The sequence below is a fragment of the Numida meleagris genome, chromosome 3, assembly GCF_002078875.1.
Source record: "Numida meleagris isolate 19003 breed g44 Domestic line chromosome 3, NumMel1.0, whole genome shotgun sequence".
NCBI lineage: Eukaryota > Metazoa > Chordata > Aves > Galliformes > Numididae > Numida > Numida meleagris.
In genome coordinates this window covers 94372700-94516878 of record NC_034411.1, presented here as the reverse complement: position 1 = coordinate 94516878, position 144179 = coordinate 94372700, and the positions used below count along the sequence as shown (strand labels likewise).

The following is a 144179-nucleotide window of genomic DNA, read 5'->3' as shown; positions in this document are numbered from 1 at the left end:
TCTTCACAGACCTTCTCTGTGATGAGAGAGAGTTTTCCCCATCCAAACTTTTCCTTTACATTCTGCTGCGAGTGAGATGTGAAGCAGGCAACTGACCCAAAATCTTTCAAGACTGAAGTTAACGACGCTGCTGACCATTTCCTCTTGCTAAATTTGTGCTGCACTCAGAACTGTTATATGCTCTTCACTACAACAGCACTATAACAGTATGACTGCTTGCTTGCTCTGAAGAGAACTTTAATTATCCTCAAATAAATTTCCAGAGTACACAGAACATATATGACATGAGGAAAGTGGGATTTACACATTTTTCTATCATTCCTTTGCAGACTGTCTTTCAGGCCAGATGCGAGCTTCCAGACAAATCACGTGCCCACACATATGACAAACTACCTGGGACTTTTAACTTACTCTAAAGCCAAAACTCATAATTGTACACACAAAATTAAAGGAATGACTTTGCAGATTATGCAGATGCTGGATGTTTTTGTATACATTAAATACATAATATTTTACTGACAGATAAGCTCCTGGGTTACCTAGCCAGTTATTCAGATAACTAATATTAGTTTGAGAAGAGGAACTGCACATCTGGCGCCTGGAACTGAAATACACACTACGTGAAGCCTCTAAGCCAGAAAGGGATCAGTCCAATATAGTCCTATATCTACATCAGAACCTGAGCAGAGCTTTCTTCTTCTATGACTAAAAGCTGAATGTTATTATTAAAAGATATTTCTATCAGTTTTCAGTGCTAGTATCTCATGTTCCTTGAAAGATATTTCACATTGATGATCCAGAAGCCTGGATGTACCTTTATAGATATGAGTGAAGCAGAATGAATTCAAACTCACCCATACTACTATATAAATTCATCTGAGTGCAAGTTAAGGAGTAAGTCACTTCTCAGAAACTCAACTGAATACTAACAGTAAATTGGTTGCACTTAAAGATTTGCCAGAAAAGCAAAAAATGAAAATGCTGACAGGTGTGGCAGTTGTTGGATTTTTTGTCTTTTTTTCTTCAGAAGCATCTTGGTCAGCTCTAATCTATATTGTTTATTTTGTCTCTGACTGCGCTAGATATCTTATTAGAAGTATGCAATGATATATCTGCCCCTAATCGCAAACTGACAGGGTTATCAGTCACAAAGTAGCTCATATTTGAACTAAGTTAAAATGAAATACACATCACTGAGCAAGGCCTCGTATATGTTCCACTTTAGTGGTTTTATCATTCTTGAGTTTAACTGACCATTTATTAACGTCAGTGTAACAAATGAAAATTTCCCTTTTCTTCCTCTTTTTCATACATATCAGTAAGTACTCTTTAATTTAACTAGGTAATCGGTGACTTATATGCTTCTTTTTTCCCTTCGTTAATTTAATAATATTTGAATGTGACCTCCTTGATAGGTCTGAGGATTAGATCCATTTATCACACATGTGGTGAAGGAAGTTCACACAGGTTGTCACACAGCTTTCCACCCTGCCTTTTGCTCCAAGTTAATATGAAATTGCTGTCTAATTTGTTTTGTGACAGTGCAAAACTATCAAAAGAGAAACTTTCTCACTAAATTTCATGATAATGAGGAAGACAGTTATCTCTAATATAGTCTGTCAAGCTTTTCCTTCGAAATATCTCCAGGCCCTGAGGACTGATGGTTTCCTATTAGTGCTTTAAATCAACTGTGCTCATCTCTTTAATTCACTCTCTATAATGCAAAGGAAACTGCAAGTTCTCTTCTAACTCATTCTTAACTGAAATAATAATCACATGCCAGCATTTCAAGTATAATGAATATAACAGAAAAAGATGAGTCTGTATTAAAAATCTTTACCTTGACTATGGTCTAAGGATTTGAATTGGAAACTGTAAAGAAAGAATATCAGTAAGGCCTCTGAGAAGCACTCATAATCCTCAACCACAAACAGAGGACTTTTGCATATTTCACTCTAATACTCGTTTAATGGGTGCATTACTAAAATACAGAGCATAGGCAGTTCTGGGAATGAAGAATGTTCATCTAATCTGAGGTCACTACCTTGCTCCATTGCACACAAATGAAATAATTTCCTATGATACCAAATGCAAAATAAAATACAAAATAATTGCACAATTTGGAGCGCTATTACTAGTTTGTTATTTGAATTAAGCTGCAGAGATGATAGGGGAGAGGTTTCAGATCTTAAGTTAAACTTATCTTACAACTGAAGTCCCAAGAAAGCCATGAGTTCGACAACTGTTCACATAGTTTGGCTTGAAATACATGAAGTTGTTTTAAAAAATACTCTGTTTTTTAAAAATGTTATCAAAACACAACAAAGAATGAGTGTGTCATCCTGTTTGGCTATGTTAATGTTATTGCTTTATTCTGTGTAATTTAATCATCAAACTTATTCATCTCTTGAGACAGTAATTTTCCTTCAAGTGCAATTATATTTCACAGTGTGCTTGCTGATTAGGCAGAAACAGAAATAATCCATCAGAAAATTACAAAAAGAATTAATTATCACCAACATGTAAAGTAAAAATTATGATATTCAGCAGCCACTAAATAATTAAATACCTTCATTTCCAAATACATACACCAAAGCTTATTAGACAGCATGTACATATATGCCAATAAAGAACAAAGATCTTATAACCACCCATTCAGGAATTGTATTCTGAGCTGTGCAAGAAAAAATGGATAGTTTATTGCTTTTTCTTTACAAAGTATTGTTTTAATAGATAGGTGTAGAAGACAGATCCCTGTTGCATAAATATGCATTTTTTGTAAATTGTGTCTCAGCTTGCAACATAAAATTCCTAAATTGGAAAAAATTAAAAGAGAGTATTAAAATACAGGTGACTATTCTTTCATCCTATGTGACAAACCTATAGAATACCAAAGTCCCAAACAATTCTTTAGAAACTGAAAGCTTGATCTTGCAAGCACATACACACATGCAATTCTATTAACTTCTGTTAGGCTACTCTATGTGTTACACTAAACATGCAAAAAAAATCATTTCTTTATTCAGGCCTAAAGCTCTGTTCCTCCAAGTCATTATGTCAGACAGGTACAGAAAGGACTTCACCCATGGTAAAGGGTCTATAAATTAAAGAAGTCCAGTGTTAGAGAAGGCAAAGTAAAAACTGTTACTGCAAAACACTGAAGAGTTCATTCAGGTTACAAACTAAAACGTCTGATTCCTAGCAGTTTGACTTTCTTAACAATATTCATTTCGACGTACATGATCCAAGATGTCTTCAGGCATCCCAAGCAATTCTATGATTCTATGATTCTATGATCTTCCAGTGCTCTAACCCATGGGAGATACCTCCAGGTAGGTCCTTGAATAGATCAGGGTTGTCTCTCCTGAAGTCCAGGGTTGCAATCCTACTTACTGTCTTGTTTCTTCCATGTAAGATTCTGACCTCCACTATCTCAAGGTTGCTGCACCCCAAGCTGCTCTCAGCCTTCACATCCCCAACTAGCCCTTCCTTGTTGGAACAAGGTCCAGCACAACATTTCTCTTCATTGGCTCCTCTACCACCTGCATCAGTAAGTTATCTTCCAGGCTCTAGAGGAACCTCCTGGACTGTGTGTGCCTGGCAGCGTTGCCGTCCTAACAAATATCAGGGTGACTGAAGCCCCCAGTGAGAACCAGTGCCTGTGATTGTGAGGTATTTTCAGCTGTCTGTAGAAGGTCACATCAGCTTCCTCTTCTTGATCAGATGGCCTGCAGTAAACACCCACAATGTTGTCACTCATACTAGCCTGTCCTTTAATTCTCATCTGTAAGCTGTCTACTTGTTCATCATACATCCCTAGGTGAAGCGCAATACATTCCAGTTGTTCTCTCATATAATGAGCAACTCCACTGCCTCGTCTTGCTGGTGGGTCTTTCCTAAAAATGACATAACCATCCATGACACCATTCCAGTCATTCGAGCTGTCCTACCATGTCTCTGTGAACACAATGAGATCATGGCTCTAGAGCCACCCACAGATCCCTACTTCTTCCTTTTTATTCCCCATGCTGCATGTATTGGTATACTGGCATTTCAGAGAAGAAAATGGAGCAGAAGATGCAGGTATCCCTAGAGGGATGGGAGAGGATCCACCATAGCTGTACACACAGCTGGCCTTCTGGCTCATGTCATGGGAGGCAGCTAAGGAACATTTATCACTCTTCTGGTTGGCCTGGCTTATTCACTAAGTTGCAGTGGCGTGAGCCACCCCAAAGTCCTTCAGCTTAAACCACCGCTCGTGGTTAGTGGAACTTCTGCCAAAGGTTGCAGGTGCATCCCATCCCTGCCTAACAGGTTATAATTGTCATAGAAAGTCCCATTGTCATAAAAAACAGAACTCTCCTGCGAGCATCAGCCACGTACCCAATAATTGATATGCATCATACATCTATTTCTGGCTTCCTTATATATGTGGTAAGTACACTCATATAAAAAAAAATACAAATGCATTTTACTCTGTTAACAGATTTAAGTAAATTTTTTTCCATGTATCAGTGCAGACATCACAAAAACTACTTTCATACCAGAACTTAAACTGAACATACAGTACCACATATTCCTGTGTGAAAGAGGTATAAACTAGAACACTTCTCTTTTTCCTACTTCATGTAATCAGTTCCCAAGTTATACCACCCATTGTGTTACTTCCTTATAAGAAAATAATTAAAATCGCATTGCTACTGCTTTGACTAATTGCATTAATATGTAACAGCCTGAACCAGAGCCTCAAGCTAGATCTATTCTTCAAGTAGGGCAAACAGGAGTCAGGGAACTGCAGGCTACTCTCTGGAATGGTTATGCCACAAATCCACATAGAAGCTATTTCCAAAGTCTTGAGGGAAAAGAAGGTGACTACAAACAACCAATACAAATTTAGCAAGTGTAAATCATGGCTCACCAACTTGTTTACTACTACAGCTAGATGACTGGCTCTGTAGAAAAGGGGAAAAGTTTAAATGTTTACTTTCATTTTAGTAAGGCATTTCATAACACCTCCCAGTGTGCCCTGTTAGCCAAACTGGTAAGGTACAAATTGGGTAAATGCACAGTACTATGCAAGGGAAATTATCTGGTCCATCATGCTTAGAATACAGAAACACTAAATGCAGCTGCCTACTCCAAACTAGTAATACTCCTTGGAGATCAACTCTGAGGGCAATACTGCTTACTGTTTTTATAAATAATATTAAAAATTAAACAATAGGGAAGCAACTGATATGCTGGAGCGTGGTACAAACTTGACATACTAGAGAAATGCTAGAATCTCATGATTTTGAAAAACTGGGAAATGCCAGGATGATGCTGTGATGATGTGCACCCTCTTCCCATCCCCACCCTCCCTGGTTTCCTACCTCACCTCCCTCCTTCGGCCTAGCCTTTTGCACAAGGCTCTGCAAAGGAACACAATGAGCACTGATAACACTCATGCTAAAACAGATTAACAACCATAAATCTGTCTCAAACTCGGATCTGAAAGTGCTGATAGCAGACTCCTGGTTCAACAGTTGAGGACCAATTGAGCATGCACTCAAAAGGCAACCTATGACTGTGAATCAATCGCCTTAGCCCCATAAATAGTGAGCAAGCCAAAAGCCCTCTTTGAGCTCTTCTGCACAGCAGCTAGCTGCACGACAGGATCTCCCTTTGAGCAAAGGACTACTCTCAAGGTTACACCTGTGCACCTTGACATCAAGACATCTTGTCAATACAAATCCTCAGCAAGTGACTAACTGTTTTAGGCTTTGTTAGCCTCACTAGGATCACATCTTAGATTGACTGCAAGCTTTGTTAGCCTTACTAAGATTATATCTTAGATTGACTGTGCACATACAATCCCTTAGACATAAACCATTGACCAAGACTGAGACCAGGAGTGGATTCAGCCGCACCTAGGCTCCTTACCTCCATGGTTCAGGGAGTTTAGAAAGCTAGGGAGTCCACTCTGAATCTGGTGACCCAATGGGCGGGCCTCCTGTATGTGTCTGTTTAACTCTGTTGTCCATGTAGTAAATAACCGAATGTATCCAGCCATCTTGAATCTTACTCAGTCACTGCCTTAATTACAATTAAGCTTTGTTAAATCACTATACTGTATTGTATATTGTATCACTATACATATTCTAGCTTCTCTCCTACAAGTGCAGTATAGTGTAATTGTTCTCCATCCTTGACACCTGCACCCGGAATGTAACAACCCTATGCAACATTACAAGTTGCAGATCTATTGCCTAGGAAGCACCTCTCCTATGAAGATAAGCTGACAGAGTTGGGATTGTTGAGACCAGAGATGAGAAGGCTCTGGTGAGACCTTACTGGGGCTTTCCAGTATGTAAAGGGGGCCTACAAGTAAGACTGGGAGAGACTTTATTAAGGAATGTAGTGTTAGGACAATGAGTAATGGCTTTAAACTGAAAGAGGATGGAAACCAATGAAGGATGAGGGGGAACAGAACAAAGCTAGACTAGGGGAGGTTCAGATTGGATGTTAGGAAAAGTTTATTTATTATGAGGGTGGTCAAATGCTGGAACAACAGAGTGCTTGGTGCCCCATGCCTGTCAATGTTCTAAGAGATATCTGGATAATGCCCTCAATAACTTTTGGTTTACCCTGAATAGGTCAGGAAGTTGGAATAGATGATCTTTGAAGGTCTCGTCCAACTGAACTATTCTAGTCTAGCCTAGTCTACTCTATGCAGCAGTGTACACTGGTGGCAGAGAAGGCTAACAGCTTTCTGCTGTGGCGGCAGAGAAGAACAACAGCTTTCTGATGTGTATTGACAAGAAAGTGGTCAGAAAGACAATGGAAGTGATTCAACTCTCTGTATGGGATTTCTGTGATTGAATCCAGAGTATTGTGTACAATTTTGGGATTTCCAGTACAAGAAATTGTGATCACTGTAGTGATTAGGAGCACAGAGAAAATGGTTTAAAACAAATTTGTTCTCTCTGATGTTCTAGTCACATCATTATCTCAACCCTTTGAGCCTCATATTGGGTGTCAAAAGGACTGCTGAGGTTTAACCCAGCAGGCACCTAAACATCACATAGCCATTCATCACTGGGGTGAGAGAGAGTCTCAAAAAAGTTAAAAGTGAAAGAACTCACAGATTCAGATAGTTTAATGACAAAGAAAGAAACAAAAAATGTGGTGTGCAATTGCTCATCACTAGCTGACACCCAGCCAGTTCCCAAGCAATGCTACAGCCAGCAGCTCTAGTTTCATTGTTCAAGATGACACAATATAGTATGGAATATCTGTTCAGCCAGTTTGGGTCAGTTGTCCTGGTTCTGCTCCTCGCAGCTACTTGCTCCCATCCTTGCACCTCCATCCTTGGAGATATTAAAAGCCCAAATGGATGTGTCCCTGAGCAACTGATCTGTTTTGACCTGCTTTGAGACAAGATCTCTAGAGATCCCTTCCAACCTAAATTAATAGAATTTTCATAATACTACTAACTCTTCAAAGAGATCTATGTCACATGCTTAAGCACCCTGCAACTACCCATTACATTTTCTTGCTAACATATTCTTGCTCAAACCCAATATATGCCAAATAACACTCTTTCAGACTACATCTCGTGATGATTTCCAGTACAGCACAAGCCAGGAATTCTTCCAGTTGGCAATATGGATGAGCCCAAACTGCTCTGAAGGAGATGGTACACCCTATATCCCCTTTGCCTCTGTACATCATGACCAGAGAATGGTAACCAGCTTGCTTTATTTAGCAATATATAGGTGAGGCAGGTGAGGAAACAAAGGAAGCTAAACCATTGGCAAGCCATTAAATTTGTAGTTATCAAAGAAACAATGTTATGGATGCTTTAAACTTAATTAATTGAACAGAGATATTGAAATTATCACAGTTTAGAAACAGACAGAACATTATGCTTTTGAACCACATAGTAGCTTATATATAAAAACAGGAGAAAGGTTAGGCTTGTCCAAACCAGATCATTAGTTGTTTAGCAGTTTTAAAATATAGATGAGGTCATGGAAAGTCCAAAGGATTAAAAACAAAAGCTCCAAAGGATGCTCATTCTCAGTATAAGTCAGTCTGTCAGTGTACGGCAGTTTATCACTCCATCAAACCAGTGGGTAATATTATTCATTAATACTTGATCCATGTGAATTTAATTAAAGATGATTCTGAAATTTCTTGGATAGATTCTGTGATAAACATTTAGCAAAGCCAACTGACAAACTACATTATCACAACCGTTTTGTGTAAGCTCAAACCCATTCTCAATAACCATAGTTAGTGAAAGAATGTTCGAACCAAATACATATATACTGAGACCTTAAAAATGTAGAATTGCTATCAGAGCTATTAGGGATGATTTCTGAAACTATTTGGTAATCTAAAATCACAAAGTAGCCACTTTCAAGTTAACAACTATGCACACATCAATAAATACACAAACATACAGAATTGTTAGCAGTCTGAAAAATATTTACTAATGTATGTTCAGAATTCCCACTGAAATTATGACAATTTCCACCACTTTTTAAAATAAAGATCTTGGCTAACAAGATAAGGTCAAATTATTTTCAGAAATAATGAGATATATAATTGGACATGGAATGGACCTGTGAAAGCCTGCACCACATTCAAAGCTTCTGGTTAGTAAAGTAAGTGACAGAAATATTCCAAGGAAACACTGTAAACTATAAATATATAGATATATATAAGTCAAATATAAAAGAATTTAAACATTAGGAATAAAACACTACAGAAATGCACTGGCAAAAAGCTGGCTGAACCAGGTATTTCTAATGCTCAACTCCAGTGATGGAGTTTGCCTTCTGTAATTTATTTGTACATATGCAAAGAGATTTTTAGCTTTATTTATTGCACATACCATGCCTCTTGTGTAATATTTGGTATTATAACCCTATTGTTTAATTATTGGAAAACATTTTCAGGCAAATCTAGCTAATAAAGAGCTCCTGCTTGGTGTGCTGACTTTGAAGAACAGATTGAAAAGTATATCTAAGAAAACAGTGTTAACAAACCATTACCTGCTAAGCATCACTCAAAGATAAAAACATCAAGGGTAATTCTGCTCTATTATAAATCTAATTAATTTCACCTGAAGGTGCATTCTAAGTCACTACTACAGAAAGGACGCACTCTACACTTGTATGAACACTGGCCCTTTACTCAACTTTAAAGCAATACTGTGAATACCTGGGATGCACATTTTGGAGTACTCTGTGACCTACTCCATTTTTTCATATCACATTTTCATAGTGAAAATTTAATGTAACTGAAAAAGAATGAAAAAGGCAAAGTGTATGTGTATATATATGTATGAATGAACTGCTAATTATAATTGTTATGCAATAAAAGCTCAGCAAAACTTTCAATAAGTTCTTATTTCTATTAATACTATAGACTATGGAACTTCAAGAGAGACCAAAATTGGTTCTAGGGTAAATAATATGTATTTTACATACAGTTACTGAAGTACAGTTTAGATAAAGGGAAATACTAGGAATTATGGGTAAATCTGGATTTAAAGTGGACTAGGATCATTTTCTTTCATCTTAAATGCTGTTCCTGCCCAATATATGCATATAGATGCATAAATATTTCAATTCTTACTAACAAAATATACACCAGCCTTGATTTCAACACATATTTAACATGTTAATTGAAATTGCTAGACAAATTGCATTAAAAACACAGACAGACTCATGTAAGTATCCGTACTCTTTATTTTTTGTAATCTGGGGCATTTCACAAAAGAGGACCAAAACAAGGAGCCTAATCTATTTTTGTTATTTATGGAGACAAGGAGCCTCTTAGAAGTGGAATAGAAAGATTCAGAGCAGCTAGAGCAGGCTAGAGTGACCAATATATCTGAAATAGAGATCATATGGAGAGGGTCTATTTCTCTGAGTCTCTCTAGGTATTACTCTGTGTGATAGAGAAGACTACCAAGTCTTTTTAAGATATGCAAAGTAGTGTAATGAAAAGCTGTGGAGGCTAGCTTGAATGAATGTCTTTCTTTGCTTCCTGTGGTCGGAGCTCTTACAGTATGGAAAAGACTATCAAATATTCAGTAAATAATTAGAGTGGAAACAAGGACTATGTCAAGTTGCAATATATTTTATTTCTCTGTAAGTGCAATGACTCATCTTCAGTACAGCTTAATTAAAAGTATTCTGAAATACATCAATTTTTATGACTTTCCTCTCAAAAAAATGTATGAACATTACTGTATTTTACAACAGATACCGGTATGAGTAACCACCTCCACTCTGGCTTGATTTGCTAGCTGAGTTCAACAATTAGTAGTTAACAGTCTCAGATTTTGGTTCTAATGGTTCTAGGCTTCAAAAATTGCTACATTCCACAATAATCTGGACATTTGCTTTGGCATCTGTTCATACTCTCTGTAATGAAAAACGGTTTATGACATAATTTCCCAGGCACATAAGCAATGTTTTTTTCTTTAAATCATATCTTCAGTTTACAGAAAGTCTAACACGTTATCAATAATAGCTGATATTTCTTTATAAATTATATGTAAACGAATATTTGAAATATCTGAAAGACTGAAAAAAATCTTTGACATTTAATTTCAATATTATTTGCTTATTTCTTCTGATCAGTATTATGAATACTTTCTGCCAAGATAATGTAGCTTTTACGGCCATAGACACTGAGGTTGTCTACTTGGGCATAAAATATTTAACTCCAACTGTAGAACAGTTCCAAGTAAACAGACTGAGAAAACAGGGTAGAGACTCTGTGGCCAAAAAAAAAAAAATTTGAAAATCAAGTTTGAATTTTCATCACAACATGTTGGTGCAAGGGACAAAACCTGTTCAAACAATCCGAGTGGTACTAGTAATTCTAAATATACTAAAGATAATTCCAATTTAAGAAAACCGATAAAGCACAGACTAACATTAAATATTTGTTATATACTTGACCAGTTGAAACCTATCACCTATTCAGGCCAACATATTGGACATACTGCCAATGCATTTATTCAACATGCAGCCTGGGAATTTTTCTAAGAACTAAAAAATTACAATTTCTCTGTTATAATTACTATTTTTATCTTGTGCTGCTAAATACACTTATTTTTTTCCTTTTTTTGATGAACAAAACTTGAGGAAAAAATTTATTTATGTTACTAATGTACATCTATTTCATTCCAACACAAAATTATTTAAAGTATTACATCAGAAAAAAAATGCTTCTTCACAACGGATAAATTTCCACTTCTACTAAGCAATGTCTGTGTTTGCATAGGAGAATTCCTACACATATGTCAGACACTCATATACGCAGATTTTCTGATACTGTTCATAGCCTTAAACAGAACATTCCTAGAGACCTCAGAGTGATTCTGTTTTTATAGTGAATTTTTCATGCTTTTTTGTAAGTAAATTAAAATAAGGCTTTCTAATGCTAACCTGTTGTACAAATCATGCAAATATTCAATACCGTCTACCTGACTTTTGTTAATAAATTTCAAATTGACAATTGCTGCTTGTCTGTCTAATGCAAAATTTTCCTAATGTCTCTCATTAGAGGATTCCTTTCTGCCTTCTGGAAGTAAACACCTGTATATTTGCTCAGCAGTGAAGGGTAAAGGAAAATTCACACTCCAAAATAAAGGTGCCACCTTGGCTCAATTTATCTGACTATCATTTATTATCATAGAAGGAATACACACCAATTATAATGGGTCTACCATAGACTAGCAAAGCTGACCTCCCACAGTCTTACTGAATAAGTTTCTTCCCTTATTATATCTGAGCCATGTTTGCTCATTACTTGTTAAAAATGTTGGTACTGTATCTTTATCTTAATTAGTAATCCAAAGTCAGTACAACTATGAAAAATGATTCGTTTGATTATTGCTCATAAATCATTAACACATTCTCTCACTGAGACCCTTTTCCTGCCAATAATACCTACATCACACAAGGTAAAATGAGAAAATATGTCCCTGAATACAGTCAGTTGCAATAAAAATAGAGCCAAACAGCACTATATTTTCAAACTTCCTTTAAAACACAGCAGTTTTCCTAACAAAACAGTATTTTAGCTTCTAATTGCTAGATCTAATTAGGAAATTCTTTTTTGTCCCAATACAAATTTCAGTATTTTTAGTTTAGTACAAATTCTGGTTGAGAAAGGAAAATCTTGTTACTGGAAAATCCATAGAAATATATGTGACATGAAAATGTCTCAATTTCTGACTGAAAAATTAAAACAGTTAATTGAGTTCACTTTCTACATTGGAAAACTGTGATTTTTAGTCATATTACATTTTCTGATAGCTCCGTTTTTCACACACAGTATTACTACTAAACTTATTTACTGCTCTACATATTACAGTTCATGACTATGACATTATGTTTATCAACATACGCAGTTTTCAAAATCTTTCTATGGGCATTTCTTGCAAAATTTCATACTGACAAATGGGTTGGGAGCTGTACAAATTCCAAATATATCAGTACCCCTAAATACAGCCTACAGTGTAGGAAAGCACTATATTCCATAACTTCAACATGCTTGCCAGCATGAGAGTTTTGTTTTTTATGATAATGTGACATTCTATGACCATTACAGTCTGTTGGGGAGGGATGGGATCCACCTGTCTAGAAGAGACAGAGCAACCTTCAGCAGCAGAGCATCCAACCTAGTGAGGCAGGCTTTAAACAGAAGGACTTGGGGGTGGGGTCCAAAATGGCAATGCTCACGCCATTGCCACTGACTGGGGATTAAGCCAGGCAAGCCAGAACAGTGATAAATATTCCTTAGCTGCCTCCCATGACGTGAGCCAGAAGGCCAGACACCTCAAGGGTGTGTACACTATGGGGAATTCTCTTCCATCTCTCTAGGGATACCTGCACCCTTTTCTCCCTTTTCTTCTCTGAAGTGCCTGTATACTAATGCACACAGCATAAGGAATAAACAGGAGTCAAGAGATCTGTGTGTGGTCACATGGCCATGAACAAATTATGATCAACTGTCATGAATGGCTATGTTCTTTTTAGGAAAGACAGGCCAGCAAGGCAAGGCTGTGGAGTTGCTCTTGTGTGAGAGAACAACTGGAATTATCTTGGTTTGTACTCAAGAGGTTTTGTGGCTGGGACATTTCTGGCTACGTGTAGTAGGAAAAGAGGGAGGGAAAGGCTCTTGGGTAAGCTCTCTGCAATACTCGGCTTGAAGTGTGCAAGACCCTTATTCACTACTTGAGCAACTCTTGGGGATGGCTTTAGCATGTGGCAGTTTTATTCTGACAATAACATTTAACTTTCAACACTGGATTCACCTCTGAAATCTTGTTTCCCTCACCTGACATACAGACTTTGGAGGTACACACAGCAGACCATCCATTTGGAGGGCTCTTCTGGAGTGGCCCTGTGGCTCAGGGCATTCCCGCTCCGCAGGTGTTATCTTCATAGTCCCCAAACGGACACACCTTCCCCTGCGTGCTGCATGTGGCAGCGGGTCTGGGCAGACGACATCTCAGCAGCCGCTTCAGCAGGGGTGGGGGCAATGAGAGGGGCTGCTGCTAGCCACATAGGAGGCAGACTCTTCACTCCAGAATATGCAGCCAGAAGCAACGGGGCCGCCCAGAGAGCACCATCATCTGTGTCAACCTAGGAGGGAGAAAGGAGGTGGCTGAGGGACCCCGAGGCTGCCTTTGGGCCGCCTTGATCGCTCTGCGGCTCACGCGGAAACGCGTTACCTGGCAACCTATATGTGCATGTCGCCTGGCAACACCACCAAGGCGCATGCGCACGGTGGCAGCCCTGGCCGCTTTGTGACTCTGCGTCGCCAGGCAACGGCACATCTACGGGTGTCTCCAGAACCTTCTCCGGGACGGCGCCCGGTGCTGCGCGTGCGCAGTCCAACAAGGGCCGGTGTATGGTTCTAGGGGAAAATCGTTGTGAGGGCTGAAGCGGAGGGGCAGGGCGGGATAGGGGCTGAGGGACGGACCGCTAGTGGGAAACGTGGTCTCCAGGAGCTGTTGCTGGGGTCCTGCGTTCTCTGTGCTGCACTGCTAGTCCTCACCAAGTCCCCAGGTGATTGTGTCAGTCACCACAGCATGTTTCTCCTCATGGCAGTGAGGGCCACAGGCAGTATTTCTTCTGCCTGAAGCCTTTTTTTTTTTTTTTCACATCAAGAACAGCTGATGCCAAAATTTCCCTCAGCTCAAAACTACTGCTGCAGGAGGGAGTACAGAAGTACTGCACAAAGGGGAGTACAAAGGGAGGTTCAAGTTGGATATTAGGAAGAAGTTTCTTCTCTGAAAGAGCGGTCAGGCGCTGGAATGGGCTGCTTAGGTAGGTAGTGGTGTCACCATCCCTGGTGGTATTCAATAATGTTTAGATGCTGTACTAAGGGACATGGTTTAGTGGGGAAATATTGGTAGGTGGACAGTTGGGCTGGATGATCTTGGAAATCTTTTTCAGCCTGGGTGATTCTATGGTTCTTTTCTATGGTTGTGTGAATATGTGTCCTCATTTAGCCAGACACTGCTCTACCCTCGTTTCCCCACACCAGTCAGCACATGGTGGGGAGCTGCATGCTCCTAAAGGGACAGGGACGTGGCAGTGAGCCTGCTAATGCAGCCAGTGGCAAAATTCTAGCTCAAGTCGAAATTCAAGATGGGAAGCCAATCCCCAGAAGTGGTCTGCCAGTTAGTGAAACTGAGCTTAATGGTCCTGCTCCAGTCTGTATTGAGTCATTTTTGTTGCTATCCCCTCCTGCAGCTGTCCATCCTCCCAACCCGAGGCTGTCCACGCTCGCTTGGACGGAGTCTCTCAGTCACCGATGCAGTGGAAGCAGATCTCGTTTATTCCCCGGGACACTCCCAGTATTATACCCGTACACCCGACCACATCTGCGACACGCGCTGGTTTCGTAACTTCTGTCCAGTCACAGCCTCAGTCACGCGCTGTGCACGAGGCTCCGCATCCAATCACAGTCTCGGTAACGCACCATGCACGAGGCTCTTGTGTCATGGGCTGCCCACCCTCCTTCTGGTCGGTTCTTCTGTCTTCTACATCCTCTTTGACTGCACAAATAACTTTCTGTCAATGGTTTATGGGCGTTCGGGCGTTTGTCCCAAAATCAAGGTAGGCCTTACTCTACTACCAACGATAAGACGGCTGGAGAGCGAGGTGCTGCCAAGACAAGAGATGGTGGAAAAAGGGATGAGGTCTCGTGATCTGCAAGTTTTTATACTGCGAGCTTTTATCTTTTCCCTCCGGCTGGAAAATGGTAACAGAGGAGCAAAGTACCGTGGGGACTATAGTAGTCCTTCTCTTCTGAGAACCAGGTATATCCACTACATGATGTTATGATGTGGAATACCAATAACTGAAAATCAGAAAACCATGACACTTTCCCAACTTTTGGAGCTTCTGGGTTCAGTTGGTCACACGCACAGGCGCAATAGCTATTCTTGTGTAGAGGCATCGAGTACTAATGAACGGCTATTGCTTAATAAGCAGCCGTTGAGACCCACACATTTTGGATTCCCCTTTTTCCGGGGACAAGCTCAGTGTGCAGTTCTGGAAATTGCCATGTATTTGCAAAGGTTGGTGCCACAGGTAAGAAAGCGCCTTCCTCCCCAGCTTTCCTGCATTCTTCCAGTGTGGGGCCCTCCCGTGATCTTCTGGGAATCTGCACTGGGGTCCAGGGGGATCTTGGTGAAGGGGAGGCATGCACTGCTTAGCTGCAGCTTCCTGTGTGTGCACAGGGGACAGCTCAGAGGATTGGAGCATAGATTTCATTCATCCTGAAGACTCTTCCTTCAAGTGGATGTCCCAGTGTTTGTTGCTATGGTGGCTGAAAACTGCATCTTGTTTCAGAGATTGTTTGCGTTGTTTCTATTCAATCCAAGTACATACTTGAATGAATGCTAAGCAAGAGCCAACCTACCTGTTCCCCTTGGAGTCCTTACGCAGAGTAAGATCCTTCACAGTCCAAGGAAGATGCATCAGCTCCCTTCCTGTCTGACACTGAACACTTGTGAAGAGCTGGGAGCATTTCATTTTACTTCCTCCTTTAGTGCATATTTACTTGCTCATGCAATGTGAGCACAGTTTCTGTTTGAACCAAGTGAAAGAGGCTCATGACAATTTCTTTCATAACTTAAGGGCTTGAAATAACATCTGAGTTTAAACTAAGAGTCAGACTTACATCACCTTTCTGGCTTATGCCCAATCAAAAGGCTCAAAGCAGGCGTTTCAATTTTTTGTGGGCTTCATTCTGAAATTTCATATTTTTTCTATACATTGTGCAGGGAGTTTTAGTGATTGTGCTGAAATAATGATTGACTCAATAACATGTTTAAAAGGTAAATGCTGTAATTATGATCAGAATTTTTGTTTGTGAATCTTGTCCATATTTTTTTAAATTGTTGTGTAAGCAATTAAATTATCTCAGCATCGTGACACTAACATTTCCAAAGTGGTTTCAGAGGTTTCTTTAACCTTATGCTTTACCAAAAGAAAAGATACAATACAATGGAAAAGTTAAGGAATAAAATCATCATGGAACTATTGGGTGTACAGTGCTCAGCTCAGATTAACATCTTCAGAACCTCCATAAACTAAGACACTGCCATGTGATGTTTTAAAAATAGCCACTTGGAAATCAGTGTCAGAGCCCTAAGAGCTCCAAGAACTGTGCCACCTCCTTTCCTTGCCCAGGGCCCCAGGTCACTTCTGGCACAGTCCAGTGGTTCAGCCTGGGATCAGGCTGTTGTGGGCTCCAAGGAGTGGCACTGGGAACTCCCCTTGGCTTGGCAGCTGGTTTTCCTCTCCAGCCCTTGCTTCTTGCTCGAACAACGCTGCAAGTATATTCTTATTTCTATAATCAAAGGCAATTCTGTGTTTAAAATGAGATTTGCTTCTTTTTTCAGTTCATTGATGTAAGTATATAAAGAACTCGAGTGTAGGCGTTCTTTCTATCCTAAGTAATACAAAAATAAACAATCCAATGACAGAGATTCTGGCATAACAGTAATGTTTATCAGATTAATCATTAGCTCATAAAGCATCTGCATATCATTATTTTATTATCCCTACTGATGTCAGTGAGAAAACACACTATTTTCAGTGAAACCAGGATTTCTGCCAAAGCGTTAATTACATGAACTTTAAGATTTCCCTTTTATCTTACAGCACTGTTCAAGAATGAGTAAAATCTAAGGCAAACTTTTAAAAGACAAAGATGTATTTGGGGCAGAACACAAAAAATATATTTAGGCAAAAAGACTTCAATGAGTATACTTGTTTCCATTGCTTAAATACGTATTTACAAAAAAAAGCAGTGTGGTTGTTTTGTATTGTATTTTAAATTTTGGTTGTAAGAAAGAAGGGGAATGATGTTTGTATCCAGTAGCTAAGCCAAATGGAGTACAATTTTCAGTTAAGATTGATTCAGTGATGCTGAAATTTCATGAGTTTCTACAGTAACAATGACAAAAATCTGATAAATGAATACTACGGGACTTCCGTCATCCTTAAATAATATATATTCCAGGATAAATAGTTTATTGAAATTTCAACCACATCAGAACCAAACAAAAAATAAAGCTCATTCAAGTCTCCGCTGTGCTGCTTAATTAAAACTAGATGAACTGATCTCATGTTAACTCAGGATATTCTCTGATTTTATGTTCAGAATCAAATGCAAATACTTTACATTCCACATTAAAAATCTAATTTACATTTAAAATATGCATGCATTTTCACTTAAAAAACAAGAATACCTAACCTCATTCACATCATTACTGGTATGTGCTATAATTTCTTCTTCTTGTACAATCCGAGATGAAAACTATGTACATTAAAAACAGATTAACTCTTCCTAATGTGTGGACTTTGTATTTAGTAACGAAAGCTTCTCTTGTTTTAGTTTCATTCTAGTATTTACCATTAATTTCATCTTAACTTTTAACTTACGTTCAGTGGCAATATACAAAAAAATGAAATATTCTTACTTTGTGAATCAAAACATTTACAAAAAAAAAAAAAAAGCATTTACATATATTCTAAGAAGCAATCTGATCTGGAGACATACTCAATATGAAAGTCTTTTACTTCAGAGTTAGGTATGCACTTCAGCAAGGTTTTTGCTGAAAAAAGAGCTAGAGGATTTGGCTCAAACTAGTAAAGTAATGAATTATGTTAATTTCATATTTGCAAAAATACTCTGGTCTTATAAATAAGTTAACCTAATCAAAATTACTAGCCATCTATGAAAGTGAATTAGAACAATCACAGAGAACAAAAGTGTTACAATTGCAATACTAAAACTATTAAATTTTATTTCATTAAATTGAAAGGGCTAACATTTATCCTGTTGTAAAGTAATTGAGGAAACATTTTAAAGAGGAAAGACACAAGAATGCTAATTTTCAGTCGTGTTAAAATTTGCCAGAACTTACTTACTGTCTTGGATTTGGAAACACAGATGACATGTTCTCTGCAGTTTTTTTAGCATTTTAACTGATTTAATTGTGTCTTTTTGCTCTTTTGGCACACATATACTAAATGAGCAGGGTCACAACCAATTCATATTTTTAATGCGCCATCACTGTAATGTCACAGAGACTAGCAAAGAGCAATAAGCAGCAGGTTTTGGTCCACTATCCAAATATCTAACTTCCTTTAAAATGTTGTAATAAATTCTTATTCATAAAATACAGAAGTTTTACTTTTCAAAGACAAATGCAAATGTGTTAGGTTTTATACAAAGAATTTACACACAAACCTTCATGGACACGTGGTGTAAAAGGGATAAAAGATGGTTAAGAAAAAATTAACCAGAAAACTTTGAGAAGAATGCTGCAATACTTACAGAAAATTACAGGAGTCTTGTTAGATAAAGCAAATGAATATGTGAGAACTACTCAACTAAATACTTTCCAAGGAAAGTATTATTAAAAGCAATGATGTAACATCCTAGCAATGCAAAATAGCTTTTCTGGAAGATTGATCTTATGTATATTGGTTCTCCAAACAAAGAAAAATATTGATATAGACGCACAGATATTTACCTTGTAATGAAGAGAAAATAGTATTGTATACTCCAAAAATGAACACATTTTTACGTAAATATTTATTCTACCCTCTTATTCATACTTAACATTCTTTATTTCATATTATATATTTCACTTTTTTTTTCCTCTTTTTACATTGGTTTTGTTTCAATCTCCAAATTCTCTTTATCTCTCCAGTTCTTTTTCCATTCCTATCTTTTTTCTCTGCCTATCCCTTGCTTTCCTGAGAGAACAACTCATTACACCTTCCTTGTTCCTCATCCTCCTTCTCATAATATATTCCCATTCTTTCCTAGTATCTCTGTTCTGTCTTTTCTAACCATAGTATCAAATGTATACACTGCTTTGTAGCCTTGAAGTTGTTTGGGCACAAATTACTGTAATAAAGATCATATTAAAAAAAGAACCAGAGGTAAACTAGGCATATGTAAAATGGCAAAAAAAAAAATCTCAGTTGATCTTACACAACAAATAGTCAAATGAAAAAATAAGCAGATGACTGAAAACATACAGAGGAATAAAGCAGGAAACTGAAGTATAAAATATGATAAAATTGGTGCTGTTACTTGATAGCAGACAACTATCTTCTATGTGTTGCTGGATTTTTCACATGTGCCTCACAGTTAGTTGTGGAGTAACTGTCTTGTAACACTAAGGCATGCGTGAACATTCTAGTAAAATCTTCATTGTTGATGCTGTTTCATGACTGTTATCTGTCCCATGGATAAATAGATGAATTCGCCTTTCTGTATTGTCAGTCTGGCACCTTTCACATGCTTTGAATTCACTTTAAAATGCAAAAATAAAGATTTTACTGTCAGAACTGTTTTGACCTGACAGATGAATAGAGTGGGAGATTTCAGACGAGGTGATAGTTCATTGCCCTTCAGCAGTCTCTGTCTCATTTGTCCTGAAACTGAATGACACTATATAGTTAATCAGATAATTTTTTCAAAAAAAAGAGACATAAAAGCCTTCTTTTGTTTTAATCTATTTTGTATATAGGAAGGTATAAAATAAAATACCATGGGAATTTAATTAGTACATTTACTTCTTTGTATCCCAGTTTTTAAAGTATCTGCTAGTCTACATGCTTGAGCTCAAATCCAGTGTAGTATCAATTAGAAGATACTTAAAACACAAAGTATATGTTTGTTTGTTTTCATATTTGGATATGATATTACAAAATTATAGAAAGTGACTTCTCTATTACAATTATTATAAAAATGACTAAGGTGTGAAAATGTATATACATATAAAAGCCCCAAGATAGGAAAGTAAATGTCACATTTGATACAAGAAATGAATTTAATGGATTAATTATTTAATTACTTAACAACAGTGAATTAACAGTAGATAAGATGAAAAATTTTCATATGTAGCCTTATTTTTTTAGCTGTACATATGTGAAATATACCTGTTTGTTATTGTTTCTAATGAGGAAACCTATATGCTCTTGGTGGTCACTGATTTTCGCGTTTTCCTGCGTTCACCTTTTTCTAATCAGTGGGCTTAAGTGCCTGTAAGAAATGTATATACATCCATTCAGAATAACATTTGGTTAAAGTAAACACCCTCTAAGATTGCAGGAAAAGAAGCATAGTAAAACCCAGGTGCTCTCTTGAACTCACTTCTGAGTAGCAGTTCATTGAATACCACCCTGCTCCTTCTCTACCAACACATTACCAGTTCTTTGGACCAAGCAATAAATGGTATGAGCTGATAGATGAGGATTCTTGTTTTGATCCCAGTATTTTGCCAAGTACAAAGCAATAGTGGAATCATAAACCCTCTGACAGAGACTCAATAACCTAAAGAAAACTTCTTAATTTTTATTTATTTTTTTTAATCATGGATTCATTGGATTAGTTTAAAATGTCTAATTTATTTTCTTCACATTCAAGCAAAATAACTTCAAAAACTTCAAGAAAGAGCAGTAAGAAGTTCCATCCCATGGCTCTGGCCAACTCATGGTCACACTGCAGAAAATTTGCCTTGACTTTAACTGATCAGTTGGCATCTCTACTTGCACATATTTGTGATTTTGTACTTTGTCTCCTTGAGCATCACTTGCCGTAAAGACACTTGATACCGAAACATAATGAAAAGTTTTGCTTTGAAATTTCAAATAAAGGCTTCCATATTCACTTATTTCTGCATGCTTGTCAAATCCTTTAATAAAACTTAGTATCATTCTTTATTGTGAACTTCTACAATATGAAGTAGCATTTGAAAGTGCCATATAACCAAGTAGATTGCATTAATGTCTTTACTTTGAATGAAATGAGGCTCAGGGGAGACCTCATCGCTCTCTATAACTACCTGAAGGGAGGTTGTAGTGAGCTGGGGGTCAGCCTCTTCTCTCTTGTAACTAGTGACAGGACGAGGAGGAATGGCTTCAAGTTGCGCCAGGGGAGATTTAGGCTGGACATTAGGAAATACTACTTTTCTGAAAGAGTGGTCAGGCGCTGGAACGGGCTGCCCAGGGAGGTGGTGGAGTCACCGTCCCTGGAGGTGTTCAAGAAATGTTTAGATATAGTGTTGGGAGACATAGTTTAGTGGGGTTGTTGGTGGTAGGTGGATGGTTGGACTAGGTGATCTTGTAGGTCTTTTCCAACCTAGCTCATTCTATGATTCTATGATTCTATGAATTATTTTCTGTGAATAACCTCTTCACCAATCGACGGAACGCTTATTGCACTTTACCCCCAGAAAAAGTTCAGGATTTAGGTATTGTTTATAAGATCAGCTGGGAGATTGCATCCCCCTTGCTTTGCATAGTGTAGTGTCTAAGATAATTTTATGGATAGAGATTTTTGAATTTTGTGTTGGGTTGGCCTTGGCTGGCTGGCAGACCCCTGCCCAGTAGCTCTCTCACTCCCACTTCTTAGTGTGACTGGAGAGTAATAAGATGGAAAGGCTCATATGTTGAGTTAAAGACGGTCAAATAGGAAAACCAAAAGCTTCATGCAAAAGGAAAAGGTTTTTATTGCTGAGCTTGACATCATGTGGTATGGAAGATCCCTCCAGTTATTTTGGGTCAGCTATCCCAGTTTTGACCCATCCCAGCCTCTTGCACCCCTCCAGACTACTGGCCTTTGGTGAGGGAAACTGGGGAGAAAACCTTGGTGTTACTCAGCAATAAACAAAATATTGATGTGTTATTAACAGTATTTTAGCCAAAAAAGGCAATGCACAGTACTGTATGAGCTGCTGTGAGGATAGCTAGACCTATTACAACTTCAGCCCTGATTCAGTACCATTTGTGTCATGTTCAAGTCTCACTTTGTCTGATAGATCTGAGGACCTCTGATGTTAATCAACTGAGAGGCTCCTGCTAAATTTACATCCCAGTGCTTCCATGCCTTGGCACTCAACACTCTGAGCACAGTATTTAGCAGTTCATTATATTATTCAGTCTTTCTGGAGACTTGCAGGAGGGAGATGTGATATTGTGAATGCTAGAAATACAAACATTTCCATTCTGAAAACATACTAAAAAAATGGAAATAAAAGTGCACTTTAATTTTTCTTAAAAAAATGGAAATCTGGAAAAATTTAAAATGACAAAATTAGTATTAAAAGTCATTATGGAACAAAAAATTTATGTTTTCTGCATTCTAGAACTGTCAGCTACTTCTTGTGTTTGGAATGGAGTAGTGCCACATTGTGCAGTGTTAGGAATAGTCCTTGCATTAGAGGTATATATGTATTACGTATATATTATGCGCACATTACTTATATATATAGAATCTATATATCAAAAGGACATTATATATTCTGAGATCTGTAAATATAGATCCAACATTATATCATATACAGAAAATTATATAGAGAGAGATTAAACTAGCAGTAGAAGAGGTTATCCCTATATCTAAATGTTATCTGTTACACAGCTTCATAAGCCACAGGAATTCCCAGTTCTCTCATAATCTGGAATCCCAAATGCTTGTGTATTTGTATAAAATGGAGAGTAGCTCTGGGAGGAAAAATAGAAAAATATTAATTCTATTTCTCTTAGTCTCAAAACTTCTTATGTATATTGCCATAAGTCATTGTCCCTATGTTATCTTGTGTTAACCTTTTAGAAAATGCTGGATATTAAGTCTTTTCAGGTCTGACTTTGCTTTTTCATCTCAAGTTTTTGCATTTTTAAAATATTTTCCTGGTCTACTGGAGTATTCTCTCGTGCTTGGCTTTGCTGAGTAGTGAAATACGAACTGAAGATTTCAAAACAGAGACTAAACACTTCTGATATACTAATAATTATGCCAAAATCATTGTTTCTAGTTGTATTTAGTGTAATCAACACCAATTTTCAGATTTATTACATCCGTAATCTGTCTTACTTTAGTTTCTTAGCAAGTTCTTTCAATTTTGCAAAAGTGAGAATGCAAGTGTAGCTTTTCTGCATGTATTCCCATTTTCTATTACACTGTAAAATTGGCAGCTGCAACAAGAATGCATGGATTTCATTAGTAAGTTATTATGGCTCTTTTAAAAAATCTGAAGGGATCTTTATACAAAACTGCCATGCATTATGTGATCATAAAAGTTCCTGTCATTTCAGAGAGCAAGTCATTCACTCTTCACCATCACTCCTCTTACACTATAGGTAACACGCTGATAAAGTTGTCTTTTTATATGCTGGTCAGTTGGAAGTGATCTAGTTTAAAAGGGCATCATGGACTGTATGTTCCCAAATTCCCATTGTCACCTTACTTCCCTCACCAGCAAGGATTATTTCCCTTGTAGGTTCCAGTTCCTACTTCTTGAATGACTTCAGGCCTTGCACGCATTATATAAACAATCCCGAATCCTTACCTTTTCCTTTTACTGCTAGGATTGATGTGATTGGACTTTGATTGATTCCTTGCTAGGAATTCAGGAGTTGTATAAGGCCAGAATTTAGATTTAATGTCCGAAAGGATTACAAGAAGCCCAAGCTTGTATGACATCATTGCAGTGTTATTTCTAATATTATCACTAATGCATATGGGGTTGTCATATATAATAACATTTCTGCTGCATTACTTGGAGAAAACGAGATAAAAAATGAAGAAAAAGCCAGCTGCACAATGTAAAACTGATGGATATAAAAATCCTATTGAAGGTAATATATAAACTAATTTTACTTATGAAAATACATTTTTATTTTCATAATGTGATCTTTCACACTAAGATTTAAAAGAATGAAATTTAGATTTATGAAAGACACAAAAAAAGGGGGACGCAGTAAAAACATGTAAAATAAAAAGCTGAGCACAACCGGTATTTGTCTTAATTGAAGAAAACAGAATAGCTAGTAAAATTACAACACTGAGAGAAACAAATTTAACTTTTCTCACATGACAGATATGCTCTTTGCAGCTTTTACTGTTGAAACAGCAAATGTCATCTTAGTAACATTTAGAGATAGTTGCATCTATTCACTGTTATGTTAACCTATGAACAATAAATATTCTGAGATAAATCTAACATGGAAATCAAGCTTTTTAAAGGAAAAGTACAGGCAGAGGAAGCAGGGATGGGTGGCCTGGGAATAATACAGGATGCCATTCAGACATGTAGGAAAGCCAAGGCACGGATAGAATTGAACTTGGCAAGAGATGTAAAAAATAACAAGAAAGGAGTCTATAAGTACATTGGTCAGAAGAGACAGGAAACACTCAGTGACAGTGTACACTCAGAGACAGTGTATACTCTCTGATAAATGAGAAGGGAGAGCTGGCTTCAACAGACATGGAGCAGGTTGAAGTACTCATTGAGTTCTTTGCCTCAGCCTTCATGGCAGTCGAGCTTCCCACATCTCTCATGTGTGAACGTCTAGGCAGGAGTTGGGTAGTCACCCCACTATAAGAGTAGAGCAAGTCCCAGAACTCCTAGTGAGACTGAATGTGTAGAAGTCTATGGGTCAGATGACATGCATCTCAGGATCCTGAAGTGCCTGATGTCCTTGCCAAGCCACTCTCCATCATATACAGATAGTCATGGCTGTCAGGCAAATTCCCCTGTGACTGGAAAAAGGGAAATATCACATTTTTAAGAAAGGGTGAAAGGAAGATACGGGCAACTACAGGCTGGTGAGCCTCACTTCTATGCCTGTGAAGATCATGGAGAAGATCCTCCTGGAAAAGATGTTAAGGCATGTTCAAGATGAGGAGGTGATCCATGACAGCCAGCAGGGATAGTGAGGTGATTGTCCCCTCTGCTCTGCCCTTGTGAGGCCCCATCTGGAGTACTGTGTCCAGGCCTGAGGCCCCCAGCAAAAGAAAGATCTGGAGCTATTGGAGCAGGTGCAGAGGAGGGCCATGAGGGTGATCAGAGGGCTGGAGCACCTTCTACCACAAATAAAGGTTGAAGGAAATGGGCTTGTTCAATCTGGAGAAGGGAAGGTTCCGGTAGACTTCATTGCGGCTTCCTAGTACTTGAAGGGAGCTTAAAAGCAGGAAGGGGAGCAACTTTTTACACAGGCAGATAGTGATAGGACAAGAGGGAATGGCTTTAAAGTAAAAGAGGGGAAATTTGGGTTAGATGTTCAGAAGAAATTCTTTACTCAGTGGGTTATTAAGCAGTGGCACAGGCTGCCCAGAGAAACTGTAGATGCCCCATCCCTGGAGGCATTCAAGACCACGTTGAATGGGATCCTGGACAGCCTGATCTGGTGAGTGGCAAGTCTGCCTTGGCAGGGGGTTGGAACTAGATGATCTTTAGGGTCCCTTCCAACCTTAGCCACTCAGTGATTCTATGACTCTATAAGTAGTACTGTGAACCTTTCCCAACTCTAAAAAAAGTGAGGGTAAGACATTTCTCTGGCTCAAATCCTCTATGCTCTCACTGATATGTCATCCATCACTGAAGCGCATGCTGTGGGTTGGAAGCTCATTAAGCTAGAGAATAATATGAACACATGACTTCCATTTTCCAGGTAAGTCTTCTGACAGCCAAGTTATTTATGAAAATTACTTCTCTCTTCCATTCACACCATTCTCTCCATGTTTTCTAAAAGAGAAGTCCAGTTGCCTAAATCCAGATGGCAATGTGGACACAGGCTCAAAAGGAAGCATTAGACAACAAATCTCTGTTCCTCAGAGATGACTATTTCAAAATTTCAGCTAACTCTAGGAAAGCAACGATATTTCAGATACTCCCCTTTTGTTAACATTCTATGCTAACTGGTTTACACTATAATCCATTATGTGTCAACTGTAAATCCTACTATACAGTGCATAAAAATGACCAATCTGTGTCCTGTACAGCAGTAGCTGCACTGGCTGGACTGGAAAATCTTTCAGTCCAAAAGAACAATTCTGATAAAACTATGACCAATGCTGTCTAAGCTAACTGAGCTTACTTTAAGCAAGAAGTTCAACGAATCTCAATGCATGCGATTTTTTTTCTTCACAGAGGAATTCAATTCCACACCTTTGCCTCATGCGCACTTCCATGTCAGATGCCATTTTGTTGGACTGTGCCTCTGCTGCCATGTGCCACATGGCAACAAAATGTAATGGAGTTTTGGTGGGAAGGTTCAACCTCCACTGTCATACCATCACCATCTGCCTCTGATGTCATGGAGCAACAATAAAATAGGAGGCATTACTTTCAGAGCAGCCCTCAAATGTTGTATTTCAAGAAGCATTTTAATAGTTTACCTTCTATATTAATTATTGCCCCCCTCAGATGAAATGCACTGTTTAAAGAATTACTATGGAATTGGTTTATAAAGTTAAAAGTATATGCCGAATGTATCAGAAGGATGTTCACCAAGAACCTGAAAGCAGTGTGCATTGCAGACACTTGCTGCAACAAAAATTAATCGCGTAGTATTTTCTAATTTCCTTAGCAGTCAAAACAGGAAAATGATATATTCAAACATTTCAAGTTTGAGGCATTAAATCTTAACAAGAAGATGCAACAAAAAATAATGAGTTTTGATCTTCAGTTCTATACCTAATTCCTACTCATCACAATCTAAATTATTGCTGAATGCTAGAAACCTGATTCAGTTATAAAATTATTAGGAGCATCTGTATTAGAGTCATTTTATTTTTTCTTAATACCATAACATTTTGAATGAAAGTTCTCCCATAAAACAGCGAGCATAATTTAATGAAAGAAGTAGCAATAAATAACATGTCAATGTGGTAATGCTGTTGCATTTTACAGCAAAAAAAAAAAAAATTGAAGAACTCAAAAAAATTTCAAATAAATCAGCAGGGCTCCTTGTGGAGCATCTAGGCACTGTTGTGAAGCATTTTGGTGAAGTATTTAAACCCTGCTAAATGGTGTGAAATTATCAACTTACTTGATTTAGATACCCAAAAGCATGGGTGTCCAACCTTTTGGCTTGCCTGGGCCACATTGTTTGAAGAGGAATTGTCTTGGGATGCATAGACATAGGTCGCTCCAAAAGTAATGTCTCCTATTTATTTCCATGGAAACACAACAAAGAGCATAATAACACTGAGCAAATTCTCAGCTACAAAAGACTATTTTTCCATACAGTCACCACCGTTAGCTATGCATTTTTGCCAGCAATGAACAGGAGGCTGCATGTTGCATTTGTAAAAATCTGCTCTAGCAAAAGTGACCCACTATCACTGTTCTCACTGGTGAAACGCACCACACACCACCTCACTGTGCTCACATCCGCTGCTTGGTCTCTAAAAACATTCAGTAAGCGTAACTGAATGTCAGTGGGTGCAATTTTTTCTACTTTGAGGTATTCAGTTCCACACCTTTGCTTCATACACACTTCCATGTAAGATGCCATCTTGTCAGAGTGCCCCTCTGCTGCCATCTGTCACACAGCAACAAAATGTAACAGGATATTGGTGGGAAGGTTCAACCTTTACTTCCATATTACCACCATCTGCCTCTGACATCAAGAGCCAACATAATAAAGTAAGCAGCATTACTTTTGGAGCAACTCTCTTTAAGTATGTAATATAGTTAATGTATATAAAGTATCAAAACTTATTCTAATTTTTAATGTTTTTATGAAAACATACAGAAAAGAGAGCAACAAAAAACATAAAACTAGTGGGATAGTTTACCTTGTTTTGTGAAACTGGTGCATCAGGTTGGTTCAGTGGCAATGGCTGCAATTTTTAGTGAGTATTGGTATTCAGTAGAGACTTTTGATGAAATTTTACTCTTCCTGTACTTCATCCTTTGAAATACTTGTTCACAAGTGTACATACTGCCAAAAAACGATGACACAAGTAAGGTGTGGTTGTGAAGTGAGGAATATTTCTTTCTGGTGAGAGATGGGGTTAATAGCGCATCAATGTTCTGTTGGTGCTGAGGGGCCAGGCCACTCAGTGTGAAGAGCCACCGCCATGATGGCGTGGTGCAGCAGGCTCACACCATGCGAGCTGTGATGGGTTGCATGCGGCCTGTGAGCCACAGTTGGACATGCCTGCCCAAACGCCTTCCAAATGGTGGTCACTTCTTCCTACTGTAAGTCTTGCCCAGATTTACATTCGTTATGTACAAGGAGAGGCTAAACTGTTAACAGTTTGAATCTCTTTGAATGTTAATAACATTCAATAATTATGTGAATTTATTTCATACAGGGGCTGCTCTGAAAGTAGTGCCTACTATTCTGCTATGTTGGCCCACAACATCAGAGGGGGATGGTGGTGGTACGGCAGTGGAGGCTGAACCTTCCCACCAGTGTTCCACTCAATTTTGTTACTATGTGACAGATGGCAGCAGAGGGGCACTCTGAATGGCATCTGACATGGAAGTGCACACAAAGCAAAGTTGTATCACTGAATTCATCCATGCAGAAAAAAATGGCACCCATTGATGGTCAGCGCTTGCTGAAACGTCGTGGAGACCAAACAGTGGATGTGAGCACAGTGAAGTCGTGAAAGATAAGCGACAACTCAGACAGCCACACCACAAAATGAAGAACATCTCGATCAGCTCATTTTCACAAATCAGCAGATTACAACCAGGGAACTGTGTATGGAGCTGAATAACAGTTTCAATGCATTGGAAATGATGGTGGCAGCATTGGAATATCACAAAGACTGCACTTACAAATGCTCATATGGGAACAGAAAGAACACCATATGCAAGTTTATCAGGACTTATGGCACCAATATGAGTCTGAAGGTGACAGTTTCCTGGATTGCATCATTAACAGTGTTGAGATGTGGTGTCACCCCTATGAGCTGGAGTCAAAACAGCAGTCCATGCAGTGGTGACATGTGAATTCTTCACTGAAGAAAAGGTTAGAGATGCAGCGCTCAGCATGTCAAATGATGTGCACTGTCTTTTGGGATAGGAGAGGAGTAATCCTTATGGATTTCATGGAACCTGAACAAGCCATTAACTCTGACCACTACACTGCAACACTGACTGTTCTGAAGGCTTGAACTTCCAGAGTCAGGCCAGAGAAGAAGACAACCTTTCTCTTACCACACGATAATGCCAAGGCCCGTACTACTTTGAAGGCCATGGAGCACATTGCCAATCTTGGAAGGACTGTCCTACTGCACGACTGTATAGTCCAGATTTTTTGCATCCTGCTTTCCCTCTGTTCAGGTCTGATGAAAGATGGATTGCATAGGCAATATTTTCCCAGCAATGACACCACCACAGCAGCTGTGAAACAGTAGGTCACCTCATCTAGTGCAGATTTTTACAGGTGTGGCATGCAGGCTGTTGTTCACTGCTTGTGAAAATACAAAGCTAATGGTGATAACTATGCTGAAAAATAGTGTTTTGTCACCAAGAATTAGATCTATCAAGCAGTATTGTTGTGCTCTTTGTATCTGTTGTAGTTCCCGTGGAAATAAATAGGAAGCATTGCTTTCAGAGTGATGTGTGTATTATTTGCACTATGACCAATTACTGTATCTATGAAATTATATTGAAAATGGAAATTTAACTCTCCAAAGAAAAAAATATTAGCAGAGCTAGCAAGAATTACTCCTTACAAAAGGAAAGTTTAACAGGTTGAGCAAAACTGCCAAACACATCAAATTAAAAATATAATCAAGCTGTGAAGATAAAACATATGCCAAACACAAAGAACATATCTGTTCTCAATAGCTGTCAAAGCGGTAACAATACTATGTCAAACTGTACTGCAGAACAAATGCAATACCATGTAGGTAATAAAATACTTTTGCAAAACCATATTTTTCTGTATAAAATTTAAGAAGTACCTGAACAAAACCTTCAATCAGGAAGGCGAAGGTAAACTGGAATATGAGTTCATCAATATGTCTTAAACAAAAGTTCTAATCATTTAGAAAAATGTCATAGAGGATGATCTCAGTAGGAATTACAATAGCTAAAGCAAGTGGATTTGAAGAACCATTTTTCAGCCTGGCCTAAAGACTCCTCCAGAATGTCAAAAACACAACTAAGTGCAACCAAGCGTAGACCAAGAAATCTACAGTTTTTAGTAGATCCATTCCTATTTGACTGATATCAGTTGTTTTTCTTTGTTTAGATTCCTTTTTATTTGAATGCACTGAAACATTTATCAGTGTTGGTAGTCGAATATATGGGTTGTGGAAACACATCCTCCAGTTCCTTTCCAAATCTGCTTCAATTCCTTTCACAAGCACAGTGTCAACTCTATACTAGATATCCATATTGGATAAGCAATACGACAGAAAAAACAGAAACCAGGAAAGTCAGTGTCTTTGTCTATAACAGCTCTTGAAATATTGAGAACATTTTATGTATTTGAGAAAGATAAAACAGATATCTACATGTCTGAACCCTTTTTTTTTTTTCTTCTTCCTATATATTGGAGCAAGACACTGCACCAGGATGATCTGTAAATTCTGGTTATAGTGAACAAGTCTTTGTATTTGCTTCTTAGTCTCCTGTACATGAGAAACTAGCAAATGCTAAATAAATGGAACTCTTCTTTTTAACATGAAAAGTAAGCATTTTAGGAAAAAAAAAATTATCTAGTATCCTTACAGTTGCACCATAAGCAGATGATGATAATACCTTCTCAGCAACTATAAAACACAGTTGTCTTATCACCTCTCAATTTATCAAACTTTCAAATTTTTACTTACTTAGTGTGTCTGCTCCACACCTACTCCAATCTTGACATGTACAACGAATGCATACTTGACTGATGGAATCAGCAACACTGAATTTCTCCATCCACTAAACGTATTCATGAAAAATCCACAGCATAGAAATTGTGATGGGTTTTCTTTGTGGTTTGTTTGGTTGGTTTTGAGATTTTGTAAGAGTAAGGTGCCTCTTCTTCTGAAGCCTGCATTCTTGCAAAGGAAGCATGTCTCCCTTTAAGCAGAAGTTTTGCTGCATTCTCCAGATGGGTGAAAGAAAACTAGGTCATCCTTCCTAATTTTATATTATATTTTAATAGTGAAAGTAATAATAATAATCACTCAATCTTCACTCCAAGATTGCAAAAGTATTATTCTGAACATATTTCCCTGTTACTGAATGTCTGGTCTTACTATGCAAAGAGTCTAGAAGATATGGCCATTAACGTGGCCTCCATTATCCTTGTCAAAGATACCTGCTTTGGAAAATACAGAAAGACTCAGCTGTTCAGGAAATTAATTGCTTTATTCATTTTCAGTGTCAGATGCTTCACTTGGAATACCAGACTCTTATTCTAATTATTAAAATTAAAAAAAAAAAAATCTGCATTTGTAAGGTCCAGCAGTTGTTACTGAACGCACACAGTAATGATCTCATGAGAACTGTAGAGGAATTAAAAAGGGCCATGTAACGAATTAAACTATGTTTTTCATAAGACTGTTTCCCTACAAAGAAAGATCTTCTCTACCTAACCTCTCCTAGCAAGTGGAATGACTAGTGAAATGTAAGATACTGTGTCTAAATCTCTAGGGACAGAGGTATCAGGAAAGCCATAGATGTGTACATACTCAATCCTAGCACATGTCACTTTCCATATTCACATATGAATTGCAACCATACACAGCAAGCAAACATTTCTGCAAAAAAATCATAATTACTATCATACCAACAGGTCTTTCTTAGAAAGATGCGAAAAGTTCAAATAGAAGCATCTATCTAAGACAGAAATTCTGAAGGAATGTCGGGGCAGAACTTTAAGCTAGTTACCTCATGAGCATCAACTCGCTGTCAGCATGGAATTATAGGATAATTTTAGAAGATAGCTCTGGAGGTCATCTAGTCTGATCGCTACCTCAAAGAGCCAACAAGGACCAGATGCTCAGAATCCTCTCCAGCTGAGTATTTATTATTTCCAAAGCTGAAAATTCCCTGTCCTTTCTGGGGAACCTACTCTAGTGCTTGGCTACTCTCACAGTAAAACATAAATTAATGAATAAATAATCTTAATATCAGAATTTCTTATGTTGAAACTTGTGTCTGCTGCTGCTTCTCCTTTTGCTGTGCATCTCTGTTAAGAATCAGGAACTATTTTCTCATCCCTTCAATTAAGTAGTTAAAAGTAACAGTGATGTCGCCCCTAGGGTTTCTTCTTCCAAGGTTGAACAAAACCAGTTCTCAGCCTCATTCTGAACATCATAACCTACAGGTCCCAAATCACATCATGATGATATTAACTATCAAACTAGTCTTCCAAAATGGTAATCTGAGGTAAATCATAGTAAGCCCATTTGCTTACACATTTCTAGAAACACTGTTTGTTAATCAACTGCTCTTGGCTTTAATCTAAGAACTAAAACAGTATCAATGTGATTTGTGAAAATTATGCTTCCTGTCAGTGTAACAGAAAAATAATCATTTATTACGTATGACAAACATTCACCCTAAAAAATTAGACCTTGAATCAAACACTTGCAGAGGGATGCTTTTTTTCTCAAACAAAACTAATGTACAAGGTAAGGCAGTAAATTAGAAGATCGATACAGCTGTTGAACCAAAAGCTATAAAAACAGTACACTGGTATTAAGTATATAATAACACTTTTTTTTCTCCAAAAGAAATACATAAATACTTCATCACAGAAGACCAAGCCTTTGGTTCCTCATCTTGCTAGTATAATCCCTCACAAAATAATATGAATTGCAAATGAAATTCATTGGCTGCACATTTTAATTCATATCAAAGAATATCTAAGAAAGTGCCTAAAGATGATCTCAGAAGTTACAGTACCAATTGTAAACTTGATATGTCTTGATGGATGTAGTCTTCAGTGTGGCAATATTGTTATATGTGAAAAATACATAATATTCTCACAGGCACTTTTGGAGACAAGCATGTTCATACGTGAATAAATTTAGGATGGAAATCTTGTTTCTAGACACTAGATTAATCAAATTCTGGAGCAAAAAGCAACATGCTTTTCTTAAAATGAATCTTGATCATTTCTCAGAAAGGAATCCCATTACATGATTTCCTCAGTTACCAAACATATGAATATGGAAACATTTGGTATTACTGAAATTGCCCATCATTAAGACTCAAATAATGTCTGGAATGTAATTCATTCTGATTGTATTGTTCTTGTTTTAATCAGTTGAAGTTATCACTTAAGTAATTGCATTACAGCTAGAATCATGCTCGCACTATTGATTATAGAACTTCCCTCTGAGGAAATAACCAGAGCCTTCATCAGCAAATGAAATACATATATACTGTTCATAAACTCAGTGTCAAAACCCAACGACATAATCCTTTTAACTTCTAATACCATAAGACAGCTTTAACATTTTAAAGAAAATCTGAACATTTAACTAATGAAGACCTTGAATCAGAATGTCATATGGTGACAAAACAGCATCTCAAATGATTGACAAAATATAGACTACTATTAACATTATGAAAATAAAATACAATGGAAAAAAGGACAACCAAAGATACCTTCAATATTTCCCAATGAACATTCAGCTAATTACCATAATATGAGAACATTACAACCGAGAAAGGAATTAAATGTGATGTTTAACATCTGATTTAGGTGATATTCCACAAACGTGGATGCTTACTGAGGTATTTAAATAAAATCTACAGCATATAGACTTTTGTGCTATTCACATCAACAGCTAATGCATTTCAATTACAGAATATAATAACAAATAATATTAATTGCTCTGCCTTCTGTTTTGTACCTTTATTTTTTCAAATTACAAAATTAAACAATTTAAAATCTATTTTCCTAGAACTTATATTAAAATAAAAAAATAATAAATATAAATAAAATAATAAAAATAGATTAGTTGCCTATGCATTGCTGAGAGGAAGTTTGATAACAGCATGTCAACTAAACCATCTTTTCCTGGATCAAATCTACATGAAGTCTTTCATGCTCATTAGTTAATTTAAATAAGCAATCAGAAGTCATGCACTGTCAGTTGATTAGCCATTAAAAATAATAATTGAGGAACAGTGTGTGAAGTACAAAAGTTGAAATGAAGCTGCAAGAATTAGAAAAGCTTAAAGTAAAAGTCACATTTTGCTCAATGTAGCTTGAACAGTTCTGCCACAAGGGTTAATATTGTTGATACTTCTGTTTTTTTAATACCTTGAGCAAAATCTCAACATGAAAATAGCAATAGTAAAGGCCTTTTGAAAATGCATAGATGCTATCTATCCAATACATCAGTTATATTTTCAGAAAGTAATCTGTTCATACTAGCCAACAATACACAGTTTCAATACCTCATCATTAGTGATGAATTTTAAGACATGGAAATAATTGTTCACTACAAATTGGAAAAATGAATGTTCACAATGGTAACAAAGAAGGAACATCATGTGTATAAAAAATTAAATTATAACCAAGGAGAGGAACTTCTTAAAGAACTAAATGTCACAGTTGCAGTACTGGAGCTGAGAAACAGAAGACAGCATACTATGCACAGAAAAACAAACTAACCAAAAAAATAATGCATTTCATTTCTTCTCACAGCTTCTACTCTGAACCAGTGCAGCCTAACATAATACCAATGATGCTGCCAGTGAAGTGTACACTTAAATATTTTGCTTTTCAGTGGAGGCCAGGAGTCATGTCTGGTGATTTTATGCACATCAGATAGAAACTAAATTGGTGTAGTCTTCCACTGCAGTCAAGAGAAAACAGACAGCTCCAGAAAGGGCAGTTCATTCCCCACAGTTGTATATTGTCCCTTCAATCTTGGGAGATCTGAGAAAGGCTACGTTCATAATTCATAAGATAAAGATTGATGTCTAAAACAAGGTAGGAGGAATCTGGAGCTGTGTGTTCGGCATCTCTCAGTATCAATGTATTTCACTTGAAACTGTACCAAGAAAACACTTCACACCAAACCTCCAGAAGAACTATAGAATACCAGTGCAGTTAAGCTTTGCAATTTTTTCTGCCCATTGCAACATAAAAAATAATACCTTCTAAACCATCTGAGCTATGCACTGCACAACTGTCCAGTATGTACAACATGTTACAAAAAGAAATGGATGAAAATTTAAAAATCAGTTCCATTAAATGTGTTTTCCATTTATACTGTACGTGCTTACTCCCTTGCACTCAAGCCAGAGCCATCAGTTATACCGCAGCAGTCCCACTATGGCTATGCTACCACTCCACCTCCTCCACACACCTCACTAGTCCTGCTAATCTTCAGTACTACGTTAAAATTAGCACAACTGAGAGCATTTAGGGGCTTCTGGAAGAAGTTCAGTTCAGGTATATTTTCCAATCTAGACAAGGCTATCTGAAAATTTCCATTATAAATTTAGAACTTCAGTACAGATAAGCAGATGTTAAGTGAAAGAGATTCATTGTCTCCTGACACAAGGGGAGCTCTATCTCCTCTGTACAAAACACTGTAGTACGTAGTACATAGGTTGCTCTGAAAGTAATGCTCCCTATTTATTTCCATGTACAACAACTACATAGACCACAATGACACTATTTGATAAATTCTCAGCTACAGAACCTTTTTTTTTTTTTAAACGTAGTCACCACCATTAGCTATGCATTTTCACCAGCAATGAACAAGAGCCTGCATGCCATTCTTGTAAAAATCTGCACCAGAGGAGGTGACTCATTGTTGCTGTTGTCACTGCTGAAACACACCACCCACTGCCTCACTGTGCTCACGTCCACTCTTTGGTCACCATGAAGTTTCAGAAATGTTGATGAATGTCAATGGGTGCCATTTTTTCTGCACAGAGGAATTCAGTTCCATCCCTTTGCTTAAATGTTATGACAAAGGGGAAAGGATTTTCCAAACCATTCACAACTTAAAAACATTCAAGTCTAAATGAGACTTTTTATTGCCTTTGCAATACAGATCACAGGATGACTAAGACAAGAACCACAGTCTGTACTGCAGGCAGATTACACAGCATATTACATCCTGCGGTCCCAGTGAAATATGTGCTTTTATGAATGTTAACCAACTTCTATAACCACTAGAAGGAGGTTCAGACCATATCCAGAATAGGGTCTTTAACATCCTTTTTGGTAGTTATGAAGCAGCGTTCAATATACACATATATGCAGTCTAGCATAAAGATTAACCTAGATACAAAGGAGCATGAGTTTCAGAGCTGCCAGACAAGCACTTGCTCTAAGGAGAGACATATAAAGGAATTGATACCATCAGGAGTTGGGATAGTTGTTAGAAAGATAAACTTGGGCAAAGACTATGTCCGGTTTACCCCCAATGAATTCTGAGATGTGACTTCTATAAATTAGTCCCAGTGGACTGAGGATTTTCAAAGCTGTCCAGAGTACTTGAGGCCTGATCACAATAATTACTTTCACTGACCAAATCCCTATCTATGGGAAAAGTATGACTTCTGTCATCTGGAGGTACCCAAAAACAGATGCTATGACCTTCATAAGTATTCTTAATATTATTTAATGGGCTCAAAAAGTAATCTTCTTCAGTTACCATAAACTGAGAGTACTTACTGCAGAGTGGGAGAATGACAGCATGAAAATAAATGTCTTCCCTTTGCAGCAATTATGAATATATTTCCTTCCATAACAAGAAAAGTCTGCCTCTATGGCCCAGAGGGTTAAAACAAAAATCAGCTGTTGTCTCAGTAGGCTACCTTCTCACTTGGTGCCTTCTCCCTTTTCACATTAAAATCTAATTAGAATTAGAGGACAAAAGGAAAGTGACTGTAACTGGAAGACTGAAATAAGAGCAGATTAATGTCCCTAGTGCTTTAAGGTGCTTAGCATAAATCTAGAGTGTTAGTTGGAGAGTAAATCCAAGGAGTGAAATATTTCTTTCAAATCCTTAAGGGAAGATCTTTCACAGCATGCTGCATTTCTCTGAGAATTCTGAGAGGTGGAAGCCAACTGGTTTGATTCACCACTGTGTCATGAACCAGGTCACTATATCTGCTTCATCCAGGCCTGCTTGAAGCTGCACTCTTGATTTAAGTAATCCATTTTCAATATAAGTTTTCTAACTGATAGAACTGCATGCATAGTACTGTGCATCCTGAAAGCCTGTTTGACATCCTAAGCTGAAAAAACAAAGATTGACATAGACCTTTCTGAATATGTCCCAACTTTTATATTTCCTGACAGCAAGGTTGAAACTACTGGTATCTTTTTGAAGTTGCTGCCACTGCAAGAAAGTTCAGGGACAGGTGTGAAAGTAAGAAAACAGACCCTGATGGATCTGGGAATGTCTACTCACTGTTAGACTGAAGGTTAGGAAGAAACGTTCATTCTAAAACAGCTAGGTAAGTGGGCAAATTTATCCAGAATGAGAAGGCGACCAGATAACAACAGTGAAAATGCCCTGGGACACTAATGCAGTTTCAAATGGAGTGCTAATTAATGTGCCCTGATTCCCAACTGCAGAAAGAAATAAAGTACTTGCTGAAATTGTCCAGCAAGGAAAGTTAACACAGAAACACTGAATGGCTGAGGTTGGAAGGGACCTCTGAAGGTCTTCTGGTCCAACCTCTGCTTATGCAGGGCCACCCAGAGCTGCCTCCCCAGACCACGTCCACGCAGCTTTTGGAGATCTCCAGGGAGGAGACTGTACAGACTCTGGGCAACCTGTGCCATTGCTCCATCACCTGCACAGTAAAAAAATGTTTCCTTGTGTTCAGATGGCGCCTCTGGTGTCTCTGTGCCCACTGCTGCCTGTCCTGTCACTAGGCACTGCTGAAAGGAGCCTGGCTCCATATTCTTTATATTTTCCCTTCATGGAAACATTTCCTGCTAACTTGTACTTACTAAGCTTGTAGTATTTATAATCGTCATCAAAAGTTCAGACTTATATCCCATCTGTCACTCATAACAGTGATGACATTAAGACCCTGATCCAACTTATAACAAAGCATAGAAAAATAAACTGATCTTCTACTATGAGCCCAGCATTTTGCAACCAGTTTACCTTGTCATATGACAAAAAAAAAGAAATTGCACAGAAGTCACCACTCACAAATTTACAGCTGCAAAAAATACTGTTTTAAAATTGATTTTGGAACCTAGGCTTAAATCACCCATTCCACACTGACAGAGGTGCAATCTCATTCTAAAATACTTTAGAAAAGTATCTTCCATACTTTTTTCATTCCTCCATACTTCTTCCAAAAATAGTAGCTTTTAATGGATCATCTGTGTATATCAAACAGGAACCTGAAGCTGCTTTTTTGTAACATAGGACATCTAACATAATTTGGGCAACATACAAATTGTTTTACAATTATTAATTTAGTAGTATTTTATCCAATTAAGATTTAAATGGCTCAGAATGGAACAGCTTTCCTCCTTCCTTTATTTTTTTTAACTGCCAATAATATATTTTATTTTTGTGAGCACACTTCACATTTTAATCACCCATTTGACTTGTAAGTGGCATAATGCAACATTTGATATAGATAAGAATACTGTGGCAAGTGAAAAGCTTTTTAGGAACATCTACACATTTGTTTTTTCTAAGCAAAAATAATAAACAAATAACTAAAAGGCAGGAGGGAGTACTAGCACAGAGTGTCAAGTTTCAGCCAAGAGCAAATATTTATGTCTGCATGCCACTTTAAAACAACATCTTGAAGTAATAAAGGTTGCATTCAGAAGAAGTTTGGAGCCATCTAGTGGAACTTGTGTTATAATAAAGCTTAGATATTGTGTACTGAATGCATTATTTGCCTGGGAAAAAAAAAAAGACCAATTTTTTTATTTTTAGCTGTTATTTTCTCAAATATACCATGTAAGTCAACTCAATTTTTGTAGGGCAGTTGTAAGAAAAAAGCAATAGCTATCCAAAGATCTTGCTGTTGTAGAAAAATACAGGACTGCAGAATGATCCTCTGAGGAACAGTTTAGAAACTTCATCCTTAGAAACATATAAATCCAGGCTAGACAAGGAAAATATATTGAATAGCATAAGGCATGGCAGCCGTGGGAATGAGCTGCATGACCTAAAGTATAATCTTAGTCTCTAAATTCTGTTATTTTAATTTGCCAGTGGAAGATATAGTGTTCAAGAATTATTCAATAAAAAAGCACATAGTTCCTTTTCTTGAAGGTGCAATTCAGAGCATACATCAGAGAGACTCTTGAGTTTACATGGTTCTTTATTTTCACTTTGCAATCGTGTGTGGTTGTTTCACTATCAGAAAACTAAGTATTTTAGCATTAGCCTGAAGATAACATTTCCGACATCACATCCACACTCTGAGAGTTACCTCCACTTTGTATTTATTTCAGGGTGCAGTGTAAAGATTGTAAAGATTTTTTAAAAGGTTTTTGCTTTTTACTTGCAAACACTTTCATAAGACTTACCACGATTATTTCAGAAATCTCCACAGTACAATTCCAGATGAGATCCTACAGAGCTTTGGGGTTAGCAATCTACTCACATACAAAGAGAATACACACCATTGTCAGTGCTGCCTTCAAACACAGATCTAATTCTACAGTTCCACTTGTCAGAATCCAAGGCTACTGATTTTCAATTAATTGTGAGGACACAGTTATTTTTCCTGAGTAACAGGCAAGTTTTTAGGTGGAAATAGGAGAAAAGGTTGTACCAGAGCAGTTTGATTTAAGGAAAAGCCAGCACACTCTGCAAACATTTTGGTCTCTGGTTTTGCAACTCATTAGAATTACCTGCATGTACACACAGACGCAATAACAAAAGCTTGAATTATTAGGTGATAAGCTGAAATGAAATTAAAACTTAGATAATTTGCATTATAAAGCTCTAGTAGTCCTTTCATTAGTATTGGCTCTTTCTCTAGTTACACCACTTGGAATGCTCATCATTTTAAATAACAGTTCCTCCATTACACAAATCTTAACATGCAGCATGCGGAAACAAATTTTTATCAAATTTTCTACTCCACATCCAACACTTCTTATTCTTGCAGAGTTGAATAATTATGGTCTTGGTGTGTGGAAAGCATCACCCTCCAAAGAGGGTGACTGCTTGAATTTTGTTGCACGCACTACCTGAGTAATGGAACTTGTTGTTAAGAACCATAGCCATAGTGACACCCCGTCATGTGCCCGGTGCAGTGACCTAGTCCACATGGAAGACAAATGCAATTATCTTTCTGATTTGTTATTCTGAGAAATTTTATTGATAACAGGTCAAAAATCTATAGTAAAACCAGCTTCATTAGCAGTTCAGATAATTATTTGCTCATATTCTCAATTTGTGACACACCACTTGAGAAATCCTTGTTTTGTGGTTCTGAGGTTTTCTCTAAATAACCTTTGGATTTTGTGTCATTTTACCATATTATGCAGATGTACATGTAACATACAATTTCTTGTAACACTATGTAATGTTTTTTCTTTATGTTCCACCAGAATAAAACAATTGTAGTGAGCATGGTGATGATGGATTAGAGGCCTTTTCCAACTTTCATGATATTATGATTCTAATAATGCACTGCAGTCTACTGTCATTCTCATCTTATTTATGTATCTTATGTATATTTTAGGGGGAAAAGGCCTGCTGTTATACCATACAAACTTAATTTCAATTAGTTTAAATTTAAATTTGTAGGATTTATTAAGCATGTAAATCAAGACAGAATTTGACCATTCCACATTGCACTTGCTCAGCCAGAGTTTTCAGCTTTTAAATGAACATAGGCATTTGTAAGTTTCTACATTCTTTTGGAGTAGAAAATTTAAAACCAAAAGTAAATGTCTGATTTATAACATACTTACTTGATATTATGGGGCTTATTATAGATAAATTGCCATCTGGAAGGCACAAGGATAGTACTATGATTTATTGGTTTAATCTGCAGAAAAAATAAATCATGCATCATTAGTTGATGCAAGATGTTTAAAATATTTTATTCTCACAAGCATTCCTTAAGTATAAACATTTGTCCTAGTTTCAAATACTATCTTTGTTCAGTGCAATATGTTACTTATCAGCATTTCGGAAAATCTGACGTATTTGAGGAATCCCACGATTTTCACTGTTTTATGACTTCTCTCCTTCAGAACCTACACTGTGTTCATTTGCCATTTGTCCAAAAAGCTATTCTGTTCTGAAGCGACTGACACAATTTAATCAGCCGGAGAAGTTGCTGTCAAATGGCCTGACAAGCCCTCTCCCCTGAGAAAATAAGCTGCCACCACAGCATTTCCAACACTTGCTAAGCCAAGAGGTGAAAAATCTAGACTTGGACTTGAAACAGATTTCCCACACTGGAGTCTAATCCAGAATGAACTGCTAAATACTTATAGTTAGTAGACCAGTAACTTTAAAATCGCCTTTCCCAATTTATTGAAAAACAGACATTGCTAGCAACATTTTGGTTTAGTTTATGCCCTGTTATCTTTCATGATACAATAGTGATTGTAAATTTTTCTGTAGCTTCTACCTATTAATTCAACAGGCACCAAAACAGCAATTAACAGAACTTTATCAGAACAAAGAGCATCCTAATTTTCATTATCTTAATTAGTTTCACACCCATTCTGTCACAAACTAAAGAAGCACTTTGTTTTGGAGCTGCATGCCATTGATTCCCTGGTCCCTTGGGCTGGTACTTTCATTCTTCCCTCTTCTTCCTTTGATCTGGTAGTAACATATGTTCAGTGATGTGGACACAGTGGGAACGGAGATTTACTGTTAATATTGATGGTAGAGGTAGGAAAGAGTAAATCTTTTCTCCAGCTAAAATCTGTCCTTGGATGCCATATCTGCAATAGTTACGGAAAACAAATGGTGTGAAGAATTAGTAAGACAGAAGTTTTTAGTGGAGGGATTATAATTAAAAGTAGAAGGCAAGGAATTCCTTAGACATCAAAATCTATTATTGCTCTTCTGGTTTTTACGTTTCATTCAGGCTTAAATAAATATTTCCACACCAACGAGCTAAAAAAATTCCAAGGATCTGAGGCCACAAAGTACAGGAAGGCTTGTATGCATACCTAAACAAAAAGGATAGCCTATACTTCCCATAGGAAATGTTAACTCCAAAAGAACAACATTGTTTGAGAGAGTGAAGAGAGGCTGAGGGAGCTTGGCTTCATCCTTCTGGAGAAGAGAAGGCTCTGGGGAGACCTCATTGCGGCCTTCCAGTATTTAAAGGAATATTAGAAATGGGAGGGAAATAAACTTCTTACACAGTAAATAGTGATAGGACAAGGGGGAATGGTTTTAAACTAAAGGAGGGGAAATCTCCATCAGATGATGGGGGAAGTTCTTCACTGAGAGGGTAGGTAGTTGCTGGAACAGGCTGCCCAGAGAGATGGTGCGTTCCCTGTCCTGAAAGTGTTCAAGGCCATGCTGGATGGGGCCCTGAGCAACCTGATCTAGTGCCAGCCAACATTTGCAATAAATATAAAACCAATAAATAAATAAAAACAAATATATAAAAAAAATAAGGAGGATTACACTTATAAAAAAGAAATCCTTTTTCTGTCATGTGCCAGTGCCCAGGACCATGCCCTGGCCCTGCCCATACCAGTAGGAAGGTAGTCACTTAGTGCTATTAGAGTTAAAGGTGGAATATACGTTAACTCCTGTTGACAATTCTACAGTTGTACTTTTTTATCCTAGTTCTTTAATTTCAATTTTTCTAGCTTTAAAGAGAACTTGTAGAGTAGAACAAAGCTCTTAAACTTATCAAATCCTGTAGGATAGTCTATCACAATGTCCTGATTCCACAAGAATCCACACTGGATCTTAGAATATTAACATTATTGAACGCAACACTGCCATAACCTATACCCCAGGTACAAAACCAAGTAGCATCATTTGTCTACTCCATAATTTTAAGTTTAAACAGTCTCTAACACCAGGTTTGTGCCTATTGGGAATGGTTTCTGTTCCATTCTAACTTCTAGGCTGTAACTGGGAATTGGGGAATGAGTTGGCCAAGGCTGAAAGGATGTCAGGGGCTGTCGTAATGATTTAACTGTATAGACAATCAAGTTCCAGTACCCAAAAAATATATATTGAGACCATTCAACGTATTGATAAAGATGCAGTCAGAGGGAAACATAATCTGGCACTATGTAGTACAGATATTGCCTAAGAATCTCTTTCTGCCTATGTCCCTGGTGTCCTTTCAATGGAAGAGAAATTACAAAAAGGGTATAATAATAAACGCCAAAGTCTCATCATGACATACACGCAGGAGATGGCAGGATTGACTATCCCAGAACAAGAACTGGTTCTCACAGATGTCTATCCTCTCTATAATAGAAAGAAAATAATAAAATATAACAAAAGTGACCCTCTTAAAGTGATATTTTGTAAATTCTCTCCACTGTCAAAGCAGTATTATAAGGTATGTAACAAACAGAAGTACAAAGAAAAGCACTGCTATTCAAATTAAGCCGAATGTTTAATTAAAATAGCTTTGATAACGTGGTTCTAAGAAAATAAGTTTAGTAGTAGTTTTTCATTCTCAGTCATTACAATGTGAATTTAAATATGCTTTACTGTAGCATCTCACAGACTTGGATTTTAAATAATTGATATCAAATATGTATTAATGTGATAACTCAAAATTTCAAGACATATACTTTTTATGTAATAGTTACTTGGAATGTAACCCTGAGGCATTTTTACATTTAATTTCAGTAAGAATGGTTACAGATTCAGTGAATCCAGCAGTCTAGACCAGTTCATTTTCACTATATTTTACTATGGAAGCGATGGCAGAGACAGAAATAACTATCGCAAATCTCTATTTCAAATTGAGATGCAATTGCAAAATACTGATAATTCAAAATGTAGAAATTTACTTAAGGCCTTTACCCTTAACTTTAGCTTTACCTACTTAACTGCTATGGATCCAGTCCTACTTGTCTTCAGTACCATATGAGAGAATTGAAAAATCTCATGCAGAAAGATAATCACAAGGTCTGAGTGGCTGAGCATGACCAGAAGTGTGTATAGTATGGGATTTACATGACACTGACTAGGCAGTAAAGTACATGTTGCATGACTGGATTCAAATATTCAGAAACACAACAAATAAATATTGGTTGTGGATGCCTCATCCCTGGAAGCATTCAAGGCCAGGCTGGATGTGGCTCTGGGCAGCCTGGTCTAGTGGTTGAAACTAGATGATCATCATGGTCCTTTTCAACCCAGGCCATTCTATGAAATACAGTCCTTTGGATTCAGCTTCCTATTCCCAGGTACAAAACTAGACAAAGTACAGTTTAGACTCATTGTATATACGAAACAGGCTTTGCATATGCTCACCTAGTGTTCAGGACTTCCTACATTTTTAAAATATCCCATCATTTCATAGAATCACAGAATCATTAAAGTTGAAAAAGACCACTAAGATCATCTAGTCCAACCATCATCCCACCACCACTAACCCATGTCTTTCAGTGCCATGTTTCTTAAACACCTCCAGGGACAGTGACTCCACCACCTCCCTGTGCAGCCCATTCCAATGCTTCACCACTCCCTTGGAGAAGAAATTTTTCCTGCTATCCAACCTGAACCTTCCCTGGCACAACTTAAGGCCATTACCTCTCATCCTACTGCTGTTATGTGGGAGAAAAGGCCAACTCCCACCTCACCACAACCTCATTTCAGGGTGTTCTAGAGAGCAATAAGGTCTCCCCTGAGACACTGTTCTTCTCCACACTGAACAGTACCACTTCCCTCTGCCACTCCTCATAAGACTTGTACTCCAGTCCCTTCACAGCTTTTTTGCCCTTCTCTGGATGCTCCAGGGTCTCAATGTCTTCTTGTAGTGAGGGGCCCAAAACTGAACACAGTACTTGAGGCACAGTCTCACCAGAGCTGAGTACAGGGGGATGATCACCTCCCTGCTCCTGCTTGCAACACTATTCCTTATACAATCTAGGATGCTGTTGGCCTTCTTGGTCCCCTGGGCACACTGCTGGCTGTTCAGTCAGCTGCCAGCTAAGACCCTCAGATTCTTTTCCTCTGCACAGCTTTCCAGACACCGCCCCAAACCTGTAGTATTGCATGGGGTTGTTGTGACCAAGTGCAGGACTCAGCATTTGGTCTTGCTGAACTTGATCACAATGGCTACAACTCATCAATCCAGCCTTCCTACCCTCAGGCAGATCAACATTTCCTACCAACTTGCTGTCATCTGCAAACTTGCTGAGAGTACACACAATCCCCTCATCCACATAATCAATAAAGATATTAAACAGGACAGGCCCCAGTACTGACCCCTGGGAAACACTACTCGTAACCAGTTGCCGGCTGGATTCAACTCTATGGACCACTCCTCTATAGTTATACTGCCTGAAACACAACTTGCACAGTCTACAGCAAAGAGCAATAATTATTTTTAATTCCTAAAAATTCAGAAAATAATTTATTTAGCATCAGTTGAGTGATGATCTGTTATACAACATGGATGAAAGTTAAGACAAATTTCAAGCGATACTTTTGTATCCAAATTTTTACATAATAAATCTCAGGTAAATTGACATTACCATATTATATTCTTCCCAGAAACAGTATATTTTAACTGCTTAACATAAATTATTCAATAAACTGAATCGCCTGCAAGTAGCCAGCAAGAGATTCTAGGCATGGGTAACTGCAAAATTCCACAAAATAGGTTAGTGAGAAAAAGAGTGGGAGAGAAAGCTCCAAATCTCTTCCAGAAGACCACTATGCATCTTATCATGACTAGTCAGTAACTGCACCACTCATCTCCAACACAACAACCTTGTGAATGACACGTTTGTCCAAAATCGCTGTGTTTTAAGCTCTGGTCTATATAATTATTGTACTGTATCATCTGACACTCGGTGTTTATACTTAAAGGCAAGTATTTACAGAGGGATGTTTGTGACTGGATTCACATCACACTTCAATACAGATTTCTATATCTGGTCAATTACAATCCAAATTTTGGAATCATAATGGCTGTATAAACTGTCTGATACATGGAAGTACATGGTTACATGGAGATAGACATGGTACCATAACATACATGCAGCTGACATTCAGTTAGCTCTAGGTGGCCTTGCTTGATTGTTCTGTGATTCTGTGATATTCATCAACAATCTCTCTGTGCAAAACAAAAAAAAAAAAAAAATAAAAGCATCACCATACTTTATTTCTGCAGTCTATATTTACAGTGAAATTTGACCAAAATTTTTGCAATCTTCAAGCAACTGTCCATGTTAAACCAATTAAACTAATTTTGATCAAGTTGAGATTTGGCAACTAGCTTATCTTGTTCATGCAAATAAAGAATTCCTTAATTTCATAGGGAAGTGATTTTTTTCATCAATAGGACTTAACTGCAGGTTAAAACTTAGCAAAGGAAACACCAAAATCTACCTCAGTACTGCCAACAAAAATAATAAGAGAAGTGCAAGATTGAGTTGGTGTATGAGGAGACAGAGAAGAAGAGAAAAAAGGAAATAACAACAAAGAAGAAAAAAAACAACAGAGAAGAAGACAGTTGCCTCCTGTGCAGTCAAGACAGTCTTGATTGCTAACAAGTAGGGTTATCAAAGCAGCTACATAAATCCAAAGTAAGTTCATGGTTAAGGAATCCTGGCAGAGGAGGCAACTGACTCCAACCCAGAAGCCAGAGATATCAGCCCAAAGCTAAGGTTTATTTGTTTAAGCCCTCACTCATGAATCTGTATTTTTACTGGCAATGCTGATGTCTGAAGAGACCTGTGGAATTGTTAAGAAACTATGTTCATCAACTTCTATTAAAAATAAAACACATGCATCTAAGTCTCCTTCAAAATACAGGGGAATAACATTTTTCAACTATCTTATTTATATTATCATACAAAACTCACTCCTGGGTACTCCTGTCCATACTCAGGCAAAAAATAAGCTGTTCTCTAAGTATTATATAAACTGAACAAGCAAAAAGAGAGTTGCTTACAAATGTTGATAAAAAATACAGAAAATAATATAGGTGGTTTATAACTCATTTGGTCTCCATAAACATTCAGCAAGCATTGATCAGTGATCAATGGGTGCCATTTTTTCTGCATGGACGAATTCAGTTCCACAACTTTGCTTCATACTCACTTCCATGTCAGATGCCATTGTCTCAGACTGCCCTTCTGCTGCTATCTGTCACATGGCAACAAAATGGAATATTTGTGGGAAGGCTGAACCTCTACTGCCATGCCACCAACATCTGCTTCTGACATCGTAAGCCAACATAATAAAATAGGAGGCATTACTTTCGTAGTAGACCTCATATATGTCAAAGTTTTCAGTAATGCAATTATACTATTATTTCTGAAGTCACTAAACTTTCTCATGTATTAAAAAAAAAAAAACCTATAGGAGTTACATATCATGTCATGAATTCTGCTGCCAAATATATACAGTGAAAAAAATCAAGCCAGCTAACAGAACCATATCATTCTGGATTTATGTTTAAAGATAGGAAATGGTCAGTTCTTCGGTGATAGTCGTGTACTTTTTTAAATTGCCAAAAAATTCAACTAATTTGTTTGTGAATCTTCATGAGCCTAATGCTATTTAAAAAGCAAGTCTAGAAAACACAATATTGCATATTACATTGCATTTTACTGCAAAAAAATGTGAGCACCATTTTTAGAAGAGATGTTGGTTCACAATAGCATAAGCAACATTAAAATATTGCATTCTATAGTAATTACACATCTGAATGTTCAGAACAGAAAATTATATAATAATATTTCATATAAAGTCTTGACTGAGGTATTACCACGTTTGGAATACAAAAAACGAATTGTAGTTTATTCTTCTGAAGTTTAGTTTTTTGTTTTTCTCATTAGTGACAAATCCATTCCCTTTCTCCAAGCACTAAAGGTTCCTTGGAAGTGAAGCCAGAATAGATTTGCCAGACAAGATGAAGATCTCACAGGGAGATGTGAAAAAAAAAAAGGTGTTGAAGGAAGACCACAGTGATGTATGACACTGACATGGCAAGGATTTTGTTCAAGCTGTTAACATCCCAGCAATCAGAAACGAGAAGAGATGAAGTCAGGTAGGAAGGTTTGCTCTACTCTAATTCCCAGACTTCATCTGAGGTTGTCATTACACTCATTCTTGTTGAAGCAGCTCAGGAATCGTGTAAGAAAATTAGTAAGTCCTCTTCAAGATACTCTGAAATGTTGATGATTACTGGCTTTATACTGAATATAGTTTAAAAAGCAATGAAATCCACAGCTGCTTCTTCCCTCGCTCATTCCTCATGCCATCATGTCTTTGATACTATGTCAGTGTAACAACAACCTTTTCCAAATGTCCTGTTTTCAGGAATTACTGTTGCCAATTATTAACTCCAAAAAGCCCTTCCACCCAATATAATGTGCATGTAACCTTAACTATGCAATTTAATGATCCATAGTTCTTTGTCTATGGAGTCTAGGAATTTTTCAATAATTATTAGTCATTTATGTTGCTTGAAACATGCTGTCTGAATTGATACATGAGGAACGTGGTTTCCAGAAGTTTTTACCTCACAGTTTTTACCTTTGGTTGCTCCAAGCTTCATAAAGGACTGGTCTTGCCTGTTGAACAAACAAAACAAATATATATTATATATAAATATAATGGTCTACTGGGAGATGTCCCTGCCTATAGGAGGGAGGCTGGAACTAGATGATCTGAAAGATCCCTTCCAACCCAAACTATTCTATGATTCTATAATATATATTAAAGACAATTTGCACAACATATAGAGAATATAACTGTTCTTTTAGTTGAAACTAAGAGACGTGCACTATCTGTAAACTCAAATGCAGATACTCTTCTTAGCACATGAAATTGTTGCGATGTTGAGAGACTGCAGTTATCTGTAGACTGGATGACATTAGGTGTATTACCTGGCATCCTTTTCCTTGTCTCCTAACAATTTTTCCATTTTCCATGGTGAGCAAACTGGCCAGATTTCAGTTCTGGACTGTGCCTCTAAAAAAACTAATTACAAAGAACCATCTTCTGCTCTCAATTCAATGTGGGCAGTTGTTTATTCTGTAATAGAACATTTTTTTCCCCAAAATTTAACATTTTAACAACTAAATTGTAAGTTGCATCAAGCAAAAGATTTATGTTCTACTTCAGAGAAAGGGTGGTCGTATCAACATGTTAAATTTTGCTTTCATTTCCAAAGTGTTATAAGTTCACCTGCTGACTTCAGTGAGAGTTTTATATACCTAAATATTACAGGAGTTGTTTACTTAAATAGTGGATTGAAGCCTATCAGTTAGGTAAAATCTTCAGTTGCTCCTTGAAGAGAGGCCATTGGAAGAAGAAGGTGTCCAAAGAAGGCTTTGACCATTATTTACCTTGTGATGAAAGAAAATATTAATTGAGGCAGAAAATATTTCACTGAAGTGATTTTCAATCATACATACAAACATACATGCCTGAGTTCTGATTACCGATCAGTACATTTCAGAATCTCTTATTATAACAGCAATGAGCCAGCAATGGAATTAAATCTGTAATTAAAAAATGAAAAAGTTGTGTAATAATAATCAAGTATGTATAACTTCTTTCTCCATTGGAAAAACAGTGACAGGCCAGAAGAAAGATGTCTTAGAAGGTATCTAAGCATTTTCACTAGGGTGTTTGCTGTAAATGTTACTTTACAGTAAATGAGAGAATCATAGAATCATGGAATTATTAGGGTTGGAAAAGACCTCCAAGTTCATCTAGTCCAACCATCCACCTACCACCGATATTGCCCACTAAACCATGTCTCCAAGTACCACATCTACACATTTCTTGAACACCTTCAGGGACAGTTACTCCACCACCTCCCTGGGCAGCCTGTTCCAGTGGCCAAACACTCTTTCGAAGAAAATTTTTTTCCTAATATCCAACCTGAACCTCCTCTGGTACAAGGTAAGGCCATTCCCTCTTGTCCTATCAAAAAGACAATGAAAAAAAAGGCTCTTTATTTTCAGATCTATTTTACATTGTGTACTATGAAGTCTATGTATCTCATTTCCATTGCCATGTGAAAAACAAAAACATGAGTGGAAAGATTTTTATTTATTTATTTATTTATTTTTAAGGTTTGGAGATTATCAGAAATTTATCAGCAGCAGTCAGAAAATAATGGACTTAACAGGATCAAAGCATTCAACAGGGACATGTCAATTATTGCATATTGCAACCTTTGAGAAAAAATTATTCATTTTTGGTCACTCTACCCGCTGCTCATCTCCAGGGTGCTTGGCTGCCAAAGCCCTTTATCTATCCAGCTCCCGTGTTGTTTAATCTCATGAGCTCTTAGTTGTTTTTTGTTTTTTAATCTGTCTATCTGGCAGAGTTCTTAGCCACCATCCAAGCTCATAAAGGGTCTGGTAAGGTTTACCACTTCCCTGGGCAGCTGGCAGTTGAGACAGCAGGACAGTGAAGGTAAACTCTCTACAGCCATCTGGCACTGGCATGCCGCAGACATTAAGCACGCTGACTAAACACAGTTCTCCCAAGCTGTCTGAGGTACGTGTGTAGCAGCATTCTAGACTTTCCCAATAGCTTCCTGTGTTGGCTTCCTGGCAAGACTGTTTCCCAGAAGCTGTATTACTAGGAAGCTGGTAAAGCTTTCCCTTCATTTCTCCTAGAAATTTTGCCTCATGTTAATTTTTGTGCTTCTGAAGTTTTGTCCCAGTGTGGAATTTGTTTTTATAAATATAAAATATTAATTGCAAAGGCTTTTCATTCCTCTAACCAACTGAAGATAGGCTTTGTTCTTGAGAACCATCAAAGTTGCATTGTTTCTCTCATTTTTGCCCCATGATTCTCAAGAGAAGGGGCAAACACTGTAAGACACATTTAGCTTTTTCTCCTTGTCCAAAGAATAAGAATTCATTGAAATGTCATTATAAAAAACAAAGCTAGAGATGGGAGTAAGAATGCAAATAAGTTTCAAACAATCAGTATTAAAGTTTGCTCCCCAAAGTCTGTTTTGTTTGATGGTCTATGTGAAGTGACCAGTGAAAGAACAGAGGTTAAATGCTCATAAGCTTTCTCACCATCTACATTTTTGAAGCCTTACCTCTCACGTTGGTCATCATTTCTATATCTTACTGGTCCAGCTTCCAGAGCAGGTCATTCTTCCTTTATTTACTTAATGGATTAATTTTCCTTGGCTTTTGCTTCTAATCCTTCCCTGTTATATGACAATTGGATGTTCCAAGCTTGCACAGGAGCCCCACGGTGAGTGACACATAATCTTCAAGTGAGGGAGATAGCTTATCCTAATTCTTCTTACAGAGCATATGCGAAGTTCAACCCATCTCACTTGGAGACCTGAAATCCAAGAATAGCAATCACAAGAGGTAAGGAAGATGAGTGCAAAATCCTGAAGCGTGGACACACATCCATCTTGCTTGCTGCTGAGATAATGACAGCAGTTTCCATCAGAGAAACGAGGGGAAGAGCCTGACTGCTAACGTAATTTACTGTACAATTGCCAACTTGTATGCAATAACAACATGAAATCAGACACATGAACTATCTATTAGTATAAACACATCATGATTACTTTTCTTCTTCACTGGTTCTGTTTGGATTTTTTTTAACATACAAACTCTCCTGGTCTGAGCAAGCTGAGCATCAGCCTACTGTACCTGTAAGAGATTTTCTGATGAAGCAAAAATCTCACCCACTGTACACAATGTCAATTAAGAAAAAGAAACAAAAAGTGTAATAACTTTTTTTTTTGTGAAAACCTATATGCAAAATAACAAAAAAAAAAAAATGCACCCACACATTGGAATCCATTTACAACCAAACTATTTTTTCCTTTGAGAAATAGATTTTTTGTGTCTTGCATTCTTGATCTATAGAAGTCAATTGTTCTTGAAGAGCACCTGAAAAAGAAAAGCTCCATGATATTTACAGAAAGATAATGTATACCAGTGCATGTACAAAGGCAGGTGTGAAGTTAGCTCCGCTCTGAGAAGGGGCTTGGAGTGGATGAACTCCAAAGGTCAGTCCAATCTATAACTTACTGCCAAGGACATTCAGCACATGCATGTCTGCCATCACAAAAACAGCCCCTACCTCATATCTTGTGTAATGGGGCTGTGGCAGAAACAGGGGAGTGAAATGGCCTTTAATCTACTAACTCAAGGGTAGGCTGGTAAGAACATTAGCAGTCAGGCTCTTCCCCTCATTTCTCTGATGGAAACTGCTGTCATTATCTCAGCAGCAAGCAAGCTGGATGTGTGTCTCCACTTCAGCCACTCCATTTCAATCCACTGTGAAGAGAGAACTGTGTTAATATGCAAGATCATAGATGTGATTGGGAGTGAGTAAAGTGCAGCAAGCAGTCCCATTTTGCCTCCTCTGTTAAGTGGTGTCAACCTCTGTCAGAGAAACAGGGCAGACAAGAGCACTAACATTTGAAATTGCTGCAGCTACATAGGACAGAGTGTTTTCTTTGAATGTAGATAGGAAGGATAGTTTCTAGCCTGCAGTCCCAAAGCCACATGCTTGTTTTCTCATGGTCATCAGCTTCTGTATTTGTAATTCCCACTTCTAATACTTTCTGTTATTTCACATGACATTTACTAGCAGTTCAGTTCCAAAACACAAATCTGTCTATTACAGTAGCCACCTGGCCTTTCTTTGGCAGATAACAGCTAGTTTGAGTTCTCTCCCTTCTGATTCATAAATGACTCGGAAATTCACCATAAAAACAATCTTTTATTTACATGCAAGGAGATGTAAGCATGAGGTTTCACAACACAAAGCAATTCGGAGTATATTATTTCCTTTTTTCACTAATAATATCTCCCACTTACAGTACATATCTCAGTTTACTCAAAAAACACTCAAAAAACAGATTATTCTACTGACCTATAGCAATTTATAGTAAGCCAGAGAGGAAAGGAAAACTCATTGTCAAGCAAAAGGTAAATCCCTTTTCATGATGTCTGCTGTAGAGAGTCAGTGCCCACCCTCAGAAGACAGGAACCTTACTTCCAAGTTTTCAAAAGATGCAATATATACACTTCAGTGACTTATATTAACAGAATTTCAACCTATACATCTACTAAAATTTCTGAGAACCACTACCCATACAAAAGATATTTAATTAGAACAAGGGAATTGCCTTAGGTTTTATTCTGATTTTTATCACAGGTTTGCAATGAAATGGTTCATAAATCTGATTTATTTGTGTCTTAGTTTATACCACATGTAAAATTAGATTATAACCTGGTGTGCAGAAATGTTGAGAACCTCCGCTTTCAGAGTCTGTAAAACTCTTTTTGATCTTTAACTAGGAACAGAAGCTTCCTTTTCCTCCTGTATTTTCACACGTTAAGTCAGACAAATACTCATTTTTTTCTTCTTTGAGAAAAGATGCATCATGCGGAGTTCTCCTAGAAAAATGAGGGGAGATGGACTGTCAGGTGCCTCTGACATCCGTGTGGGTGTCAGATGGGAAACTGGTGATGGAGATGTCCATACTACTTCTGGAATTAATGACAGAAAAAAAGAAACAGGGAGCATGTGTCCCTTGCAGTGCACGGATGACTGTGGGACTCCAATTAGAAGACATGGAACGTATTGCAATGGAGGGAGAGAAGGAAGAGAGGGATCTTGAGCCAGACATGAGGGAAGGCAAAGAAGGAAGGCTGGGAAGCACCAACAGCTAGAGGAGTGAGGAAGAGGATCTGACCTTGAAAGATGTCATTATACCACTGTACAAATTAATGCTTTGTTTATATCCTGAATATTGTATGCTATTCTGGTCCAAGATTAAGAAAGGATCAAAGTTACTCCATATGAGCAACAACTCAATGAACTGGGAACAAAGAGAAGTGACAGTGGATACTATAGAGGTCTGTAGATTTGTGAGGACCACAAGCAGTACAGAAAGGTCTGACTCTTGCCCAGAGAGGTTGTGGATGCTCCCACCCTGGAGATGTTCAAGTCTAGGCTGGATGGGGCTTTGAGCAACATGGTCTAGAGGGAGGTGTCCCTGCCTATGGCAAGGAGTTTGGAACTACATGATCTTAAAGGTCCCTTCCAACTCAAGCCATTCTGTGATCTTCTTCACGGTCTCCTACACTCTTCTTGTAGGAGTACAGGCAGCTATCAAAAGAAGCTAGCTGGAGGCATGCCCAGTACAAGCAACAGACCCCAATGTTGTGAAACACTACTTGTACAATTTATAAGGTTTCTTAAAATTACTGTAGAAAGTAAGTATTTAAGTTAGAGCAATTAATTCCAGAGGAAATAGCCTCATATTTCTGTGAAATATAACTTATATTCTCAAAAATATTATTCTTGAGACACTTTTCTAAGAGATGAGTGTTGGGAAAAGATTACAGAGAAACCAAAGCAAACTTGTACATCTGAACAGCAAACAACCACTAGACATAATATTTATTCTAAAAGGCAAAACATTAACAATTCTCTTTCCTTTTTTTGGAATGATACTGTATCAGTGTGGGAGTAATTCTTTTTGCAGTGTAAACACATATGGCTATTTATATCTTAATATTAAAGTAGTTAGCCTGACAGGTTCACAGCAGGTCTTCATTTGGGACACATTTTCCTGGCTGTTTGGCCTGTGTTGCACCATGCCAGGAGCACTGGGTAGCACTAGTGCTTGCATTACCAGCCACTGGAGACTCACTCAGTTACTATGTGATGTGCCCTTGTTGGTGAACCAGTCCAAAGGTGTATGAGCTACAAACATGAGCTGCAAGGCATTTGGATAGGAAAATCAACACATTCCTTGCATCTATTGAAAGTCATTTGGCATTATTGCACATCCTTAATGCTGGGCAAACATGGGTACAGCTGGCCAAGGAGAAGGCACAAAATCCTTTTTGCACAGTTCATCATCATACTCATTATTAAGCACTCAGTGTCTATGTGATAGAATCACAGAGTCATTAAGGTTGAAAAAGACCACTATGATCATCTAGTTCAACCATCAGTCCATGCCTGTGACCACTCTAGACCATGTCTCTCGGTGCCATTTTCTTGAACATCTCTAGCGACGCTGACTCAATCACCTCCCTGGGCAGCCTGTTCTAGTGTCTTACAACTCTTTTGGGGAAGGAATTTTTCCTGCTGTCCAACCTGAACCTTCCCTGGCACAACTGAAGGCCTCTCATCCTATTGCTGTTATGTGGGAGAAAAGGCCAACTCCCACCTCACCACAACCTCATTTCAGGGTGTTCTAGAGAGCAATAAGGTCTCCCCTGAGACACTGTTCTTCTCCACACTGAACAGTACCACTTCCCTCTGCCACTCCTCATAAGACTTGTACTCCAGTCCCTTCACAGCTTTTTTGCCCTTCTCTGGATGCTCCAGGGTCTCAATGTCTTCTTGTAGTGAGGGGCCCAAAACTGAACACAGTACTCGAGGCGCAGTCTCACCAGAGCTGAGTACAGGGAGACAACCTGGCCCTGGTGGCTGCAGTATTTCTTATAAAAGCTAGGACGATGTCCCTTCTTGGCCCCTGGGCACACTGCTAGCTCATGTTCAGCCAGCTGCCAGCTAACACTCCCTGATTTTTTCCTCCATGCACTCTGTCAAAAAAAAGCAGTCATAGCATTGCAGCACAGAAAAGCAGGCCTGGAAGGAACCAGGAGAAGCTACTTTGCCCAGTGGCATTCAAGTGGTAAGGTGTGATCATCATGACAATCTCATACAGGCCTTTCAGGTTCCCAGCCACCACTACTAAATTGGCAACTACAAGACAAGCAGAAGACAACAACACAGCCTGGCCTTTGGAGGACAGGACAAGGGCAGCCACTGGGAGCCAAGCAGGGGAGCAGCAGGAGTCAGACATGGTGGGACAGGGAGGAGGCAAAGAGCCAAAGGGCGGTTTAGCTTTAGTGCTGTCAGGAATCACTAGTCCATCCCTCTGCACACAGGAGGAAAAAACGGTTTACCTTGTTTTTAAAGCAAGCCCCATAGAAGTTTGTGCAACTGATACGGAAATATTTCTAGTGAGCATGGAAGTACTTGTAGAGAAAAAGATATCATTGCTTTACTAGGAAGCCAGTTTTAGAGCTCAGCTCTCTCTTCTGTTAGATTTTTCCTGGTATCCAAACCAAACCATGCTGGCTTCACATGTAGCCTATTTTTTCATTCCATAGCATTAGTGGGCATTGGAAATTATCCATTTTCATCTTTCATAAAGAACTTGCATCATACACTTCCTTACTTAACTCTTCTAGATGAAATTCAGCACTTAGTCACAGAATCATAGAATTCTTCACAGATCACAGTTTCCAACTATTGCACAGTTTTGTTGCTTCACTTTTGGATTCCCAACACTTTGTCCACATCCTCTGCTCAGAAATGAACCTAGTGTTCCAACTCCATGAGAGAAGAGAAAATAAATCCCTTCCATGCACGTATATAGGAGTATATTCCAGTATATCCCACATCTCTGAATTAAATGTCTTATTTGACAAACCATCAAATTTTCAAGTCTTTTGCAGTTTGGGAATGAGCCTAAACTTAAAGTCTCCCAGTTGCTTCTGCTTTTCATATTTGTTTGGTCACTTCCTCACTTTTTCTTATGTACTATACTTTTACCTTCCTGTTATTCTATTTATTTCATTTGTTGATGTCAGGCACTTTACTACTGAGTAAATCATAGAATCATATATGGTTAAAAAAAGACCTCTAAGATCATCTAGTCCAACTGTCCTCTTACCACCAATGTTGCCCACTAAAGCATGTACCACTTCTACACATTTCTTGAACACCTCCGGGGACAATAACTCCATCACCTCTCTGGGCACACTGTTCCCATGCCTGACCACTCTTTTGGAGAAGAAGTTTTTCCTAGGAAAATTATATATATAAAAAAAAAGAGTTTTCCATTATATCATTCAAAACATCAATATACATACTGAGTAGGATGGTGCCCAGGAAAAATACCACAGAGCTCTGAACTGAAATGCCTTTTCATTGTGACTCAAAAGCACTGATAATATTTCTCTGACAGCAGTTTCCCAAGCAGTGCACCAATGTTCTTAATCAAAGCTACTGCCTATTTGGCGTATGAGCACACGGCCTGGGATTGCATCAACAACATATAGTTTCAAAAAAAAATTGTCAAAAATAGAAAGGTGGGTTTAACATACCTTGTTCTTGACAAATCCACAATGACTGTCTACATCACTTTATTATTCAGTCAGCAGCTTAACTTAATTGTTTAACCATTTTTTTGGTACCTCAGTTAAGTGTACAATATATTACTTTTTTTCCTTGTTTTTTAAATACAGGTACAATGTAAAAGCTTCTCTACACCTCTGTGACATCTTGATTCTCCATAAGCACCTGAACACAATCACTAATAGTTCAGCAATTGCTTCAGCAACTTTCTTAAGTATTCTGCACCAAATTTCACCTGACCCTGCTGACTAGAACATTCCTAATTCAGCTTAATATTCTTTAACCTGCTCTTTCTCTTTTCTGGCCTGCAATTCTCTTCCCATGTTAAAATTAATTGCAGCAGAGATCTGATTGCAATTAACCTTGAGACAGTAAATCTTTCAGCCTTTCCTATTTCATCACAACAGACAAAAGCTTTTTCCATCAAATTAAAAAAGAAATACGTTGTGTATAGACTACCAGCGCCTCAGTAAAAGATTTTCATGATGCATCACCAGCCATTCGTTCTCTGGGTAGTACAGATGCAGTTGTGCTTTCTGATGATGACGCTAGATGTGCAGGGCTGACCTCCCTCTCTGCTGATTAGCGCTGGCTGCTGTGCCAGGACCATGCGGTGCCTCCACATCCCTCCACAATGGCATTTCTTCCTGGCAGACACTCAAAAGGGCAGAGATATCACACACACAGCAGCATGCACTACTTCAGGCAGCCTAAACTCTTTTACAAAGGCCAAGAAACTCAGAATTTTATTTAAAAAAAAAAAAATCTGTTTTGCATTAAGAAGTTGTGTTATGAAAACGTGTTTATGCTCTGAAGATACCTTCTACTTTCATGGAGAAAGTGGTAAGGAAGGTCCTCCTCGTGTCTTCCTGTCCAAAACAAACAACATTACCCTTGCAAGACTTTCTGCCATGAATACCTCACAGTTCTTCCAAAAACATTTTGGGTAGTGTTCTCCCTTTTTCTGGTCCTAAGAGTTTCAGGATTACCCTCAGATTTTCCCATCTCCCTGGTGGTCATCTGAGTTCCTTGTCTTGCACTGTCCATGCAAAAGGAATACTTTTATTTTTGTCTCCTGGCTCCCAGATTGGATGAGGAGTTGAGGACCAACTTGTAAAAACCCAGCACACCACCAGTTTTTAATACATTCAACACTGTATGTTCCCATCTGGGTGTGTGGAGCACACCCACAGTGCTTCTCTTCCAAGCTTTTGCTACTGAAACTAGTCAAGAAAGACACTCTGTGCATGGAAGTCTATCAAATTGTCTCTGCCATGGCTAGTGGCTTATTTTTTCTGTTGCTCATCATATCTCCTAAAGCTGCTGCTTATTGCTTTGCAGCACAGGCAGGAAAAGGATCCATGAATTCCCACATATTCTCAGAGGCAGGGAAGAAGCAAGGGAACAGTTATTCTCCCTCTCAGGCAAGAAAGAACAGTAAGAAGAAATTCCACTTGTCTCTAACATAGAGATCATAACTGCCAGCTTGGAAAGGGAAGAAAGAAGAGCTATTTTCTGCAGGCAGAGCACTGATTTTCTCCTGAGTGTGACTCATGAGTCAGTACAACATTGGGCTGCGTGATAGAAGGCATCTGGATCTGCCATGTGACAAAAAACCACCTGTGCCAAGTCATGCTCTTCTAGCAGAGGTCACATCCTCTTGGCAGCCTCAGATAGCCTCTCTTCATAACCTTACACAAAAAAACACAGCTGGTCAGCAAGGGGAACGTCTGAGTGGCAGCTCCATATAATGGAGAGCATGGGGTGGAAGCTCTTGAGATTTGGTGAGTGGGATTCATATGATCAGGCAGATGTCTGTATTTTAGCTCATCACCTTGGTCTCACCTTAGGGCAATGGAAAGAAATAAGCAGGCAGAACAAGGAATGTTCCCATCCCAATTTAGACATCTAAAATAGGACAGATGAATCATACCCTGAATGCACTTATTTCTCCCCACAGACTATAAAGAGAGCTGGTGTGACTAGCTCCAATGCAATATATACAGTGCTGGTGTTTAAAATTAGAGGGAAAAAATCCCACCCAGAGAACCTAAGCCAAGGGTTCTGGCAAACCAGAAGCAGCTGGGAGACCTCAGGGATCTGGGCACTTCCATTTAAAAGTCTCTGTTTAGGTGTTGGCCTATGTGCAAGAAGCGTAAACTTTCAGAGCCAGAAGAGACCTCCTGTCAAAGCAGTCAGTGATAATTAGCAGAGGGACACACGGGTGCTTGGAAGGGTCATGCAGGCTCCTCCTGCAGTTAAGTTTGTGTGTAGACGGTCTCCAAGATCATAGAATCATAGAGTCATTAAGGTTGGCAAAGACCACAAAGGTCGTTTAGTCCAACCATTAACCCATCCCCACCATGTCCACTAAACCACTAGCCCTTAGTGCCACACCTAGCCCTGAAGACGTTTAATAACAGATGAGTTCACACCGTAGATATTTCTTCAGTAGGGACACAGGGAAATCATAGAATAATAGATATCCCAAATTGGAAGTTATCCATAAGGATCACTGAGTCCAACTCAAGCTCCACACAGGACCACGCAAAACTCAAACCCTATTTCTGAGAGCATTGTCCAAATGCTTCTTGTACTCCAGCAGGCTTGGTGCCACTCATTATCCATTTACATCTTTATGCAAAATATTTAGAAACTTCCTATCTCTGAGACCTTCTGATATATTTTGCTGAAAGTGGCTAAAGGATTCAAAAGTTGTTAGAAGGAAAAGCAGCATGTGATTACATTAGCCTTGTTCTTTGAAAATTAATCTAAAGCTGATGACAGAACAAGAACCAAAGGTTTGTCTGTCTTTATCATTCCAATCATACTAAAGAATGAAGCAAGAGCAAAATTGGATTTGTGGCTCTTGAAATATGTAACAAATCTTTTCTTCACTAGAGGGCACCCGTCTACTCCTATGAATCAATACTGTGCATAGCAAAAGGAACCACAAAGGTTTCGTTTTCACAGAATATGAAGTGATAGAGGACTTACTCTTTATGTTGAATGTTTTTACTGTTTCTTTGTCTTCTGCGTCAAACTCTTGCTGTACTCTTAGGGGTAAAGTTTTACAACATGCATCTACTCAAACTGTTAAGTTCAATATTTGTGTCACAATTGACTATAGCTGAGAAATATCTGTGAGAGATGTGTGCCTTACACAAGATCAGACTTTGAATGACAGTGATCAGAATAATTTATACAGCTCAAAATACTTCTCTTACTTTCTGAAATAAGCATATGTCTAGAATTTATGAAGATGCTGTGCCGAATCCTCAGCAGGTATAAATCAATTTGGCTTCACTGAGAATCACTGATGTCAGGTGATCTGCACCTGCATTTAAATGCTAGCCTGCAGAGCACAGCTTGACTTGTTTTCTTTTTCTTAACTCCAAGGCATAATCATTGAACTCATTTGGGCACAATTCTCTTTTCTTAGTCAAAACTCTCATCTTGGCATTTATATTGGACTTAAAATCAGCACACATCTGACAAAAATCAAAATACTCATTTCACAAAGAACAATTCTGACTAAAAACTTCAAAGCTGGGAAATCAGTTGTTCAATACCACATTAGTGGTTGCACTCAATATCACAAAAACTGATGCAAGCAGAAGCAAACTACAGCTCAGCTCAATTTTTGTATTTATTTGCCTTTTTCTGCCACTAGATGATAGTGTGGTAACACACGGACATCTCAGCAGCATGCCAGGTCTTCATTTGCTGAATTCTCGGTGATATTCATACTTTTATGTGTAAAGAATATACAGAAAGGCATTAATACTACACAGCTAGCCTTTGAATAGCAGCACTTAATTTAATCCCGACTGATTTTATATATTAATATACCCAAAGAGTAGTAGGTATTATTGGCCACAGACTCAAACTGGGCTTTATTTAGGCACAGCCATTATGTTGAATTGGTTACCTCCCTCTATTTTTGTAGATGCTCATCCAGAGCTGTAGCAAGACACTGATGGAAAAGGGCAGGATAATTACACTTCCCTCCCAGGAAGCATGAGAATGACTGGAGGTAACATTTACATCCTCCTCATGGGCAGCTCGCTCATTGCTGGTTCTGCACATCTGCTTTCTGCTTCTTCCATGTTTTCCAATTCATGCTCTCCCTCCTCAAGAGGACTCTGCTCCTCCTCCAGCTGAGAAGCTCCAGGCTAGGAGACATGCAGCTAGAACAACACCTCCAGCACACAGCTATCTTCCTCTCCACAAAACCTTTCTCTCCCAGTTCACATGCTTTGTTCTCTCATATTACAGCAAAACTAAAAACAAACTGTTCATTCTCTCAAGCTCCTCTGTAAAGTAAATAGTCAAAACCCTCCACCGCATCATTTTTTCCCTAAGCAAATCTTAAGACTCCACAATAATAAGGTCAGTTCTCCTTTCAGTAAGCTAGTTTGCATCTCCCCAGCCTAGAATACGCACCCCGGGGAACGGGCGAGTGCCTGGCTCCAGTCCTGAACAAAAGCTCTCAGGTCACTGGCAGTTTCACAGTTGCAGTTGCATTTCCCGTTGCCACAGTAGACAAAAAAATATCTCCCAGTCCATAACCTGTGGCAGACAGGTTGAGTGACACGAGTCTACTGACTCCACAAGACAAATGAAAAGGGAAGGGCAGAACCCTCAGTGAAAAGAGACTGACTCTTGGGATGTACTCATGCAAATGTTTATATAGAGAGCTAAGTGAGCAGAATATCTGAAAAGAAAAGCTAAGGGGAAGCTGCCCAAAAAGTGTGAGGAGTAGGGTAGTACCAAATCATCAGGAGGTAGGCTGATGTGTCTACTCAAAGATTTAATTCAGTCAACAACAGCATAAATCGCTGGCTTTCTCATCAAAACTGGAGCTGGGTATAGATCTAGGGGAAACCTGGAATTTCCATTTTGCTGCATATTTGGTTACTTTGACATCATTTTGTTTTAATTCAAGATGAAGGTAAATTTGTAAGATTTTCATATTTAAATTACTTCTATGAGTTCTACATTAATTTAATGAATTGACATCTGTAATATAATGCATAAGCTGCTAGTTACATGACGTAACACTTAAATTAGTCATTTTCATTATTAGTAAGAACATCTACTTAATGCTGAATGAACTATCTATTTCTTTGTGTTCAGAGTAGAGCGTTTACTGTGCCACATCAGTTCAGGAGAAACTGATTCAAACACCAAACTCTTTCAATATGACAAACAAGAGAACTCTGAAAGATAACTCGTTCCAATTGGAAACAAAAACATAAAGAATAAAGTAAAATATTTCAGCCATTACACTGAGTACTTTAACTGACATGGTGTAAAACACCTTAACAATGGTATAAAAGACAAAGCCCTTTACAGGTCAAAGTGAAGCTTCAGAACTCAGGATTGGAATCCCTAAAGAAAATGTCTTCAAAAATGTCTGCTTTGAAATTTCTTTGTTCATCCTGAAATTTCATCTTATTTTACACTAAAAAATTATTTAATCTCACTTTTCATAACATTTTTTGCCTAATAATTATAAAATTCTAAACAGCTGCTATTTTATAATTAATATTTGAGCTGGCATATCCAGAGTTTACGTAAAATGATGCAGTCCATTTTCCTTGTATCAATAAGGATATATATATTTTACAGTTCTGCTCTATGACTTAAGAAAGTGTAAAACCCACAGCCAGGCAGGAGCTCTGTGGCTAACCTACAACCTGTCATGAAACGACGTTTTCAGAGATGGTCACATAAGCCGTCAGTGTGCAGTGAGGACCAGCTGGTCCACGAGGGATGACAGATTGAGAGATTAGCATGCTAAGGACGAGAAGGAATAGTCTCAAGTTACACCACGGGAGGTTCAGGATGGATATTAGGAAAAACTACTTCTCCAAATGTATGGTTGGGGCCTGGAATGGGTTGCCCAATGAGGTGGTGGAGTCACCGTCCCTGGAGGTATTCAAGAAACATGTAGATGTGGTACTTAGAGATAAGGTTTAGTGGGCAATATTGGTGGTAGGTGGAAGTTGGACTTGCTGATCTTAGAGGTCTTTTCCAACCATAATAATTCTATGATTCTAACAATGCAGATGGAGGCAGAACCTTTCACCAAGAAGCCAGGTTGTGAAGTGGCAAATCTGGGTTGGGATCAGGGCCAGCCAGTGAGAAAATTGGAGAAACTGGAGAAAAGTGGAAAAGTGGAAAGTGAGAAATTGAAGAAGAGTGGATTTGATGAATGGAGCACTTGCTGGATGAGGAAATGGCTGGATGGTCACACTCAGAGAGTTGCAGTAAACAGCTCAGTGTCCAAGTGGAGACTGGTGACGAGTGGTATTCCTCAGGGATCAGTGCTGGGACCAAGAGCAAGGTCCTGTACCTGGGTCAGTCAAGCAGAAATAAAGACTGGGCAGAGAATGGCTTGAGAGCAGCCCTGAGAAGAAGGATTTGGGGGTGATGGTTGATGAAAGACTCAACATGAGCCGTCAACATGCACTTGCAGCCCAGAAGGCCAACTGTGTCCTGGGTTGCATCAAGAGAAGCGTGACAGGTCAAGGGAGGTGATTCTGCCCCTCTACTCTTCTCTCGTGAGACCCCACCTGGAGTACTGAGTCCAGTTCTGGAGCCCCCAACACAAGAAGGATATTGAGCTGTTGGAGCAGGTCCACAGGAGGGCCACAAAGATGACCAGAGGGCTGGAGCACCTCCTCTACGGGGAGAGGCTGAGAGAGCTGGGGCTCTTCAGCCTGGAGAAGAGAAGGCACTGGGGGGACCTTATAGCGGCCTTTGAGTACCTAAAGGGGGCCTATAGGAAAGTTGGTGAGGGACTTTTTATAAGGGCATGTAGCAACAGGACGAGGGGAAATGGTTTTAAACTGGAAGAGGTGAGATTTAGACTAGGTATTAGGAAGAAATTCTGTACTGTGAGGGTGGTGAGACACTGGAACAGGTTGCCCAGAGAGGCTGAGGATGCCCTCTCCCTGGAAGCATTCAAGGCCAGGCTGGATGGGGCTTTGAGCAACCTGGTCTAGAGGGAGGTGTCCCTGCCTATAGCAGGGGGCTTCGAAACAGATGATCTTAAAGGTCCTTTCCAACCCAAGCCATTCTATGATTCTATGATCAGGGTGAGGCACTATCAGGTGATCTGCTGGGAAGATGACAGCAACAAGGCAACTTGGTCTCAGCCAGATAAACGCTTCACCGTCAGCTTCAGCCTTCAGCCAGGAATGCGCACCTGGCTCTGACATGAGAAAACAACACAACTTTAGCATTTAGACATGAGGACTGCAGGTGAAGGAAATATGTATTTTATGTGAAAAAGTCATTCAAGACCCTGAATGAGTGACTGTATATATATATATATATATAAGCTTTTATTGTTGCTTTCTTAAAAAGTGCCAACTTGTCCATTAATTTAGACTAAAATAGATATGGGCTATAGGGAAACTTTTAGGATGAGAAATCACCTGTCCAGAGTAAGGAATGTAAGAGCAGTTTGGGAGACCTGTCAGTGCATGTTTGCCATCCAGACACATTCAAAAAGCTTCTGTAGAGCCACACAGAATGAGTAATGATCTAACAAAACAGGTTTTAATGCACAAGGAAAATGCTCCAAACAAAACTAATTTATCATGTGATTTTTTCTTACAACAGTAGCTCTGAATTCTACTGAGAGCACCATGCACTTCAGCAGGATTTGTGTAGGCTGAGAGCTGCACTAATCATTGATTCTGCCTCCAGCAAGGGCCTGCCTAAGTAGGTCAGCAACTGGAAGGTGAAAGAGATGATCAGGGGCTCCATCACTTCCAAGCTCTCCTTCTTTCTTGCCCAGTTCCACATAGGGGTAAATATCAGATGTGTAGTCTTCACTCCTTGCAGGATAGCTAGAGTCTTATGTATCAGCCTTTCTCCCCTTGCTTAAACAGTGAAACCAGAACCGTGGCAATCAAGAGAATATACAAGGCTCTAACAACTGATTTCTTTTCCAGCTCGTGTTTCAAGAGCTGCAAAAATGTATCCTGGAGAACATGACAACTAGGGAAAATAAATGGTTTTTACATTTCCTTTATTTTTCATATTTTAATTGAAATTCAGACTGCTCTACGCATCCAGGCAATGGTTACAAATTTGGTGTGGCTTCCAGGTAAATACATCTGAAAAGGCTTCCCACCTCTTCAAAAGGTCTCTTTTGATGTTTCTGAGGAAAACAACCGTTACAGCAGAGGCTTTCAAAACCAGAGTGAAAAACAACCAGCATCTTCAGTACGTGCATAATGAGGGAACTCCAGATATCTGTAACTCAGGCTTAGACTGTTTTTAATATAGAGGCAATGATTTGACAGAAGTATGCTGGAGATTTGAAGGGTTTCTGAGGATTTCTATAGCAGGCAGGAAATAACCCTGATATTCAAAAGGCACTACTCTAACCAACTATTTTTTCCACTGTAAATTCTGTAGAGTCTGAGTATTGGTGTAGAACAATATTCACATTGCTTAATAGATTTCAGTACACAGTCTGAAGAAAGCCTTATATATAGGAGTCATACCTACCTTCTTAAGAAAGAAGGTGAAGCAGTCAAAGGACCAGGTGAAGCAGTCAAAGGACCATCTATTTATTAGAATGGTTGCTCTGGAGATGGTATATTCAAATACTATAGGAATTTGCTACTGATCTTCAAAACTAATATCAAACATATATGTATAATGGATTCAAATTCACAGAATAAATATATCAAACAAAATAGTTTGTTTTATTAGGTATTTAATAATAGCATCACATCAAATATTGTTAGACTGTGGATATGAACAGAATTGTCTGATCACTGGTTATGTACCATGGCACCGTAGAGTTGATTTCAGTTGATCTTGTCTTGCTGTGGGGCAATCTGTGGAACTACAAGCCACATCCAATCTGGTTGTAGATCAACCTCCCATAATTATCAGATAAGTATATCGATTGCTATGTCATACAAAGAATCATTTATCCTTAAAAATCAGCATAAAACACTGTGCAGAGTATTCCTGAAAAAAACAGAGATTTTGTAGTCATCTTTCTATGCCTAACAAGGAGAATAAGATGTCATGCAACTGGTTCCTGGGACGATCCAAAGCAATTCATCATTTCTTTTGTGAAATTATGTTGCTGACTTCTTAAAATATACATCACATTTTCCATCATATGCAATTGCAAATTGAGTACAAAAATTATTTGTGCAAAATGACATTACTGCTATTTACATAAACAGGAGAATTTTGGAAAATGTTGCTGCTTTTCAGGAGGTCACTCCCACAATCTGAGGAACCATGTAGGCTGTTTTCCTGCCAAAACAAGCTATTAGCTAAACCACTTCTGTGAGATTTGTTGTCTACTTATGTAGTTTGCCTTAAACTGTGGAGGGTCGGTATTTTGTTTGTTTGTTTGTAAGATGATGTACCAAGATCATCTCTAACAAATGGGAAACACTTTCACTTAAAAAAATTATTTGGGGCTTTAAATAGTTTATTCACTGAATTGTTTTCAACTAAAGATAGCAGAAAACCAAAATCTTACTTTTACCTTTACCCAACCCCAAAGCACTCGTCTGGCATGGATCCCTCTTTCAGTATTGAATTACATGAAGCTAATCCTCTCTCAGCACTAAAACTCAGTTTACTAAAGAGCCTCCTCATTATATATCTGTGAACATTTTAATAAAGAAACTTTACAAAATTGGCGGGACTCTTGATTTGTTGACTTGCTTTGGCTATTTAAAAAAAAAAAAGAAATAGAGTTGTAACACCCTTACATCCAAAAAAAACTTACAGTAATATTTCTGCTAATTATCTGGAGTATACAAATTATTTGCCTTCTTGCTGGAATATCCCTGTAGCACTACAAGCAATTAACACTTATAACTATTAAATTTGCTAAGATAAAAGAACGTTAAGAATCTATTTCTTCAGAAATAATCACTCTAAAAACTAGAGGCCAAATTCTGCCTTCCCTTTCACTCATGCAATCACATGCGTTAAATGTTTTGAGGGCAGAATTTAGCCCCAAACAACAGTTTTCTCTAAGTACATACATTCTCCTATTGAAAAAACAATCTATATCTTGCTCATCAGTGCTCTTCCCTTCTGAAGGGTAAATACCGATATTTGAAATACCTAAATTGTATTTACAGCTGTACAACACTGATGTCACATACATGTAAAATATTACTTGTACTCTATAAACATGGGCTAACTTATACAACCTGCTTAAAAACTTTTCGTAAAATAAAGAACAGACAAGCTTACACATTTTCTTTATCAAATTCACACACAAAATACATGGTAATATGACAAGCAACGTCATTCCACCCTCCAGATGCCACCATTTCCACACAGTCCTCCTCATCATAGGCATTGTTGGGCTCCCCACTGCGCCACTTGTTGAAGGTCTGCATGGGTGATCGGTCAGAATAGACAAAATTTCCCTCTTTCTCTAGGTCGTTAATCCCAATGAAAACTCTGGTGAGCCCAGCTTGGTTGATGTATGAAGCGATCAGATTGTTGGCATTCTCATCCTTGGGCATGCTCAGCGTCCCTCCTCTTCCGTGGCAGTAGAGCTGGGCTTCCTTGTACCTTTTTTCTTCCTTCACCAGCAGATAAATCTTATTATCTGTCTCACGCACACCAGCAACAGCTGCGGGGGAGGGCAGTGCTGAAAAGTGAGCACTCGCATTTCTATAAACCAACTTACTGTACACCCCAAAATAGCTTCACAAATCCAGTGCAAGATGGTGATACTCTCTACGAGCAACTCCACCATTAAAATGTGGCAATGAGAAAGGAAAATATTTATATTAAGGTAGCCTACCATTTTTTATGAATTTTAGTTCTGTTGTCAGCTGGGCCACTTGGATATCCATTTCACCAATAGCCTTCCTTAGCTGGCTACACTCACAGGGGATGCCTATGAAATGAAACAGACACGTTGAAGTCAAAAAGCTGTCTAATTCAGTAGTTATCTGAATAACTTCATGAAAAGGCCCAGCCGGGCAGCCCTGAGGGACATCTGCTTCACAAATAATGGCCTGAAACCTGTAGCCTTTGCTAATACGTGCCATCACGATTGTCACAGTTGTCTGAGTCTAACCATAACATCTCCTTTCCTCTGAAGCTTCAGAGCTGCATGATTAGGACTAACCTGAACACACAGAGATATCCTCTGCCAAAAAAAAAAAAAAAAAAGCATTTTTTTAAACTAAAAACATTTGTCAAAATTTTGCATTTGGGTAAAATTATTCTCTTCAGTCTTTTCCAAAAAGCACTTTTTCCACAGCAAAAATCTACAAAGCATATTGTTCACCTGTTCCTCATAAGGAATCTAAAACAGGAGATCAAAAAAGTTAATGTTCCAACCATGTAATGCACGTAATTAGCTGTAAAATGTAATTCTGTACTTTTCAAATGCAGAAGTTACTGTAACTCTTCCAGTAAAAGAAGGCAATAGAAAGACATCTATTATGCCAAATTGATATTGGCCTGACAAAGATAATCTGAATGAGAATACTATAAGGATAATTGTTACTTCTATGAGTTCAAATTTCAAAAAGAGGATCAATTACAGTTTCCAGTTCTGTGTGTAATTATTCAAATCTGCATTTAACTACTCAGTTACTCAGTGTAGGTATCTAAGTCTAAGTACCAAGTAGCTGGACTGCAAGACTGTCCTTCAAGATGATGTCTGGCTCAAGAATTAGAGTGACAAATTATGTTCTCATAAGAAAACTAATTGATGCACCTTTAGTGCCCCTGCTAGGAAGGAACAAAATGGGCAAAATCAGAAGCTACTTTTCTAAGGCTTAGATTTGTTTTGCCAGACTTCCACCTTTTCTTCTGGAGTATCTATATTCCTGATAAGCTCCTGCTCCTGCAGTGATGCCCTATGGAGGGGCAGGATCTTCTGCCTGCTCCTTTGTGTTGGCTGGAAACTGAGCAGGTTATGCAGAGATGTCCCCTTCCACCAGTGATGAATGATATTGACAGTTGCACTTCAGTTCCCACTGGAGTCATCCAACCTCTAAGTACCTCTGAGACACTTTTGGACAAATACACTAATGTCCAGTAACTGCTGCAGCTTCAATATTTTTTTAAAAGTAATTTGAAAATATTACAGTGAATAAATGAGGAGTAGCTATCTAAATATTTATCATGATTTCACTCAGTATTTTAAAAGACACATTTTTGGTGATGATGCCTGCATCTTCTAAAATACTTCACATTATAGACAAAGATGTCATAGATTACCTGGGTCACCATTAGGACCTGGTGGTCCAATGTCACCATTATCTCCCTTTTCACCTAAAAACATGAAAAAGAATATAAATGTAAGGAGGCTTTTTCGTTAATAGTTAAATTAAACACTTTTTTTTCCTCCAGTAACATCCAAATGTGAAAAGTAGAAAAATGCCCAAGGAAAAATAAAAATGTTGCTGTCCCAGTCAGTCCACAAAAAGGGCAAACCAAAGCTATGAAACTTGAACACAAAGAATATGGATCAATATTCTTTTTTTTTTTTTTTTTTTGTGAACTTCACAGAAGCCAGTCACCTGGCTGACTACAGTATAAGATACTCTGTATTATGATGAAGTCTGAGAGTAGCTAACCAAACACAAATGATAACATTTTTTAACATTTTTTCATCTGAAACACAAATGGAGAAGCAGTTGCACTAAGCATACCTTTTGAACCAATAGGACCAATTTTTCCATGCCGTCCCATGCTGCCTTTCTGTCCTTTGTCTCCCATTTCTCCTATATGTACCAAAAGACAGAACACATTAACAATGCACTCTGACTAATTCAGATTCCAGCATATTTGCAATACAAGGTTTTTCAGTGAACAAATATACACTATATCCCCAATATTCATTGAACTTCAGAAGTTCAATTCACACCTCGTGAGGAGGAATTATGATTTAAACTTTACAAGGCAAGTGACATTAAAGCAGTTTGCAGGAGCAAATAAAAACAGATCTTGGCTGAGAGCCACTGGAAAAACTTTTTACAAACTTCTGTCAGATGATCGTGCCAAAATTATGTTGACAGTAAGGGAGGATCCCATCAAAATATATGGATCAATGTATTATGGAGTTGAAAAGACCTAAGGGGTCCAAGCACAACTGATAGTTTCAACTAATACAGAAGCCCCACTGCAGCTGAGTTATAGTGAGGCTGAATTTGGGTTTTGTTGCTTATTTTTACAGTAGCAGTCACAGCTTCGTTCTTTCTTCTTGCATTCAAAGACTATGTTAAAGAAAAATGAAAATGAATGGAAGCCATATATGAACACAGACACATGCATGTGCTTGTACAAATGTGAAGTTTGATACAAAACAGAAATGCTGAATGTTACTAATTTTAAAGACGGTTCAATAGAATACTTCAAACAGCAGCTGTAGCAAAGGATCCATTCAAAAATCATTTTCCTTAGCTGTGATTTTACAAATTAAAAGCAACCACCCATCTCTTAAGGTGAATTGAAATTGTCAGCATATCTGCTTGAACCAGCCACTGCCACCTATCAGTCTATATCCTTCATGTATAGCCAGAAATCCAATGTAAGACAGCTTGATGCACTTACTTTGCCTGACTTTGACCTCTTTTCCACTAATTGTACTTTCCTATGCAATATAAAGCAAATATTAGAATGACTTCAGGAGAAACAGAATTTACAGTGGAACAGACAGTTTCTTTGCCATCACTGTATTTACAAACCAAGCAGAAGCATTGTTACTAATAAAATGTGTGCCACAGTCCAAGTATTGATGTAACTGAGCTGAGCTCCTCCACAGCTCAAATAATAAAACAGATGAAACCTGCCTGTTACATCATACAGCTTTTCTGTATGGCATTTCTCAAAAATTATGAAAAATAATTATGTTAATGATGTGAATCTGAGAGAAGAACTTAGCCTCTAATAGCTTAGCTTCATTCCATCCTTTATCTACAGTGCTCATCTTCAAATTTAGGGGATTAGCAGTTGACAGAAATTAATAGGGGATAGCCACCTAATGGAGTGCAGCAGGTTTACGAAAGACTAAAAGTTTTGGCTTAAACCAGGCCATTTATAATCAGTGAGCTCTATGCAGTCTAAGCTCATCTCAGCTGCAGCTAGCACTTTATAGGGATTATTATTTCTAAATGATACTTCTGTTCAGGCATTGATTTATGGAAGATTGCATTATTTGCTTTAGGTAGAATTCCTGAGACCTACAGAATGAGAACTGGAATTTTGTTGCATTCACTATTTAGTGAATTTGGCAGTTTCCCTGATTCTACAGCTGCTATAGCCCTGAGGAGACTCAGGAAATAATAATATAACTCCATGTATGTTGGTAATACTCTTTCCTGGGTGCAATACCTGAGTAAATCAATGCTCTGCCATCAGATTTAGGCCTTCTTGTATCATAATGTCAAGAAGAAACATGGTTTGGAGGCTGCACATCTGTACAACTACATCATATGAGGTACGTTCCGTACTGTACCACACAGCATTAACAGAGAGAAGAGACGGAGGGACTACAGGGACGAGAAGACGAATGCCTCCTGAAGATCCCATTCTGCAGAAACCCAAGACTGAGACTGCTTTAGAAAATATGGATGCAGGTTTTTCAGTGACTGTCTTAGTTAAGACTGTTTTCTGGTGGTTTCTTTTGCTCAAAGCCATGCCTGTTATGCACTATCCTGCTACACAAGACCAAGGAGACAATCAGACATGTTCAGATTTACACATAATTTACCACAAGGATCCAGTAACTGAACCTCTGTAAACTGTCACTGCTCAGCCTCAGTTGTGGATCTACAACTGAAGATCTGTTGTCAGGATGCGGGACTCAGTGCAACTGGACAGATAGCTGCTAACTTTCTATATGTTTAAAGCTGGATAATTTTATGACAGACTTCATCATTACCTTTAACTTAAATCTAATTAATGACACGTTTCAAAACATAAATTACCACTGGGAGATGTCTTCCTCATTACTACAGCAAGTCTTAAGCAGCCATCAGTGATTTCCTCTGAACTGATAGAATTCAAATGGTTATGGCTTGTTGGTCTAATTCATCACTGGCAAGTCCTACAGTTGATTTTCCTTTGTTTCCAAAAAGGATCAGATTCAGCCACTACTTGACGTGGACTCAATTCAGAAGTTTTATCTTTGGGACCACAAAATTGTTCTCTTATTCAGTATATTCTTACTAGAAGAATGGAAATAACACACTCCAACGCATTCTGATTTACTTTCTGGAATGTTACTTCAATTTCAGAATAGATTCATGGTTTGCTTCAAAGACATAATCCATGGATCTGTGTGGATGATAAAAATACTGAATGCAACTAGTGGATATTTATCCAATATAGATAGCATATTGAGAACATATTTCCTTGAAAATCTCAAAAATATGAGCTTGCAATGACTTTATCAAAATTTCTCTGAAAGTGACCTTTCTTGCTTTGGACACTTATAAACTGGGATTACAGTAGTAATGTCAGATGCTATCCTTGAACTTAAAGAAACATATATCTACAATGCATACGTGAAATGTAATATACAAAAGGACATCACATGCTTTCTCATAAATACTGCCCAGAAGATGAACAACTACAGAGTAATAGCCAGTAAGAACTACATGATCTGCTCAGAAGTAAAAAGTGTGCTACTTCAAACAACAAAGACAGACATTAAGTCCCCTGTGCTCATTAAAGAGCTGTTTGGATGAGCTTTTCTCTTACAGTGAGTAACCCCTACTTCTACTCCAGGGGCTTGCTTCTTCTGCTTCTTCTGCAGAATAAATCAGATAGCTTCAAGAGAGACCCATCTGCCTTGAGGGTTTCAAAAGTTTTAAAATCTTTCTAAAAGTCCTTTTCAGTGGCCCTCTGATTGCCAAAAATGCAGTCTGAAGAGTCTTAATGAAATCAGGAAGTGAGAGCAGGAAAGAAATGAGGACAGTGAAAGAAATTAAGTCTCCATAGACCAAAAGTAGGAAATTTAGCTGAAAGTTTGAATGGAGAATATGAAGCAAGTCATCTGTCATCTCTCAGATGAAGGTGATATACATTGGAACCAATTATAGAAGACTTAAAGGATTTTAGGGGGAACTGAAGAGAAAGGAATTCTAATTGATCTTCTTGTTGGCCTTTTCGGGCTCACAAACAAGAGAAGAAATAATAACCAGAGATGAATGGTGGGCTGCACAACCGGGGAAAAGACGAGGGCTTTGGCTCAGTGCAACACTATAAAAGGGGGTGTTCATACAGTATGGCCAATTTCTTCAGACAGAACTAATTGGAACAGAAAAGAGGGCATAAAACTACTTTTAAAAAAGAAGGTGCCAAAAAGACAAATCCAATAGAAACTCAAATTCACCATTTCACAGCCAAATTAAATCAAATCATGTCAAAGAGAAAAAGAGAATAGTAGTTTACTTCCCAAACTTGAGGGACAAATTCTTTATGATTTGACATAACAGACATCACAGAGATCTACCTCACAATACAAGTAAAAGTGTCCCAAGCCAGACCAAAAGTCTGTCAGCTCCAGTGCCGTCTTTGACAGCAGTCAGCAGAGGATACTTACAAAAAGAATATAGAATAGAAAAAGGATAAAGAAAATATAGAATTAAAAAAAAAAGAATAAAAGATATAGAGAAATTATACAACATCTTTCCACAGCACATCTCCTAAGTCTTGTAGGCAGTATTTCTAGTGCAAATATTTAGCCTGAGTTAAATGAGAATAAAAAGTATTTTTAAAAGATATAATGATGTTATGGCATAGTAGTTATTCAAGACTCTTACCTTCTTAGAACTGCAGGCAATCAGAAAATTCTGAATACATCAGTGGATAATCTTACGTGGCATTTTATGTGGTTGGGACAAACACATTTCAGCCAGCATTAGCCACCTGAAAGTTGAGTTTTTAATCTAAGCTATTTATCTAAGCTTCTCTGGTGGGCAATGGAGAAATAAACATCTCTTAGCAGTGATCACCCCACTCATGTGAGATAGGTAGTTTAGTGACAAAGCACATCTCTAAAAGCTCTGCAGAACAAATGGAGGTGGGGGAAGAGGAAACTGTTAACAGCTACCTATACTGACTAGAAATTGGAAGGACTAGAAAATTTGTAAGGGAATCTAAAGATAGTAAAAAAAATAATAATCCAGTATAGGAAGGCAGTGGAAAAGTTTTAATTATTTTGAAGTACTGCTGCTAAGGATTTCAGAGCATTGTTTGAGTATTAAGCAACAGATCTATTGTTTGGTATCTTGTAAGTATAAATTAAATGAGGTATCCCTAGAGGTCCCTATACTATATATTTACTTACACTGAAGCCTATACTGAAGCCTATTTTCCACTCCGTTAAGCAGAGGTTTTCTCAAAATCCTACTGAGTTCAGTTGGAATTGGAAGATAGTTTTGAATTAGATATCCACTTTGTTAATCCACAACTGCCAATGTCAGGACTCTTACATGGAATTCTGCCTGCAGCACTCCTTAGCGAGCAATAAATTCATGTAAAAGTTGACTCCGAAATGTAAGGGATTGATTGATTGCATATTAATGAGCAATCAGTAATATTAAAATATAAATTAAGACATTATTACCTCTCTTTAGAATTTGATTATACAAATGACTGAGCACTCTGGCTCCAATCCAGTTAAATTAATGACTCTTTGCTCATACTTAGAGGCTATGTCTGTACTAGTAAACTAAATGCCTGGGACTGCTCCCTGGCACTGGGAACCAGCTGGCCAAGAATAGTGCACTCAATAATCCTAAATCGTCTCTCTCTTCAAACAAAGGTAATCAGTTGCAAGCTGTTCATTGTGTTAGTTCCCAGAACATGCCCATGAACTGCCTAGGAAAGCATTAGCTGATACAAGCTGAAAAAGGGCCTGGAGCTTCTCGCCTATAAGAAAAGGCTGAGTAACCTGGGTCTGTTCAGCCTGGGGAAAAGACGACAGAGAGGGATTTGATTAATATTTATAAATATCTAAAGGGAGGTGGGAGGCAAACTAATCATAGAATCACAGAATCATAGAATGGCCTGGGTTGAAGATGACCATAATGATCATCAAGTTTCAATCCCCCTGCTGTGTGCAGGGTCGCCAACCACTAGACCAGACTGTTCAGAGCCACATCCAGCCTGGCCTTGAATGCCTCCAGGGATGGGGCATCCACAGCCTCCTTGGGCAACATGTTCTAGTGTGTCACCACCCTCTGTGTGAAAAACTTCATCCTAATTTCTAACCTAAACCTCCCCTGTCTTAGTTTAAAACCATTCCCCCTTGTCCTATCACTATCCACCCATGTAAACAGTCATACCCCCTCCTGTTTATATGCTCCCTTCAAGCATTGGAAGGCCACAAGGAGGTCTCCCTGGAGCCTTCTCTTCTCCAAGCTAACCAAGCCCAGTTCCCTCAGCCTTTCTTCACAGGAGAGGCACTCCAGGCCTCTGATCATCTTGGTGGCCCTCCTCTGGACCCCTTCCAAGAGCTCCACGTCTTGTGCTGGGGCCCCCAGGCCTGGATGCAGTACTCAAAATGGGGCCTCACAAGAGCTGAGTAGAGGGGGACAATCATCTCGCTCTCCCTGCTGCCCATTCCTCTTTTAATGCAGCCCAGAACATAGTCCAGGTAGATGACATCCATTGCCCTTCCCCCGTCCACCAATGCCATCACTCCATCACAGAAGGCCACCAGATTGGTCAGGTAAGATCTACCCTTGGTGAAGCCATGCTGGGATCACCTCTTTGTCTCGTATGTGCCTTAACATGTCTTCTAGGAGGATCTGCTCCATGATCTTCCCAGGCACAGAGGTGAGGCTCACCGGTCTGTAGTTCCCCAGGTCTTCCTTTCTACCTTTCTTAAAAATAGGAGTAATTGTTTCCCTTTTTCCAGTCACTGGGGTCTTCACTGGACAGCCATGATTTTTCAGACATGATGGAAAGTGGCTCAGCAAGCATATCAGCCATCTCTCTCAGAACCCTGGGATGGATATCATCTGGCCCCATGGACTCATATACATTGAATTGCATGAGGAGGTCTTGGACTTGTTCCACTGTTACAGTCGGACAGAATCTGCTCCCCACACCCTCACCTAGAGGTTCAGGGTCCTGGCAGACATGGAAAGCCTGACCACCAGTGAAGACTGAGGCAAAGCACTCATTGAGTACCTCAGCTTTTTCTATGTCTGAGGAAGCCAGATCTCCATTACCTCTTATCAGAGGGGGAACGCTCTCCTTGGCCTGTCTCCTCCTGCCTATGTACCTGTAGAACCCCTTCTTGTTATCTTTCACATCCCTTGTCAAGTTCAGCTCCCTCTGTGCCTTGGCTTTCCTAATCCTATAACAACAGCCCTGTGTTCCTCCCAGTCTATACAACTCTGCTTCTACTTCCTGTAAATTTCCCTCTTTTCCCTCAGTTTAATTCCTTGAGCAGCCAGAAGTTTGCTCTCCTGAAGCTCAGGGTCCTGACTCTGCTTTTTGCCAGGCCTGCATTCTTCAAGATTACAAACTCCACCAGGACATGGTCACTACAGTCCAGGCTGCTGAAAACACACTCACACGCACTCACACCGCCTATTACAACAGGCTGCCTCCAATCTTAACCTCTCTAATGCTCTCCTCCACAATGGAGATGAGGCCAGGCTCTTCTTGGTGGTGTGTAGCAATAGGACAAAGAGTAATGGCCTAAAACTTGAACATAGGAAGTTCCATACTAGTGCCAGAGAGGTTGTGGAGTCTCCTTCTATGGAGATATTCAAGACCCATATGGACGCCTACCTGTGTGACCTATTTTAGGGAACCTGCTTTAGCAGTGGGGTTCAACTTGATGACCTCTTGAGGTCCCTTCCAACCCCTGCGATTCTGTGAAATCACACCAGAGCCTGTGCTAACACTGCAGAGGTAGAGACAGTTGGGTCCCATGCCCAAGAATATCATGTGACTGTGCTTAACATTTTATTTGATCCAGTGCTCTACACTTTACATAAGGCCAACACAGTTTTATATTCTGCTGACATGCTGTGCATCATAATTGACCTATACAATTAATTAAAAGCAATGACAAAAAGTAAGTGGAATTTAACCTTAATCAGTGCCCAAAGACATTAGGATGTCTGATGTCACCCTAAAACATCAGGACAGTCAGAATCAGATTTATTTCAAGTAAGCACTAGAAAGTTTTAATGTTCATGTGTGTCTGAATTACTAAAATATGAAAATATTATGAAGAAAGAATATTATGAAAACATTTGCAGCACTTTCTAATTCTGAGGTGTTCATTTCAGGTCAAACGTACCATAAGAAAACACTTTCTTATGTATTTTATTTATTCACTGACTATCGTACTTCTAAATTCAAAGAAACTAAGCACATTTCCTTACAATGAACTTGCCTGAGAAATGAAACTAAGAAAGGGAAGTGAAAAAAAAACAAACCTGCTGTGATTCTGACATTGTAAATTAACACCAAAACAGAAGAATTCTAATCTTTCCCCTGTGTAAACCAGCACTTATTCAAATAGCAGTGATATACAATGAAATGCAGCAGTTTCTATCCATCGAAGGAGATAAATATTAGCCCAATAAGACATCAATTATCAAGCTTCAATAAAAATATGCTTAAAAACTACAGGGGGTCAAATGTGTTAACATAGAGACTGCAATTTAACAGAGTACTGAACAGAAACAGAGCTTCTGTGATCATCCGAGTGTGCTCATAGAATGGGGCAAATGGAATGTGAGGCAACAATATTATTCACCTTTCATTATTCACTAAGTTATGTGTTAAGTACCTGGATCATGAGTCTAAGCTTTATACCAACTGAGATTTTAAAATAGGTGGCCAAGGCTATCGAGGACATCAGTGTTGTATGCCCAAGAGATCAAAAATAGAGCTAAAAAGCAAAGCCAATAGCAGATCGCAAATGGATATTAGATAATCTTCTCAGGAACAGGTGCTGAACTGGTTATTTCTGAGAAAATCATGATGAAATGCCTTACTATACTAAAATAAAGCATTTACTAAATATTACAAGACCATATACATGTCAAGTCAAATTTGGATGCACAAAAGGAAAGCAGAAAAAATACGTTGCTGCAGAAACAGTACGAATTTTTGCACTAAAAGCACTGCCTGGAAAAATATGATATAGAATGCATTAATATTCAGTTTTCTTTCATCTCTTTTCTGTTTCAAGTACATTTTCTTGCAGTGAATTTTCACTTCAATGTTCCTTCATCCAGTCAGATCAATATTTTGGACGTTTTGACACATGAAAAACTGGAAAACTGTTCTAATTATTAGAATTAATTGAGCTTTCCTCACAAGAATGATTTTCCAAGTAAATGCAATATTACATATAAAAATATATAAATGCAATGTTACATCATGGAATTGATTCAAGAAAATTCAAAGCTCAGAGAAAGACACAAGACTGTGCAATGGGAGAGGCTCTCCAACTCCTCATGAAAAGGTGATATAACCACTTGCCCATATGAAACACCAGCACAAAAATGGTCATATCCTGGGAAATGAACAGGAGGAACCGGGAGTCTACTTAATAACACCAGCCACCCAGATATGATGGAACAACTAGCACAATGGAAGTGCTGCAGAGGATGGATATTGACTCTTCAAGGTGGACAGGCAAGAAAGACAAGGTAGAAATTGTGCTCTGCACAGTGAGCACCTTGAATGCATGAAGCTTTTCTTTGCGACAGGTCTTTGGTCTGACAAAAGAGTGTAAGTCGCAATTAGCAAGGGGGTCAGTAAGGTGAAGATCATGGCTGAGCATTCATTACAGACCAATCAGTCAAGAAGTGCACTGCGTGTGAAGATTTCTTTAAGCAACTGTAAGAAGTACCACAATTGGAGTTACACCAGCATCTGCCCCGATCTTACAGAGAACAGACATCGTGTTGTTCAGGGAACTGCCAGGCTGAATCCTGCTGGTTGCTGCTAGGAAGAGCAGAGGCCCATTAAAAGTTTCTTAGTTTTAAGGAACATTTTCTTTAAAGCACAAGAATTGTTCATTGCAATATGCAGGCAAATGAGCAGAGATGGTAGGCAAGCTTGGCTGAACAGAGGACCATTCATTAGAAGCTCTCAAGTGAGGCTGGGCACAGAGAGAGGCTACCAAAGGACAATATGGAAGCATTCCCCAGGTATTCGTGGATGAAGTGAGAAAGGACAAAGTTCAGCTGGAGTTGATCTTGGCTAGGTGTATGAAAACAGCATAAAAATAGTACAGGTAAAGCAACAGTAAAAATTAGCATGGGCACTCTGATTGGAAGGAAGGCAACATAATGATAAAAGAGATGGACAGTGCTGAGATACTCGGTGCTTTCTTTGCCTTTGTTTTTACTGGCAAAGTCTTCTACTGGGTCTTCACATACTTCAGTTGGACATACGTCCATAGCACTGGCAAGAAGGCATCCAAGGGTGCTGAGAAATTCAGCTGATCTGTTGCAAGACTGACAAAGTCTAATCAGTAGCTGATAATGAGTGCCACTCCTCAGGAAACGGTCCTGGGACCAGCAGTGTTTAAAATCTTCATCAGCGACAGGGAGAAAGGAGTGGAAGGCAGCCTCTGTGAGTCTCCTGGCAACCCCAGGAGTGGTTGGTGTGCTGGACGGTAGGGATTCCAGTTAGATGAGCTTGACAAGCTGCAGGAATTTGTTGACAGGAGAATCGTGAAATTCAGCCAGACCCTGAAACACTCCGCACCTGGGATGCATTGATACATTTTGGCTAATGGCTGTCTAGGAAATGGCTGTGCAGAAAAGGACCCAGAGATTTTTGCACCTTCAAACAAGAGAGAGAAAAAAAATGGAGTCCAAGTGAAGAAAATCCTTTTACTTAGGCTGGAGAAGACAAAGGTGCGGGGAGAAACCTATTTCATTCACACTACAGGAAGTTTGTAGAGAAGATGCACCTTTCTCTCTTCTCAGAGACGCATAGCAAAAGGACAAGAGGCAACGATCACATGTTACAAGCAGGAAAATTTTGATTGGCCCTAAGGAAAACATATTTCAGAATGAGACTGGAGAGCAGGCCAATCAAAAAGATTGTGGAATCTCCATCCTTTGAGATTTTCAGAAGTCTACTGGACAAAACCTTGAGCAATCTGATCTAAATTTGAAGTCTGCCCCGCTTTTAGCAGAAGACTGGACCAGAGACCTCTATATGACCATTTAACCAAAGTTACTCAGTATACTTTTACTTCTCTTCATGCTGCATTACCTTCCAGGAGTTGAAATTTTAGTTCCCAATATTTTTATGCCAGTTGTCCTTGAAGGCTACATCTCCATAAGGAAAGTACACAGACTGAACACACACACCTCAAGGGAGTTGTAAGCTTTCCAATGAATTTTAGGAGATGAGCTCTACCCATGGTTCTGGGTCCCAAGGGTAACTGCAAATATAAGACTTCTATATCTGCCCAAAAGTACTAGGTAACAGAACATGCATCACTGTAAGGAAGTATAAATTACCACTGTGATGGCTTTGAAAAGAGGCTTGTAAATTCAGTTTGGTAAAAATTCCAACATTCTAATGATAGGAATGTCAAATGTTTCATTCTAGTATTGAAATGAAAGGTTTTGACTAATCCTAATGTGATTTTTTCAGAATATGCATCTCCTGGAAAACATTCGAAAGTTAACTTTTGTCCCTGTATCAGGAGGAGAACAAATGTGAAAAGACAGGATTTCCTGTAGGACAGAAATGCTGTTTCTCCTAGCTCTATAACTGAATACTATTGAACTCTATTCCTCTGAAGAGCTCCAAATATTTTTTTGAACTACAACGCAAACAGTTTTAATACCATCTTTCCATAAATATCACTGAACTGTGATCTAAGAAATGTAGAATCACTGATGGCCATCCCTTCCTATTATGGCTTAATGCCTTCCCACAATCATAGAATCATAGAATCATAGAATTAGCTAGGCTGGAAAAGACCTACAAGATCATCCAGTCCAACCATCCACCTACCACCAATAACCCCACTAAACCATGTCTCTCAACGCTACATCTAAATGTTTCTTGAACACCTCCAGGGACGGTGACTCAACCACCTCCCTGGGCAGCCCGTTCCAGCGCCTGACCACTCTTCCAGAAAAGTAGTATTTCCTAATGTCCAGCCTAAATCTCCCCTGGTGCAACTTGAGGCCATTCCCTCTCGTCCTGTCACTAGTTACAAGAGAGAAGAGGCCAACCCCCAGCTCACTACAACTTCCCTTCAGGTAGTTATAGAGAGCGATAAGGTCTCCCCTGAGCCTCCTCTTCTCCAGACTGAATAATCCCAGCTCCCTCAGCCGCTCCTCATAAGGCCTGTGCTCCAGACCCCTCACCAGCTTCATCGCCCTCCTCTGAACACGCTCCAGGGCTTCAATGTCTTTCTTGCAGAGAGGGGCCCAAAACTGGACACAGTACTCGAGGTGGGGCCTCACCAGTGCTGAGTACAGAGGGAGAATGACTTCCCTACTCCTACTGGCAACACTGTTCCTGATAGAAGCCAGGATGCCATTGGCCTTCTTGGCCACCTGGGCACACTGCTGGCTCATGCTCAGCCGAGCATCGACCAATACCCCCAGGTCCATTTCCTCCACACAACCTTCCAGCCACTCTGCCCCAAGCCTGTAGCATTGCCTGGGGTTGTTGCGGCCAAAGTGCAGGACCCGGCACTGGTTTTAATTAAGGTATTGAGAGTGTTCAGATGTACAAACAAAAGGAAACAAGGCAACTGAACCTCATGATTTCTTCCCTCTGCCCTAATTTAAGGTTTTCATTTACTGAGGGTATTATGATGTCTTTCTTCACAGACACCCTACTAAAAAAATCAAGAAAAAACATTTTTCCAAAAATTTTTGGACCTGAAAGCAATATTAGTTTACAAATGAGTATGTAAAGTACATGGAAACACCTAAGAATGGTTTAGTCACCGAGCAGAGGATTACCATCTTCATTGCCTCACAAGAAAAAGTAGCGTTTAGTCAGGAATTACTTTCAAAGCATCTTTGTTAACAAAGTTACCTTTTTCTCCTGGAGGGCCAACTCTGCCTGGACGACCCGGAGCGCCTTTCTCCCCCTTTTCTCCAGCCTCCCCTATTGACATAAAAATAAATAAAAAGAAGACCTATATTAAAACAGAACTATTTTCTGTTGGTGTCGTTGACAAGAGTGTCATTTTCTATACTGAAAATACAAGCCTACTAATGAGAGGAAAAAAATTAAAGCAGGTGAAACATGACTCCGAGAGCTTTGAAGCACAGAGAATAGAGTTTCCTGCAATGAATGTAGACACTGACAAAACCAAAGTCAATATGTTACTGAACCCTCATGGCTCTAGTTCTACAGATGTTACTCGCATCACCAAGACCTTCCCCCAGAAAATCAACACTACAATTTATTTAAGCAGAAATCTCAGAATCAGGTCTCAACTCAACACATAACCTTCTGTCTCCACACTCACCAAGCATGTCTTGAGTATATACCAAATATTGTCTCCTTACAGGAAAGCATACTAGAGGACATGTTTAAGTCTCAAGTGAAAATGGCATAGTCATATCTTGATGTTAAAAAAAAAAAAAGTTTATGCCAAGTACGAATAGCATAAACTCTTACTGAGTAAGAATGGATCTGTAGGGGAGCACTGCTACGTTCATTATTTACTGGATCATTTTTGAGCATGAAAAGCTGTCTACTTAATCTGCATTCTCACTTATATATACCATGCTTTTTGATCTTTGCAGTTTGAATCACCACAAAGTAATCACTACTTATATTCACGAGGCTCATGCCACATTATATACGGTGAGCATATTTAAACATCATTTTCTGTAAACACATGCCTCCCTGGTGTCTGTCATTGGAGTCACTTAAATTGTTTTGTCTCCTACTATCATTGTCTGCCACTTATATAAAATTAAAAATCTCTTAGGCAAACAGAAGTTTGAAGAATGATTGTTGTGGTATAACCTGGCAGGTGGCTCAGCACCACACAGTTGTTCTCTCACTCACCCTTTCCCAGTGGGCCAGGGGAGAGAATTGGGAAAAAAACCAAAGTAGAAGTCGTGGGTTGAGATAAATCTATTTACTAAGATAGAGAAAAGCATAATAGTTATGACTATCTCTATATATATGTATTTATATAAATGTATACAAAAAGTGATACACAGGCAATTGCTCACCACCTCCCAACTGATCCTCAGCTAGCCACCTGAGCTGCAGAAGAGAAAAAGATGAACTCCCACTCCCCTTCAAAACTCCTTCTGCATGATGTCACATGGTATGGAATATCCCTTTGGCCAATTTAAGTCAGCTGTCCTAATTCTGTTCCTTCCCAGCTCCTTGGGCCCTTTGCCGAGAATGGCCTTGGCTCTGTACAGCACTGTGTAGCAGCAACTATGACCATCAGTGTGTTATCAGCATTGTTTGGTTTTAGGACAAAAAACATAGCATCATACCAGATAGTCTGACGAAAACAATTCTGTCCCAGCTGAAACTAAGACAACAGTTTACATAACCATCTTTATTAAATAGATGTACATGAAAGAGCAAAAACTTCTACAGCTTCCACAGAAAAGAAAATGCCAAGATCTGCACTAGCTCCAGATTTCAACAGGCTTGATGCCCCAGCTCTGCAGTGCTGGAGAGGAGACTGAGCATCAGCTGCCCTCCAGGAAGCCAAAGCAAGCACCATAACAGGAAGGTCGGTGGTTATCTTCTTCCCCTCAAGCCCTCTGACATAGCTGGAAGGTACATTTTTGGAGAGGGACTATAGAGATGACATATAAAAACAAGCTGAAATTGCACATTTCAAATTTGCAGCCTCCAGCTCTCACTTCTTATTGTAGACATAGGTGGCTCAGCCCTCCATCTGTTTCCTTCTTCAGGCTGCCACCAAGCTCCAGACCACCTCTCCTGCCTTCAGACATGCAAAAAGAGGCCATTCTCTGACCTTAATGAGGACAAACTTCACGTAATCCCCAGTGAATAATATTGTTAGTATGAAACAGGCTATTATTTGGCACATTTGGGAACACCACTTTTTTATTACCAAGTAACCAATTGGCTTTGTATGATTGTCTTTCCCTCCTCAGGGCTGGTTATGAGTTCTTTGCTTCCCAAAGATAAATCCTGACAATGACTTTTCCCTGCTCTCTGGAGGCTCAGAGCAGGCTATTACAGCCTATTGCTTTACACGTTCTTCAGAGTGAAAGCTGCGCATTAGGGATCAATAAAATAGATCACTCTTGCTTCAGGCCATTACACTTGCCTGCATTTATTCCTATAATAAGATGACACCGCATTCCTTAGTGTGAGTGTTTAAGAAACTTTCCCTGCAAGGAGATTACCCCATTACAGGTCCTGCTACAGACCACTTAGCAAGTTTTTGTTATCAGCTGTTTTAAGCAGCAAGACCTTTGCTATCAGGGACTGAACAGTGGCCAGTTTAGCTCTGTGGTGCATAAGCCCCTGTTTTTGCTGTACGTGCACTGAGCACTGTGCAGGTATCATGGGGACAAAAAAAAAAGTTTTCCACTAAGTAATTTTAAAAAAGAAATGATTTATCACAGATTAACATCAACTTCTCACTTTTGAATATTGATTTAGGTAAATAAATAAACAAATAATTAAAACTTGAGGAAGATGCCTCATCTTCCCAGTCCCCTTTCCCTTCAGTGCAGGAGGCTGGGGTCATGGCATTGTGCTTCCCACTCAGTAGCTGCAGTGTGGCTTCATTCTCCAGCTGCAGACCCCTTTGCAGCCAATCCTCCTGCTCAGCATCCTCCTTGCCCCTGCTCTCTGTGCCCCAGCCTTACTATACAAACACACAGCTCATCTCCCAATGCTTTGTAGTGACAGGGCAAGATGCCCAGCAGTGCTCCATGGTGTTGTGATGCCCCACAATCCCAGAAGAAATCTAGCCCTGGTACTGAACTGAGGGACAGCAGGACCTAGGTAGCAGATGCAAACCTGATACTGCACCATACTATCATCTCTGAGGGTGATCTCTGACAGTTCGTATGGTAAATCTTACTACTGCTGTCATTTTGCTTTTGTGAATTCACTCGGAGAGAGTTTGTCTCTGATTCTGTTTGCATTCTCTCTACCTTGAGTGATACAATCTACTGTAATAAAAATAGCACACCAAATATTAACTACATGAGCTGTTAAGCATTCCTTGGCTGGTGATAACTGTCTTCCATTACTTTTGTGTGAGTAGTAACATCAAGTAAGGGCATAAAAAAGAGAATTGTTTTTATTTATGTAGCATTAACTTTTTATGTATATTATACTATTGAGACTAATTATCATAGAATGGCTTAGGTTGGAGGGGATCTTAAGGATCATCTAGTCCCAACCCCCCCATCGTGGGCTGGTTGCCACCACTAGCTCAGGCTGCCCAGGGCCCCATCCAGCCTGGCCTTGAATCCCTCCTTCCATGGATGAGGCATCCACAGCTTCTCTGGGCAGCCTGTGATAGGGCCTCACCACTCTCTGAGTGAAAAAGTTCTTCCTAACATCCAACCTAAATCACCACTCTTTTAGTTTAAAACCATTCCGCCTTGTCCTATCACTATTAGACCATGTGAAAATTTGGTCTCCCTCCTGTTTATAACTTCTGTTCAAGTACTGGAAGGCCACATTAGGTCTCCTCAGAGCCTTCTCTTCTCCAAGCTAAACAAACCCAGCCCCCTCAGCCTTCCTTCATAGGAGAGGTGCTCCAGTCCTTTAATTATCTTTGTGACCCTCCTCTAGATCTACTCCAACAGCTCCACATTCTACTTTGTGCTGGGGGCCCCGGGTCTGGACACAGTAAATCTAGGTGGGGCCACACAAAGGCAGAGTAGAGGGGGACAATCACCTCCCTCTCTCTGCTGGTCACCCCTCTTGAGGCAGCCCAGGATACTATCGGCCTTCCAGGCTGCAAGAGCACACTGCTAGCTCATGTCCAGCTTTTCATCCATCAAGATCCCCCAAGTCCTTCTCCACAGGGTTTCTCTCAATGAGTTCTCCCAGATGTCTGTACACATATCTGGGATTGCCTCAGCTAAAGTCTAACACCTTCCCTATGGCTTTGTTGAATCTCATTAGGTCAATGTGGGCCCATGTTTCAAGCTTGTCCAAGTCCCTCTGGATGGCATGCCTTCCTTCTGTTGTGTCAACTGTACCACTCAGCTTGGTGTCATCAGCAAACTTGCTAAGGGTACACTCATTCCCATGGCCATTGCCATTGATAAAGATTTTGAAGAGCACCGGTCCCAAGATGGACCCATGGGGGATACCACTTGTGACCAACCTCCACCTGAACATAGAGTCCTTGACAACAACCTTCTGGTTATGACCATCCAACCAATTCTTCATCCACCAAACAGTCCACCCTTCAAATTCATCTCTCTCCAATTTAGACATAATTCCTACTTTATATTATGGAAAGGAGACAAAACAAGATGGCAAAACAAAACAAAAAAAAGATTTGAAGGATTTTTCTGTGCAATGTTTTTTCTTTACAATGTAGTGAGCAATACAGCAGGACATTGCTATCCATTCCTTCTTCACACAAAATGCACTTTCCCATTATTAATATTGTTGGTTTTCTAAAACACAGATCATTCTGTTGTCTGGATTCTCAGAGCCATGGTACTTTTCCCTCCTTCATTTCATCTCTTTCTCCTTTATACAGCTGAGGTTTCAGGAAAAAAAAAAATCAGCCCCAGACCTAAGCTGCTGACCTTACTCTCATTTGTGCCTTTTTTCTATTCTGGGTGTCTTCGCCAGCTTTCTTCATCTTCCATTTCCACCTCCATTCTCATCTCATCCCCCTTCCGATATCCTTTTTTCTGTGGGGTCCTAATTGGCTTTGTGTTATTTTCTTATATATATTTTTTTTTCGGTTTCCAGTCTCTCTGCTCATTCTCATTCTCTGTGCCCTTCTTCCCTCTTTCCCTTTATCTTCTCCTTGTTCTTCTAAAATTTCTTCATTTCTCTCCCCTACTTTTGGGTGCTTTATCCTGTTGTCTTTCTCCCTCAACTGCCAGTTGGGCTCCACTGTCTGCACCACCTCCTCCTTCTCCTTCTACCTTTCACACATCTCTTGCTCTCCATCATTTCTTCCACATATTCCCTCTACCCACTTTTTCCCAAATCCCATCTAGCTCATGCCCAGCAGTGGTGCAGGGTTCTGTTGCTCCATTCCTGCTCAGCCAAGGAGCAGGGGCAAATCTAACAACCACAGTGAGAAAACCCCATTGTGTGGGAGCTGAAATTTGGGCACACAGCCACATCAGTGCTCAGCTGAAAGGAAGGCTTGGCCACCAAAATGAGTTGGAGTTGTGCCAGTGGGGGACAGCAGTATCTCATTACCAATGCTCCAAGCCAGGCCCCCTGACAGTGTAGCTGGAGCACTGATAGCTTTTTAGAGACTTCACATCAACTGGGGCTGCATCAGGCCATTTTGTGCTTCACTGAATTTTACATCAATCTCTCTCACTTCTGCAATGCCTTCAATGCATGAAGCAGAGTGAAATCATTAGCACATGATGGCTTTCAGGCTTCTTTGCTGTTTCCTGGCTCAGGTTTGCCTTTTGGCAAAGGGCCAAGATTATTACTGCACTGCTTAAATGTTCCAAAAAAGACTATGCTGCATATAATAGTAATAATGGTCGTTTCATAAAAAATCATAGTTAAAGGTATTAATTTTGACTGATTACACAAATAGGGAAACTAAAGCAAAGAAGTCACAAAACTTGTCAAAGCCTCACAACTTCTCTGATCTGAAAAACCATTTTGAAGCTCTGGTTCCCATTGCTGTGGTCACCATTCGAGTGAGCTGTGCAACTTTGGACAATACATGTTTACCTTGATTGTATTGCCCTTTGTGAATTATATAAAGATCATTATTTTATGCCTATTCTACAGCAAATATCTCAGTGAAACAAATTTATTCAAGGTTTAGTCACGCCTCAGAAGACTTAGATGTAACAGACCAGTACTGTTCCTCTCAACTGGAACATTATGCTTCAGTAGAAATACCATAGTCTCCGTAATGGACATCTCTCTTATTGACTGTTTAATAATGAGGCCGGGATTTCACACCATAGTAGATGCTGTTGCTTTAAAATGCTAGTTCCTCCCAGATGTTGATTCCCCACCTAAGGTACTTTAATACATGTTTTATTACAGAAAGATCAACAGTTTATGATACCATCTTTGTTGGGCAATAGTTTGGAGGAATATTTTGTAAAAATGTTGCTTCTCTCTACAAAAAATATAAAAATGCCAACACCTAACTTTAATTTTTGATTTCTTCTAAAAGGTACTCAGGTATTTAAAATCAATGGAAATTTAGCCCAAAGGAAGGCAAGTGTAAGAGCAGAACATACAAAATTCTTCCCATTAGGACATTGCAAAATGGCAATGAAAATCTCTCAATGTATAACATAGGGCCTGACTTTACAGTCTTTTTGTATCAGTCACAAGTATAAACAAAGAGAAAATAACTAGGCCGCGTATATCAGAAAAACAAGCATTAATGATCAGGAGCAAGTTTGGGAAACTTTAGCATGCATTCTCTATACCATGTTAATTTTAACAGACTTAAATTCATCTTAAAAACTTCATGTATAAGGAGGCTACAAAGTGAACAAATAGAAATGGTACCTTTTTTGTCTCTGTTAGAAACTGCCAGTGGTGCAAATGAGCCTGTTAGAAAGAAAGGATTAGCATTTGAATGATGAAATAGACTTCCACATTACCTTTGAGGCCTGGGACAAGAATCTGAACAGAGCAGGACTCCTCTGCAATATGTTGAGGATATCCAGACCTTAGCAGTGACAGGAAGGCAAGGCTAATTAGAGTCACCAAGAAAACCAGATCTCTCTTCATAATGAGCACTTACAGGTCACTGACTCCTAAACAAAAGAATGAATAAACAGTTATAAGAATTCCACAGACTTTCGACAGTTTCTGAACATATGCAGCATCCTCCTATGAATACAATATATTTTTGTATGCTATAACCCACGCAGTATGAGAAGGATGTGTCAGGTCCTCCAAGCAGGTTGTATGTAACACAGGCATATGTGAAATATGTAGCATCATATTCAGCAGTTTGTTTTTGTGCTAGAGCGGGTAAGATAAAGCTCAGGATGAATTTAGTCAAGAAAGGGATTAAGTCAATGACAGGCAACTCTGCGTTCACTATTTCTCACTGTAGGCAGGGAAAGGTCAAAGGAGAAAAATCTAGTACGTGGGCTTGCACTGAAAAATGTCAGCACTTAGCTGCCACTCAGGAGTGTATACTGCTCTTAAGAGGCAATTCAGTAGGTGATGAGACCAACCTGAAGGCCTGAAATTTCACATCCCATCTGCCCAAGCACCGAGATTGTGCCCAGTAAACTGTCTGACACAATAGCCCTCACATAACTCAGTGAGAGTGGGACAGAAATGGTATTTCGATATATCATGCAGTGAAGTTACATCAGAGCCTTCAATAAATCCCGAAAAGATTCCCATCTGAAACATGCCCTCACCTAAGCTTACATGTGAAATGGCTTGCCTGGTATCAGGCTGTGAAGAGGTCTCTTCAAAACAACAGTATAGAAATGGAATTTGTGTGGAAAAAAACATCAAAAGCTGATATTTAGGAGGTCTATAGAAATACTCTTTGACAAAAGTGTTATTTATGCACTTCTGGCATGTTTTTCCGGTCTTCCTTTCACTAAGGCTTTCTACTACACAAACAAGCTGAAAGTCATATCAGGGTTTCAGGGGAAAGCATCCAGATATCACTTTTTATAGCCCTGATACAGCTGTGTGCGTTTTACACCTAGAACAGGAAGACTGGCCTATATTACCCTCTACTCTCTCATTTTCTTCAGAAATAAGCGTGGTAGAGTTGTGCACAGGTGCAGGGCCAGCACGCGGGTCTGCGTGTCCCAACATTATAGGGTCTAAAAGGGTGGATCGGTTATTCTGGGGATAGTCTGAAAGAATAAGTGCTCTCCAATGGGGACAGAATGGTAAGGAGATCCAGGGTGAGAATGAGCTGGTTAAGCAGATACCAACTAAGACATGGAGTGAGAGGAAAGCAAGCTTCCCTCTCCGTGCAGCTTTATGGGTTAGCTTTCCTTTTCCAGTAACTCCCCAGCTTTCCTTAAAGAGCTAGGTGCAAGAGGAGCATGCCTGAAAAAGATATGGTGTATGCTTGGACCTGGGAATTGCTCATAGAATCATTAACATTGGAAAAGACCACTAAGATCTAGTCCAACCATCAACCCATCACCATCATGCCCACTAAGCCATGGCTCTCAGTGCCACATCTCCATGGTTCTTAAACACCTCCAGGGACAGTGACTCCACCACCTCCCTAAGCAGCCTGTTCCCATACATTACCACTCTTTCTGAGAAAAAAAAAAAATTCCTTATTTCCAGTATTCCACCCTAAATTAAGCCAGAAAAGAGATACCAACCCTATCCCCCATCTGAACAGTTGCAGATATAGTTATCACTTCCCTAGCTCTAAACTCACATTCATGATAAGATTGCCACATAGCAGAACCTTATTTTCCTCATAATGAAAAACTTAAAATACTGCATAGGGTTAGCTAATCCTATATATTTCTCAAGAAAAGGAAAGATGTTAATGTTGGCATTTTCACATGGATCAAGAGATTGAAAAAAAAAAAAAAAAAAAGATTCCACTAAGCTGTAGTGTAACAGTTTTATTTTTAAGGTCCCTTTCTCAATTTTGCATTTGCTTTAATCCAGCAGACTGCAATACAGGCAATCTTACTAGAGATACATGTCCACAACATGCTGCTCAGATTGCCAAGTACTAATGTCATTTACAAAAGTCTCCTCTCGTAGCTTAAGGTGCTGATTCTGGAGGAACAACACTCACACAAATGCAGATGTTTATGATATTTTTTCCTTTCAAGAGTGTTCAGCTTACAAAATTTTGCTTATGCTGCCGTAACTAGGATGACTGCAGCTCATGCATACATGTCTGAATCAGCGTTAAAATACCTAGCTTAGGTATTGCTGGGAGCACACAAACCCACTGAAGTACTAATCTCAGCAGGGGCTGCTTGAATATTTAGGCCACAATAAGTTTTGTCACAACCGCAGCAACATCACTGAGAGGTTCTCCAGAGAGCAGGCAAAACTGAATTTTTCTGCCCCATGGATGAGGAAGCAGGGATGGAAGAGAAAGTGTATCATAAAGGTGGACCTGAGAACAGGAATAGCAGAAGGTGGGAAAATGTAGCAAAAGTAATGGAAACTTGGATATTGGATGGAAAGCTTGTACTGCCCTAGAGAAGCAACAACGAGCAGAGTTCCCCTGGGCTCTGACAGATAAAATCAGCAGGAAAACATTTGCTGTGCTGCTGTTCTCAGCTGCCTCAGACTGCCGCCAGCTTTGCCCATGCATAGAGCCAGCCCTGGCTGTCAGAAGCCAGGTCAGACCTGGCTTATAGCACATCAGATCGCTATGATAGCAATCTTTTCCCAGCTGCCTAAATTGTTTCACATACATTAATCTGGAATCCAACCCATTTTCCCTAGAGGAAATTTCTAGCCACAGAGTAGAAGGCACTACATCCTGGTGAACTTGGCATCCCAGAAGAGCTCTTAGTATCCACAGTGGATGGTCTTGCTTTTTTTGACAAGTCTGTGATCTCAGTCACAACAGACAGCAAGTGAAAGAGGGAGTAATAAAGCATAGTGAGGTGAGGCAAGGCAAATTAAGTTGGAAAGGATCTTCAGAGATCATCGATTTCAATTGCCTGACCATAGCAGCACTAACCAGAAGTTAAAGCCCTCTATTATTGAGGGCCTTGTCCAAACGCTGCTTGAACACTGACAGGCATGGGGCAGAAGGACACAGCAGAGGCTTATGCCTGGAAATCTCCTTCCAGCACCTGAACACAGGTGTTTAACTATCAGCAACAGCATCACTGAGAGATGGGTAATGGGACCGTCCTGGGTGGTAACTGCAGGAAGAGAGGAAATGGTTCCTGCCTAAGTCCACAGCTACAGCTTCACAGCCCAGGGATTGGAAGGGAACTCAAAAGATCACCGACTCCAACCCCCCGATGCTCCATACAACAGGCCACACAGACAAGCATTCATATGGGTCTTGAATATCTCCATAGAGGGAGACTCCACAACCTTTCTGGGCAACCTGTTCCAGTGCTCCATCACCCTTACTGTAAAGAAGTTCTTCCGCATGTTTGTACAGAACTTCCTCTGTTCAAGTTCTAGGTCATTGCTCCTTGTTCCATCACAACACACCACCAAGAAGAGCCTGGCCTCATCCGTTTGCCTCCCACCTCCCTTTAGATATTCATAAACATTTATTGGATCCCCTCTCAGTCTTCTTTCCCCCAGGCTGAAAACACCCAGGTTACTCAGCCTTTCCTCATATTAGAGATGCTCCAGGCCTTTTATCATTTTTGTGGACCACCAGTGGACTCCTCTTAGGAGATCGCTGTCTTTTTTGAACTGGGGAGCCCAGAACTGGACACAGTAGTCAAAATGTGGCCTCACCAGGGCAGAGTAAAGGAGGAGGATCACCTCCCTCGACCTTCTGGCCATGCTCTTTTTCATGCCCCCCCCCCCCAGTGCATCCAGAAGAAGATCAGAGAAAGGCTTGCAAACCAAGTAGTTCAGATACTCAGTGGAAAGCCTGTAAATCCAGGCAGTTTCAGCATGAACATCCAGCATCCTGGTGATAAAGATTCTCAGTGATGAACTGGAGAGGGAAATGAAAAGCCTGAGACAGAAGAAATTGAAATGAGGAGGGTGCTCCAGTCTCTGAATATAAAGGCAGCACTACCTCTGCTGGTTTCATTTTACAGGGCTTTTGACATATCTAGACTTCAAATGAAAGATCAAAGTCTGGGGATATGTTAAATATTCAGCTGCCTTTGCAAACTCCCATGCAGCTCAGGCATAGGACAGGCTCTGTCAGGGCTGCGTGGTGGCTCTGCTCAGCAGCCAGAAATGAAGGATTCTCTCACCATGTGAAACATCCCATTCACCACTGCTTGCTGCTGCACAGCTTACAGGACCCAGGGATGCAGCCTGTGCTGCCTCATGACAGCTTGCCTAGCACAGAAATTGGGCTGTCACACTGTGACCTTAGGGGAATCATAGTGAAGAGCAGAGCTCCATGGTTTCAGGCAGGTCACAACACCCAGGCCCCTTGTGAATGCTTGGGAAATTACCTCAGTGTGAGAAGAGCCAGCAACAGAGGAAATCTCTGAAGAGGTTGCAGCTAAAACTATAAAGCTTGCTGCTGCAGTAAAGGGACAAATTAATCGTAGAAATCAGACCAGAAACACTGTGGAAATCACTTTCTCCACCTTTTCCTGTTAGAAAATAAACCACCTCTTCTGCAGCTCAAATGGCGTTATGTGATTGAAACAAGACTTTGATCTCCACGTATGTACTACAGACGTACCTTTCATTTTAAAACCCTGGAAAGTTCCTTGCCTTTCTGACCTATCTTCAAGGCCTTTCACATCCAGATTCACAAAGGCATGTAGAAAACTAAATTCCACTGAAAGCAGTCCTCAGAAAAGGATGCCAGTGTGTCTTCCAAAACCTGTCTTAGACCTTGGTTTGGAGGTAACTTCAGCATTAAAATAACCAATACCAGGGAGAAGCCTACAGATGTTCAGCACTTGCAGAAGTATAAATACTTTTGCACTCTCTATGCAAGGGGTTATGAGTCAAATTTGTTGTACCTATAATGGCCCATACACCAGAGAAGGTTGAAAGCTTTGAAATAAATGAAAGGGGGAGGAAGACAGAATTTGCATGGCTTTCCCTTAAAAACAAGCAAACAACAACAAAAAAGCAAACCATCTCTAAGCATAGTAATTTCAAAACAACTGTTGAGCTCTGTCAGCTTTAGGTAGTGTGCCTGCGCTGCTGAGAGATGAGGTTTGTGAACCCAGGTTTCAAGTGACAAACCCCAGCAAAGTGACAGGGAAGTCCAGGGGCAGAGCACACCCCAGGCTGGCTGGGAACAGCTTGGAGCAGCCAGGCCAGCTGGCACCAGTCACTCCTGAAGCACCCTGCTGCAGGTGGAAAGCCTGGAGCCCACTTCCAGCCAGCTAATGGCTCAAATACAGGGACGCTGCAAGTGCCAGCAGCTGCTCAACAAGGGCCTGTGGCTTACTGAACTCGGTTCTTTTGTACCTAAAAGCAACAACACGGGTAATCTGCCTAGCTGAATACAAATCACTGGAAAATGTAGAAGAAAAATGACGTTCGCTGGCATTAATGTCTAGCCAGTCAATAACCAAAGAAACAACAGCCCTCTGTAATCCTACATGATTCTTCTTCAAGGTTACAATTCTAACTCCTCTTTGAGATGTTCTTATTTTACTGACTTATTTTCACTCTTGGGTTATAAAAAAAATAAAATTAAAGATTTGTAATCGTACTCCATTCTCAGTACTATCAAAATTCTTAGAATTATCTGTATTTTGACCTGCCTGTATTCCTGGTACAGACAGACATGCAGATCCGCAGAGGCAGTCCATGGCTGGAAGCAGAACAGCGCATCTGGAGGATGATTTCCCCAAGAAGGTTTGAGTCAGCACTACAAATACATCAGCACCTTTCTACAGTTTTCACTCCCCTGACTTCTCAGGTCCTCATCACTGGCATTCCAGCACCTCCCAGGACTATCCGGCAGCTCGTGCATCCTCAAACACCCAAACAGGTTCCAAGCCCAACGGATGCAACTCATGCCCACAAAGTGATGCCATTGAAATGCCAGGCTGTGACACAGACCTCACGCTGTTTCAAACACTTTAAACAAATAAAAGCCAGAATACAGAGTTAGAAGGGTCTAACCAGGGCCCAGCACAGACAAGGGATAAGTTTTTGGGATAAGCAGTGCCAAGGGCCTATGGATCATTCCCTGGAAGTCTTTCATACTGGAGATGAAACCTCTGCCACTGACCTTTCCTTTGCCCACTACAGCATTGCTGATAATCCTAACCTACAGATGTCTTGTGTCGCTCTGTTTTACCTTATCTAAGCATTCTCTCATTTGTCCTCACAGCTCTCCCATGCATTACCTTGGGTAATCGAGAGTTCTCAATTTCGGCAAAATATAAAATCAGAATCAACAATAAAGCTGTGGAAACAATAGGTGATCATTTTAGCATTTCATTTTAATGCATTGCAATGTTGCAGAACTGTTGATTTAAAGGTTAAAGCAACAAGCTTGAAAGAGAAAAAAAGAATACCGAAACGTTAATGCTGTTGGAATTGTAAAAACAGGAATTGTAACTGCTGTGGTTACAAAATCCCCGTGAAACCTATGGTGCATGGAGAGGCATAAAGCCACAACATAAAGCGTTTCAGGTCCTGATGATGCTGAAGAACAGTGAGGTTTGCTGCAGAGGACAAAAGAGTGAGTCTGAGCTGATGAGAAGCTAACGTTAACTAAAAGCCTAGCTGATGGGAAGTCATTGGTTACTCCCCAAAGTGCATTTAATTCTGGCTCAATAGAGCCATTTCCTCAGCCAATGTTTGTGAGGAGTGAGGGACTATTAGCTCTGACTGTACCATGTAGGTGCCCTTGTCACAGGTAGGAATAGTTGCTTCACTTTTCATTGAGAATAATGTTTTTAAAAATTGTGAGACAGATTTCTTCCTGATGCAGTTCTGCTGAAGTCAATGAATTTATGGCAGAGTTAACGTACCATCATCTGTGCTGAAAATATAAAATCAGGGCTTCAGCGAGGCTGAGAGAAAGACGGGGGCCAGAAGGAGGCAAGTACGTTTTCGTAACATACGGCCAGAGGGAGATGGGACCCTCCTGATTTCTTGCACTGAGTGCTAAACGTCTCACAATGGTTCTGTGTGGTGTTTTTAGATGGCAGAACGACATTCACAGAGAATCTCAGCTTTGTGTTGAACAGAAGAAAACAAGAAACAAGATTTCTCCCACGTGGTTTTAATTAAAGCCTCCATTAACTGACAATCTCTCTGCCATAGCCTTGTTTGCAGCAGAAATAGTGATTTGCAGAAATAGTTTGTGATTTTCAGTGATGTACTTGAAATGTGTCAGAAACACTGAAAATTTGATCTAACCGCCCCCACATCCAAAATAGAGGGTTCACCTGAGGAAAAAAACTTATTTGAGGGTGAAAGAGCACTGGAGCAAGCTACTTGGAGAGCTGGTGGAGTCTCCTTCCCTGGAGATATTCAGGACCCATCTGGACACTTTCCTGTGTGACCTGCTATAGCAAACCTGCTTTAGCAGGGGGTTGGATCCAGTGATATCCAGAGGTCCCTTCCAAAACCTTTGATTCTGCAATTCTCTGAAATACAGTTGTCAGTACTTTTAAAATCCATGTCTAAACTGTCTCAGCTCAGTCTTGATGCAGCGCCCCACACATTTCTGTAAAACACCAAAGAGTCACCAAGAATCAGCGAATATCTGGAGAATGCTGTGGGAAACATTTCCCTACATAAATGAATACATATTGTTTACATACGCATTTTTCATCTCATTTCTGAAGCTTCAGGGCACTACTTTTCAACCCTCCGCATCCACATAAGCTTAAAACTGTCTGAACAAGTTGGCATATTTGTGCAGTATCTGAGTTTAAATGCCTATTCAATCAACTTATGCTTTCCAACATGTTCTCGGCCTCCAGACACCTAGTTTTCCAGGAGGGCCTGACAGTTGTCTTCTTGAGAACACTGAAGAGATTCACAAGGCAAACTTAATCTGGGGATCATGGTCCCAGTTCCCCAGATAAACTCTGAGGTGCAGAGATCAGGCAGAAAGGCCCCTCCATCATCCCAACACATCCACAGTAGTGTGTGCCTTCTCCACAACAGAAATACCACTCAAGTATTGATCCACGAGGTGAGAAATACCAGTTCTGGAACAGCCTTAACTGAAAAGGATGTGAGCCCACAGCTCCTCAGGAGAGGAACTGCTCCCAGGAGATGGATGCTATATGTGAATATAGCATAAGCTCAGGCACAACAGATTGAAAGATGGGAAGCAAGAGAAGAAGCATGGTGAAGAAGCCAAATCAAGCCTAGCAATAGGACAGTGGGGAGAAAAAAAAAAAAAAAAAAAAAAGCAAAATCAGTGCTTTCTCTTATTTCTCAAAATTTACCCATGAGTTAACTCAGGGTAAAACAGAAGGCACCACTCCAGAGCACACGTGGATGTGAGAAAGGTTTGCTTTCAGTTGCTCCAGCATCCTATTCCTCATTGAGAAGAAAGAACACAGCAGGGGAAAACAGCTTTTGCCTCCATTTTCTCATGTATTTGAAATTGCATCAGCTGAATTTAGATGAGGTTCTAGGAATAAAAGAAAGCTACTTGACTGCTGCTCCATCTTTCTGAACGCAGCATGTACAGCACCTCAGAAAAGTGAGCTAGGAGATAGAACACAGCTGGCATTAAGGGATGCCTATTTATCAGGACCATTTTGCTACCAGATCTCAACCTAGCAGAAGTTACAGGCAGAGCCTTGGGTGGGATTCAGTCATTCCGGCTGAGTTTCTGAGTCTGAGAAAAATCACCCTGAGCTCCCTGTATAATTGAGTCAGGGAAAGGCACCTTTCTGTGACAATTAATTTCACCCTAAAACAGATCAGATAATTGGCTCTCTAGAGGTGCGTATTCATCTCCCAGCATTGTAGACACATGAAGCTGGGTGAGGGAAGCCCCCCCATCACTACTGACTAACTCTATCTATGTGAGGGCTAACAGCAGCCTGACTCCCCTGCTGCAGGTACACACCACCCTCTCCTTCTTCATGCTGTCACCAGTCGCTATCTGATCCCATATTGAGCTAGCACGGGTACCTAAGGCAGGCAGAAAACCATTCCTCTTTTTGCAGTGTTATTTTTCAGTTGATTTAGTTGGTTGGCTCTTGGAAAGGGAGAAATGGCCATCCATTCCTGTGAAAAAATGTTGCCAGCCCTTGGCAGGAGCCATGATAGCCTTCAGTGTGTTATAAAACTGTGCCTTCACATGCCAGAGGAATACGGAAAACAAAAAGACACATAAGTGAAAGAAATAATGGGACTAAATTCACAAAAATGTGGGGAAAAAAAGAGTGGGTACCTAATTAAAGAGTGGGATTTAAAAGTAGGAAAGATATGGCAAAATACCAGGCTGCAGTGGAAAATAATATCCAGCAAAAGATATGGATCATATGAGATACAGCAAGATGAGACATTTTGCAATAGCATTCAAGCCAGAGTCATGGAAATGATCCAAGAATATTATCCTCAAATGACAAGAACATGCTTCTCGGAATGATATCCTCAATATAACAAATCACCATGGTACAAAATCTTGCATTTGAACTGGGGCAGCAGCATCAATGCAATTTCAACAAAAGATTGTTTTCATTCTCAAACTGAGAATCTAAGGGAATCAAATAACATTTGACATGTGAACCTATGCTGATACTTTCATAATCAGGTCCCAGATGCCTGGGAAAGGTGGGAAATAAATTATACTGGTGATACAAGCACTAAAAACACCTTCAGCAAAATGGCCAAGTCTCTACATAGGAGAAAAAGCATCATGGGAAAAAGCAAGCCTCACAGGGAATACAGCCAACTATCTTTACTGGATAAGTAAACAGACAAGGGTAAATTTAATAGCAATAGTGCTGTTCAATAGGTTTTCACTCTTAATAGTTCTGAAACACATTTTCAAGCGCAGGTACAGGAAAGAAAACAAAAGAAAGGGAAACCTATCAAAACAGCTCCCCAGATTAAGAAAAAAAGTGATTTGTGTACAGAAATAATTGTAGAAGCAAAACATAGTAGGGAAGAAAGATGTGCGAATCTGATGTGCCCTCGTAAAAGCATATGCTAAATCATGCTGTTCCTGCAGATGACTACACACCAATAAAGTTCTCAGAAGATAAAAAGTATTCTTACACTACGATGCTACAGTAGACTTTGGCCAATCAGTCTACATCTTTACCAACAGACATGATCCTACTTAGATGATATGTCAAATGGAAGCCAGCTGAAAGATCTTCAGGGGTAAACAATTCCCAGTGCAGCTCTTATACCACAGCAATTGCACTTAGAGCCCTCTGCCACGTACCAGTCTACAAAGATTTAAGGAATTAGAATACAAGTGATTGCATTCAGACTAGAGGTGCTTTTGACAATCTGGACTCATTTTGAAATAGAAATAGGAATTCAGAAAGATATAGATAGAACATGTAGAAAAAAATTGCAAACAAGACCATTTAAATTGAAGGTGTTTCTTCCCTTACCCATATGCCAGGATGTGTCTTCTGCCAAGAGATTCCTGACAATGACAACTCCCTTTGGGAACTTTTTATTAAATTCCTTTCATCTAACCAACTGCCCTGAGAGATTCTTCTCTACTAATAAGTATGTTTCTAAGGAAGAATATAACAACTCATGTTAAGTGATAACTACTAGCATTTCCACCTGCTTTGGAGCTCAGCAAATTCTCTAACAATAGCCGTAGATGTATCTTCACACAGCCAGAACATGGCCAGAGGCCATTCGTGCACACATTAAGAAAGTGCACATCAGTTGTGATCACCTGAACCTGCAGATACCTCCTTTGTGTACGTGTTCAGCATTTATAGGGCATTTACAACAGCAGAAACTAATGCCACAGCTCTGATTATGCAGCTACCAGCAAAAGAAAAGGCTTCAGAGCAGGTGTTAAAGACAGTGCTAACCTTGTTCTGGCTGAAATTCCAACATCGCCAGTTGACATAAGCAAAGGAAGGATGAAAAATGACAAAGGAAAAAAAAAAGAGAGAGACTTGCCACAAAGTTATTCAGTGCTGCCAAACAGAGATGAAGAATCAACTCGGAACATATCAAACTCTCCGTATCCAATGCTGCAATGGTGACATTTGGCATCACCATTCCTAAAAATCAAGGAACAACGTGACGCAATCACATGTAAACTCAGTCTAAATGCCAAACATGTTTAAATAGAGTTGCTTAGAAGACAGAGTAAAGAAAATTACTACCAGACCCATTAACAAAGCTTCTGACAGACCTGAGCATCAAGTGCCAACAGATTCACTCAGCAGGCCAGGGTGCACACATGTTGGGGCCGAGATAGCAACTTCAATGCTTGTACACCACAGCGATCCTTGCACAAACTTGACATGTGACATCCACAAACTATAGTTGGGATTTGCAAGGTATGGAATGCCCAGCTGCTCTCTTTTCAGGTGAAAGGTTTTGAACTGAGCAGTAAAACCTCCTTAACATTTATAGTACATTGTTGAAAGAGTGTTCTCTAAGATCCCATTACATCCGTTGCACTGCAGAAGTAGCAGCAGGCACAGTCCGCACGAAAATCAATGGTATTTAGAGCACTTCTGGAACACAACCCATTTACTTATCTTCACAAAGCTTGTGAAGATATTATGGTTGTATCTACATTTGTCTCTCACATTTAAAACTTAGATAGTCCAACCTGAATAATTCTGGAGACATGCACTTAAGACTCAAAGATATTTGGAAGATGGTGAGAAAAAGCACATTCTACCTAAGAATGTCACAAAGACTTCTTTAGACAAATCAGGTTCCTCTCCATTATATGTCAGTAAAACAAGCAAAGATACCTGGGAATGCCCTGTGAAGATATCTGCCTTGTCCTTTCAAAGACTGCCCTTGAAAATAAAAATAATAATAAAGTGCCAACTCACTTTCTCTCAATTTGTTTTGAATTGTGAGTTCATTGCACAACTCCACAGAAATGTTGCAAATGCATCTGTGTACGCTGCTGAGTGCACACACACACAGCGCTTCTCTTGTTCTACATTTCTCCTGCCCCCAGTACGTTTTCGTAATATTTCTTGCCCAAAATTCCACTAACCTGTCAGCCATCAGGGATCCACCTTCTTGTTAACACCCTTCTGAGGAGACACCTCAGTGAGAGACATTCTTCTGTGCAGAAAGACTTTTTTTTTCTGCTTCCTATGCTAAGCCTTTATTATAGTCTTGTCCCGTGTTTCATTTTGACTGGTCATAACTACCATGCCATCTAATACTGCCACTTACTTCATATATACATATTTAATATATTTATTTTGTGTATATATAATGAAGACCTTTGTTTTAAATCCCAAGCAAGAGGTGATATCATATAAATCCTTCTCTGATGACAAAGTCTTACCTACATTAAAATGTCCTTAGAAATGACTGATTTATGAACCCTTGTCTTGTAAAAGAAAGATTCATGTAGAGAGACAAGCACTACTTCAGACACGTTTTCTTGTTCAGCCTTTGCTATTTGGACACTACCAAAATGTCCCCAGCATTCAAATCAGATGGAGATGAAATCAGCTTGTGATTTGTGGTGTCTTAGAGGCCCTACTTCTAAGGGGTCTGCTAAGGACACTTATATGCACAACTTTTATGAACAAGTTTCAGCATCTGCTAAATTCTCCACCCCTGTCACAGGAGAATTTGAAGGGATCCACAAGTAAGCCTGAAAAATCACTGAACAAGTTAAACTGAAAATCTGAGAGAGATATCTGCATGATTTCTTATTTGTGCTCATTCCACAATTACTGTATCATACTAACAGCATCAAGTCATAGAGAGCCATAGAATCACAGAATCACCTTGGTTGGAAAAAGCCTTCAAAATCATCAAGTTCAACCATCAGTCTGACCTACTGAGTCCTGTCACTCAGCTATGTCCCTTAGTGCCACATCTACACTTCCCAAATATCTCCAAGGATGGGGACTCCACCACTGCCCTGGACAGCACCTTCCAGTGCTTGATCACACCTTCTATGAAGAAATTCTTCCTAAGGTCCAACCTAAACCTCTCCTGAAGCAACCTGACACTTTGCTCACATCCACACTTAAAACCAGACAAATAAAGATGGGTACCTGGAACCTAAGCACAACTGTAGACACAGCTTCATTCCTAATGGTCCTCCACCCAAAAACAGGCAGAGCTGAAGCAGATATTCTTTCCACTCTCCATCTCTTTCTCCCATTCTTCACCCTAGAAGTCCCAGATGAGACCTGATCAAGTCAACACTGGCAATGCTACCACTGAATCTGCATCTCTGGCTAAGTCCAGACAAGTCATCTCAAACGTCCTCCAAACTGAGCCAGCAATGAAAAACTCAAGCAGCTGCAATCCTACAGACGTCTTATGCTCATAAAGGCAAATCACGCAGACCACGATTTGCTTGAGATGGCATTCAGGTGGATGAGACAAGACCGATGCTTTCTAAAACATCAGGCTCCTATTAAGTTGTTTTCCTCTCAATTTTTTAACAGTTTACCTACCTCACAAAATCCAGTCATACCACCTAATTGCAGTGTTCAGTTCCAAGTATGTAAAGTGGAATGTTTTTAGTGCAAAAATTGGCAAAGTCTTGGAAATATTTTTAAACATTCTCGCCCTTGTATGGGCTTTTGTGTGGTTAAAAACAACAGAAAGTTTTTAAGCCTTTCACTGACACATCTAACCGTCTTGAACAGTCACACTTCCAAGGTCCACAACAAACAGGGTGCTATGGAGCTCACACACAGCTAGAAGAAAGCATTCAAATTTTAAACTAGCCATTACCTACTAGTAATCAGAGGGGCTTTTCCTGCATTTCATTCCCTATGATACCAGCCTGTGCCCCTTTCACTGCACTACATTTAGCAGAATACAGCACAGTGCTCCTTGCACCAAGGGACATCACAACAGTGAGTCCCTGTGCATGGGGCCTATGGGAAGCATGGTTCAACCATAAAGCCCAGCCAGTAGTGAAACGCAATGCAAAGCACTACAGCTCCCAGGAGACACTGTGAGTATATTTTTGGCTAAACCCTTCTGGTTTTCAGCCAAAATACTTTGACAGAAGAACTACTCTGAAAAATTGACACTCCTCTTAAAAAAGCTGCTTTGTCAAAAACCTTCCCACTTCAAAATGATTCTGGTTCAAGTTTTGGGCAGCCCTGAAGCTGACTAAATGGAGCTTTTGAAATAGTGAAAAATCACTCAAAAGTAATCAGAAAAATAGCCCTCAACATGACGTACAATCTACAAACTACACCATGCAATTCCCTGCTGGCTGCAGGACTACGCCATATTTAAAATGCCTTCTAGACTATGAATTTAAGTTAAATATTCTCTCTACTTATCCCAGTTTGCACATCCCATGACTGAAAAGCAGGGATGTGGCCCTCTGGTTACTGACTATTGCTTACTCTCACAGTCAAGCTCATTTAGACCAAAATTTTGTATCTTTGCACATTCTTAATTTTCATTTAGGATTCTTTTATACTACTGTCACCAACTTGATTTGGCTTTAACTGTATTAACTCTTAATCACAGCGGTGTAGTCCTTACTGAATCCACTGTCATCTGCCTCACTTCAGCAATGTCGGTCTTTATTCCTTGCCTTGCAGATGTATTAAAAGTTCACTTTTTTAAAGTGGAAAATAGCCAGCTCCTGAGAAGTAAAACTACAAGGATGGTAAAAAGTACTGAGTATTTCCAAAAGTTAAACTGAGATATCAATTATCTGTTATCAGATATGATAATAACCCCTTAATAAACTGCAATCAGTTTCAATTACATGAAAAATTAAAATATACCACTTTATCCTTTGTTGCTCAAAGGAAGGAATTAAATTTTTCAATGGCATTTTTACATTTTCAGTAGAAACACTGATCAGGAATTCCACGCTATAACCCACATGGGTGCTTCTGAACAGAAAGGTCCAACATTAACAGCTTGCTCTGTTATGCAGATATTTCCCTTACCTTCCCCTGCTGCGGGGCCATTGCCAGTCATGTTTTGCTGCTTACAAGACAGTCAGCTAACAAACATCCAAACTTTTTTCCTTTATGTTTTTCTAAAGAATGAAAGTATAAAAGTCACTTACTTACCTTACGGTTGCTGAGAAAATGGGAACTGCAGAACACTCTGTGCCTGCAGGGACACTGCACAGATGAACCTCATTGCTGCTGTTTACAGAAGTCTGACAGTTTTTAATTTGAAAGAGGTTGTCTTTTGCTTTTCGACAGTTCAACAAATCAGACAACACAGTTGCAAGTGTTATCTGTAAACAGCTTCCTGTTTGAAATAGATCAGCTGTCCTGCAGGACAATAATTAGGAAAGAAGTGTGGGAAAGCTGAAGAGGTCCATGATGTAAGCTTCTTATTTTGGGAATGTACTTTTTTGGGAATGCACTCTTACTCTCCCCTCCTCCTCTCTAACAGAGAACCCCTTTTTAACCATTTAGATCTATGCGGCTCTAAGTTATGCATGCACACTGAGCTTTTACAGTACTTTCCCTCTTTTGCTTAATTTCTAACAACTGATAGTAAAAACACACAGTGTGCAGCCTTGAATATGATCACATTATGTGGAAAATTAACATGTTTTCCTTACTGAAACTCTCCCTATTCTTGCAGTTGGCTGTAGCATTCTTGTTGAGTAAAAAATACGCAACTTTCAGAGCTGACTCAACACTCCACAACATTAACGTTGTTACCCACATTGTCTGGTTTTTGAGAATACTTTTTGATATCATTTTGCATCAGTGAGAAAAGGAGAAAAAAATATTCAGAAATCCTTCACTATAGCTTCTAAGCATTTGTACAACTATTTTTCCTCTTAATCAGCTGATCTTATACAGTCCCCAAAATAGAAATCAGAACATCATCAAGATTTTGGACTGTGGAACTAGAGAAAGCTGTGAAAGCATCATATGCAAGTGTTTGCTGGCCTTCTGATTTGCCCTCGGAGAGGTACAGGTCCTCTCCATTGAGGATTTCATGTTGTGCAGGTTGCAATGCCAGTTGATGTACTTTTCCCTCTCTCCCATAACAGACCTCCCCCAGCACTCCCCTCCTAGTCCTGGGGTATTCAGCCTCCTTCCCACCAGGGCTCCTACTTCAAGCTCCACCACCTCAGAGCTGAGCAACTTTGCTGATGAGGGAAGGGTACTATTAGCAGAGCAATCCATCGGTCTTCTGGAGGAGAAAATTTGTTCAACCAGCACACCCCCACCTCCACAGAGGCTGTAGCTCAACAGGCAGCAAGGGCACAAACAAGACAGCAGTGGTACTGCAGCTGTCACAGCAGTGCAGAGGTAGCAGTGCCTCACATTCAGGAACTCCCTTTGTAAGGGCAGAGCCTTTCCTATACCACTCTTGTTGTCAGTTCAGGCTAAAACCTGGCTAACTCTCCTCCATCACTATCAGCTTCTGTATTTCAACGCACACCAAACAGTCATAAGACATTAGGAGCTGATGCTCACTTCCAGATGACATCAATAAAAATGAGAAAATTGTGGAACAAACATAACTGCATATGCGCTGCACAGCTCTAACTTGAAAGCAGTCTCATGCGTACAAGCACTGTTAGCAGAGCAGGATCAGAAGGCAATTACCAGGACTGGGCCCTTGCAGCACTCCACTGGCAGCAGCTTGCTGAGAGAAACGTTTGATGTAAAGAATGCAGCCAAGTGACCGCAGTCCAAGCCTTTGAAGATCACATTACGATTGCAAAGGCAACAGCCATTTACATACATATCTACTCTCCCTATATAAACAGGCAAATAACCGAGGCCAGAAACAGAATTCAAGGGAGAAAGCCATTTCAGGGAAAGTTAGGAAAGGTAAAATTAAACACTGGGCAGAGAAGTGAAGAATAAATGTAAATGCCCAGAGTTCAAAAGCGAAGGCCAAACACTATAGATGTAATGGAAGTGTGTTCATTTAGGAAAAAAAAGAGAAAATAAGAATATCGTTTTGTTTCAACTAGGAGAATAAAAGGGGTGCACTCCTCTTATTGCTGGACAAGAGCATCCCTCAGCCACAGAAAGCTGACCAGAGGCTGCACGGCCATGCTAGCGCCTCACCTGAGCTGGACTATGGGCAGATTGGGGTGCTGCTGCCCAGGCCATGCCAGAGCAGCTCAAGCGTCCACTTTCCAGCTTCTGTACCTAGCTCTGTCCCTTTCCATGGCCCTTCCATATTCAGCCTCAGTAGCTCTTGGCTACTGAGTGAACATTATTCATTAATAGGCCAGCCTGCAAACTGTAGCAGTGCAAGAGCTGGTACATAAGTCTTTCAGCCACCCTCGTTGGTGGAGGGACAACCCTCAGAGGCTTGCATATACAAGAAATGCACGCAACCTAGATCAGCCATCTCAGCTCAGTCCACAACTGGACATTCTCTCAGCCTTCAAACTCAGGTTATACACCATGCTGACACAGCTATGAGAATATTTGGATTGAAACAGTTCAAAAAAAAAAAAAGCAAGTACTTTTTTGCTTGAAACAACAGGGAAAAATGCATTTATACATTCTTAAAGCCTTCAGGCAGATTCTTCTGCTCTCTCCACAGAGAATTTGCATTATCCCTGTCTGTAAGAGGATTAAATATAATATTCATCTAAAAAACACAGTACCCATTTAAAAATATTGTTTTGGAAAGACAAATGCCTAGAATTCTCTCCTCAGTTTGGTAAAACATCCAATGGTGTCAAAGAACCACAGAATGGCTGAGAATGGAGGTGATCTCTAGAGGCGTTCTTGTTCAACCCCTGCTCAAAAGCGGGACAAGTGATATTCTTGTTCAGATTTTTAAGGGATGAAAATCGCCAATACCCAAACTCTTTAATAAGTCAGAAATATGAGTTCAATTGCTGGAGCTCAGCTCATTTGTGACACAACTTGCGATGATGTTAAGAGCTGCCTTGCTAACCAGCCCTTGGTAAGACTCCCAGGGCCAACTCCAAAAAGAGGTAAGGAGATGCAGCAGATCCACTTCTCCATTATACAGATCTGCACATCAGAGCGCTGCATGCAATCCATCCTTTATTCCTTGCAACCAAATGATGTTTCTCTTTTCCTTTGGCTTCACCTAACAATCATTTAGCCAAGAAAATAGGAAACAAATTTATTACATGTAAAGACAGGCAAAAAAACTCTGTAGTGCAGCCCCTGTAAAGATATGCATACATACCTCATTCCATTAACAGAGCCACAGACGGTAGACAACACCCCACTCTAGTCTGATGGACAAGGAGAGAAACTATCCTTACTGCCTTTTCTGTACAGCACATCAGATTTGGGTGGGAAAGTTCAGCACAAAAGCAGCAACGCAGGTTTTGCTTTTTCATGTGTTTTTTTTTTTTTTTTTTGATACAGCAGTGTAAAATCTAGCTTTCAACTTCTTTAATGTTGCAGTGCTAACCTTTTCTGCATTTCTGAGCAGCATTCACAGTCCACAAAAAGATCACATCTGAACCAGAAGCGTAAGCAAAGACCAAGTTCATGATCACTTGAGGAACCTGAACATCCGTAACTCACTGGGTCCCAACAAGAGGCCAGAGGGAACTGGCTGGCGCAGTTGCCAAGCCACTCTCAGTGATATCTCGATGATATCTGAAAGGTCATGGCAGGCAGGTGAAGTTCCTGTGACCAGAAAATAAGCAGTGTTGCACCCAGTCTTAAGAATGATACAAAGGATGGCCCAGGGAATTACATGTCTGTCAGACTCAACTTGGTGTGTGGCAGGAAAGGAACAGATCCTCCTGGAAGTTACGTTAAAACACATGGAAGGTGATCAAATACAACAAGCATGGCTCCACTGAGGGCAAGTTCTCCCTGACCAAGCTTGTGGCCTTCCATGATGACTTAACGGCATCAGTGAACAAAGAAAGAGCCACTAATGTAACCCATCTGGACTTCAGTAAGGCCTTTGACACTGCCCCCCACAACATCCTCGTCTCCAGACTGGGAAGATATGGATTTGATGAGTGGACTGTTCGATGGATAAGGAACTGGTTGCAACACTGCATGCAGAGAGTGGTGGTCAATAGCTCAACATACAGATGCAGATAATGGACAAGTGGTGTCCCTCACTGATCAGTTCTTGGACAGATGCTCTTTAATATCTTCATCAATTACATCAACAGTGGGATCAAGCACGCTCTCAGCAAGTTTGCAAATGATGACAAGCTATATGGTCAGGTCAATGCACCTGAGGGACAGGATGCCACCCCAGAGACCTAGACAGGATGAAGAGTGGGACCAGGAGAACTTCATGAGGTTCAACAAACCCACAAACCCGTGTGCAAAGGTCTTGCACCTGGGTCATGGCAACCCCCACTATCAGTACAAGCTGGGGATGAAAGAATTGAGCACAGCCCAAAAAGGACTTGGGGGTACTGATGGGTGGCAAGCTGGACATAAGCCAGTAACATGCCCTCACAGACCAGAAAGTCAACCATATCCTGGACTGCACCAAAAGAAGCATGTCCAGCAGGTCAAGGGATGTGATCTTGCCCCTCTATGCTGGTGAGACTTCACCTGGAGTACTGTGTCCAGATGTGGAATCCTCAGTACAGGAGAAACGTGGATCTGTTGGAGAGCATCCACAGGAAGGCCACAAAAATGACCCAAGTGATGGAACACCTCCCTTATGAGTACAGACTTTTTTTTTTTTTTTTTTTTTTTTTTACAGTAAGGGTAGCAAAGCACTGGAATAGGTTCCCTGAGAGGTGGTGGATGTCCCATCCCGAGAGACATTCAAGGTCAAGCTAGGCAAGGCTCTGAGCAACTGGATCTAGCTGTAATGTCTCTGTTCATTGCAGTGGGGTTGAATGAGATGGCCTTTAAAGGTCGCTTTCAACTCAATTCTATGATTCTACGTCAACACAAAAATCCAAGCTTGTAAAATTATGCGGCCTGTTAGCTATTAACTATTTAACAATATCCAGCAGCAGCAACACTTTGGTAAGCTTGAGAATGATTTTCCTGAAAAACAGAAAGAAGGAATAGCAGTAATTGATGGGTAGAGGATGCAATATCTATGACTGCGATCTGTAACAAAGCCAAAAACTTTCTCCTCTTGATCACAAGAAATAAGACCAAGTACACGCAATTTTCTGTACGGAACATTCACTCTTAGTGAATGTAAGTTTTTCATACACACACACACACACACACTCAAGGCCAGCAATAAGAAGCATAGCAAAACCACTTACATACAAAGGGATCGACAATTTGCACTGATTGATGCTGCAGTCGAGCTTCTATAGTGGAAAGAGACTCACACTCCCCTAGTCTAGCTGTAATGCTTCCTTCTCTGTGACTGTATGACTTTCCATAATCAAAAAAAATTTCCCCCCTATTGTTCTGATACAGCTATGAAAACCTAGAAAGCCCATACCACAGAAGATGAAAGACAGTCTCGGGTTTTTTTGTTGGTATTGCTCTGGCTTTTAGATGTAACTCAGAATTAGACTCAAGCTTACTGCTCAGAAGTTTTAGGAAACACGAAGGCACAAGAAAAAGACTCATGAAGTCCATAACACAAGAGCAACAGTATTTCTTTTAACACTGAAGGCTGAGAGAGCTGGGGTTGTTCAGCCTGGAGAAGAGAAGACTCCAAGGTGAACTGAGATTGCCCTGTCAGTATCTAAAGGGGGGCTGTAAGAAAGAAGGGGATGGACTCTTTATCAGGGCCTGCTGAGGCAGGACAAAGGGAAATGGTTTCAAACTAAAGGAAGGGAGATTTAGATTGGATATAAGGAAGAAGGTGTTTTTTTTGTTTGTTTGTTTGTTTTTTACAAGGGCAGTGAGGCACTGGAACAGGTTTCCCAGAGCAGTGGCGGATGCTCCATGTCTAGAGACACCCAAGGTCAGGCTGGATGGGGCTCTGAGCACCCAATCTAGCCATAGGTGTCCCTGTCCATTGCAGGGGAGTTAGACTAGATAACCTTCACGGGTCCCTTCCAACTCAAACAATTCCATGATTCTGTAAGAATGGTAGTTATTAAAACTTGCCAGATACTCTGGCTTAAATTCAAGAGGGGCTTATGGGACATGCTATCATGCATCAAGGTAACACATGAATAAAAGACAAGTCAAGCACTTCGAGCATGTTCTCTCACACTAGACCTGTAACATGTCTATGCACCTGTTTCAATGGACATCAACCAGGAGCAAGTTTCCTCACAGATAAAATATTTGAAGACATCCATGAAATTCATATGGAATGCCTTTATATCAGGTTCAAGTCTTAAGAGCACCTAACAGCACAATGTCTTTGCTTCTCATTTTGCTTGACTGAGCTACACTAGACAAAAATCTGTTTTTCTACACTTGTTAGTATGCAGTGTCTCCCCACACTGACACTGTCCACATACAATTGCTGCAGAGGCCTTCATACAAAGCCTCATCACTTTTTCACAAAGACCAACAATGAACTCTTGAGGAATCATGCTTTCAGAGTTCAAATGTGACAGCACATAAAAGGTACAGGAAAAGTCTAGCATCATCTCATTTGGAGGCTCCTTTAGGTTAAGGTAACATTTGACACCAGTATTCCATCAGCCTCATTAGCACTTGACCAGATGGCATCAACTGACTTTCCAGATTGCAGGCATTCACTTGATGCGCTTGTCAAGGGAGAAAGGGAGTTGTCTGACTGTAACACTGACACTAAGACACAAGGGAGTCCATGAATGAAGGTAAACTAGGACAAAAGTCTTTTGCTGAGCATGCAGCCTGGTATTTTTATGCTACAAAAATTCACCTTTACTTGTAGCTTAGTTTATGTAAAAAACATAGTTTTGTGTGTTATCATTTCAAAGAATTTTCTTATAGAACCATCATGGGCCTTTGCATTTCATGTAGTTCAAAGGGCTTACAATGACAGCCAAGAAAATAATTCTACAGCCAGCTGGCAATGCCTGCAAACATTTGCAGACTTCATGTTCAGTTTACTTGATTACCCCCCCAAGTTCCCCAGAGCTTCAGAACTGAACTGCTACTGACATTTTTATTACTAAGAGAGCAAGCCTGCTTTTCACCGTAGAAAAAGAAATACTGCCTACTGAAGACTGCTGTCTGAGCATCACCTCTACTTGCAGATGTTACACAGCCCCAGTAGGCTCACCACCTTCTACCTAAACGTAGATAACATCTGCTAAGTCTCCATACAGTCCCTTAACTGCTTCATCCAACCCACACCAGCAAGTAACTACCTCCACAGGCTATCATCTCTGACTGCTGTAGGAGGAAGTTTAGTAACATCCCAGACTTGAAAGTAGATTCCCCCCCCAAACCCCAAGTAATGCCCATTTTACTGATGAAAATCTGAATATTATCACATCCTTTGCTGTAAGATCTTCTGGAATTATTCCACCCAAACAGACAGAATTCAAGAATATAGTCCAGAGACAGCAGCAGAGAGAAAAAGGCCTTAAAATAAGCGAATTTCTTCAAAGATACAGCTTCTGTTGTGCAAAGTCAAGCCTTCTCAGTAAGTAGCTCAGAACTAGCTACTAATTACAACAGGGCATATGTAGTTTCTTTATTCTCTTCATATTGTCTACAATAAAAACAGCCACCTACTACTATCTGCCCTGTGCTACTAAACAGAAACTAAAGCACAACTTAAATAGCTTCACTCTCGAAGAGAAGCTATAAAATAGGAAGCCAACAAAACCACAGTAAATGAGAAAAGAAAGTAAAGGTACAAAGACTCACAGTAAGTGGCACTTGCCTTCAACTTACTCTCTAGAGGAAAGATGCAAGCTATTAGGAGCTCCTGGCATATGGTCCGTTACCTATTTATCTCTCCATCTATTAGGCTGTCTCCATAATTAGGTGCCTTTTATTTTATTATCCACTTCCTCTTAAGTAGTAGATAGTCAGTTCAGCAGGGTTAAGTACAAAATTAATATAAGTTGCTCTGAACATTTACACACAAGTCCAAAGAGTTGTTCTCCTGAGCTGGAAAAAATGGTGCTGATGTTTCCAGACATAGGCACAGATGTCAAATATGCAGGGCTTTTGGGGCACTGACACAACTGCCACAGAACAGCTAGCCCTTCCCTACCTTTCCCATATGGCCAAGGATATATGGAATTATAGTAGAACACCATACAGAGATACCATTCCAGAAGTCACTTCTTCACCTTGGCCTATCTATCTCCGCCTTAAGTTGCTAGTGATGGCCTGACTACCTAAGTTACTCCAATACTAACAGACATACTGCTAATACATGGAAACAAAAATCCACAACTTCTGAAAGCAAGATCAACTACTTTAAAACTGTGGCTTGCACCCAGCAAGATGGTCAATCACTCAGAAATGAAAATGTCTTCCCATTTTATTCTTTTGGGAACGGGAACCCTCAAGAATTGCTTTTAGATAAGAGCCAGTAATGTAGTTCTGCCACTTAACGAGCATGGAAGTTACCTCAAATTCAATCTCTGTCTTCCCAAACATTTCCCAAAATGTCAGACCCCTTTTTAAGGTATGTCACTGCTTTATGTTTCAAAGGTCAACACCTGCTATGTAGAACACTACTAACATCAGGAACATATAAATCTCCAAATTTTACGTGCAAAACTCAGGAGTACAACTACTCTAAGGTAAGTCTCCACATTCTCTCTAAAAAAGCGAGTGTTAACATTTTTCGTTATGTTTTTTCTAAGCTGATTCTTTGTGCAGACTAGACTCTTTCTTCCACAGTAGTGTTCTGACAGCATCAAGAAAAACCTCAGAAGGCCATTGGAAAATACTGGCAACTTAGTACTTTGGTACACATACGCCACTCATTCTGAAAGTAGACAAGTCCAATGAACCACTTAATTCCCACCTAGGTTCACGGAACTGGAACTTGAAATGAAATTACTCTGTTATATGAACAGTTGTTTATTCAGCCATCTTTTGTACTTTACAGCTGGAATTCTGGAAACTCAAACACCACATCTTTGCCTGTGAGCTTCTTGTAGACACCAGAAAATGTTTCCACCTGTGAAGACAGACAATCTAGTTTACATAAGCTGTATAGAAAGATAAAATCAATGTCAACATAGTTTAGATACTACATCTTTTCCCCCCTGAATCATCACTATGAAGTGAATTCACAGGCTGATTATTTCCTTCCAGATGAAGGAAATTGAGCATTTGCACTGAAGAACATTCTCCACAAAATATTTACAATCTCCCTGATTTGTAAGCAAAGGAGATCCATACAGTTAAGTTACCCTAAATGTGTCCCCACAAAAACAAACAAACAAAAAAAGCAAAGTGACTGGGGGCTTCAGGTTGTACAAAGCAAATCTGTACAAGATCAAAACCAAGCTCTCCACTATAAAACAAATCCCTCCCGCCCCCCTGCCCCCCCCGATGAAACCAATACAGTTACTTTAGAATCAGGTTTTGGCAAGCTGAGCTAGACCTTTAGTTGAGAACTGCCTTGCCAAATCTTTAGCATCTTATTCCAAAGCCAAACAAGAACATCTTCACTGCCACTAGCCCTACAACAGTCTTTTACTGCATTACTTAATAAAGTTAGCCAAATCAGAATGCCACCCCATCCTGCATAGTAATGTAAATTTGTTTACCTTGTGTTCAACATTATTCTGTTGTGCTTTGTCCAAATGGACTTTTATGAGTCTGCTGCCATCCAGTTTTACGCGGATTCTCTTGCCCACAATTTCGCTTGGGAAGACCAGATCTTCAAGAATGGCATCGTGCACTGCAGTAAGTGTACGGCTGAAATGCCACATTTGTATCATTAAAATGTGTCCTTTGCCCAAATTTTCTAGTCTGCTGAATTTTCTAATCAGTCAAGGCTTCAACCGTCCCTACCATGCCTCTGCTGAACTTTTTTTGTTTGTTTGGTAAATACTGCAATGGTGACAACCCCATCTCTTCACAGGTCATAGAAAAAAAATAAAAAAATAAATAAAAAAAGCTGAACTTCTGCAAGCTATGTAGACCTTAACAAGTGCATGAGAAAAAAAATAAGTAGCCAGGTTTTTGACCTATGAGATCATATATTGCTCTGCCAAACAACACTGAAGCAGTCTAATTCTACACATATACGGAATACTTTACGTAGTTCAGAACTAAGTTGTCCCATCTGCAATTTTGCCAGACATTCACCAGAAGAGTTTAAGTGTGCAAGTATATGAACTATACAGAACACATTCACAGGAGACCCAGTTTTGAAAACAATGCTTTCTCCATCTACCTAAACACAAGTGGTCTACAGTGTATTACAGGAAAAGTCTAGTTAGCAAGTTTAGCCCTTGCTTAGAAAATACAGACTACACTTGTGTTCTTGCTCTTGAACTGTCTGAAAGTGAGCCAAACTTAGAAAAATGAATCCAGGTCATTTTGTGTATGAGTAGATGGCCAATACAAATTTCAAGCTTTCCTATCTGCAGTTTCAAGGCATTATCACTAATAACAAACACCTATGTCTACAACTGCATTTCAAACTTCCAAAAATTAGCTTAGATAAAAGAAGACATCCATCCATCAAGTTTCTGTAATTTGCAATACACATACCACGGTTTTACTACCCTATTAGTCTGACCTAGCATCAGGCTATGAAAGGACAGTCCCTGTACACACTCCTTCCCTCTTGCTAAGTACAGCAGTATGCTGATTGGGTACACAGATACAACTTCTCTAGCCAGCCTGCAACACAAGTTACAAGGTATCAGAGGCAAAGCCCTCCAAATGGAGGACTGCAGGTAAGTAAGTTAATATGAAACTGCAACTTTAAAATCTCTGCCTGAAAACTTGGAAACACAATTTAGGCAGGACACAAGCCTAACACCAAGACTGAAAGAAGTTACAGGACCATGCTACCTTATCATAAAGGAACAAGCTTTCAAGACACGGGCTACATGATAACAAAGTAAGACAAAGAACAGCAGGGAAGAGGCACTGACACACTAGCATTGCGTTATCTAGCAATACCTCAGGAAGACCAACCAAGCAGGGATGGCACTTAACACAAATGACTATAATGCTGCCGTCCAACTCACATCCCGGGAGAACTACTTACACCCTGTTTCAGCCACTCCCCAACTCACTGCATCGCTTCAGCATGACAGCCCTGCCTTCTGTACAGTCTACCATGCGATGCGACTCTTCATACAATTTAAAAATAAGAATTCTTGTCAGCACACCGTGGCAACATAGGCAGCTGGACAGGTCACTGAAGTCACTATTCTGAAGTCACTACTGCTAGCTACAAACTGGCTAGAGCTTTATTGAGAAATACAGATGAAGTTTTTTTCCTAAGAAATTCAATACACTGCCCAAAGACTGGCTATTTACTGCACCCTTCAGCAGTGTAGTGGCAAATACTACTTCAACACTATTAAGCAGTAAGAGAAAGGACGAGACCACCCAATCATTTAAGTGATTTCTCAAAAAAGAGAATAAAAAAAATCAACTAGATGTTACTTGAATGAGCTACCAAGTTCCGAATGAAGGCTGTCATTCTGCATTAGTCTAATTTACTTACCTCCTGGGACGTTTTTGCTTGTTTTTTGTGCGGCTTTTTCTTGTTGGCTTGGGCAGAATCCTTCTCTGTTATTAAAAAAAAAAAAAAGCAACTTCATAGTATGTAGCCCTGAAATATAAGATTCATATTTCATTACCCCCACCTCCCTTGCATACATCCAGAGTAGCTTATTACGAAACGTTAGTAATATAAACATGTTGCAGATTATTCTAGGGAACCTGCTTTAGCAGGGGAACTGGACTAGATGATTTCTAGAAGTCCTTTCCAAACCCTATGATTCTGTGATTCTTTTTTTTTAGGCAGGGAACAGCAACTGAGGTTTCTCCTGGATTGAGGTTACTACTCCTGCTTCAAACTAAACACTATCTCAATCCCATATACTGCTAGAGGACATCTTATACAGAAGCACTAGTTGAAATTATGAGATATAGAATCATAGAATTAGCTAGGTTGGAAAAGACCTACAAGATCATCCAGTCCAACCATCCACCTACCACCAATAACCCCACTAAACCATGTCTCTCAACGCTACATCTAAATGTTTTTTGAACACCTCCAGGTACGGTGACTCCACCACCTCCCTGGGCAGCCCATTCCAGCGCCTGACCACTCTTTCAGAAAAGTAGTATTTCCTAATGTCCAGCCTATATATTATATACTGCATATATTATGCAGTCCCCCGGTTTAAAAGTATATCTACAGATATTTATAACAGCTAAGATTAGTAAAAGTGATTTCCTACTTTCCTATCTGAAATGACAGATATTTTACAACTCTGAGTTTTAGATGCAGTTGAAGCCATCTGCAGTATTTTCTGCCAACACATCAGAGCTTCCCCATGACTGTATTCACGGGGTGGTACTATCACCAAAATTGTTTTGTCACGTTCAAAAACGTTCCACCTTCAGCAGAACCGCACACACTGCCTTTTAAAATACAGATTGCTACGATGACAGTAAGCCAGAAGCACTCCATCAGAAAAAGTCTTCTTGCAAACACACGTTCAAGGTAAGGTAATCTGGCTGTCTTAAAATTACATTACAAAGATTTTTTGCTGAAGAGGTGCAGCCTGAGAAGTAGCTAACTGTCCACTCTGCAGACAGATTTTTCTAAGAGTCTGTTTTCCCCTTAGTACTCCCCACAGATCCATCCATCCCCTTTTGTGGCATAGCTTCTTCCATAAATTCAGAACTGTGGTTAAGTCACTTGATTCAGATCTTCTCTTTCTCTCCCATTAACCTGAATGTTAAGTGCTTAGCTTACATAAATACAGTAAGGCTACTCTTAATATTTCCCCTATTCTCAAGCTTTGCTTCTCAAACTTCCAAAGGAGTAAAAGAGGCCAGAACAAGAAAGTCAGGTCATCCTCCTCAAAAAAAACTTCACATTTCACATAAAAAAAGGTTTACATAGCCTTGGCTGTTAGCAGTAATCGTTTCAGTTTACATTCACATAAGGACTACACTGCATTTCCTGCTGGTACACAAAATACACATTGTATTGCTGTTATCTTGAATGGACAAAACAAGCAGAGTAGTGGAACACTAGAAGAGATTATCCAGAGACACTGTGGAATCTCAGTCTTTGGATGTATTCAAGACTCAGCTAGACAAAACCATGGCTGACCTGATCTAACACTGGTAACAGTCCTGCTTCGTGCAGGGGAGTGGACTACATGACCTCTAAGGATCCCTTCAAATCAACACTTCCGTGCCTTCCAAGTGTTTTACCTGAGCAATGAACACCACATGCTTTCCACTGAATTTCTTCTCCAGCTCTCGAACTAGCCGCACCTGAATCTTCTGGAAAGATTTCAGCTGAGGAACTGGTACGAAGATAATGATGGCTTTCCTGCCACCACCTACTTCAATTTCCTGAAACAGAATTAGAAACTAAACATTATCTAGGGATTGAGAGGAAACATTCACTTTGATCATGAATACTCTAAACACGGACATTTGAAAACCTTGCTTACAACCTCCTAAGAAAAGAGCACCAGGAGGTACCTATTTTAATGCATTTAAGAGCAAGGATGAAACAGAAAAACCTCTGTCAGAGCACTTGCTGTAAGAATATGCATCACAGCAAAGCAAGATGAGACTCATGAGTGAGAATCCTAACTATACCGAATGCTTACCATCACACCCAAAACATTACTTACATGCTGATAAGTTTCAAGATTTGCTTCTAAAGAAGATTCTTAATAAATATTACAGCAATAACTCTTGGTTTTTGAGTCACTACTTCACGTCAGTCATCTTCTATCCACTATTTGCCAAGTCCTGCATCACTGCTCAAAACTTCCTTCACCTCCAAAAAAAACAGGCTTAGATCATACCTACCCAGATCATTCTTCCCTTAGTTGTTTTCTTCAGTAGTTGTCCAAAAGGTAAGAAAATTGTACAAGTTTACAAGGCACTTCTCCCATGAACCCTTCTACAGGGACATGCTTGTTCTCCAACAGAGCAGAAAGCTGAGCTGTGTTTCACCAGCTATGCTCCCACATACGCTAACTCAAATACCCACAAAGTGTCTCCATAAGTAAGACTAAGAAGCTAGAATAAGCTTGGTAAATGAGGACATTTTTTTAAAAACTCCTCGTTGCAGACAGTGCACACCACTGTGCTTCAGCAGCAGAACAGCTCTCCTGAAGGGCCCCTTCAGTGCAGCGAACTCATATACCAAGCTGATCCCTGCATTCCCACATCCTAACTCAACTCTGTGATCGTTCTGCCTTTGCACCTATGTACACATCAGTGGGGTTGAGCAAGAACAAAAAAGCAGCCTGCCTAACTCCGGCTACAGCAATCATCTTCAGAAATTCCATCCAGTCTCCTTGCCTGACAAATTCTAACAGATTTTCTTCCTACTCTAACGATTCAGTTGCCTCTATAAATTAAACTTTCAACAAGGCCAACCTACATCATCAAGTCAGTCTACTACACTGACCCATCTCTGATCTATTGCTTGTTGTCTAAAACAGCATTTACTACAAACTAACTTTATCAGAACTATTAGTTTATGCTCCTGACCAACATGAGATATGACAAACGTGTCTGCTGAACAGATATCCACACAAAAATGCCAGTTTCAGATCTCAAGTCCAGGTTACAGAGATACAACATAAAATTACCCATTCTAAACATGCTTACTCAGAACATCAAACTGTCATTTTTTAGTGACTTTTCAAACCAACTCCTAAAAAAGAAGCTATTACAAGATCCTATGTGTTAAAAGCAAATATCCGAAGATATAATGCAACAGCACATAGTAAAGCAACTACAGGCCATATACACCAAGAAGCAGCATTCAACAAATACGATAACATCTGCAAAAATTAACACACAGAGCAAGCCACTAAGCAATTCTGGCCTACCTTAGCTGCTGTGATGTTCAACTCCCGCAGCTGAGCCTTTAAGTCAGAGTTCATCTCCAACTCCAGGAGAGCCTGGAAAAAAAGAAGGTGCAGAAAAATCCTTTCAGTTCCATTCATAAATAACCCCTGAGAACGAAGTGCATCCATGGTGACACAGAGGAACTATCCATTTTTTTTACCAAAGATTTTGCGCCCTATAGGCCATGCTGACAAATACAAACAAACTCAACTAGTGGGAACACCACCTGGATACGTGATCTAGTGGATGGCAACCCTGCCCACAGCAGGGGGGTGGGACTGAATGGGCTTTAAGGTCCCTTTCAACCCAAACCATTCTACAATATCCTGTGGTTCCAGGAACACAAGGCTGACTACCACATTCAGGGTAGTCAGAGAAGAAAGGCATTTAGAGAGCATCAGCCTTAAAGTTTAAGCTTTAGAGAGCTGTCAAAACATTGACTCAACAATCTGCACTGGATTACTGAATGATGGAAGGAAAGCACACGTACCTGGGATATACCAGACTCGAACTCATCTGGCTTTTCGCCATTAGGCTTCACAATCTTTGCACTTGAGCTGAACATGGCCTTTCTGCAATGCAAAAGAACGTCTCAGTTGCCACTGCTAACGTGTCTTCTGCTACAAGTACAGTAACACACTGTTTTTCAATCACATGCTTTAAAATGAAAGCAAGGACAACCTCAGGGGCCACGCAAATTTCCGCACAACACTTCAGGGTAAGCTGACCACTGCGAGGCCAAAACCGGACGGGTAACAAGGGGCCGGACCACCGCGGCATCCCGCGTGTGCTCTATGCTCCAGCAAGGTCCTAGCAGCGGGCCGGCCGCTCACGGAGCCCACGTGCCGCCGAGCAGGGCGTCCTTCCCGGCACCGAGGCTCCGCGCCTCAGCCCTGACCCCCTCCTCCATTCCTGCGGCCTGCCGCTCCGCAGCCGCGGCCTTCAGGGCGCGACCAGGGGAGGGAGGCGGAGAACCCCGCCAGTTCCCTTCCCCCAGATCCGAGCGCCCCGCGACCATCGGGCCTCAGGCAGGCGGTAATCGGAGACATCCCCCTCCAACGGAGCCACGGGATGCGCCACTCGGCAGCCGGCGCCGTATTGCCGCGGCGGCACGGTAAAAAGTACGGCCAGCACCCAGGCCCGGGAAAGGCCCGAGCACCTACCTCGCTCAGCGCCGGCCTAGGAAGAGGGAGAGCTCTCGCGAGAGCGCCTCAGATCGCGGCCCGGGAAAGCGCTCACCCCGCCCACAGCAGGGTGAAGCCGAAGCAGGAAGTAGGGCAGAGAGAATCGTTCCGTCCGGTGCAGATTCTGGGAGGCTTCCCTCAGCGTGACGCCGCAGAGAGCTCTCGAAGTGCTGGCACGGCGCCTGCGGATGAGCTCATCACCAGCTGCTGGACAGCGAGGAGGGGAAGAAGGGGTGGTGCCGCGCGTGCGCAACGTATGAGGCAGCGAGGCGGGCAGGAGACGCTCCGTGCCGTACTTGTCTCGCGGTGGGGGGGTGCTTCCTGCTTCTCTCATAGGGTTTCTCCATGTGAAGGCGGGGGAAAAAGAGAGAAGGAAAGCCTCTTGCACTCTGTCTTTCCCCGTTTACCCATGATGTTCAGCCTTCAGTCGAGGGAGGATATCCTTGCTGGGGCTCTGTGCTTAGGGGTACTCGGCAGTCTGTAGACTAGGAATAATGTATGAGTTGTCTGCTGTGTTCAGGTCCTAGCTCAGGATAGAAGAGTCCTGGGCTCTGTATTCTCGCGTCACTGGAAGCACTTTTACATGTATTAACACAAAGGCAGCACTAGTATGTTTCAGTTACAGGTTGCTAAAAATAGAACCACAGAATACGCCAAGTTCAAAGGGACCCACAAGCATCACCAAGTCCACCTCCTGGCTCCACACAGCACCACCAAAAATTCTGGCCCTATGCCTGAACACGATGTCCAAATGCTCCTTGAACAGGCTTGGGGCCGTGCCCACTACTCTGGGGAGCGTGTTCCATGCCCACCACCCTCTGGTGCAGAACCTTTTCGTAACACCCAGCCTGACCTTCCCACAGTACTGGCTGGCTTTAAGTCTAACTGAGCTTTGGTCATGCTAATTTTCTCCCTACAACAGCCAACAGCATCTCTATAGTCCTCCCATGTCACCTGACTTTGCTTCCTGTAGCCGTACACATTATTTTCCCACCTAAGCTCTGGTACCAGATCCCTGCTCAGCCAAGCCAGCCTTCTGGCCCACCTACATGAGTTCTGACATTTTGGAATTGCCTGCTCCTGTGCTCTTAACAGGTAGCACTTAAAAAATGACCAGCACTCATGAACCCCAATGCCTTCAAAAGCAGTTTCCCAGGGGACCTTGCTAACTAGTTCCCTGAGCAGCCTGATGTCTGCTTTCCCCAAATGCAGGGTTGAAGTTTTGGTGACAGTTTTCTTCCTATCACCATAGATTTTCGGCTACAGTAATTTACGGTCACTATGGCTATGAAATAAAACCATCAATCACCACTTCATCCACAAGTCCTTCTCTGCCTACAAGCAACAAATCTAGGAGTGCACCTTTCCTAGTCGGCTGCCTTTTCACCTGCAGCAGGAAGTCTTAGGAATCTCCTGGACCAGTTAACATCTGGCAAGTTGAAGTCACCTGAAAGGATAGGACATCTGATCCAGAGATATCTCTTAGCAGACTCCCTCAACAACATCTGCTTGAGAAAGGTCTGTCTCAAACAAGCTGCAGTCTGCTCTTGACTTGCATGTTGATTCAGGTGAAAGTGCTTGGCTATGCACCTAAAATGAAGCTGGAACCTTGAATTATGGGATGAAAGTACCCCAGGTATGATCCCCCTCACAATTCCCTGTCAGCAGATTTAGTCAGGTTCACCACTAAAGGAAAGACCCACACTGAGGTAGGTGTGCTCCTCACAGAATCATGGTTCACAGCACTGTTTCAATGCTCAGATTCCATGAATAACCCTAACAACAGGCAATTTTAACTTGTAATACCACACTCACTATTACTATATCGTCTACTACTTATGTAAATTCTGGTAGTGGAGTGATGAGCTCCTGTTGTACACAAAACACTGCCAAGAATCCCCCCATGCAAAGCAGAAGACAGCCTATCACATTTTCTAACATTTGTAAGCTTTTTGCTAAACTGAAAATAGTTAGAAAAACAGATTACTCAGCTACCATTTTTCCTTGCACTCTTTCTTCCTTGCATGAATTCATAGAAGAGAAAACCTGCCCAACTCATACTGACGTTCAGGACTAGTAATTATAGAGATGTGAAATTATCTAAACAGCAATGATGAGGATCTAAGAGTAGAAAAAGAAGGATAACAAGTGATTGTCTCAGCATTCCAGCAGTCCACATTCAGATTATACTGAAAAATCCTTTACAAGAGGGAGAGAGAGTAGATGGTGTGCAGGTGGATCAAAACTGGACTATTCTAAGTGCTAATGAAGAAATAAAGCAGCAATGTGATTTTCTACACCTTCCTGTTTCCATCATATTAGCGCTACTGAACAGACCAGGGTGCCACACATGAGAAATGAGAGAACAAGGAGCCAAGAGTTGTTCCCTTTCTGACACCCACTAATTAATGAGGTTTCTATGTCATGCAGACTCAGAATGGGCAGGGAGAAGAAGTGGAAAGAATGAATTAGGTGTGTTACAAAAGGATTCCAACAGCAAGAGGACGGGGTCTTATGATGCTATCCAAAAAATGATTGAATATATTAAACAAGAAACAGAGATAGGAGGTAAGATTGGTCAAGGTCACAGCAAACTCTAAAATCAGAAAGAAAACAATATATTACTAGTTCTCTTTACTGAAAGAGGCTTGTCTAACGATGCCAAATTTTCAATGCTCATTGGTAGACTGTTTCTCAAAGGGTCACTAAAGATGTGATGCTGGGAGATTACTACTTTTCAGCTGCATTGACATAGTTTTACATGAAAGCACGGGCAGGTTCTTTTTCTGCAAGATATCAGTTCTGAAACTTAAAAAAAACCAGTATCTCAATTTCTTCTTTTTATTTCTCTAATAAAGGTAATGTTATGGCATATAACTTATACTTGTAAGGTGTACTAGACGAATTGATTATTCAATCACCTACCTACCTAAAAGCTTAGTTTAAAATAGAAGATGCTTCCTTGATTCAGATCACATCAAATTTGCTTAAAAGGCTTCTGTAGGGAAACTTTTTTTTTAAGTATGTAAGTATCTTTCAAGCTAAAATATTTATCAAATTACGTTAAAATGTTTAATTAATGTATACATTTCATACATGAAGGTGGGACAAGCTAACTATCATCTACAGTGAGTTTCAGTAAAAATGTCATACAGACATACTCTTACTTAAGTGATGTGTGTGTTTTTGTATACATCTATTTATTCTTTTTTTCTGCAGACTCTGTTATAAATACAGAAATGGCTGCCAAGAAAATATGCTAATAAATGAATAAATCAAACAAATTTTGGCCAACTTATCTAGTGATAGGCAGCACTGTAATAATGCTAGCTGCCACATGAGGAAAGAGATCCAGCTGTTCTACTGCCACAAAGCAACAAAAATGAAAAATCAGCAACAGAGCTAAAGGTAGAACTGGCTGATCATTTGTAGCTTCACTTTTACCAACTGGGAGAAAAAGCAGTGAAGGTAATTTGTATGGTTCTAAGAGGACTTCAAAGTTTTTTTGTTTGTTTTTTTTTTTTTTAATCTGAACTCTGTGTGTTAGTCATGACAGCTGAAGAGCTACTGTTCAGTCCTTGCCTGTAAACTGGGCGCATGAATCTATCTGTTCAACCAAATAACTAATGAGTGTAATAGAAGGTCTTTTCTTTCCCTGCCATTTACTGCTGGCTGCTCTTTCATTATGCCCTGCCCAGAGAAGACTACAAGTTATATGAATGTGTAAACCTGTAAGGAATAAGAAATACATTTGCTATAAAAAGATATAATTAAAAAAAAAAAAAGCTAACCAAGAGCAATAAAATAAAAATATCACAAACAAGAAGTAGTGAAAAACCTGGAAGTCTCAGTGGAAAACTTTACAGAAATAATTCATGGAAATAATCTTGATCTGAGAAAGTCAGAAGTAAGCATTCTGTAAGTAACAATAACATGAAGTCTCAGGATTTAGGGTTGGAAGAAGCAAGAAAAATGCAATAAATGTATTTTGATACCACTCTGACCAAATTGTTTTTGTATTCCCACAAGATCTGTCAAATGATACATTACATCTTCTCACAGTACGTGACACTGAATGACATGAAGGCACGAGACAGAAGGTTGTGGCTGAGCATGGTGTGGTACATGGTGCTGGGCAGCTTCAGGCAGCTCTACTTCTCTAGGAGCCTCAATGAGGGGGACATGCCCAGCTGCAAGTTCTTTTCTGCGTGACACTATATTCCCTCTGTGCAGTGAACTGTCACATTTCAAGTCAAGCTGGCCAGCACAAAAGGTCATGGAGCTGGAGAGAGGATGAGACATCTCTTCCCTGCTGACATACAGGGGATTTTTCAAAGCAGTTGAGTCCAGTATATTGTGCTGTCAAGGAGTGCACAGTGATGCATCAATGTGCTAGCTTTTCTATTTGGACAAGGTGGTTCTCGTTATTTCAGAGGCCATCTCTGTATGCAGCTCAGATGGAATGTGGGCTCTTGATTTAAATAGGAGGTTGTGCTAAGAGAACCAGTTTAATGACCTTCAGCTCTTTTAAGTGCCAAATACCAGGGCTGATCTGAAAGTAATGCCTCCTATTTTATTATGTTGGCCCACGAGGCAGAAGCAGATGTTGGTGGTATGACAGTGGAGGTTGAACCTTCCTGACAATATTCTGTCCATTTTGTTGCCATGCGACAGATGACAGTAGAGGGGCAATTTGACAAAATGGCATCTGACGTGGAAGTGTGTATGAAGCAAACGTGAGGAATTGAATTCTTCCATGTGGAAAAAGTTGCAACCACTGACACTCATTGATGCTTGTTGAACGTTTATGGAGCTCAAATGGTGCATATGAGCACAGTGAGGCAGAGGGTGGTGCATTTCAGCAGTGGTGACAATGATCTGAAAGACAAGCCACACTGGACAACCATGCAGATTTTCACAAGCAAAGCATGCAGGTTTTGTTCATTGCTGGTGAAAACGCATAGTTAATGGTGGTGACTATCTTGAAAATAAGTGTTATGTAGATAAGAATTTATTCTATCTAATAGTGTTATTTTTCTCTTTGTATCTGTTGTAGTTTCCATGTAAATACATAGGAGGCATTACTTTTGGAGTGACCTATGTATATGGAAGTTTGCACCATTTTTTTAGTAATGATCCTTCCCAAAATGCTTTTCAAGATAAGAAGGGTAAATAGGGATTTCACAACAAGTTAGAGGGTATATTCATTCCTGGGTGGTGATCCATTAATTTTAATAGCTTGTTAAAGAAGAAGAGCCTACTGAAGCTCATCACAGGACCAAGATAATTTTTTAGGTAGGCAATGAAGCACTGGTAAGGTTTTATTGCTTTTTTTTTTTTTTTCCTAGCTGAGGCTCTGATCCTTCACACAACTGCATGGCATTTTACTTACAAGCAGAGCATGCTACCAAGCTCTTCTTTTTGGAAGAAGAGTCCAATGCAGAGATTTAATCAGGCAGAAAAATGGTGTGATTCTCTCAAACTCCATAAGCAATAACATCTTAAATGCTGCAAACACCACTTTCCAAGCAGAGACTTGTGTTATCACAGAATCACAGACCAGTGGAGGTTGGCAGGGACCTCTGGATCCATTGGGCTTAACCCCTGCTCCACCAGGGACACCCAGAGCAGGGTGCCCAGCTCCACATCCAGGTGGCTTCTAAAGATCTCCAAGGAGGAGACCCCGCAGCCTCTGGACAGCCTGTGCCAGTGCTCTGTCACCTGCTCAGCACAGAAGTGCTCCTGGTGTTGAGGGGACCTCCTATGTTCCAATCTGTGTCCACTGTCTCTTGTCCTGGCACTGGGCACCTCTGAAACGAGCCTGGCTCTGTCTTCTTTGCACCTTCCTTCAGGTATTTATGGACATTGTGAAATCCCCCTGAGCTTTCCTTTCTCGAAACTGTACAGTCCCAGTTCCCTACGCTATCTTCTATGCCCCACTTCCCAATAAGTTTGACCCCACTCGCGTCCCGTACCGAGGCTCTCTCTCCCTCCCCTCTGCGGCAGCCTCGCGTGCGCAGAACGGGTGTGTGGGCGCTACGGCGCATGTGCGGCAGCCTGCGACGCCTGCGCAGTGTAGAGCGGTGGCGGCGGGTGCGCAGCCTGCCCGGGGCAGGGGCCGCGGGGCGGGGGCGCGGATGGCGGCGGGGCTGCGCTATGTTGCGGTGGCTCGTCGCGCTACTCAGCCACTCCTGTTTTGTCTCCAAGGGCGGCGGCATGTTCTACGCGGTGCGCAAGGGCCGGCAGACGGGCGTCTACCGCACCTGGTAAGGCCCGAGCGCGGCCTCGCCGCCGGGGCTGCTCCGGGAAGCGCGCCTCGCCGGCCTCACCCCCCCGCCCGCTGTGTTGCAGGGCGGAGTGCCAGCAGCAAGTGAACAGGTTCCCTTCCGCCAGCTTCAAGAAGTTCGCCACCGAGAAAGAAGCCTGGGCCTTCGTGGGCGCCGGGCCCCCGGGCGAGCAGCAGTCCGCACCCGCAGGTAGCGCGTCCTTAGCGCGGGTCAGAGAGGGCGACAGGCAGGGCAGGGCAGGAGGCAGGCAGGGCAGGAGGCGGGCAGGCAAGGCCACGTGCGCGGTGCCTCTTCCCTTCGGCTGCTGGTGCAGGAATCTCAGCACCGCGAGGGGTGTGTCTGCACAGGAAAGAAACATTTCTGTAGGCGTATGGATTTGCTTGTGCCCTGTCTGTTTGTCTTTAAGGGCTGTTATGTGTGTCTCTGCTAAAATAACGTCACCACCATGCCCACTGCACCGCGTCCTCAGGTGCCAGGTAGCATCATAGACTATCCCGAGTTGGAAGGGACCCGTGAGGATCACCGAGTCCAGTGGCTGTTTCTCTTACCTTGAAAAGCTTTTTCCGCCTACATGTTTCTTTTAGGATTTGTTTTGAATAAAATTTGACCTTGTGTGCGTAGATGAATTGTTTTATTTTGTGTTTTTGGAAGAGACGTATGGTGCTTCGGCTGTAACACAGGAAGATGCTAGCCAGAGAGAGGAACCGGAGACAGATGTCTTGTGTTGCAATGCGTGCAAAAGGCCATATGAACAGTCTACAAATGAAGAACATACTGTAAAGCGTGCAAAACACGATGAAGGACACTCAGCACCAATAGTCAGTGAAGATAAATTTTCATATATGGGTAAGTTCTTTTGTTATTACTTTCATTCGAGTTCTTTCTACTCTTCATATAAAACAGTGTAATTATTAGAAAGTTCTTGGGGAAGTTTGTGTATGACAGTACCAGGCCAAATGTAATGTTTCTTTTTAAAATTGAAATCTGACCATGACATATTTTTTTCATATTGTCTTTCCATGTAACGTTAATTGACTTTAACTGCTATCAAGGTATGGCTTGATTTGATCGCTGTAGTTGTGGTTTTACATGTGCCTTGATTACAAACTTGATATAAATGCAGATGTAGCTGGCAAGTTTTATCACCGACTGAGGGAGGCAAGACTTGTAGTGAGAGTATGAAACTTGGCCCAATGATGCCTTGTGTGCCTGACTGATTTGGGAGCAGTGAGGGGGTGAAGTTGCATTGGGACTTCTGGAGTTCTGCATTACTAATTAAAATGAGTGGTATCTCTAGATGATGGCATTTTGAAGGACTGTCCAGGGAGGGAAGTTTGAGCATTAATCTGTTAGTAGGTGTTTCTTTTTGCTTGAAGAGCCTATGTCCATGAAGGAATGCTTGAATTTCTGCTTTTGGTAATTCTTTTGTAGGTGACTTTGCAGTTGTTTATACAGATGGTTGTTGCTCAGGTAATGGACGTAACAGGGCACGTGCTGGAATAGGTGTCTACTGGGGACCGGGCCACCCCTTGTAAGTAATTCAGTGGGTTCTTTTCTTAGATATATATGCTGATGTTTGTTTCAGGTGTGCTTCACACTGCCAGCCTCTTTTTGAATATGAAGCCTTGCTGTTGAAACTCATGTTAATGACAGTGCTATTAGAGTAACAAGTTAGTGAGGAAAAACAGAAATCGGCTTCTCTAGGAAGTAAGGATGTGGGAAAAAAAACGATTGGAAATAATATTTTTAAGTGGCTGAAGCTATGATTCAAGGAGTGCAAAAAGTTAAAATAATTGCACAAAAAGACAGCAGAAGTAACTGCATGTTGATGATGGGTCCAAATATGCAGGTTGTACTGCGTGGGTGGAAGTTAGATCTTGAATCTCCATGCATCCTTTATTAAAAGAAAACTATCTCTGCGTTATTTATGATTCTAACATGTAGTGATTTTATACCACTGATAATTTTGAGTAACTACTGTTTGTTCTTCGGATACAGAAACATCAGTGAAAGACTTCCTGGACGGCAAACGAATCAAAGAGCTGAAATACACGTAAGTAGCAAATGTCCTAAAATACTTCCACATGCAGAAAGCAGTGTTATACTCCAGAGTATTTCAGCTCTGGCCTTCAGAAACCATTTATGGAGCTGTGAGGGAAGTACACAAAATACTAGGAGTTGTGACTTCAGACAAATTGTTTTCTTTAGGTTTTATTGTTCCTTATTGCTTTCAAATAACCAATAACTCCAGCTTGAGAATTCCCAGATGTCATCAGGCCAAGCACAGATATTTAAAATTGCCTTGCATTAGGAAAGCCCTGTTCTCAAATCTTTGTATTTTTAATGTTTATGTCTCAGACTTTGGGGTAAGGGCTACTTTAATTGTGGGTAAGCGGACAATTGCCTTCTTACTATGATAGAGTCAGAATATCATCTTTCTTTGATTGCACATAATAAATAATTATAGGAGTAACTTTTGTTACTTTTGAAATAAACAGCAGATTTAGTCTTCCTTCTCACCTAGTCTTAATTTTGGTACTGCAGCTTCCCTGCACTGTGTCTTTGGAGGTAAAATTATGTGAGAAGCTGACCTGCTTAAAAATTGCAAGAAATTCCTTTCTGTGAGGGACAAGCAGAGGTGATGGTGGTATGTCAGAGGTCAGACTTGCTGCTGGAGAGTTTTTCAGCGCTAAGTTGAGGCCAAGCCACTTGTCCCTCTCTAATTATTATATTCCGTAGCACCAAGGAAAAATGATTGGAAACCGTTCCAAACAGTTGGAGCTGATATGAATCCTTGCTCTCCAAAGTTATGGAGAAGATGCCTAGGAGCTGTTGTGCTGTTAAGAGAGCCTCGGAGAGCTGAGCAAATGGGCAGAGAGCTGCTCCTGCAGTGAAGAAAACATCAGATTTTACTTTATTTAACGTGTGGGAAACTTAAGTTGCTATCTTTCTGATTCATCTCTGTTCTAAAACATCTTTGTACTCACTGATGGGGAGACTACAGTAATATTCTATGTAGTTCTTCCATATTAACATCAGGTACTTTGCTGTTATTTTAGTTATGTGTTCAAAATACTGTACTGAACTGTGATTCTACTGAAATGTTCTTAAGGCAGCCTGCAAAGCAATTGAGCAAGCAAAGAGTCAAAATATCAAGAAATTAATTATCTACACTGATAGCAAGTTCACTATTAATGGTAAGTTGATTATTTTTGTGTTCCTGATTCTTGAAGACGTGTTGAGGTACATTGTACACAATTTCATTACATAAGGCACATTGAACACACTGGGGTTTGTGACTTCTTACATAAGGAAGAGAACATGTAACACAATTCAATTACTCAAGACTGCTTGGTAGAAAAACTTGCAGAGTATTGCAAGGATTACCTTCTGTCTGCATGAAGTGCAGTTAGAGACAAATTGCCTGTAAAAGTGAACAGACAGAAGTAACTGAAGGATTTTTGTCTTAATATATGCAGTATGACACACGCAGTCTAGAAAAATGTTGTTTGTGGGCATTCTGTTAAGGATGCACTCAAGCTGGTGTAGTGACCTTGTACTTTCATTTTGGTTTGTTTTGACTTCTTGGATTGGAGAAAGTGTCTGTACACAAACGTGAGCTATATTTGAGTTTCCCTGTATTCCACATATGGGTGGCCAGAATGTTAGGTTTTGTTCTCTAGAAATCTGCTTATGTGTTCCTTCTCTGAAGTGTTCTGTTTAGCCAACAGAAATCTTAAAATATGTGGTCATCTGTTTCTCCTCTGTGCATTTATGTCTTCAGTTTCTCAAAACAAATTTGTTCTAGTTTATTGTACAATCAAGCAAATCTTTAGCTTCAGTTTTTTGAAGTGTTAAACAGTTGCTCTTTCATAGAATGTTTTATGGTAATCCTCCCTTTGCATAGGTATTACGAGCTGGGTTGAAAACTGGAAAACAAATGGCTGGAGAACGAGTTCAGGAGGAAGCGTGATAAATAAAGAAGATTTTCAAAAACTTGATAATCTATCAAAAGGCATAGAAATTCAGTGGGTGAGCACCTCGTTTCTTGTTCCTAATGACATCTTAAATACTCTTGTAAACTCTTACCAACTATGACTATAGCAATGATTTTTATAGGGTATAAAGCTGTACATCTATAAATACAATGAATCTGCTTGTTTTTTGTAAAGCAAGTAAGATTATCTCTTTGATGTCAGCTAAACTAAGATTAACTCCAGTTTTCTGCACCTTAGTGTTTTTTTCCGAGAAAACTGAGCACATTAAAAAACTAAAAAACAGATAATTTATTTAGCTCTCAAGGAAAGAAGTAAAACAACTTCTATATGTGTGTTCCTGATGAAAGATATTTTTCCATAACCACTGACAGCAGCGCTGAATGTTGTAAGGAATGTCACCTCTCTCCCATTCTAAATTTACCTCTAATTGCTGTAGAAGAATACTAATTCCCAAAGGAAGCCTTGGTACCATTGATTGCCTAGATGTTCCTTATTGTTGAAGTATGGATATTTAAGTTATCTGAAAATTGACATATTTTCATATTCTATCTCTATGTTTAAGTGAGTGCTGTGATTACACAATTTGGTTTTACTGGCATAGACATCTCTAGCTTTCTGGCAAAAGGTAGGAACTGAATGTCAGAGAGGTTTTTCTTTCCTCTGAAGGGTAGGACTTCTGACTTAGTAACTAACTCTTAGTGCTGTTTTCTGCCTTTTTTTTTTTTTTTTTTAAGGCTAGATTAGGTGGTCCTTAGCCAGCTCACCACTTTTCATAAAGATGGTTTTTGCAATTTGGCAATCGAGTCTTGGTCTTTGAAGAGAGGTTATGAACGTTACTGGGAAGGACACATAAGGACTTCATGTGAGGCAAGCACCTCTAAGGAGGTGCTACTGTGCTATAAATAGAAGGGCATTATGTGCTCAAGTTTCATGTGTGTACTCTTTTTTTCTTGATTTCTTCCATGTCTAACACTCCTGTACTTTCGCTCTAACAGATGCATGTTCCTGGTCATGCTGGTTTCCAAGGAAATGAAGAAGCTGACAGACTAGCAAGAGAAGGCGCTAGTAAACAGAAGTTGTGACATATTGGGACTAGAGACTTGCAGTTGGAGGAAAAGGACTAATGTAGCTGTGACAGTTTGAACTGCTGTTGCTTCTGAGTTGAACTTCGAACTATGCTTATTTCTAGCTCAAACTGCTAAATGTATATCATCTTCTGGGGAGAAAAAAAATGCATTTTCGTCTATGCTGTTTGTTTTACAATCAGGTCAATATTTAGTTAATGACAAACTGTTTGCTTTTTTCCTCCATCTTACTGAAGTGCTGCTGTCAGTGTTTTTGAGCACTCTTTGAGCCTTTTGAATTCACCGTAAGGACAGACTTCTTCAGAAGTGATACTAAATCTTTATCCTGTGTGTTCTTTTATTTCCCTCTTATGAAATAAATTATTTTTTTTTTTTTGTACAGAAGTATATATGAGTGGTGCATAATTGCTGAGGGGGTGAAGTTGGTTGGATGGTTTGGTAAGAGATCAGTGATGTGGCATGGAGATGTCCTTTAATAAGCTTTGGCATTCTGACAGTAGTATCTTCTTCTCTGATATCTCAAAGGAGATAATCGGCCATTTATCTGAGATGGGACTAGAAGATCTGGAGAAGCTAATCATCCAGGTTATCAAGTGTTTGACTTCATTTTTTTTCTAGTTAATGATGAGATTAGTGGAATGGCTAATGTGCACTTGAATTAGACAGTAAATACTACTGCTCAACAAGTGTTATTTTCTATGCCTCCGTAGGAAGAGAAAACATTTGCTACATTGTCAACTTTTTTTGTAAGGTACCTCACTACTACTGAATAGTAGTGCTTAAGCTAGAAGTCATTGGTTGGTTTTTTTTTTTTGTATTTGTTAATGGCTGTACAGATTGTTGAAGCTGCTGAAGCTTGATTTCTTAATGGTTCTCATTCCTTTTAACATCCTTACTTGAGGCAAAGTGCATCCTTTTAGGTATTTAGTGTCACATGAATTGTGATGGAGCTAGGAAACCAGCAAGTCTATTAACTAATAGATGAGAGATTCTATTTTGTGTCATCCAAAATTGCACCTGTAGGGGTGAGGTAGTACACTGATTAAATTTTGCCCTCTGGGTCTTGTATATGTATGTATATATACATAGGTATATATGTATGTCTCCACATGTATATGTGTGTGTAGGTATGTGTATATATGTGTATGTGTGTATATATACACACTCACAAGGGCTGCTCTGGAAGTGATGCCTCCTATTTTATTGTGTTGGCCCACAACGTCAGAGACGGATGTTGGTGTTATGGCAGTAGAGGCCGAACCTTCCTGACAATATTCTGTTACATTTTGTTGCCGTGTGACAGATGGCAGCAGAGGGGCACTCTGACCAAATGGCATCTGACGTGGGAGTGTGTGTGAAGCGAAGGTGTGCACTTGAATTCCTCCATGTGGAAAAAGTTGCACCTATTAACATTCATTGACACTTGCTGAACATTTATGGAGACCAAACAGCAGATGTGAGCGCAGTGAGGCGGTGGGTCTTGCATTTCAGCGGTGGTGACAGTGGTGTGAAAGACAAGCCACATTCAGATGACCATGCAGATTTTCTTGAGCACAGTATGGAGGCTCTTGTTCATTGCTGTCAAACACGCAGAGCTAATGGTGGCAACTGTGCTGAGAAATAGTGTTTTGTAGCTGAGAATTTGCTCTGTCAAATAGTATTATTGTGCTCTTTGTATCTGTTGTAGTTTCCATGAAAATATATAGGAGGTGTTACTTTCAGAGCAACCTATGTATATACATATGCAATTGTCCATCTTTTTACTTTAAAAGTTGGAGTTGGAGGAAGGTACGTAGTGATCCCGATCAGATCTCTATTTGAAACAGTTTAACAGTGTGACCAGCAGCGCACTGAAGAGGTGTCATCTAATGATTGACATATCGTACATCTGTTAAATGTGCAGATCCTACTTACTGCATGGAAATCTACCTTATTTGAAGCAGCAATTTTGAGGAAACTGTTTATGTAACGGTGGGTAAGTGGTAGCAACAGTATAGCACTGTATTTAAGTTACTTTACTGCCTGAAGGACGTCATCAATGCGGAAACAAGGAATTTAATGGGAAACAGTTTTATACTAATTTGATACTAATGTTTATTTCTTATTATACTGGAAATTCAGAATGGAAGAACGCCCATAGGACAGCTGCAATATTGACAGATTAAAGGATGAAAAGTGAGTAGTATTTCTAAAGCAGACTTTGAACAGAGACTTGAGAATGAGATGAGAACGTTGGCTGTTCATTCTTCATAAGGAACTAAAACTTCAGAGAGTATTGTAATTTAACAGGCAGCTTTCAGTGGATAGGAGTTGAAGTTCTGGCTGTGTTTGTGCTTCTTTTCGAAAAAGAAAGAAACTGGGGGCCTCCAGGAGCTGCCCGGGATCTCGGCGCTCTCCCCATAGGCCGGGCCCCAGCTGCGGGGCGGGCCGCTGCCGCCCAGCCCCGCGGAAGCCGCCGGCGCCACCATGGTGGAGGCCTGGTACATGGACGAGTCCCCGGAGGACCAGCGGGCTCCCCACAGGCTGCAGCCCAACCGCGCCGTCAGCCTGGAGCAGCTGCGCCGCCTCGGCGTCGCCTACCGCAGAGTAAGCGACGGGGGCGGGCGGCGCTGCCCAGGGGAGCGTGCCCCTGGCCCCGGGACGCGGCTGAAGGACGGCGCGCGGCGCCGGGCCGCGTTGCGCTGCCGCCGGGAGGCGGGCGGGCGCCGGCGATGCGCGTCATGGCGCCGTGCCCTTGAGTTGGGAGGCGGCCGCGGGGCGGGCTGTCGCGGGGGCTCCTGTTGTTCTCACGTTGTCTACCCGCAGTCCTCAGGGCTGCCTTTGCCGTGCCTCTGAAATAACGATTTCACGTGGTATCCCCTTACATCTGCGTTGTAAAATAGAGTCGTAAATTTCACGTGTTTGGTAAACCCGTCCGTGTGTCAGCCTGGACTGCTGTGCCACCTTCACCCCGCTTGACGCCCACTCGAGATGGGGCAGCACTGCCACAAACGCGTGGATGGGAGCCATCTCCTGAGGCACAGCGCCTGCTGGGTTAAGCTGTGTGTCATTGGTGCAGGACATCATAGCATCCCAGAATGGTTTGGGTTGGGCATCATGTGCACCAGCACAGGTCAGGGGCTGACCTGCTGGAGGGGAGCTCTGTAGAGAAGGACTTAGGGGTCGTTTAGCATGCCCTTGTAGCCAAGGCCAGTGGTATCCTGGGGTGCATTAAACAGAGTGAAGGTCTAAGGACCCCAGGTCCTCTGCCCTGGTGAGCCTACATCTGGAGTACTCAGTACATCCAGAGTTCAAGAAGGACAGGAAACTTCTAAAAGGTTCCCCCCAGAGGAGGGACACGATGGTTGGGGCCTGGAGCATCTCCCGTATGAGTGAAGGCTGACAGACCTGGCACAGTTCAGCCTGGAAAAGTCTGAGAGGTGATCACATCAATGTTTATCAATTTCTGAAGTATAGGAGTCAAGTGAATGGGGCCAGTCTCATTTCAGTGTGCAGTGACAGGACAAGGGGCAAAGGGCACAAATTGAACAGAGGAAGTTCTATATAAATACATGAAAGAACTTTTTCACTGTGAAAGCAACAGAGCACTGGAACAGGCTGCCCAGAGAGATTGTGGTGTCTCTTCCTCTGACAATATTCAAAATCTGCCTGAATGTCTACCTGTGTGACCTGCTGCAGGGAACCTGCCTTAGTAGGGGGATTGGACTTGAGGGTCCCCACAGGTCCTTTCCAACCCTTGTGTTTCTGTGATTCAGTAAGAGACATTTGAAAGTGCCCTTCTTGTGGTGGTTCAGACAGAAAGACTACATGATGGAGAATTTCTCGTACAAACCATAAATCAGCCATGCCTCAGCTGTAAAATGTATTCATTAAGAGCTCAGGATTTCTCTCTCCACTAATCGTACCTCCTGGGCTCAAGGAGTGCAGCACAAGCAATGCTGCAGAATGGCAACGCCTTGTGGGGATGGGGATGTGCGTTGGCGGTGAGGCTCCAGCCTTTGAAGTACTCTGCAGGCTGTGCAAGGTAGGGACATGCTGCAAGAGTTAATAAACCATAGCAAATCTTGCCGTTCTGAAACCTCAGGTAACCTTCTGCTTGTCTGTTTTTAGCATCTCTTCCAGTTTCAGAAATTTGGCATGGGAGCAGAAAAAGTGAAGTGTATCCAGAGCAGTTTATTAATTTCTGACACAATCAGCAAAGACCTCAAACTTATTACTTTCTAATTTAATCTTACTTATTGCTGCTGTGCTGCTGCTGCTGTTGTGTGTGTGACAATAAACTTGTGTGGTTGGCAGGCAAGTCACGCTGGGTGAGGAAGCAGTGCTGGAAGAACTGGTACCAACCCATACATGTCTGCCAGCACTTCTGAAACCCAGAAATGGTCACAGCAGCAGCACGAAGGCTTCCCAGATGGCTTCTGTGGGGCTGGATGTAGGTAAACACAATGAATCTGGCTCCTGAGTGAGAACCGGGTTGTTGAAGCAGTGTGGGAAGGCAAGTGTGGTTTTCTTCAATGGCAAGCTGACATGGGATGTCCATGCTGGTTTTGAAAGCTCAGGTTTTTATCATTTTGGTCTTCCCATGATAAACAGATAGTAACTGTTAGACTGAGTAGCATCTGGTACATTATTGAGCATGCAGTAGTTGTGCTCTCATGTGTTCAACTTTCAGTCTTGGAAGGCATTGGTATGTGCCTTGTGTACCTGTAAGGAGCTAACATAGCTATCCACCCCTGTTATCTACCTGCCCACTGACGCTCTCAACAACTTTGTTTTTCCACATTAATATCTTGAATTGTGTCTTAGGTGATTGTGTTTGAATGCATTTTTTTTCTGCCCATTTTTTAGTTGGATGCTGATAACTATGAGACTGACCCACGTCTGAAAGAGATTCGGGAAGCAGAAAATTATTCTTGGATGGATATAGTAACTATACATAAAGACAAGCTGCCAAATTATGAAGAAAAGGTATGCAGGCCTTTACTTTGAATGAGGATTTGCACTCTGAAGTCTGCTGCTAGAGTGCGCAGTCAGCTTCATAACACATGTTCACTGTGAGCACTCTCAGAGATGAAATTCATGTTTAAAATACATCTTGTACTAAAGACCTTAACTTTAGTAAAATAAACGTTGATACCCTTTTTAAAATAAGGTAGGGGTAGGCCTTTTGCTTCTGTAGGTTGCCTTCAGAGTTTTTAGGCTACTTTCCATCCTTGTGTCATTTCGAAACTCAGAGCCCTGCAGATACTCAGAGATGCTAACCGAGATGAGGGCAGGCTGTTGCCAGCTGTGCATGGGCTTTGAAGGCTGAGACATCCTGCTGGCTGTTGCAAAATGTGTCTTTTCAAAATGAATGTTAACATCATGGAATTTGAGAGATACGTTTCCCTTACAAGAATATTTAACTTGGGAAGCAAACAGCTTGGCTATTTCAAAGCAGATGAACACAAGCAGTGCCAGGCCCCAAGCCTTCTAGAAGGAGCATGTTTCTCCCTGCCTCAGGGTATTGGACTGCTGTTCTGATCTGAATGCTGCAACCTGGTGGCTTTTCCATATTTCCATTAAATCTGTCCAGTTAACAGTTTGTTTTAAGCTGGTTGTGTTACACTGTTTTTAAGTTTTTTACAAGGTGAATTACATGGTAACTTACGTGCCCTGGGTGAGCTCAGCCTCATACAAAGGTAGGGCACTGGCTTGCTGAATCAGTAAAGGCTGAGAAGGGCACTGCCATGCTGAATCAGTAAAGGCTGAGAAGGGCACTGCCATGCTGAATCAGTAAAGGCTGAGAAGTGTTTCAGGCACACCTGTGCTAGCATAGATAAAAAGTACCCGGACCCCTGAGTCTGGCTGACTGGATTGGCCGCTTTAACGCTGTTGGTCTCATCTGTTAGTTAAATCACTGCATAGTTGAAAGCCTTTGTCTGCTTTGCCAAATGTTTCAGCTAGATTCCTTTGCAGCTTTTCTGTATTTGGTATTAATAGATACCTCCTATCCCCAGATAAAAACATTTTACGAAGAGCATTTACACCTAGATGATGAAATTCGTTACATCTTAGATGGGTCTGGCTATTTTGATGTTCGAGACAAGGATGACAAATGGATCCGGATTTCCATGGAGAAAGGAGACATGATAACCCTCCCTGCTGGCATATATCACCGATTTACACTGGACGAGAATGTATGTTATCATAAATTACCCTAAATTTTGATGACAAATAGATGTGAGTATGTATCTTATTAGTAACCGCATGCCCTGAGACTTGCAGTTCATTAGCAAAGCATATTAAATATGAAGTAGGAATATGAAAAATACTAAATAATTCACAGCATTTGAACCTATCATCTTCAGGTCACGGATTCAGCTTCATCTCATCAGCCGTAACTGCAAGTCACTGCCACGTGGTATCCATAGCGTACCTTGTGTGACAGTGGCGTGAGAGCCAAACCCTGCAGCTGTCCCTCGCACAATTGCCCCCGCTGTCAGCTGCAGTGTGGAGATGGATCCCTCTGTGTTGCGTGTCTTTGCAGGGACAGGCAGAGCATGTCTTTGTACAGCAGTGGCATTCTTCATAACTGCTAAATTCACCTTCAGGGAAAGAATGATTTAAGGCTGCAGAGCCACTGCGTGCTGCTAGCGTATGCTAGATTGAATGCTGACTTCACAGGAGGTGACCTGCTTTTGGAGAGTGTTTTGGCAGATGGATTGTGAGATTGCACACGTAGTCCTGATCTGTGTGCCTGCCCTTGTGGACTGTTGCAGATACATTTTTAATCTTAGTATTAGCCTTGGAAGATAGGGAAATGTGAACTGTTGTCTCCTGTGTGGCAAAACCCCATTTCTGGTATAGTCCTGAGTATGGTATAATTTCAGATCAGCTGTCCAGGCAATGCTTATTGCTCATGTAAAAAATAATATTAATAATTATTATGCTGTTTTGGTGATAAACCCAAGTTTTCCTGTCTATATTTAGAGATCGGTGGTGAATCAGCTACAGTTGCTAGTTTAAGGCTTTTACTTTACATAGACAAAATATGAGGGGTTATGCATTGATTCTACAAGAAGTTACAAATGTTTAAGTCCACTTCAGGAACTTTAGTCTAGACATGTTACCTTCAAAGTCTCCCATAAATTCTTTAGGTACTTCTAAGCCCTTGGATTTTGCTGAATTCTGAATTCTTTAGGTGCCTAATTTTATTCTTGACATAGCTCAGTATACAAATGCAAGATAAGCACTTAGCAGTGTTTACAATATAGGTAGGGCCTAAATCTGTAGCGTACCTGGCAGTAGAGGAGAGGTGAGTTCCCCATAACTCAGTTGCATAACTCAGTCCTCCATTCTGCTACCACAGCTTCACATTCCTACCTGGCATGCTTCTGGCTGTCTGGTGGCAGGAGCTCTTACTTCTACTTCTGAAATCTGGAGATTTTTGCTTTCTGCAGTGTTGTTTTTTGGCTAGATTTTGCATTGAGCTTTTGTGACCCTCTCTTTGAAGCTTCTGATACTCTCAGGCATTTTGTTGAGATTTTGGGTCTCCTGATTTTTGTTGTTTAACCGAGCAAGTAGGAATTAGATGCTGCTCTGCTTGGTACTGTGGATCCAGTGCAAAGTGATTTGCATAAAATAGGATTTATTTGGTTTCTTTAATAAGGCGGGAGTACTGTCTGCCCACTCTGGAGGCACCGGTTGTGACACAACGTACATCACTGCATAGGTGCAAAATCTCACCACAGGAGCTGGCAACAGAAGCAGCAGCATCATGCTACAGTGTTCTGGGACATGTGAAGTTTTCAGTCCATCTTGAAGTGGTTTCAGGAATTGCTGCAGAAGTGCAAATTAAACCATTAATTTCAGGATTTGTCATGGAAAGATCTTACATTACTTGTGACTTCTTGTTCTTCAACAGAACTACGTGAAGGCAATGAGGCTATTTGTTGGAGAACCAGTCTGGACAGCATACAACAGACCAGCTGATGATTTTCCTGCTCGGAAACAGTATATGAAGTTTTTGGCTGAAGAAGCACAGTAATGATGTCTGAGACCTGACAGGTGGAACAGCCTGAAGCCAAGTAGAATAAATGTGATTGGTGTTCTTTCAACTGATTACACTACTAGTTGCATATCCACTTAGAATCACAGAATCATATAAAAATTTAGGTTGAAAGGTCATTAGGAGGCCATCTAGTCCAGTCCACTTTGAAGCATGGGGCCAACTTCAAAATTAGACCCACAGCCTCTTGGGTTTTGAAAACCTCTGGTGCGGGAGACTCCACAGTCTGTGCAGGCACCTCTTGCAGTGCTCAGCCACTCCCACAGGCAGGAAGTTTTTCTTTATGGCCTAATCCCCTGGCACAGCTTATGCTTGTTTTCTCTTGCCTTGGGAAGAATCTGGCTCTGACTTCTTTGCAGTCCCTTCTCTAGTGGGAAATGCTGGTTATGTCTCCTCTCAGCCTTCTTGTCTCCAGGCTAGACAAACAAGTGTCCTAAACTCGACTTTGAAGATATTTATGAAGATATTACGCATGATTTTCCCTGTTTTTGACCACTAAGGAATGTCACTTGTAACTAGCTGACAGTTAGACTTGAACAATTGACTGTTCCTAGTCCGATGGCCCAGAAGTTTTTCACCCATTTTGTGGTTGATATTCTCAGCCTGACTACAATGCTACTGGGGGAAACAGTTGAAAGCCTTGGTTCACCCAAGGTAAATGCCATCCACTCTTTCCCCTCTGCCACAGAACCAGTTATTTCCTCTGAGAGGGCATGCTGGATGGTGAGGCAGAATGTGCCTCTGGTAAATTGATACTGACCTTATGTTTCTAATCTCCTTCTATTTCATGTGCTTGGAATGGCTTCTGTAATGGCTTGTTATAGAATCACAGAATCATTAACGGCGGATAAGACCACTAAGATCATCAAGTCCCACCATCGACCCACCATGACCATGCCCCTCTGTGTCACATCCACCCTTTTTTTGGACATTTCCAGGGATGGTGACTCCACCACCTCCCTGGGCATCCTGTTCCAGTGCCTCACCACTCTGAGAAGAAATGTTCCCTAATACCCAAGCTGAACCTCCCCTGGCACTATTTGATGCCATTATCTTTCAACCTATCACCAGTTACCTGGGAAAAGAGGCCAATTCCCTCCTTGTTACAACCTCCTTGCAGGTACTTGTAGAAAGTGATAAGGTTTCCCCTAAGCCTCCTCCAGAATACTATTCCATAATTTGCTTGGGGACTGAAGTAAGGCTGGCCAGCCTCTAGTCTTCCCAATCCTATTTCTCTCCTGTTTGAAGCTGGCAGTAACAGTTGCCTTTTTCTGGCCAAAAAGATCTCCATGATCTCTAGGACCTTTCAGAGATGCCTTGCAGTGACATTAGCCATCTAATTTTACAGTTGCTCAAGAATCCATTTTCTGACCTTTTTATCTTGATGTTTTTGGCAGGTAGACTTGGGAGAGGTGGGCTACATTAATATTCATTCTGCTCTGAATCAATGCTAATGAACTATGTAGGATTCTGTTTTTAATTAAAGAAAATAAGCCCTGCTTCATTCTTGTCTAAAATGTTCATAAGATAAATTTACATAATCAGCATTTTAGCATGCAGCTTCCCTCGTTCTGGCCTAGTACATAAAGCTTTGGTTTTCTCTCTGTAAAATGTAGCAGTTTTCTCCTGTGATTTATTAATAAAATTAATTTGACTTTGGGGTATGTGGTTTTCTTTCTTTTTTTTTTTTAAACTTGTGCTGATATTAAGGGCACATGACTGGCACTGTTACTGCAGTTGTTATTCAGCATTTATTCCTTGGTCATGCTTCTCTGTAGCACTGGACAAGTTGATTGTGCACCTCAGTTTCTTCAGCTGTGAAATGGAGCGGACTTAAACCCATGGATCCATCTTTCAGTAAACACCTTGCAGTTACGCAGGACGTGCTGCTCCTCAGCAACAGGCACAGAATGGTTTTGGGATGGGTGCTCACTACCTGGAGGCAGCTTTGCACATTATGGTACCTGCTCCAACTCCCAGCTGTTGCAGTTTTGAAGGGAAACTGTAAAAGCTTTTAAAGTAAAAGTTGGAAACGTTGAGTAAAAAAAAAGCATGTATAGTTCTGCCTTTGCGTTTTGGATTGCAAGGTAGCAGAAGAGGCAGGTGCACCACGTGTTCATGCTGGCAGTGCTGGGCTCAGTTTGTGGCAGTAGGGTGTATGCACAACCTACGCTTACAAAATGGAAGCCTGCACAGAATTTACATCAGCCTGGATTAGCTTTTGTGCAGGATTTCCTAAGCCTGGCTGAAAATTGAGTTACCAGCATATACGAAGTTTAATTGGAGTTGAGTCCTTTGGTTGAGCTTGTATGGTTGCTGTGCTGTGCTGTGCCGTGCCATGTGGTTCAGAGTTCTGTGTGCCACAGCCATGGTAGCAGCACTGGAGTACCCTTTTGGATAGCACCACCTGCACTGAGGCACCCTGGTCCTGGAATAAATGTGGGATTTTTCCAGGTACAGCTACAGAATTAAATGATGGTTATTGCTAGCAACAAATTTTATTTATTTGTCTCATATGCCGGAGGAAGTCATATTTCTGAACACAAAGTAAAATGACGGCTTTCTCCCAGTGCTGCTCTTAGTCCGTGGTATCCAATCTCACTCACCTTCTCCCTTCCCTTCAAACAGAAGACAGCACAAGACTGTTCGTTCCTCCTTCTGCACATACAGCACTATTACCCCACGGTAGACCAGGGAGCCACCAGGAAGAGGCCAAGCAATGCCCTCTACTCATGAGAGACTTACAGCGTGGGGATGAGGGGATAGATAGAGGAAAGGAGCTGCCCACAGCAATTGCTTTCAACATCCCACTGATGTAGAGTGTGACCTCGGAAACAGGGCTGAACCACCTTGTTTTGTTGCCTCTCTGGAGGAATATAAACACCCAGTACAGCTCCCATCTCCAGGCTGCCAGGAATAACGCACGATAACACTGCCAAACACCATTCATCATTTTCATAGCACAATGCATTCTGTCACTGAGGGGTGGCTGTGACTGTGAGAGTCTCACTGTGAGCGCTTTTAAACACATGCCCTTTAGTGCTGTAGGTGTTCTTGAAAGGCTGAAAGCTTTGCTATCCAGAAGTATTTTTGTCAGCCAGGGAAAAAGCAATTTGGGGCCAGTGAAAGGATTCTGTGAAGAGCTTGCATGGGAGATTACACTGGGGGGGAAAAATGTTAATATTAATAGAAAACACTCCAGGGAGTGGAGGGAGAACACGCAGTTCCTTTAGATGAAAAATGCTGTTTATTTTTATAGCATTTTTCTTCCCACGTACTACATATCTAAAAGTGAGAAGTGAAATCAATACTTTTTGGTCCAAAAACATGAGTCTGTTTACTGCAGCTAGTGGAAAATCTCCATGCATTGAAGTAGTATTACAATTTATGTAAGTGGTTCCAGCAACGTCATGTTGGCAGCAGTAACACAGATGGGGGGAACATTTCACCTGCTCCAGAATTAAAGAAGAAAAAGGTAGGATAAATGGTACTGCATTGAGGGCTTGGAAGATAGATAGCTTTTTGGGTATCTGTGCATTATTTTTTACATTAATGCAGACTTGTTCCTAAGTGGCATGAAATTAACTTTACCATGACCAGCTTGTGAGAGCTGCAGCCTTGTTTTCTGCAAGGAACTCAAGGAAAGCTGGGTCTGTTGGCCATTTACTAAATTAGATGGGCAAACAGGTGGCCACAGATGTCCAGAGGAGGGTCACCAAAATGATCCAAGGGATGGAACACCTCCGCTACAAGGACAGACTGAGAGAGCTGGGGCCATTCAACCTGGAGCCTCCAGGGAGACCTGAGAACAGCCCTTCAGTATCTAAAGGGGGGCTGTAAGAAAGAAGGGGACACTATCAGAATCTGTTGAGATAGGACAAGGGGAAATTGTTTCAAACTAAGGGAGCAGTGATTTAGATTGGATATGAGGATACAGGTTTTTTACAATAAGAGTAGTGAAGGACTGGAAAGGGTTGCCAAGAGAGGTGGTGGATGCCCCATGTCTGGAGACACCCAAGGTTGGGTTGGATGAGACTCTGAGCAACCTGATCTAGCTGTAGGTGTCCCTGTTCATTGCAGGGGAGTTGGACTGGACAACCTTTAAAGGTCTCTTCCAACTCAAAAGATTCTGTAATTCACTTGGCGAAGCTGGAAGCTGTAGGGCTGGGACGTGTCACAGCCAGACTGCAGTTAACAGTGTCCACACCAGGCACCCGGTCCTGTGCATGCTGCCTGTAG

The 144179-nt window shown here is 40.4% G+C and overlaps 4 protein-coding genes across 6 annotated transcripts; 2 read left to right on the top strand and 2 right to left on the bottom strand.

Annotated features, from left to right (window-relative positions):
• On the bottom strand, positions 65613–106879 carry COLEC11 (collectin subfamily member 11). 3 transcript variants are annotated; one of them, XM_021392102.1, is made up of 7 exons: positions 104529–106879; positions 89358–89513; positions 82630–82701; positions 70272–70343; positions 69838–69891; positions 68405–68500; positions 65613–68248 (listed from the first exon to the last, which is right to left on the bottom strand). In XM_021392102.1, the coding sequence occupies exons 2-7, from the start codon at positions 89485–89487 to the stop codon at positions 67839–67841; spliced, it is 834 nt and encodes a 277-aa protein (XP_021247777.1). In that variant the 5' UTR covers positions 89488–89513; positions 104529–106879; the 3' UTR covers positions 65613–67838. The 3 variants fall into 3 exon arrangements, with proteins under 3 accessions (XP_021247777.1, XP_021247779.1, XP_021247778.1); XM_021392104.1 differs by having other exon boundaries at positions 65613–68230; positions 104529–106869; XM_021392103.1 differs by lacking the exon at positions 104529–106879 and adding an exon at positions 92776–93217.
• RPS7 (ribosomal protein S7) lies at positions 113301–120581 on the bottom strand. The gene is made up of 7 exons (XM_021392059.1): positions 120500–120581; positions 119827–119908; positions 119318–119389; positions 117672–117815; positions 115942–116006; positions 114020–114170; positions 113301–113424 (listed from the first exon to the last, which is right to left on the bottom strand). The coding sequence occupies exons 2-7, from the start codon at positions 119899–119901 to the stop codon at positions 113347–113349; spliced, it is 585 nt and encodes a 194-aa protein (XP_021247734.1). The 5' UTR covers positions 119902–119908; positions 120500–120581; the 3' UTR covers positions 113301–113346.
• Positions 126590–132277, top strand: RNASEH1 (ribonuclease H1). The gene is made up of 8 exons (XM_021392236.1): positions 126590–126786; positions 126872–126996; positions 127459–127653; positions 128239–128338; positions 128806–128860; positions 129920–130004; positions 130715–130839; positions 131801–132277. Exons 1-8 carry the CDS (start codon positions 126677–126679, stop codon positions 131885–131887), a joined length of 882 nt encoding a protein of 293 aa, XP_021247911.1. The 5' UTR covers positions 126590–126676; the 3' UTR covers positions 131888–132277.
• Positions 134311–141604, top strand: ADI1 (acireductone dioxygenase 1). The gene is made up of 4 exons (XM_021392631.1): positions 134311–134476; positions 136739–136858; positions 137890–138069; positions 139797–141604. Exons 1-4 carry the CDS (start codon positions 134357–134359, stop codon positions 139917–139919), a joined length of 543 nt encoding a protein of 180 aa, XP_021248306.1. The 5' UTR covers positions 134311–134356; the 3' UTR covers positions 139920–141604.

Coding starts and splice junctions, on each gene's coding strand:
- COLEC11 (XM_021392102.1), bottom strand. CDS start 89,487: ATGAAGAGAGATCTGGTTTTCTTGGTGACTCTAATTAGCCTTGCCTTC. Junction 82,702..89,357: donor TCTTGTCCCAGGCCTCAAAG/GTAATGTGGAAG, acceptor TTATGTCAATAG/GGGAGGCTGGAGAAAAGGGG. Junction 68,501..69,837: donor AGGTCCTAATGGTGACCCAG/GTAATCTATGAC, acceptor TTCATTTCATAG/GCATCCCCTGTGAGTGTAGC.
- ADI1 (XM_021392631.1), top strand. CDS start 134,357: ATGGTGGAGGCCTGGTACATGGACGAGTCCCCGGAGGACCAGCGGGCT. Junction 136,859..137,889: donor TGCCAAATTATGAAGAAAAG/GTATGCAGGCCT, acceptor TCCTATCCCCAG/ATAAAAACATTTTACGAAGA. Junction 138,070..139,796: donor GATTTACACTGGACGAGAAT/GTATGTTATCAT, acceptor GTTCTTCAACAG/AACTACGTGAAGGCAATGAG.
- RNASEH1 (XM_021392236.1), top strand. CDS start 126,677: ATGTTGCGGTGGCTCGTCGCGCTACTCAGCCACTCCTGTTTTGTCTCC. Junction 126,787..126,871: donor ACGGGCGTCTACCGCACCTG/GTAAGGCCCGAG, acceptor GCTGTGTTGCAG/GGCGGAGTGCCAGCAGCAAG. Junction 128,339..128,805: donor TGGGGACCGGGCCACCCCTT/GTAAGTAATTCA, acceptor CTTCGGATACAG/AAACATCAGTGAAAGACTTC.
- RPS7 (XM_021392059.1), bottom strand. CDS start 119,901: ATGTTCAGCTCAAGTGCAAAGATTGTGAAGCCTAATGGCGAAAAGCCA. Junction 117,816..119,317: donor TGAACATCACAGCAGCTAAG/GTAGGCCAGAAT, acceptor ATTCTGTTTCAG/GAAATTGAAGTAGGTGGTGG. Junction 113,425..114,019: donor AGAATAATGTTGAACACAAG/GTAAACAAATTT, acceptor CTGTCTTCACAG/GTGGAAACATTTTCTGGTGT.